Source organism: Eucalyptus grandis, chromosome 10 (genome assembly GCF_016545825.1).
Source record: "Eucalyptus grandis isolate ANBG69807.140 chromosome 10, ASM1654582v1, whole genome shotgun sequence".
NCBI lineage: Eukaryota > Viridiplantae > Streptophyta > Magnoliopsida > Myrtales > Myrtaceae > Eucalyptus > Eucalyptus grandis.
This window is the reverse complement of record NC_052621.1, coordinates 10,414,901-10,553,849: the sequence shown is the minus strand read 5'-3', so window position 1 is coordinate 10,553,849 and position 138,949 is coordinate 10,414,901. Positions and strand designations below refer to the sequence as shown.

At 40.1% G+C, this 138,949-nt stretch overlaps 13 protein-coding genes and 1 long non-coding RNA gene across 21 annotated transcripts; 10 read left to right on the top strand and 4 right to left on the bottom strand.

Moving 5' to 3' along the window:
* The first annotated feature begins 11,793 nt into the window (after positions 1 to 11,793).
* On the top strand, positions 11,794 to 18,816 carry LOC104421672 (beta-galactosidase 8). The gene is made up of 19 exons (XM_010033708.3): positions 11,794 to 12,476; positions 12,629 to 12,724; positions 12,937 to 13,049; positions 13,188 to 13,254; positions 13,356 to 13,448; positions 13,548 to 13,691; positions 14,016 to 14,104; positions 14,269 to 14,374; positions 14,506 to 14,593; positions 14,761 to 14,879; positions 15,632 to 15,793; positions 15,945 to 16,147; positions 16,260 to 16,369; positions 16,872 to 16,981; positions 17,135 to 17,248; positions 17,450 to 17,551; positions 17,767 to 17,978; positions 18,057 to 18,399; positions 18,505 to 18,816. The coding sequence occupies exons 1-19, from the start codon at positions 12,297 to 12,299 to the stop codon at positions 18,610 to 18,612; spliced, it is 2,559 nt and encodes an 852-aa protein (XP_010032010.2). The 5' UTR covers positions 11,794 to 12,296; the 3' UTR covers positions 18,613 to 18,816.
* A 1,315-nt stretch (positions 18,817 to 20,131) lies between these two features.
* On the top strand, positions 20,132 to 24,882 carry LOC104421671 (probable E3 ubiquitin-protein ligase LOG2). 3 transcript variants are annotated; one of them, XM_010033706.3, is made up of 5 exons: positions 20,132 to 20,273; positions 21,136 to 21,606; positions 22,143 to 22,604; positions 23,371 to 23,857; positions 24,410 to 24,882. In XM_010033706.3, exons 3-5 carry the CDS (start codon positions 22,174 to 22,176, stop codon positions 24,551 to 24,553), a joined length of 1,062 nt encoding a protein of 353 aa, XP_010032008.2. In that variant the 5' UTR covers positions 20,132 to 20,273; positions 21,136 to 21,606; positions 22,143 to 22,173; the 3' UTR covers positions 24,554 to 24,882. The 3 variants fall into 3 exon arrangements, with proteins under 3 accessions (XP_010032008.2, XP_010032009.2, XP_010032007.2); XM_010033707.3 differs by lacking the exons at positions 20,132 to 20,273; positions 21,136 to 21,606 and adding an exon at positions 21,621 to 21,807 and having other exon boundaries at positions 22,148 to 22,604; XM_010033705.3 differs by lacking the exons at positions 20,132 to 20,273; positions 21,136 to 21,606 and adding an exon at positions 21,622 to 21,807.
* Positions 24,883 to 26,089: 1,207 nt separating this feature from the next.
* Positions 26,090 to 32,386, top strand: LOC104421670 (zinc finger CCCH domain-containing protein 24). The gene is made up of 14 exons (XM_010033704.3): positions 26,090 to 26,700; positions 27,621 to 27,713; positions 27,812 to 28,120; positions 28,236 to 28,308; positions 28,507 to 28,639; positions 28,714 to 28,867; positions 29,095 to 29,178; positions 29,402 to 29,524; positions 29,817 to 29,990; positions 30,083 to 30,217; positions 30,456 to 30,551; positions 30,823 to 31,155; positions 31,598 to 31,641; positions 31,741 to 32,386. Exons 1-14 carry the CDS (start codon positions 26,116 to 26,118, stop codon positions 31,985 to 31,987), a joined length of 2,583 nt encoding a protein of 860 aa, XP_010032006.1. The 5' UTR covers positions 26,090 to 26,115; the 3' UTR covers positions 31,988 to 32,386.
* A 3,374-nt stretch (positions 32,387 to 35,760) lies between these two features.
* On the top strand, positions 35,761 to 39,508 carry LOC104421669. Its single transcript, XM_010033701.3, has 8 exons — positions 35,761 to 36,018; positions 36,459 to 36,959; positions 37,245 to 37,401; positions 37,798 to 38,092; positions 38,185 to 38,257; positions 38,340 to 38,430; positions 38,577 to 38,656; positions 38,832 to 39,508. Exons 1-8 carry the CDS (start codon positions 35,932 to 35,934, stop codon positions 39,090 to 39,092), a joined length of 1,545 nt encoding a protein of 514 aa, XP_010032003.2. The 5' UTR covers positions 35,761 to 35,931; the 3' UTR covers positions 39,093 to 39,508.
* A 6,821-nt stretch (positions 39,509 to 46,329) lies between these two features.
* On the top strand, positions 46,330 to 47,274 carry LOC104421667. The gene is made up of 3 exons (XM_039302800.1): positions 46,330 to 46,466; positions 46,613 to 46,691; positions 46,865 to 47,274. The coding sequence occupies exons 1-3, from the start codon at positions 46,330 to 46,332 to the stop codon at positions 47,117 to 47,119; spliced, it is 471 nt and encodes a 156-aa protein (XP_039158734.1). The 3' UTR covers positions 47,120 to 47,274.
* Positions 47,275 to 48,571: 1,297 nt separating this feature from the next.
* LOC104421665 (formin-like protein 20) lies at positions 48,572 to 52,196 on the bottom strand. Of its 4 annotated transcripts, none has more exons than XM_039302839.1 (2): positions 51,459 to 52,196; positions 48,572 to 48,590 (listed from the first exon to the last, which is right to left on the bottom strand). In XM_039302839.1, exon 1 carries the CDS (start codon positions 51,977 to 51,979, stop codon positions 51,497 to 51,499), a length of 483 nt encoding a protein of 160 aa, XP_039158773.1. In that variant the 5' UTR covers positions 51,980 to 52,196; the 3' UTR covers positions 48,572 to 48,590; positions 51,459 to 51,496. The 4 variants fall into 4 exon arrangements, with proteins under 4 accessions (XP_039158773.1, XP_039158772.1, XP_039158770.1 ...); XM_039302838.1 differs by lacking the exon at positions 48,572 to 48,590 and adding an exon at positions 50,618 to 50,774; XM_039302836.1 differs by lacking the exon at positions 48,572 to 48,590 and adding an exon at positions 51,171 to 51,270.
* Positions 52,197 to 52,224: 28 nt separating this feature from the next.
* LOC108955835 lies at positions 52,225 to 56,071 on the top strand. The gene is made up of 2 exons (XM_018864523.2): positions 52,225 to 53,308; positions 55,398 to 56,071. The coding sequence occupies exon 1, from the start codon at positions 52,280 to 52,282 to the stop codon at positions 53,015 to 53,017; it is 738 nt and encodes a 245-aa protein (XP_018720068.2). The 5' UTR covers positions 52,225 to 52,279; the 3' UTR covers positions 53,018 to 53,308; positions 55,398 to 56,071.
* Positions 56,072 to 73,599: 17,528 nt separating this feature from the next.
* LOC104421662 (aquaporin PIP2-7) lies at positions 73,600 to 75,631 on the bottom strand. Its single transcript, XM_010033696.3, has 4 exons — positions 75,141 to 75,631; positions 74,562 to 74,857; positions 74,270 to 74,410; positions 73,600 to 74,157 (listed from the first exon to the last, which is right to left on the bottom strand). The coding sequence occupies exons 1-4, from the start codon at positions 75,445 to 75,447 to the stop codon at positions 74,044 to 74,046; spliced, it is 858 nt and encodes a 285-aa protein (XP_010031998.2). The 5' UTR covers positions 75,448 to 75,631; the 3' UTR covers positions 73,600 to 74,043.
* A 15,215-nt stretch (positions 75,632 to 90,846) lies between these two features.
* On the bottom strand, positions 90,847 to 92,277 carry LOC120288962. Its single transcript, XR_005546905.1, has 2 exons — positions 91,603 to 92,277; positions 90,847 to 91,224 (listed from the first exon to the last, which is right to left on the bottom strand). It is a non-coding gene; the product is annotated as an uncharacterized LOC120288962 (long non-coding RNA).
* An 8,666-nt stretch (positions 92,278 to 100,943) lies between these two features.
* LOC104421661 lies at positions 100,944 to 101,860 on the top strand. The gene has a single exon (XM_010033695.3). The coding sequence runs from the start codon at positions 101,132 to 101,134 to the stop codon at positions 101,687 to 101,689; it is 558 nt and encodes a 185-aa protein (XP_010031997.1). The 5' UTR covers positions 100,944 to 101,131; the 3' UTR covers positions 101,690 to 101,860.
* A 7,374-nt stretch (positions 101,861 to 109,234) lies between these two features.
* LOC104421660 (double-stranded RNA-binding protein 2-like) lies at positions 109,235 to 113,027 on the top strand. Its single transcript, XM_010033694.3, has 3 exons — positions 109,235 to 109,788; positions 110,986 to 111,205; positions 111,986 to 113,027. The coding sequence occupies exons 1-3, from the start codon at positions 109,543 to 109,545 to the stop codon at positions 112,711 to 112,713; spliced, it is 1,194 nt and encodes a 397-aa protein (XP_010031996.2). The 5' UTR covers positions 109,235 to 109,542; the 3' UTR covers positions 112,714 to 113,027.
* An 835-nt stretch (positions 113,028 to 113,862) lies between these two features.
* LOC104421659 (CASP-like protein 5A2) lies at positions 113,863 to 118,459 on the bottom strand. 3 transcript variants are annotated; one of them, XM_010033690.3, is made up of 4 exons: positions 118,154 to 118,459; positions 117,730 to 117,988; positions 115,875 to 116,007; positions 113,863 to 114,410 (listed from the first exon to the last, which is right to left on the bottom strand). In XM_010033690.3, exons 2-4 carry the CDS (start codon positions 117,936 to 117,938, stop codon positions 114,219 to 114,221), a joined length of 534 nt encoding a protein of 177 aa, XP_010031992.1. In that variant the 5' UTR covers positions 117,939 to 117,988; positions 118,154 to 118,459; the 3' UTR covers positions 113,863 to 114,218. The 3 variants fall into 3 exon arrangements, with proteins under 3 accessions (XP_010031992.1, XP_010031993.1, XP_010031991.1); XM_010033691.3 differs by having other exon boundaries at positions 118,198 to 118,459; XM_010033689.3 differs by having other exon boundaries at positions 118,225 to 118,456.
* A 3,484-nt stretch (positions 118,460 to 121,943) lies between these two features.
* On the top strand, positions 121,944 to 124,561 carry LOC104421657 (ubiquitin-like protein 5). The gene is made up of 3 exons (XM_039303897.1): positions 121,944 to 122,097; positions 122,887 to 123,262; positions 124,336 to 124,561. Exon 2 carries the CDS (start codon positions 122,998 to 123,000, stop codon positions 123,217 to 123,219), a length of 222 nt encoding a protein of 73 aa, XP_039159831.1. The 5' UTR covers positions 121,944 to 122,097; positions 122,887 to 122,997; the 3' UTR covers positions 123,220 to 123,262; positions 124,336 to 124,561.
* Positions 124,562 to 136,160: 11,599 nt separating this feature from the next.
* LOC120289208 (ubiquitin-like protein 5) lies at positions 136,161 to 138,270 on the top strand. Its single transcript, XM_039303896.1, has 3 exons — positions 136,161 to 136,328; positions 136,616 to 136,961; positions 138,035 to 138,270. Exon 2 carries the CDS (start codon positions 136,694 to 136,696, stop codon positions 136,913 to 136,915), a length of 222 nt encoding a protein of 73 aa, XP_039159830.1. The 5' UTR covers positions 136,161 to 136,328; positions 136,616 to 136,693; the 3' UTR covers positions 136,916 to 136,961; positions 138,035 to 138,270.
* The last annotated feature ends 679 nt before the right edge of the window (positions 138,271 to 138,949 follow it).

Below are 138,949 nucleotides of genomic sequence, written 5' to 3'. Positions count from 1 at the left end.
CATATCGATCAAACCGAACACGATGACGACTTCCAAGTATGTTCCTCCAACTCTAAATCAATTAAACGACAAAAATAATTTAGGCCAATTGATCCCATCACTAGTGAAAATTTTACAAAGGTTTAAAAATCCTGCCTACCCTAAGCCTAGGGGCAAGAAGGTCAAGTCTATTGACCTATCTACCTATCTACCCTAAACCTAGAGGGCAAGATGGGTGTCAACTTGTGAATCCTAATAAAGTGGCTAAACTCTTATTACAATAATTAGATAAAGACAAATGAATGGCCATGCCAGTATATAGGAAACTGCATTCTAAATGGGTTGACACTATACTTGACCCAAGAAAATTTAAAACTACTACCTTCGCCGAAGATGACCAGTGTGCCATTGTACACATTGGTCAATTTATTGCCCAATGTAGAGACCTGGGAACAAATGAATTCTTGAAACTTAGGTTATTCCCTCTGTCTTTATCAAAAGCTATGATTTTTTTCACTTTGAAGTAGTAGTCATCTAAATTTTGATTAATTTTGCCATAGATTAATGAGATCTTCTACACCACCATGCAGTCTATATTCTATACATGTCGCTTTTATTGCCATTGATTATATCATGAAGTTAAATCCTAAAAACATAATAGTCCTTATCAACAGTGATGGAGAATTTATCTCCTATCCATACTTGGGCTGAGATGGAAAGACAATTCCATTCTCAATTTATAGAACCATATCTGAAGTATCAATTGCTAATTTTGCCAGAATTTATCAATATGATAATCAATCGATCGATCAGTTTGTTGCTTGATTCAAGAGGGTTAGGAATAGATGCCTTACTTCATTCTCAAAGAAAGAATTCAAAAATTTGGCTTTCAGTGGATGAAACTCAATCATAGAGAAAAATTCAAAGGCCAAATTATGTTGATTTATTCCAATTGGTAACAAAAGTGTCCCAAGTATGAGTGATTACTTAAGGACAAAGATAGAGGGCCACATGAAAACTTTACACAAAACATGCTTTTCAAGGAAAAATATGAGTCATGTGATGAATTTGAGCAAGAAAAAATAAATTTGCCAATGACAAGGGGCACATAATGACTTTTGATTATCTAATTTAAAAGAATTGAATGATTGGCGAATCATTCCATTCTTTTAAAGATGACATTGTTTGTTCCAAAAAATGACCAATTTTGGTTATATGGACAAGTAATAGATTTAGTCAATAAAAGAAAATTTTAATTATTTATAAACAAAAATATCGATAACTTAAAGGATCAACAACTTGATGAATTGACTGTTTGAAGGAATCAACCAAAAGTAGAATCAACAATCTCGAATACAACTACTAAAAGAGTAGCCATTAGCATAGTGGAATAAAACAACTTACAATATTGTGAAGTTAAAGAAACCATCAAGGTAGTGGAATCAATGTAACCCGTAATGCCATTGTTCAATGACCATTTTTTTTTTTTTTTTTGGTGAAGTTGTTCAATGACCATTTATAACCTCTATTTATAACTTCCCTTTGTAACCTTCGTTGATAAACTCCATTGTAGTCTTTAAAAATAGCCACCTTGTACTCTTCAGAGATTCCCCGTGCACAAATAAACAAACATGTTGTATTTCAATTATCTTTTAATTCCCACACGGTAGATATAGTTTTAGACTTATGTCATCAATTAAATTCCCGCATGTATCTTTGTTGTATATCCTAAGTGCCTTGTTATCAATTAAATTCTACACGTTCATATTTACATTCTTGTCCTCAATTAAATTTCGACAAATCTTTGTATGTTTGATTCTATTTTGAGGTTATTATATTTTCAGGCTTTGTTATCGATTAAATTCCAACACGATTTACATACATTCAATGCCGTTTGATGTGAAGTTATTGATTCTCTCATCTACTTATAATATTTCCTGTCGTAATCATCACATAACCTGTCTCCTCTGATAATGTTAATTTTTAACTCAAATCTGATGCAAGAGGTGAGGAGTACTCCTAGGCTGCGTTTGGCAGTCAGGATAAAATTCGGGATAGGATATGATTTATTCTATTCTATGTTTGATGCTTGTGCAGAATAGGATAAAGTTTGATATAAAAAAGATATAGGCCGGATAAATTTATCTCATGGGGAGGTGGGATAAATATAAAGGTGGATAGAATTTCTAATATTCATAATAGGAAAATTATTTTTCTCGAATAACAAATTTATTAAATTAACAAAATTAAAATTATGTTTCAATATAAATAATATTTGAATTCTAATTTAAGAAATTGAAAATTAAAAATTAAAAATGTATTTTTAATTTAATCTTATTTTAATTTATATATTCAAATTTAATTATATTTTATAATAAACATTCTATCTATAAATTATATATATTCAACTTTAATTCTATCTTATAATATAAACATTCTATCTATAAAATTATTTATATTTATTATATTTATTTTAGGTATGTTAGTACAATTTACTATTTGATAAAATTTTATTAAAGAATGATGAAAGTGGTAAAAAGAAATAATAAAGAAAAAATTTTAAAAAGAGGAAAAAAATTTAAAAAAATTAAGGAATAATGTCACAAGAGATTTTTACCATCTCCGTTTATAAACTTTTAGGTTCATTTACAATTATATGCCGTTTATATTAAAAATATGTATATTATATAGATGTGAATATATCCGACTTTAATACTGTGATTCACCAAAAAATGGATAGGATATAGAAAAATCCCAAATTTAATGGATATCTTATCATATCCAGGATTTATATCTTATCATAGAAAATCCGTCTATCTTGACCAAATCCAAACTTAGCCCTACTGTACCCTTCTATCGTTACATCCATTTAGCTGCCAAACTAGCAGCATGACCTTGGAACTGGGTCATCTAAGGCTGAGCGACTTTAGCCACAACAAGTGAAGGCCATGCGAGTGACAACGGTGGCCGCGCTGCAGCGTCAACAAGCAGCGAAGGCAGCAGTGAGCGAGCAGCGATCGAGGCAAAATGGGGGGCTATGTAAATGGGGGTAGAGAGAGGAGTTAGATTTAAATCTCTAAACCTAGGTACATCTATGGTCGCGTTGCGATGACTAAACCAGAGAGTCTCTATCCATCGCAGAAACAGTATTGTTCTGTTTAGTGTTCGGTCTTTGTAGAATCGTGGATTTCGTGGAAATAATACTAGATCATATTGAAAGAATTACGAAGAAGAACTCATCATCCAGCTCACATTTCTCATGGTGATTACATGATTTTATTATGGAACAAGAAGCTTTGTTACAAACTCAAAAAGGCGTGTCCATCTTACTGCATGAATCAGAGAAAACCAAGATGCAATAGCATAGCAGCTAATCCGGTGGTCAGCCAAATCTGGCTATCAACCATTTTTTTCAGTGCAGACGAGGTCGTCGTCAAAGGGGCGGGCTGCTTCTTCTCAGGCTTCTCTGGCGCCGGCGCCGAAGGTGGTGGAAAGATGCTCGGAGGAAGAAGAACATGGTCAACCCGGTAAACTGCCAGCTGGTTATCCGCGTACAACGATTCGCCCACCGTCGCCTCAACGATGCCAGTGGACACCTTGAGCTCATTGTTGCCGGTGGTGATATTCAATGGGAACGCCCCGTCGTTGTTACCATCGGCCATCGTCCTCAGCGGGTTGCTCACGGTCCCAAACAAGGGCTTGGTGAGAAACTGCGGGATGACATGGAACTGGATCAGCTGCACCAGTTGCTTGTCGCCGAGGCTGTTCAGAGCCCCGGACTTGAGGCTCGAGAAGGCGGAATCGGGCGGGACCAAGATGGTGAGGCCGTCGCCCGAGTTCTGGAGCTCAGTGGAGATTTGGCTGGCCATGTGGGTGACCTTGAGCAGCCGGAGGAAGTTCGAGAAGTCACCGGCGTCTTGGAGGATCTTGGTGAGGCTTGGAGGGCCTGCGGACGTCTGGGCCAAGGTCTTAGTGACGATAAGGAAGATCACAAGTGGAAATACAACGATGCCGTTCATGTTCATGTTCTTTTCCTTCCCTTTGTCTGGTCTTATATTACGTGCGGCTTCTGTTTCGCCTCCGTTTCGTGCTAAAGAAGAATCGAAAGTGGCGCTTGGAGAAACGAACGTTTGAAGGCTGATGCAAGGGAGGGAAAGATCCGCAGTGCAATTTATGCAGAAGCTGCAACTGCGGATACCATTTTAGGTGGGGAAGATCCGCAATGCATTTCAGGTTGAAAATGAAATCTGAGATTTCGCTCGAGGAGATCGTTGTCTTTGAGTCGGGCTCGACACCAAGACGAACGTTGCCCCCTCACCGCTGAGCGGTGTGAGCTGACTTTTGCGATGAAGGCGACGTGCGGAAAAAAGGTTGTCGGGATCAGCCGACGAGGCGTAATCCGGATTAGTTGGTGATTAGTGATTAGCCATCTGCGGTGGGAGCACTTGCGCCGTCCGGATATCGAGATCCCAAGTTGCTAATCAAGATGTAATTATGCATCGTGCATGTGTTTTGGGATCACAAATTCACCAGCGACGAGGTACCTGAAAATTGACAGACCAGCAAGTAGAGCCAAGTTGTTTTTAATTGGGTTCTTATCCATCTGGGAAATTAGGCTTCTATCCAAACTGAAAAAGCTTTGCTAGCATGATAGACTTGGAGTTATTATGATAAGTCATATATTATTGAAGGAATAAACTCCACAATAAGTTCTAATTGTTTGTTATTTGTTTTTTTTTCTCAAAACATATTGTTATTCTCACGGTAAATTAAAGATAGTCGCATAAGTATTTTTCAAACTAAAAATCTAGTGTGTACTCTATTTGACAGGAATAATGACTAAGGAAAATGGGCAGAATGAAGATTTTAGAATTTTTTTGTTAATGAAGTGTCAAAAATATTAAGGAAGAGTCAAATAAAAAATTGGCAAATTCCACTATCATTTTATAGGATGTGTTTATATGAGTGAAAGTGTTTCGGAAATTAGTTCGTTGGACTTTCATCCCTTTAGTTTGCCCAAAATAACTAGTTAACCGAAAACATTTTTTGGTCAATGAAAATATTCATGCATAAAGTTGGGAAGGTTAATTTCTAAGTCTAAAAAGGTGAAAACACTCTCTCAAATTGCTCCTCTCAAATTCTTTAATTGATTCTTCCTTCTTCTTTATTTCTTTTTCCTTCTCCCTTTGTCAGCCACTAGGCCTTGGTGACAGCCAATGACCAATCACAAGCACGGGTAGGGGAGGCTTGATCTCGCCATATCCTGGCAAGGTCGAGCCTTGCTCGTGGCTTGTTATTGGTCATCATTGAAGCCCAACGACTAACAATAATAATAATAAATATTTTAAAAGATTTTTTTGTCAAAAATAAAGTCATAAGATTGAAATTACTTTCTAAATAAGATCCAAACATTAAAAATAAAAAAAAATTCTGTCACATATCACTAAACAAAATAAAACTATTAATTTTCCTTAAAAATGATTTCCCAGAAAAAATATTTCTTTATCATGAAGTTTTCCCAAAACTAATACGATTTTCTCTCTTTCTTAACCTTTTGCTCTCCCAAATTTTAAGAATGAACTATTGGTTAGACTTGTGCGTGTTCAATGCCTCTTAGGGTGCGTTTGGTAACGTTTCGTTTAAAATTGTTTCGGGAAAAATAAAAAAAGTGTTTGCCTTAGAACAATTTTGAACAAAAACGCGTTTGGTAAATCGTTTAAGAAATATAAAAAGAATAGAAACACGTTTGGTAAGTTTGTATAATTTTTTTATTTCTTTTATTTTTTAAATATTTTTATTTTTATTTTTTATTTTCTTTCTTATTTTTCTTATTTATTTTTCCTTTTTTTCTTTTTTTCTTTTTCCTTTTTCCTTTTTCCTTTTCCTTTTTCCTTCTTTTGGTTTGGCCGCCGGCCGCCGGCCCGGCCATGGCCCGAGCCGGCCGACGAGGGCCGGCGGCCTCGCCGGCCCACGGCGAGGCTCGCGGCCCCGGCGAGGCTCGCCTGGCCGCCGGGCGAGCTCGGCCTCGCCGCGGTCTGGGCGAGATCGAGCTCGCCCGGCCAGCGCGAGGTCGGGCCGCGCCGTGCCGACGGTGACCTGAGCCACACCGTCGTCTCCCTCCACCGCACGGCGACCGCGCTCGACGCTCCTTGCGCCACCGCACGGCGACCGCCCCTCCGCCTCACGCCCGATCGACGATCCGCAGGTCTCGAGCCTTCGTTCGCCACCACCGCATCGATCTCACCGCGCCGTGACCCACGACTCGAGATCCGCTCGATCGTCGACCCCCGCACTGCCCACGACTCGACCGGCCGTCCCCGCCGCTTCCGCTCGTAGACGCCCGCCGCTCGAGACCCCACGGCCGAGCCCCGCACCCGCGCCGCCGCCGCGCCCAACGACTCCGCGACCCGGCCTACGTCACCCGCCACAGGTGGAGACGCTTGCGGGCCGGCTGCCGATGCCTGAGAGGACGACGGTGGAGAAGCCGGATGGTCTCGAGACAGAGTAGGCGGCATTTGCTCGGCGCCGGAGAGAGTGGAGGCGCCTGAGAAGACGACGGTGGAGACGCTTGCGGGGAGGAGAGGGTCGCAGGGAGGAGAACACAATTTTGTTCCTTTTGTTCCTCAATTGTGTTCAGAAACAAGAAACACAAATTTTGTGTTCTTGTTGCTTTTTTTTGTTCCTTGGAACAAAAGAACAAAAAGAATAGAAACGCACCCAAACGCGTTTTGTTCCTTTTGTTCCCGTGAACAAAAAAGAAATTTCTGTTCCTGGGAACAGAAATAGGGTGCAGCCAAACGCACCTTAGATGCTCATGGCTCGAGTGAAAAATGAACCCCAAGACTTATGAATTGGATAAACATGTTTAGATCTCTTTAACTATGTGCAAATTGCTTTAGGTCTTAGCCACTTAAATAGGTGAAACACCTGAATTTAACCGGTTCATGAAGCTCTAGTGTCCGGTAGACTGTCCAGCAGTGTCTGCATCTACGATTCCTGGCCAAAATTACTCACTTGGCTCCTAAATAGCCTTAAACAGGCTAGTAGCGACTCATTAGGTTACCGGGTTTCTAGGCTCGTGTTCCTGCATTATCCGATTTTATAAATAAAACGAAAGACCAGGATGCGCAGAACGTAGGCTGAAGGAGTTCAATTTGATCCACTTGAAGGCCCATTTTTCACTTGGATTATGAGTTATGACCATGTTTCCAAACAATCATCGAATGATGAGCCCATTTTGGGTCGTATTCAATTCGTTGAAGTTTTGGGCTTGTAATCGCAGAAGATTGTCCGGTTCTTAAACTCTGCATCCTGAAGAATTTCGATTAAAACTTACTGGGTTCTTGTCTGAACAGGAGTTGGGTGCTCAAATTGAACTGGGTTAAATCGTAGTGAACTTTCTTGATTCTTAAACTCCAGCTATGTTCCAAGTACAGCTGAAGTTGGCATGGGAAGACCATGTGTAAACGATATGTATCCCTGAAAAGTGCAAAAATTACTTCTAAAGTGCAATTCAATCCTAGTCTTTTTTTTTTTTTTTAAATGCAATTTAAGGTTGTTGATTAGATAGCTTCCGGATACTAGGTAACGCATGGTAATATTCTTGTTTCTTTGTTCTTTTGTTCCTTTGTTTGCCGTAATAGAATAAGAATAGAAAATCCGTTTGATAATATCGCTAATTTTTCTATTTCTTGGAATAAAAAAAGTAGTCGAGAAATAGATTTGGGATAGAAAAAAAAAAAAAATAGTTTATTGTTCTCGAGAACAATTTCTAGAAATGAATCATTTTATTTCTCTTCCTTTTTCTCTTTTCTTCTTCTTCCTTGCCATTTGCCATCCCTCAGTAGCGAGCTAGAGAAGGAAGAAGAAGAGAGAAAAAAATAAAAACCTAAAAAAAATTAAAATTAAAATAAATTTTACGTCACAAAAAAACTTGTGAATAGTACCAAAGGCATTCATTTTATTTTTCTATTATGGGAATATAAATTTTGTACAGTTATTAAATGTGTTATTTTACTCAAAAACCGTTTTTAGTGAGTAGAAATAGAAAAAAATTATTTAAAAAAAAATTGTTCCAAAACAGAAATATTATCATACGCATTATAAAAAAAAAAAAAATTTGACCCATTCATCCGAGGGATGTGATTGCATTTTCCAAAAGTATTTAGGACTTGAATGCACCGATTGAAAAGCATACAATTTAATTAACTCCATGCATAAAATTTAATATTTTAAATGCACTTTGAAAAGAGCTATCTATCTCCTTCGGAGACAAAAACAAAATGATTTTGACAAACAAGCCCCTCTCTTATGTATAGTGTTAGATTCAATGAGACCAGACCACAAAATACTTCGACAAATTTTAATTAAGCGTGGAATATGACCAGCTTTTTTCTAAAAAAAATGTCGGGGTTTAATCTCTCCATCTACCAATTTCAAACAATAAACCTTAGGATTAGGGGTGTCAAAAACCGAACTGAACCGAATCGAACCGAACTAAAATATTTGATTTTTTTGGTTCGGTTTTCATTCGGTTCGGTTCTCATTAAAAATTGAAATTTTTTTATCGGTTCGGTTTTTATCGGTTAACCGAACAACCGAACCGAATCGATAAAACCAATAAGAGCTTATTTCTTGTAAACGAAAAACATATACAATAGAAAAAAAAAAACAAAAGCCAAAATCAAAAACTAAAAGCTGAAAACCAAAAAACCGAATCGAATGGAACCGAAATTTTAGTTCGGTTCATATTCAGTTCGGGTCTCATTCGGTTTGGTTCGGAAGTTTTTCCTAATAGTTCGGTTTTGTTCGGTTTTTCAAAAAAACCCAACCGAACCGAACCGTTGACACCCCTACTTTTTTTTTCTTTTTTTTCTTTTTTTTCTTTGTCAATCTTACTCTATTCCTACTCTACACTCACTCGCAGACTTGTGCCCCGCCTTGTGCAGGAGTGGGAGTCGCAACCCACTTCGAAACTTACGCGTCCCTACCCCCATCCCCAGAAGATGGGGATTTAACCTCACCTCCCCCTTCCATGTGGGAAGGGTGGCCACTGGGGCGAACCCCCTGGTTGTTGACACCCCTACTTAGAGTGTCTAAAATTGCACTTAGTAATTAATATGCCCACCTGCATATGTCTTACGACACTATCCTCAATCGGGGGAACTAGGTGAATCTGTGGTTGAGGATAGTGCCATAAGGCGTGTTAACCCAGCTGTGGGCATTTAATCCACTCTCACTCACTCTAGATGTAGATACGGGAGGCTACTATAACTGCCTACTCGGTACTAGTCAAAACCGAAATCCTGATGTGGTGTCTACCTTCACCACCGTGAAACCCCCTAATTCCCTGTCTATTTTTGTCTTCCAAATAGAGAGGGAATAGAAGGACAGCGTGAGGTCTTTCACCTCAAAACAATTCTCTCACTTATTTCCTCCATGAGCCTTTTAAGGACTTGCTTAGGTCCAAATCATGTCTTCATATGCAATAACCCTTTTCTAATGAGACCCCTCATAAGTAAACTAAACACAATTATCACAAATTGGATATCAACGTCGATGTCAATGTCAAAGTAGCGTCGTGGAAAAAATGACAGACATGTGACATCAAACCCATGATTGACCGACCTGAGGACACATGGAGGATTTAGATTACATATTAATCGAGATGTAGATGTGAACACTTTGACTCTTCAAGTGGTCGCCGATTTGAAATTTGGCCAAGCACATTAGACAAGTTACATCTAGGGATAGCCTTCGTCATCTACAAAGAAGGACCACTAGAAAGTAGAAACAATCGTTGGTCCAGATGGAGCCCTTAACATTTAGTCCAAAAAGAGACAACACATGGGTTGGTGTCCACCGATTATGTTCTGTCATCCATTCATGAAATCGAACTTGAAATACTTACTTTCTTTTCCCTTAAATTCAAAACCCATTACGTCACATCGTTGAAACAATATATAATACTTGACTTTAAGATTCATTTAGGAAATTTAGCTCGAAACACTAATTTTTATTTTCTTAAGTTCAAAATGCTTGACTTTAAAATTCATATGCTATATCAATTTAAGTTTTTCCAATAGGATCATCTAACATGATTTCGAAATTAGATTTTGTTTCAGTTCATTTTGTATAAGTATTCATATTCCTTTCGTTAAATTTCACGAGTCATGCTCAATCCGGTGATGCCCCGTGTTGCTCTGGACTTGGACTTCTGACGTGCATAAGATATGAGGAGGTAGGTGAATCATCTTGGCCTCATGAGCAGGGGATGACGCATGGAGGGGAGGAACGAGGTCTGGGGAACCCAACACGACCTCACCCCGTGATTGATGAACTCGTCTCGAATCAATCATATAATAATAATTATTATTCATTTCTCTTAATTTGGAAAAGGAAATTTTTATTTATTCATTTTTGGTCTTGAAAAAGAAAGAAAAAGAAATTTGATTTGAGGGGCAGGTGGTGGGAGGCACCCGTACCGGCTATTGTCGGTGACAGGACGTGGAGTTGGTCACTAATGTCCACCGCCGACAGCCCACTTCCTCTATCTGCGCCATGCACGGACAAACGTTTGATTTGATTTTGATCCCGCGTTTCCAATTTGATCGAGATTATGCTCGTGACCACGCGTGCACGGGCCAAGCACGTCCCGTTCACGCGCCGTACCTCGTCGCATTTTTTGACTTCTATTTAGTTCTGGACCAAAATCTTTGAAAATATATTAACATGTAGATTCTTGTGTAATTATCAAGATTTTCTTGATTTAGAGATTAATATTTCCTCTTCACCTTCTTAATATTTCGAAAGTAGTATGATTTGTTTTTGTCTCAATTAAGCCCCATATGATTGTTGGAGCGAATTTACTTTTTCAAATTTTATTTGTTGTACTTTATGAGATTGAGAATCGAATTTTCTAATATTACGCTCTAGATCTTTAAAATTAAATTAATCTAGATATATAGGTTCATGTCAATTCATTATATTATTTATTATAAATAATTCTTATTGAACGAGCATTGACATTGATGTTTTTTCATATACTATTGATAATCATGAACCTAATCATTAAATTGTTAAAAATCCATGTGAGCTTTTCGACTCCAAATCCACTAACATTACGACCGATGATCATTGGGGGGGGACCGCGAAAGGCTTCATCCAAGGTTCTCGTTCATATTTCGGAATCACCTAGATATAAAACAACAAAAATGTATTTCAGGTATGAGAGATAAAAAAAAAGCTATACCCATTATGGGCACAAGGAACACATAAAAATAAGGAACGTTCGTGAAACTCGCCATCCCTTTATATTAAATAGATATGATAAAACACATCTCCCATAATACATCAATCTTCTACAATTTGTTCTAATCCCATTAATTGAGTTGATCTTTCACGATTTGTGTTAATTCCTCCAATGATACAACAATCTTCTATAATTTGTGCATTGAGCCGATCTTCCACAATCTGTATTAATAATGTAAATTGTTATCACTGATATTATAAATTGTTATCTTTGTAAAATATTTTTAATTATGTTTTTCCCTTGAGATATGTGACATCAGCAAATTAAAATTAGGAATGCAATTGTAAGGGCTAATAAATAAATAAAATAAATAAGCAAGTAAATAAATAATGGGTTATATAATACTCCATAAAAAAATTATTATTATTATTATTATAACAACAATAATAGATTTCTTTTATTATTTTTTTTTGTCATGCAATAATCAAACTTGCCCGTCCCACTGTTCACCGTACGATATATAACGACAGCCTGCTCCGGTGGTCGCCATCAGTCGAAGCTAAGGATCGCGCCAGGCCAAAGGAGCATTGAAGTCGAATTTATTCCCTCTCCAACAAGACGCCGAGAAGGGAGGAGAAGCAGCGGCAGCAGGAGACGAAGACGACGACGACGGCCGGTGGCGTGGCGTGGCGTGGCGTGGCGTGGAGTGTGCGTGTCCTCTCCGTCGTCGGTATCTTACAAGCTTAATCCTCTCTCTCGATTCCCTCCCTTCTCTCTTTGCTTCGACTCATCCCTCACGCCGGCCAAGAAGCGAAGAAGCAAAGGAAGGAAGGAAGGAAGGAAGAAGACGGCCCTCCATTTCCGAAGAAGAGCATTTCGCGGAAGTAAAGCTCGAGCTCGCTGTTTGTCTGTTTTTGAGGAAAAGGGTACCGAAAACTTCGACCCGTTGTTGCTTCGCGGAACTGCTTTTGGGAGCCGCGGAGTGTGTGTATAAGAAGGGAGGGGAGGGTTGGAGGGAATCTGTCCGTTTCTCGCCGCGGAAGGATCGTGGGCAGGGGAGAGGAAAATGGCGGCGGCGGGAGGGAAGAGATTTCTGCTGGGGCTCGCGCTGGCGCTCATCGGCGCCCTCGCGGCGTCGTCGTCGCTGGCCGCGAACGTGACGTACGACCACCGCGCGCTGGTGGTCGATGGGAAGCGCCGGGTGTTGGTCTCCGGCTCCATTCACTACCCTCGCAGCACTCCCGAGGTACTACTCCTCTGTCTCCCTCTGTCTCTCTGTCTCTCCGTGACATGTGACCGGAACCGCCGTCCGTGACGATGGAACCCGCGTCGTGCATGAGAGAGAAGGCGAGAGCCGAGACGGGCGCGCTTTGAATGAGTTTCTTTGGGCTGCTGCAGATGTGGCCCGACCTGATACAGAAATCGAAGGACGGAGGGCTGGACGTGATCGAGACCTACGTTTTCTGGAACATCCATGAGCCAGTGCGAAATCAGGTCAATCCGCTTCTTCTTCTTCTTCATGGCCCGTTCTTGTGATGTCGTCTGTTTATCGTTGCAACTAATCTATTTCGGTGATTAAATTTGTGGGAATTCGATCGTCATGCCATTTCCAGCTCCATCCTTCAAAAGTACCCAATAGATTTTTTTCAGTCTTTTGTGGTTCTTGAAGTTCTTGAGACTGACTTGAGCTGTGACACTTTCGGCAGTTCGATTTCGAAGGGAGGAAAGATTTGGTTAAGTTCGTCAAGACAGTGGCCGAGGCGGGTCTCTTAGTTCATCTGCGCATCGGGCCTTATGTATGCGCGGAATGGAACTACGGGTGAGTGAGTGAGCAGAGTGGTTGTCTATAATTAGTTATTAATTTCCTCGACTTGGAAGATGATTGTTTGTCGTCACGTTTGATCTTTGGAGCTTGTCGCTGATATTTTCTTTTCTTGGATTGTTCAACTTCAATCAGCGGCTTTCCTCTGTGGTTGCATTTCATACCGGGAATCCAATTCCGAACCAACAATGGGCCGTTCAAGGTCCCTTTTTCCATGCTCTCTGCTCTCCAATTTTCACTTTTCACTTTCCATAGTTGTTGTTTATTCCGCATTAATGAGGAAAAATAAATGCTCTGTTTCAGACAGAGATGCAGCGATTCACGGCCAAAATCGTGGACATGATGAAGCAGGAAAAGCTGTATGCGTCCCAAGGCGGTCCCATCATTCTATCTCAGGTAAAATTTGTTATGATGAACAATCATCTTCTTCGCCTCTCAATCTTTTTTTTTTTTGGCCCCTCAATGATTAAAGAGACGTATACTGTTTTGTGCCAGATTGAGAATGAGTATGGAAATGTTGCTTCGAGTTTTGGGGCCGGTGCCAAGCCCTATATCAACTGGGCAGCAACCATGGCCACATCTTTAGATACAGGGGTCCCCTGGGTAATGTGCCAGCAGGCGGATGCTCCCGACCCCATTGTGAGTTTTCTCGACTAAATTACTTTGGAAAATTCCTTAATTAATCTAGGATTCGGTCGTCTAGTTCAAAGAGATCTTAATTGCCGCTGTAGCTGTCCTTGGTTATTTGGGTCACTTCCATTATTTATGACCTTAGGTTAAACTTGATCTTATATGACCTTACTTTATATGAGGAACGGTCTGGGATGATCTCTATATTTTCAATATTTGTTTTTTGGTGGATTGTACCTGATCTTACTTTATACCTTACTTAGAGGGGAAAAAGGATCATGTTGGCCATTTAATATTCTAACTTCTCGCTAAGCTCCTTATTATTCTTTGCAGATTAATACTTGCAATGGATTTTATTGTGACCAATTTACACCTAATTCAAACGCTAAGCCCAAAATGTGGACAGAGAACTGGAGTGGATGGTAATTAGCTTTACCTTCTATTTGCCTATAAGTTAGCTATTAGAGTAGATGTCATGTTCCTTTAAATATAGATCGTCTTATTGAATCACCCTCAGCTTCTATTTGACATTACTCTCCATGCGAACTTTTTCTTCCTTTTTTTTTTTTCCTCCCCCAAAAATTAGGTTCCTTTCCTTTGGCGGGGCTGTTCCATATCGTCCTGCGGAAGACCTTGCATTTGCAGTGGCCCGATTTTTCCAGCGAGGTGGAACATTGCAGAACTACTATATGGTACAAATTATAGATTTATGAGCTTGGAAGCATCGGCTAGTCGATGTTTATCATTGTCATAAACGAGCCATTTCTTTCACTGGAGACGATGCTGACATCAAAGCACATTTCTTTCATTCATGTAAAAACAGTATCACGGGGGGACTAACTTCGGCCGAACTACTGGTGGACCTTTTATTGCTACAAGTTATGACTACGATGCTCCAATAGACGAGTATGGTAAGCTCATTCTTTCTAACTACATGCTTCTTACTGGAATGGAGGAAGTGAAATTGATAGTAAAGCAGTCATTTTGGAGAAATATATCACTGAGCCAATCAGTTATTATGATATTCTATAAATGGCTAGACTCTGCACTGCCACATAATGTGTCGGTATTTCTGTAGGGCTTGTTAGGCAGCCTAAGTGGGGCCATCTGAGGGACGTGCATAAAGCTATCAAGCTTTGTGAAGATGCACTTATAGCCACAGATCCAGCGTATACTTCCCTTGGTTCAAACTTGGAGGTAAAACCACCCTGAAATCATTTATCTCCAGATCTTTTTGAAGAACTTAGTTTCCTTGACATAACTTTTTAAAGTTATTTTGACCAAAATGATTTAAGATTTCCCAGTTTTTTTGGTGTGTCAGTTTGTTTTTCTCCTATGAGTTCCCCGACATTGTGCACCAACCTCAGACTTCTTTCCCTTCCATTTAAAATAATAGACAGAGACTTGTAAGTAGTAAAGCAGAGCATTTACTGGGTATAGCTCTTGGTAGAAAATTATTGCTGTCAAGCACTATTCAATTTTTTGAACAGAGTATAACGGATTCAAATTGCAAAGCATCAATCCGTCATTACACCTAGTTGCAGGTGCTCTAAATATAGACGTTTGTGCTGTCAATTCTACTGCTGACCTTGTGACTTGTCATGGCGTAAAATAATTTAGCTATATTTTCCAAATTTGGGGATTCAATAACTTAGCTTCAATTTGACTACTATTTCTGTCCAGTTACTGTTCAGTCTTCATCATGGATGATAATTGTATTCTTTAGGTATACATGTCAGTCCAAAGATGTCCGCCCCATCTATCATTCTTCTTCTAAATTGTGTTCATTGGAACTTAATGAGTATACATTTTTTTTCCTTTTTCAGTTCTTCTAGATGGCAATACTTAATATACAATCTTCAATCTTCTCTATTGTTCAGCTAAAGATTATGCTATGTGATCCACATGATAGAGAAAGAAAAATTGATCTGTTATAACTTTTTTTCCAGGCAACAGTCTATAAAACAGATGCAGGATTATGTGCTGCTTTTCTTGCCAATTGGGGCACCTCTGACGCAACTGCTACTTTCAATGGAAAATCTTATCAATTGCCTGGATGGTCTGTGAGCATTTTACCAGACTGCAAGAATGTCGCACTTAATACTGCGAAGGTTTTTCTCGTGAACTTGTTCTCCTGCTACATCTCTTGTCATAGTAGAGAATCCATGATGTCACTGGCAGTTTTGGATTGAAGGATATATTGTATTCCTTTATTATGATAAAGATATTGAGGAGCTCCAACTTTTTTTTTTTTTATTACAGATTAATTCTATGTCTATGATTCCTACCTTCGTGTATGAATCTTTGAGTGAGGTGGTGGATTCCTCCGCTACAGTCAATGCGGACTGGAGTTGGATCAATGAACCAGTGGGTATTTCAAAGAATGATTCATTCGTGAAGCCCGGGCTGTTGGAGCAAATAAACACTACAGCTGACAGCAGTGACTACTTGTGGTATTCACTAAGGTACACGAGCAGCTCATTAGCAGCTTTTCCATACAGCCACCGCTGTCCAATTTGACTGGTAAGGTGTCCCAATATGTTTGGTCCAATCTTATTGTGGTTCTGTTTTTGGCAGCACTAATATCCCTGGGGATAACCCCTTCCTTGACGATGGATCTCAAGGAGTTCTTCATATTGAATCACTTGGCCATGCTCTTCATGCTTTTGTCAATAAGAAGCTTGCAGGTAATCCTTATACATGAATTCTTCTTGACAAGATGGAATGGCAGTGGTACAAATGAAAAACTTTTTTTTTGCACTTTGGGTCCTTATGACAGGACATGGATTGACCTCTTCCTGGTCACAAAGGAAGCCCCAATTATCCAATTGAATTCTATTTCTTTTTAGTATGCTCTGTTTTCCAAATTTTACAATGAGATGGCAAGTGAAAATTATTCTACTAGTTTGTTTTATAACCTTGATTCTTGCTTAGTCATATGCACATCCTCCCTTTACCAAATGACATCTAAACTGAGCCAAACCTATCATACACAGCTCATGCTGGATAATTTTCTATTCTAGTGTTGCTTATCAAAATAGAAGTACCTGACAATTGAAAGGTAAAGGAATGGTTTGATGGAGAGTGTGCTCTGTACATTTCTCTTATTGTATATGTAGAAGTAGAAAAAACTTCTTTTTCTGATGTAGATCAGTTGACCAGAACACTCAATCAGTTACAATTCTACAGGCAGTAAAGCAGGCGACAGTGGAAATTCCAAGATTGCTGTTGACATTCCCGTCACGCTTCTACCAGGGAAGAACACAATTGATCTCCTGAGCTTGACTGTCGGACTTCAGGTATGGTCTTTCTAATTATTACTTTGAGAACATCCATTTTCAAGGTGACGATAACATGCATTGTACTATGCTATTGTAGTTATTCTTGTCTGATTAATAAACTCCCTTATTTTTCAGCTATATCTTTAATAACGAAACCACATTTTCTTCCAGAACTATGGAGCTTTTTACGACCAAACGGGTGCTGGTATAACTGGTCCAGTGAAGCTGAAAAGTTCAGCCAATGGCAGCATAATAGATCTGTCTTCACAGCAGTGGACATATCAGGTGAGGTTTCTTTCTTGCTAGTAGACGAGTTCTATCATTAGTAAGTGTGATGATGGCCAAAGAGAACATATTGGTAACTGCAATTTATGTGAATTTCATTCTGACATGCTCAAGAAAACCTCTCTTGTGATCACCTGACCGGCTGACCTTTAATAAAGCTAACGTGGGTGCATTGCAACTTTGTGTTTGTGTTGAGTGCAGATAGGACTTAAAGGTGAAGATCAAGGTCTACCCAATGGAAGTTCTTCTATGTGGATTACGCAACCTAGTTTGCCAAAGAATCGACCCTTGACGTGGTACAAGGTAACCATCCGTTTCCATCTAGGCAAGTCATTATCTGCAAGGGAAATATTTGGCATAATCGAATACTTCTTTATTTGTAGAAACATAAGTAAAATTGAAGCAGAGTGGGATTATGTTAACACCAATCTAAAACCTAAACAGCTCCTTACTTGAAGGTGTCTCAGGCAATACCTATACTATTTAGGCACTAACCATGGTGTTGCTTAATTCTCCAGACCACTTTTGCTGCTCCTGCTGGCGACGACCCAGTAGCCATCGACTTTTCTGGAATGGGAAAGGGTGAGGCGTGGGTGAATGGACAAAGCATCGGACGGTATTGGCCAACCAACGTCGCTCCTGGTAGTGGCTGCACTGACTCTTGCAATTACAGAGGAACCTACGGTTCAAGCAAATGCCTAAAGAGCTGCGGGAAGCCATCACAAAAGCTGTAAGTAACCGAAAGTCATGCGTTCAGAGGGTTTTGAGGATACCATTTCAAGGAGTAATCTTGAGCCCGCTCTCACAGGTACCACGTTCCGCGCTCATGGTTAAAACCAAGCGGCAACATTCTTGTAATGTTCGAGGAAGTTGGTGGCGATCCCACTCAAATATCTTTTGCCACGAGACAGATTCAAAGCTTATGCTCACATGTGAGCGAGTCCCACCCATCACCTGTCGACATGTGGAACCCAGAATCAGAGTCCAAAACAGGAAAAACATCGCGGCCAACATTGTCACTGGAGTGCCCACGTCCTAATCAAGTCATATCCTCGATCAAGTTTGCCAGCTTCGGAACTCCGCAAGGAACTTGTGGGAGCTTCGGCCATGGAAAATGCAGCAGCAAAAGGGCACTTGCCGTGGTTCAGAAGGTATTACTCCACAACTCTTTTAGCATGAACCACATCTTAGTTGTCATTACCTCCTTGATTGTGGTATGTCCATCCTTCCTCATTCGTTCTCGCGAACTCGTGCAGGCGTGCATAGGATCGAAGAGTTGTATGGTCGGCGTTTCCATCGACGCATTCGGTGACCCTTGCAAAGGAGTGACGAAAAGTTTAGCAGTAGAAGCTTCCTGTACATGAGCGCGGTAACCTTACCTCTCACCCTAACTCCAAACCGGGAGTAATAAGCGCGGTGTCCTTCCCAGTGTCATAGAATGAATACGCTTTCGATGGGGGATAGAGAGTCCGATCTCACCTCTTCCCACCAGACGAATTGTATCTGCTGTCACAGTGACATTCTTGGCAGAAAAGCAATGCAAAGAAAATTGAAGTATCTTCTTGAGAGCTTCAGGCCATCTATGAGAGCGGCTGGGCCGAAATAAGAGGCATACTGAAATGGTGGTTAAATATCCTTCGTTTCACGGAAAACAATTTTGAGAAAACGTTTTCCAGATTTTCTGGTTTTCGTTTCTTGAAAAATGCATTCATTAAGAAAAACGTTTTCCATGAAAAGAAAAAAGTTTTCTAAATTAGAGGAAAATGTTTTCCACTTTTGAAAAGTGGAAAACATTTTCCTCACTTGATCTCTCTTATTTCACACTTTATAAATCCTCACTTCCTTCTCCTCCTTTTTTTTCAAAAATTCAAATTATTTTTAATTTCCTTTTAATTTTTTTCTTTTCTTTATTTCCCATCTTTTTTTTTTTCTTAGCTAGTCGTCGACTGTTGATAGGCAAACCTCGAGCTCGTTGATCTCAAGGTTGCACTCGTTGATTTGGTGAGCCTCAAGCTTGATGCTCGCACTCGCCAATCCGGTGAGCGACAAGTCTCATGCTTGTCGGCGAGCTCAAGGCTTGCTTAAGTGGGCCAATCGAGGGCTATCGCCATGGCCGGACAATTGGCCAAGAAAGAAAGAGATGGAAAACAAAGAAAAAAATTGAAAAATGAAAAAATTTAATAATAGATTTTAAAAATTTAAAATAATTAAAAATCAATTTTTAAAAATATGAAAAATCCATTTTAAAAATAAAATAAATGAAAAAGAGTATATAAAAGAAAATATTTTCTTTACCGATCAACAAAAAATATTTTTACTTCATTTTCAGTTTTTATCCGAATATCGGAAAATAATTATATTTTTTTAGAGAATGATTTCTTGGAAAATATTTTCCAAAAATGCTACATTTTTCGCAAAACAAACGGAGCCTAAAACTAGATTCAATTTCAAAATAGGGTCGACCATGCGAAGGCATGGCCGGTTCGAAAGAGAAGGAACATAGCATTATTTTCTTCGTTGTTGCAAGCTTCGTCAACGTAACAGCTGCTAAGAAAAGAGAAAATGATAATAAAAAAATCCAAATCAATATATTTCTTTAGTCAAAAAAGGCAAAACTAATGAAAAGACTTAATTGTACTAATTTGATAGATTTTAAGTTCTCATCACACTTTTAAAAGTTACACAACTCGATTTCATTTTTATGAAAAGTTTTAGAATTTCTATTACACTTAACTTTTAACATAATTGATCTAACAATAGACCGTTGTTAGCTTTTGCCACCACTCTCTCCTCTCTCTCTGACCCCGAGTCCTCCCAACATCTTCCTCCTTTCTCCATACTTGTGCTTGTGCAGCGACTCTTATTAACGTAGTATTTTAAATGGACAAATGGCCTTCTCGTCGTCAATATAACACTTACCATATTGGAAAGGTTTCACCAACAAAATCAAGCTCAAACTACTCGTAAATAGCTCAGGCTCGATGCAATTAGCACTTGAGATCGACTCAACTGATTCCGAGTGAAGGTAGGGATCGAGCTACTTGAGATGTCTCTTGATGTCCACCTCGAGCTTCCTAAGCAGTCAGCCCTAGAAACTCACTAGCCTATTGGAATTTTATTATTTTGTCTACAACATGTAATAGATACAAAAAGAGACACCAAAAAAAAAAAAAAAAACTCCAAACTTCATAATTTACTACCTGCATTTGCAAATCATGGAAACCATTCGACCTTATGAAGCTTTAGTTTATTAATTATTCGATTGTAATGGAGTTGAGTTGAGTGGAGCTTGAATAATTTTTTTATAATCAAAGAGCTTGAATTGATTGCGAGCACCGAGAATGCAAGTTGAGCAAGCTTAAATTTGGTATCATGTAGGGGTGAGTGGTTCTAAAGTTCCATATATGTTCCACTTGAAACTATGAAACTTGGAATAGATTCCTTATTTTTTAAAACTTGAGACCTACCCTAAGACTTCCAAATTATCTTGTCATAGGTTCTAGGGTTTATCCAAATTTCATTTGTATTATTAATTGAAAGATTGCATTGAATCATTATTTTTAATGACAACCATTGATCACAACTTATATTTAGCAACACGGAGAATATGAAATATTAATAAAATAAAAGTCTTAGTTAGAAAAAGGAAAGTTCAGATTAGTGTATCCAAATTATACACTCATCACCGGATGTAAGATTGTATAAAGACATAAATTAAGAAAAATACAAAAAGTTGCACTTATCTAAAATCTATCCATTGAAATGGGTTTCCTAATTTTTGTAATTTGAAATCTAACCTACGTATCATTGGAATTGGGAACCGGATGAATTCCACCAATTTAGTTCTTCGGTTTTAAATTTTATTTTGAAACCATGCTCGTCCTCAGTACTAGGATCGTCTTGACCCGACTCGATTACTCCCGGAGGATATCCACGTGCAACCAAACACCACAACGCAAGCCCAGCAAAGAAACCCCGAGTAAGCATGGGCCGCGGGCCGAAGCCCAGCGAGCAAGACCGGTGCGGACGAAGCTGACGTGGCGGCGGGAAGGTGGAGGACGGTGCGGCGAAGCGGTTCCTGCTCCCGTTCTGTTCTGTTCTGTTCTAGCATCTACAGCCGATCAGGAGGACACGAGGCGCCGAAGGAAGAGGCAAAGATGCTCTTTTTCTTCTCTTTTCTTGTTTTTCTTCAAGGTGTGAGGAGGGGTCCTCTCCCCCATGTCGGGTCGCCTGTTGAAAAGATCGTTTCTTGATGGTTATGGCGGCATTCTTTGGGTTGATTGTCTTCGAGGGTGTAGCTGCTGAGGCCATATAAAAGTTGGCCCCCCCTCCGCAACGAATGAGGGAACTGTTCAACGGTAGTGCTCTCATCAAACCAGAAACTTTCCTCGACCCACTATCCCCCCCAATGTCAATCCTGTCCAACCGATCCCACTTTGTACCCTTCGTTGGTTTTGAATATATTCCTCTCTCTCTCTCTCTCTCTCTCTCTCTCTTTCTCTCTGTGTGCTTTCTTGAATTTGGGGCACCTTCTAGGGAAGCCATCGCTTCTTCCTGAGGTGAGAATTTTTCCTTTCCCCTCCTACTTTTGTCGTACGCATTGGAGGGTTGATCTTTGTTTGGGGAAAAGCAGAAACCGCATCAGCAATTTCCTGCCTTTTTTTTTTTTTCATGTTTGAATGGTTCCTTTTCCGGGTCGTGTTTCTTTTTCCATGAAAATTCTGCCTTTGATGCCGACAACCCTGTTCGGATAATTCGTTTTGGCGCGTTGGTTACCTCGTGTCTTTTTGTCGTTTCGTTTTCTTTTTCTTGCCCCCCCCCACCTCCTCAAAGTCCAGGTTTTTCGTGTTCTTCTTGAGTTTTGGAATCTCATGTCTAGATGTTTTAACGTCAGGATAGGGAAGTAGAGGGCTTGAGAAACGAGAATGGGAAACATGGGGAGCAGCAGCTCGGGGCGTCGAAGGCGGCGGAGCCACCTGCCTCCTCCTCCTCCGCCGCCTCCCCTGCCTCCTCCGCCTCAGAGTGCCGGTAACCGATACGTGTTCGCGGCCGCCACCCCGTATCCATCACAGTACCCCCATCCGAATCCGCCGGGTTCCTATCCGTACCATGGATACTATCCACAGCAACCGGTGCCCGGTCCTTACGGACCACCGCCTTACCCAAACTTGGCCGGTGGGCAGTACCCATATGGGCCCGCTCCTGCTCCTGTTACCCCCTATGTTGAGCACCAGAAGGCAGTCACTATAAGGAATGATGTTAACATCAAGAAGGAGACGCTTCGCATCGAACCAGATGAGGATAATCCTGGAAAGTATCTTATTTCTTTCGCTTTCGATGCCACTGCTCCTGGAAGGTATGCTTAATCAGTATTCTAAAATGTTGTAGTTGAGGTGAATATTGGCTGATGAAGTAAGGTTAGTTTGCCTGTTTAGGCCATCTGAATTCTGAGTAGGAACATAGATCTTTGTGGATTGGTTGACCTGTCAAACTTGAAAATGTCAACATGGAATCATGTATGTTAGGTATCAGCTAATATAAATTTTTGAAGTTACTCCAAACTTAAACTCTTCTTGTTCATCGGTATTTGCATCTGAAAACTTATTAAACGACTTGAGCAGCTTTCTACCTGTCTATGTGTTTTGTTTCCCCATCTTTGCTTCTACCAAAAGTGGAACTTTCTTGAGCCAACATAGTTCTAACAAAGACAGGAAACTGCACTTCAGGTTCCTAGCTTGTTTTCTGGAGTGTTTGATTAGACTGTTTCTGAAGCTTGAAATTCATTCAGAGAACTATAATGGAAGGTTCCCAATAACTAATGCAGCAACTCTATACACACTATAATCTGCTTGAAGTTGTTCATGAGTCTACTCTTTCAGCCTAAGCATAGCCACACAATAATCATCTTCACTTGTATTGGATACTGGATTTATCTTTGTTCGCGAATTCCAAGCTAATCGTCAGCTCATTAACACTTTACCCCTGACGACCACCATTGTCATCTGCTTGGCTTGGATGCAGAAACACGTTTACTAAGCCATCGAGAAATTAGACCATTTTAAAGTATTGCACTTTTATGTAGTTTGTCTTTGGTATTTATGTATCTTTCTTCTCTTCAACAGCATCACTCTTGTTTTTTTCGCTAAAGAAACTGAAGACTGTAACTTAATCGGGACAAGGGAGAGCCTACTTGAACCTGTCATAATAGAATTTGAGCAAGGTCTCGGCCAGAAGTTTCGACAACCTTCCGGGACCGGTGTCGACTCCTCAATGCTTGAGGAGATGGGTGTAGTAAAAGATGGTGATTTTGAGATTTATCCTCTTGTGGTGAAGGCCGAAGCATGCCCAGTGAGTGCTGCAGAGACGGATAGTAGTTCAGTCAGAAATTCTCAGATAACCCAAGCAGTGATTGAGAAAGGGAAAGACGAATACAAGGCGCGTGTGGTGAAACAGATCCTCTGGGTGAATGGCATGAGGTATGAGCTACAGGAGATATATGGTATCGGAAACACAGTCGAGGGGGAGTTCGATGGTAATGACTCTGGGAAAGAGTGCGTCATCTGTTTGTCAGAACCACGGGATACGACGGTTCTCCCTTGCAGACACATGGTATGATCTAGCTAGTACTTTCTCTGTGTAGATTAAAAGAACATACTTATGACTTGTACCATTGTCGGAGACTAGAGTCTGTTTGCAATACTTAGCTTGGTCTCTTACATAAAATTAAAATCTTCTTGGCAACTGGTTTATTCTCTAGTGCCTGATACCAGAGACTCGGAGCTTCCCAGAAACTGGTTAGATACTCATCTTCCCTAATCTCTGGAGCTCAAACAATTCGGATTTGATTGATACCTGAGAACAAGGAATGCCAAATATAAGAACATGGTGTAGACGCATTTTGCAAGAATCATTTTTGCTGAGCCAAATGGTGTGTTTAATGTGAATTCAGTTGATGAAGAGTCTGATTGAGCTGTGTAGGTTTATTTTTGTTCATCTTGAACCCTCCCCCACATCGTTGGGAAGGAGAGAGCATTATCTTATGATTCTTGCATACTTCTGGTCTTACTGAACTTTAGTCTCTTCCTAGATTCTCAAAAACTAGACTGAAGAACATCTGCCTGCTTGTCAATCACATCTGTTCTCCATTTCCTTTTGGTGCAGTGTATGTGCAGCGGCTGTGCTAAGGTCCTCAGGTTCCAGACGAACAGGTGCCCGATTTGCCGGCAACCGGTGGAGCGGCTCCTGGAAATTAAGGTGAACAATGGCAGCGAAGACTCGGGAGAGTCCACGACTCAAGCGACGTAAAGCTATCCTCAAATGTATCGTTTTTATATTCCTGGCCCACCTCGATCGTACGTCCGGCAAGATCTCGCCTGGAGACCAACTTTGCCGCTGCTCATGCTTCAGCCCGACTCTCAGTTGCTTGTGTCGAAAATAACCGCTCGCGGGTTTAACGCCAAACGGATTAGTTATGAACACAATTATGGGTTGTTTGATGGGAGATTGGGTTGTGTAATAGAAATCGTTTTGGACTTCAAGCCATCTTGTATCTGCTTCTGCATGGTTAATCTTTCTGTCGCTTTACCTGTAAAAATTCTCGTTCCTTGCGTAGCTGAGAGATTTCTTCTTCTTTTTTTCCCCCGCATTAGATGTATCTTCAAAACAAGCTACTTTGTGAAATCTTTTATATTAATTAACACGTGAGCTTCACGATTGCATAAAAAATTAATTATTGATTAAAACTTAGGAATACTATATTTAGATACTGAGGTATATTGAACTATATAAATCTCTTTATACGGTAAAGTATACCTACCACTTTCAACCCCAAAATTTTGCCCGAGAAATTTCAGTAATTTCTATGGTTGATTTCAATACTATTAAATTAAATGAAGAGAGCTTCCTACTGTTAGAATATCTTAATCATTTTTCTTTTCTTTCAAATTTGTTTAGTTACTTATTTTACACGGTGCATCTATGACGGCTCTGTTTCGACATTAGAATTTGGATATTTTCTATCCTACATCAATTTTCTTAAAAGGATTTTATATTTCGAAATCATTTTGTCTTTCCATTTGTACAATTTTTGTGTAGTGTACATCTATCAATAATTTCTTTCTAAATGATTCATATATCTCATGTCAAGTTTAGTCTTTGAAATGTCAATTTCTTTCACACACTATAAGAAGACACATTGGCTAGTGAAGTTAATGACAACAACAAAATACTAAACAATAAACAGAATGATTATTTCAAAGGATCAACTTAAAAATATTTTATCCTTTAAATTCCTGATAAAATCTAAATTTCAACTAAATCTTTCTCATCTTAGAAAAATATTAAATTTGTTGCCTAAAGTAATCGAGATCATACTTTCTGCTCTTTTGCTCGTCATTACCAAACAAATTTGTGATGATTACAACTTACAATAAGATGGGTTGAACCGACCTTTTTTGGAACCCCCACTTCTAGTCCAGTTTCCCAATTACTAGGAACAGGCCCATCCTTTGCTTTGCGTAAAAAATTGAATTTTCATAATGTAATTATTTCGGTATAAAAATGTACACGGGTCAAATGGACATGTCGTTCCTACGCATTTTTCAACCATGCTTCCATTCTCAAATGGGTGCAAAACTATTTCGCTACAGAATCGTTTTATTCTCATACTTGCGTTTTTTTTTTTTTTTTTAAATTCCATTCTCCAATTTCGTTTCATTGTTTTGTATAAAAAATAATATAAAACAATGGTTCGGGTCGGGTCGGGTCGGGTCGGGTGCGTCCAGGCCCAAAATGAGACGAATGGTCTCGGGTCCTCGAATTCGTAGGACCCAGAGTAGCGGAGATTGAAGGCAAAACTCCCAACTCTCATGGCGGCACCTCCCAACGACGAAATGGCGACGCCCAAACCCCTCCTGAACCCCACCGACGGCGAAAACCCTCCGCCGCCGCTCGACGGCGGCGATTCCGCCCCTCAGCCCGACCCCCGAACGCCGCCGGATCCTCATTCCTCCGCCCCCGCCGCCGCGGCCGATGGCGACGACGAGGCGGTTTCGGGCCAGAAACGCAAGAGGGAGGCCGAAGGCGATGGCCCCGATCCCCCGCCGCTTCACCCGCTGTGGAAGACCAGCCTCTGCTCCTACTTCAGGCGCGACTCCGCGTCCTGCAGCCACGGCGCCGCGTGCCGGTACGCCCACACCGAGGAGGAGCTCAGGCTGCGGCCCGACGGCACGTGGGACCCCACTTCGGAGAGGGCGAAGAAGGCGCGGAGGGCGGCGGACGAGGACGAGCGGCAGCGCCGCGGCGGCGACGACGACGACGACGCTCCGGAGGACGTGCTGATGACGGAGATGATGACCGATGACGACGGGGGTGACGGGAAGTTGAGTAAGTGCATAGTGCATTTGCCCAGGAAGTGGACTTCCGATAACCTAAAGAAGTTTCTCGATGAGCAGGTGAGAGAAAATTAGTCGCCTTTGTTCTTTTACTTTGCTCGCATTTGGATTTGGTCTTTGGTTTCATATGCAGTTTCAAATTGCTCTTTCTATAGTGTGATTACTTCTAAACTGATTGTGACACCCTCTGGTTTTGGAGTTTGTGCGCTGGTAAAGTTCAAATCTTGCAGCAAGAGAAAGGAAGAATGTCTTGCAGGATTTACTTGGTGAAAAATGGAGAATCTGCCTTTTTTCCGATTGTAGTCTCTCTTAGAAAATGGTGTGCGTTGGATTAATTTGGGGACCCTTAGAACTGGTTGTGAACGGTCTGCTGCGTAATCTCAGTGGTCGGCATCTTAAGGAAGAATGAATTTAGTATTCCTCACTTTCCCAGTGGATGAACGTACCTTGCTTGACTGTGATTGCCGGAGATATGGGGCTGAAAATATATGTTCCTGCTAAAAGCATCAGTCTTGTGCTTGTGGTGGATTTTCCTGTTTATAATTTTCAAACTTCTTTTGTCTGTTCTGGGAATTCAGATTGTTTTAGCTGCGTCTGAAGGGACAGGCAATCTATTGTTGGATTTTGTTAAGGCTGCGAAAGCAGTGTTATCTTCGTCATTCGTGTATTAGTCACATTTCTCAAATATTTGCGGTAGAATACAGCCAAGCTTAAAAAGCTCACCACAGCAAAAGCCGGCATGAATTTGGTTTTCCTTTACCAGAACGATGCAATGGTGGAGCTTCTATCATTTTGATCATTTTCCACTTTTTGATTCTGCTTATGTCAGTCTTCTTTCACTTCCTCGGCCCTCTTCATTTGCTTGATCACTTGTTAGCTGTGTAATGGTGTTGCTATTTTCAGCATTTCTGTTCTTACTGAAAACATTAGTACATCTATTGTGGTTGGAGTGTGCCTGACGGTACTCATTCTTTTGTCAGGGAATCGTTCATAAATCTGCAAAGAAAAAGAAAGGCATGGTTGTTGGTTTTGTTACTTTTGAAGATGCAGAGCAATTAAAAACTGCAGTTGAGGTATCTCCAGCTTTCTTGCAGAAGGAATTGTTATCTTTGTTTGTATTTGATTTTCTTTTCTGTGAATAGATTAGTAACCCTGAAGCAAGTTGTACCAGGGCCTTGAAGGAAAATGTATTGGCAGCAAGAAAATAAAAGTCGCAGATGTTATTCCACGATCATTTGAGAACAAAGCAAAACAAGGAGTGGTGGTGCCCCAAAGAGAATCTGTTAATGATGAAGCTGAGGAGAATTCTGTCTCAGATGGATTAAAGAACGACTGCTCTAACAACAGTTCTCCAGCACTTGGTGGTTCATCTATGAGGGCAAGAAGTGCTCGTGACGTTGTGACTCCCCTTGCCCATATGTCTTATGTTGATCAGTTGGTACACAAAGTAAATGCTCTAATGCAAATGCTGAAAAAACTGGTTAGTTTCATGTCTGTATCTATGCTTTTTTTTTTCTCGTTATTGGATGCATCCTGTGTTGCCCAAAGTAGTCATTTTCTCTAGGTGAAATAAAAGCTATGTCCATCTTTGTCAGACCAGAAATGCACGCAAAGCTTGTCCTAGTGGTGTTTCACTTCCAGATTGGATTCTCAAGTCGAAAGAAAGAGGTGATTGTCCTACTTTCCGAAATAATTACACTACATCATCAGCGAGGAACTAACTTTCATACTTGGGGAATTGTACATTTGAACTGCTGAGTAAAATTTATAGAGAGAACTGTCTACTATATTGTTCTCTCATATCTTGCTACAGAGGAAGAGGAGGGAAGAATGAATTTTGATTACAACACGCTTCTTCTTTTGCAGGTGGTCTTCCATGCGAACTAGAAGGTATAATGGAATCCCCCCTTACTGATGGATACCGCAATAAGTGTGAGTTTTCAGTTGGATATTCACTCCAAGGGAAACCGACTGTAGGTTTCATGCTTGGAAACTTCAGGTATTTTTGCTTGATTTCTCAGCTGTAGGCATTTAATGCAACTGATACACATGCTGACAATGAAATAATTCCAGGGAAGGGGTGACTGCAGTTGAAGAGCCAATTGACTGCCCAAATGTGTCTAGAATTGCATGCAAGTATGCTTCAATCTTTCAGGAGTTTCTGCAATGCTCAGGCTTACCAATTTGGAATAGATTCAACAATACTGGGTTCTGGCGTCAATTGACGGTATGGTCTGCTGATTTTGGTTTGTTAGGTATTAGAAGATCTGTTCATGTTTGATGAAGAAAATCATAAGGTTAATCCTTTGATATTCTCAATCACAGGCACTTAGATGAATTGAGTTGACTTTACCATTGGTGCAGCTATGTTGCTTCTCTGAAGAAATTGTTGCAGACTGTTTGATCTCACATGGCATTAGCTTAATTAACATCTGCTGTGATCCTTCCTTTCAGGTTCGAGAAGGAAGGACAAACAGGAAAAGCAGTGATACTGAAAATAGTGAGAGCAGCATAGCGGAAGTCATGCTTATCCTTCAGGTTTGGCAATTAATGTAGCTGAAAGCAAAATCTTTCTTTGTCATTGTTTATTAGTGTCCATGGAAAAAGGCATGGTTCAACCTCTCATGCAAACCTAACAGCTCTTATTTTCATTTGCTGTGACAATAGTCTGGACTGGATACAATGCCCATCATTTTATGTGCTTGCCTTAGAAGTGTTTTAGCTCATGCTTCCTTTGTCCCCTCTTTGCATGAATATGTAGGTTTGTTCAGTTGGTGTTGATGATGCCACCGTCAGCAGTGAATTTGAGAGGCTGGTTCAAGCATTTGTGGCTGGAGCTGCAGAAAGTGCACCATCAATGCCACTAACAGCTGTGGTTGTTCAGGTCAGATTCATTAGTTCATGGTTTTTATTTTTTATTTTTAAAAACTAGATGAGATCAGATGTCATCTAGTCGTTCCAAAAAAAAACCATTCAACATTTAGGTTAGCGACTTCCTCTGCTTTCTAGTTATTTGAATTTCATTTGTCAGATGCCAGTCTTTTTCTAGGCATTTTCAATATTTTCTGCAGAACAGTGCAGAATATAGCATGGTAGATAATAATTGGTTAAATTCTTGGATAGTTTTAGCAGCGGCACAAATTCTCTCTTAGTATGTGAAGGATATATATATGCAGGATCACCAAGGAATATCAAATGCAGCACCAGCTGATGCTCCACTGCGCTTGCTGCCCATTCCTCAGCCAAATAATGGCACTTTAGCAGAATCGACAAAGGATGGTAAAGAAGCAAGGATTCATGATTACATAAGCAATCTCCAGTTTTGTATATCACCAACAGCTTTCTTCCAGGTAAGAACTTAGATCTATCTTCCTATCTGAAACTACTGAATCAGATAATTTTCCTGTCATCCCATTTTTCCTCAATGTCTATTGTTCTGCAGGTTAACACCCTTGCCGCCGAGAAGCTTTATTCACTTGCTGGTGATTGGGCTGGTCTGGATCAGGATACACTGCTTTTTGATGTATGCTGTGGTACTGGGACAATTGGTCTCACGCTGGCACATCGTGTTGGTATGGTAAATGTCCAATCCTTTTCTTAACATTGCTCTGAGTAATATTAGGCATAAGATAAAAAATCTCATTTTTATGTCGGTATGGTTTTGCCATTATTATTTCATTAGAGAATAGTTTTTAAAGGCTTAACTAGTTGAGTATTTCTTGACCATATTTGGCAATTTTGAGTTACATATGGTGAATTTGACATTGACATTTCACTCAAGCGATTGAGCTTTGTGTTGCCTTCATACCATACAGGTGATAGGCATTGAAATGAATGCTTCTGCTGTTTCGGATGCTCAAAGAAATGCAGAGATTAATGGCATAAGAAACTGTAAATTTGTCTGTGCAAAGGTTAGACATGCAGCTTGTTCTTTCCATTTCTTGGTCTTTCATAGTTTCTATGTTATTCTAGAGGTCCATTATAGTAGTAATGGCACATGAAGCTTTTCATGGTCACTATTGAACTACTGTGAACTATTCATTTCCCTGGGTAGTTGTTGCTATTTAATAAAAACAGTGATTATTGTGGTGCAATCATTTTTTTAAGTAATCAATTTGTCCTAGTTCACAACCAGGTACTTACTGTGAATTCTCTCATTTTTATGACTTATTTATTATTCAGGCTGAGGATGTCATGGGATCTCTTTTGAAGGAGTACCTGCATTCTATACCGCAGAATCTAGATGAGGTTACAAGTGCATCACAAAGTCACAAAGAAGCTATCTCCGCTGAAAGTGAAAGTGCTGTTGCAGATAAGATGCTGGAAACTGAAAGCGTTACAAAAAACTGTCCTGAAATCAACCAGGAGGCATCTGGTTCTTTAGGAATCAAGGAACAAGTATCAGAATGCCCAGAAGAAAAGAGTTCCACATCAGGATCGGGAAATACTCCAGCACAGCAGTTTAAGAAAGTTGTTGCCATTGTTGATCCTCCTCGTATGGGGCTCCATCCGATTGTGAGTGATTTACGAACTCTTAAAATGAAATTTTACGCAGACCTCTATAGGCATATGTAAATTGGTAGGCCATAAGCCATTTATTTAGTATGACCACCTTATTTCAACCATCTGGGATATAAATATAAAGATTGACTGGTGAATTGTCATACCAGATCTTCCATGTTGCTAATGCTGTCCTGTACGTTCTGAATTTGTACCTTGATATGAAGTAATGGAAGAATATGCTTCGGCTTGGATTTCTGCCTTACGATTTGCGTTAAAACTCTCAGTTAATTGGAGTAGGCACATGTTGTGATAAATCTTTCTTGTATATAATCATTAGTTAAGAATCTTTTGGAGACACCTAAAAGTCAATTCATCGTTGAGATCTTTGCATCCTCGATTGTTTGTCTTCTAATATGGTTGCTTGCTTCTTCCTTCCCTATTTTTGGTACTGCAGGTCATCAAAGCTCTGAGAACTCATCCACATCTCCGAAAGTTTGTGTGAGTCCCCATGCAAAGAAGTTTTATCATCACTGAGTTCATTTGATTTCTCTTCCTGAATGGAATCCTGAGGTTTCTATCTGCCTTGCTTGTATGTAGATATATCTCCTGCAATCCTGAAAGCTTAGTGGCAAATGCTATTGAGCTCTGCACACCCAGTCCTGAGAATAACGAGAAAGGGAAAAAAGATAACCGGGCTTGGAGAAACATGAGCAGTGCTGGCCTTGCACGGCACAGGGTAAAGTCCATGCCTAACTCAGAGCCTTTCCATCCAGTAAAAGCCATGGCTGTCGATCTTTTCCCACATACTCCACACTGTGAACTGGTTATGCTTCTGGAGAGATGAGGAACTACCCTCTCCACATATATATGTCATCTTGCAAGCAGCTTTGGCGTAATAGACTTTTCTTTGGTCGAAGCATAATAGGCTTCACAAGGTGCTTTTTTGCTTGGCGCATCTTTACTTGACATTAGTCACATAGAATTGTTCTAACCAAGAGGGCTTTACCCCTTCAGATAGAGAGTTGATCTTAGGTTATTCCTCCTTTTTCCCTTCATTTTTCTCTTGCTTTGCAATTGGTTAAAGTTTTACATATTGAATTTGGTGACTCTCTTAACATATTTGAGGTGGATCTCTTTGCATGTATGTGACTGAGTGACCTATTAAAAGTGCTAAGAGACTTCAAAAGTTTTTTGTTCTATGTTTGCTTAGTCGGGCAATGTTATGGGAGAATCAGTTTATTGTAGCATGTACATGGTTAGATATTAATCAGTTCATTGTACCTAGTTCGTGGGTAGATATTGACAAGGCCATTAATTTTTGTGGGATCCATTGTACTGCGTCCATATATCAAGTATCATTAAAGCCAGTACATAGTGCAGGATCCGCCGTCGCAATGGTTGTGATTGGTTTAAGTCCAAGGCAGGTCGATCTAAACAAGTGATTAACTTGAAGTGGGTGACTGAAATTTTGCTTTAACCTTCGACAGTTCTAGATTTCTATAAGACGTACTAAGTTAATAACACAAGGCATAATTGACACAACCTACTGTGTATTTTATTTAAGGAGCTTCAAAAGGGTGTTATCATGTGTCCGTGCGCTCGTAGGATCTTTAGCGTATCAAATGTCCGTGCTGTTCTATCTCTATGAACTACCACTAATTCGGCGACTTTTGACTAAATTCTTCGCCACTGTTCCATCAACGCGTTTTCTCAAGTTGGTATCACATCAGATGTCTGGAATCGCCGAAAGGGTGGCTAAAACTAAAAAGCGAGGTCAAGCAGTGAGTAAAAACCATGGTCGCGGTAGCCTGGAAGGTGGTGCCACATTCTGTCCTGTGGGAGATATCAATCGACAGGGTAGGCCAGTTCATCCACAAAAATCTCTTTGTGCCTACCTTGCCACCCCGAGAATTGTTGAAACATTCAAAACAAGAATCATAAAGCTGGACCTGTCAAAAAGCCCCGGATTCATCAGCTCTGCTTTTTTCTTGTCTTTTCTTTAGCCATACCGGCTCTTTAGCTTTCTCCCTTCTATCCACCGAAACCCTCCATGTCCTAATCCAGCGTAATGGGGCGTGATCTCACCACGATTCGGATAGATCAAACGGACGTACTCAAGCTTTTGAAACCTGGTTTTGGATTGGACCGTGTGTCCCCTGCCATTTTCCCCGAGCAATTAATTGGAATCAGGCGCATTACGCGGTGACCTTATTAATATATTTGGCTAAATTGTCGACATGACCCATCATGTGGCTGTGAATTCCACGCCGCTTGAGGAGAGGCCCCGACTATCTTTTTTCTGTAGACATGATTAAAAAGAAGCCATCATGGTGATTCCGTTCAATCATTGACTTCCCGCCTACCACTACAGGAGGAGCGCCAACATTCTCCTTTGGATCTTACGCCAATCTTCCTCGGGGATTACCTTTACTTAAGACTATATCTCTCTCTTATGATGATCAACATCAATTTTTGCTCAAGTATAGCTCTTCAGTCTGGTCAAAAAAAGTGTGAAGTGTGTCGTTAGAGGATGAAACTATTTTACAATAGGTTTTGAGCACTTCATGTGAAGTTCAACGATAAGGAAACTTAAATTATGTCAGGAATAATATCCAATAGATAAGAATTCTTATCGTGTTTAGCAATTATGTGATCCACTATAAAATGATGTAAAAATCCTCAATTCTTTGTGAAATAGACTTATCCATAAAAAAAGGTTAATGGAATGTTTTGACGATAAAGAAAAATATAGTGGGAAGACTTCAAAGATTCACAGAAAATCTTAACCTCACAGGATCCTTAGTCGAATCTTGACCACTTTTTAGAAGTAATTCAGAAAGAAAAAAAGAAAGCAATAACGGGGAGGACCAATTGAATAGGACAAAAGAAAAAAGGCCCAGCTATGCCCACCGTTTTTGTCACCGTGGACCAAAACTACTAAGGCGGATCCTATCACCCTCTTTTCCCAATTTGAACTACAATTTCGAAATGTGGTGAGAAGTGAGAACCAATTCTCTGAGTCATATTATGTCGTATGAAAGATGCTGGGATTTCCTTTATCTTTTCTCATTAATAGACAAACAAGATAGATAGGATATATCCAACCAATTTTTGCGTAAACATCTAATAATACTAAATGTTCTTTATCTCAGGGAGTTTATTTGATTAGTTAGGACTTGATTTCAATGTGTATTTTATGGAGTGTTGGAGGTGGAATTCAAATAAAGTACTATTCCTGAGGCCGCTAGAAAGATCCCTTTGGAAGTATTTGATTGTAGGAGGAGATGCGAATTAAAATCGATTGATTGGGGTACTTTGTGAGACACATAGATACCCCACCAATTTCAGAATTGAGTCGACGCAATTTACAACTTAAGATGGAGTCATTCAATCAGCCGGGCTTGACACGTTACTATAACTCGATCAATCTTGGTTTTTCCGAAGGTTGCCCGCTCTATTCAACAAATTATATGGTAAGTTTGACTGACTTGATTTGACTCGATTAGTGAAAATTTACTTGTGCTGATTTGGAATACTTTATGTGTAACTTATGAGAAAGCATGAGTGACTTGGGTATCACCCAATTTTTAAGAAAAAAAAAATCCTTTTTTTCCTCCAAAACCAATGGAAGAGAAATGGGGGAAGCGCGTCGAATTAGAAAGAACGTTTTGACCTTCGTCCTTGTAGCATGACATGACGAGGTCATTATAATGCAATTTTCTTAAGGTTCTTTCGAGACACCCTTAAAAAAAAAAATCAACTAGAGAAATCTTGCAAGTCCTAAAGTGCTGGCTATCCTGTGTCATACGAATTAATACTTTAAAAGTCGAATAATTTCAAATTAAATAAACTTTAGGCACTCATTAATGGGACACGTTCCTATAGAATCAGCACTGCTTTATACAAAATCTTCTGCGAAACTTTTAAATTCGCCCCTTCACGATAAGATTTTTTTATTTATAATAAAAGCCTCTTTGATTAAACTTAAAAACTTGTCTTCGGACCGACAAGTATTTAAATTTACATACCCAAGGTGCATACCATAAATGGGAAATTTGAGCACATAGCAGCGACGAAAAGAAATATTCACACGAACCGTTCTATTCTATCCACTCTTAAATCAAGGGTTTTAACTATCCTTATCTATTCTCTCCCAACCATCATCAAATTGCATACCGGAGCATGAATCAAAGTGTAAACAAAACTTAACACAAAAGGGTTTTAACTATTGAGATCTGCTATTCACTTACCATCAAATTGAGGAATAGATAAAAGGCTTGATTGCGGAGAAATCGTTTCAAAAAGTATTTTTTTTTAACGAATTTCATTAACATAACAATATTTGAGCTATTGTGAGCCACAATTCTTAAATTAACGGATCTACAATAATTTATAATTATTTATTATTTAATTTTTTTATGATTTAAAACAGATAGTTATTTTAACGATAGATTAAAGACTAATATCTAATCATCTCACATTCTAAATGCTATCAAGTCCGCGCGCAGTGGGACTGAGAGGCGGCATCTCTCTCGCTTTCACTCCTCGTCTCCGTCTGCGCGTCTCGGGGTAGGCCACACTCTCCACCACCTTTGCCCATAAATTGCGACAGCTTCACTCGCAAGCCTTGCATTTACATCAACTCTGTTCCTTCCCCCTGCTTCCTCCATACTTCCATAACTTCCTCCCTCCTTTCCGGCTTTACCCTTTTCCTCTCTCTCTCTCTCTCTCTCTCTCTCTCTTTCGTGCTTTCTTTTGGTCGGGAGCGAGCTTGGGACACGCATAACAATGGAAGCTCCCGACAGGGCCGCGGATAAAGCGGAAGCCGATGCCATCTCGCATGAAGTGACTGTCGCCCTGCCTCCTCCGCCCACGGTAGTAAACCCATCTTTCTCTTCGTTCTTTCTTCTTGCTTATCAAACGAACGCGCGGAGCTCTCTGCAGAATCATTAGGCTCTGTCTGGCGTTAGAGATCATGATCCTCTCCTTGCTTCCTTGGTTCTGCTTGACTTTAAGATAAGGTTTCGTCAGCGAACGGTTCCTGCTCAGTTGCATCAAATACTAGAAGTTGCTGCTTATTATGATACCTGAGATTTTTGGATGGTGTTCTGCTGTAATGATTTACAATATAGTTCTACTTGAGCAAGGGGATGTTAATTAGATTACTGTATCTGGGTAGAGTAAGGCTGCTTTTCTTAGATCGATGTGCTAATTCCGAGCAATAGAAAACGCCGACTAGCGTGGTTTGAACAGATGATGACGTTGCCCGTTGCAACGTTCTTTGCTTATGTATAACGGCGCCTTCCTTCTTTCAGGTCGATAATGCGGCGAGAACAGGTGAACAATCCCCGCAAGCTCCTCACTGGAGGCGACAAAACCTCTTCCTCGACATACCTTCGCGAAAGAATGTAGCTTCTCGAGACGCTCACGTGATAGCAATGCCGATAACGCCGAGCCCCACGCCCAAGAGAGTGAATTTCCTCTTGACGCCGAATTCCAGTTCTAGCAGGGCAAGAGTTAATGGATCGCCCGGTCCCTCTTCTTCTAGAAGCAAATCACCTTTCAAAAGTCTTTTGCCAAGATTAAGCTTCTTGTATCGGAGTCCCTCGAGTGATATTGAGAAAGCTGCCAACATGGTGGAAGGAGCGTCGCCAAACGCCTCGCAAGAAAAGGCTTCTATCTCACGGTCGTCGTCACTTACGAGGATGTTCACTCCAAGAATTAGGAGAACTTCGTCGCTGCCAGTTACTCCAGTAACTAATTCAAGTCGGGAATCTACACAAGATCAAATTGCCTGTGCTGCTCCGCATCCAACTGTAAGCCTTATACAAGCGACTGACCGTTTACAGATCTAGTAGTCGTTGTTGTAACTATTGAAAATGGTATTTCTTTGACTGATCGATGAAATTGCAATCACCAAATTTGTTAATTCTGAGAGCGAAATATGCTTTTTATAATTCACTCCTAATAATCACTCCTAAACTCTTTCATCAATAGGAAATTGAACTTAAAGACGTGGCCAATTATATTGATCTTAAAGCATACTTTTCAAAGAAATTTCATTTTTAACTGCATACTGATGTTGAAATTTTCTACTGCAGAGAAAAGGAGTGCAGAAACAGATATCTCGATCTCTCTCAGTCCCTCTCAACAAAGAAAGAAGCATTAAAAGGATGGATTCTTTCTTCCGCGTGATACCTTCCACTCCTCGTGTTATAGAAGGAAGTGCTGAGTCCAATACATCAACAAGCGATCCTGGTATTCTTCATCTCAATAAATTCATTTCCAGAACACCATGGGCAGTAAACTGCTTGAGTTTAATATTAGATCGTGCTTGTGTTTTATTTATGATATCGGCTAGATTTTTGAACTTGTATTGTGTATGGTTACCAAATTTACAGTGCTCACAATATTCCAGAAAGGTGCCTATTTTTGGAGGAGATAGGCTTCAAAAGAGGAACCTTTTAGTTTCTAGTCACTTCATCTTTAGATTCTCACTTTGCAGATATATTTCTCTTCCTATGAAACAACAAAGATGTCATTGGATGTCTTCCTCCTTTTTCCGCATAGAAAGTAGAAGTTACTACTTTGGCAGTTAACGCAGAACTTCTGATGGTGCTTATCAGTATTTTAATCGAGAATTTATTGACTCAGAAAATGATGATGATGGCGAAGACATACTGGAGGAAGAGGCCGTTTGCAGAATTTGTCTGGTTGAGTTATGTGAAGGAGGTGAGACCCTTAAGATGGAATGCAGCTGCAAAGGCGAAATGGCTCTCGCCCACAAAGAATGCGCCATCAAATGGTTTAGCATCAAAGGTAACAAAACCTGCGATGTGTGCAAACAAGAAGTTCAGAATCTGCCAGTCACCCTGTTACGTATTCAAAGTTTACCAACGTGGAATACTGGAGCCAGTAGAGTTCAGCCGATGGAACTCCATGGATACCGGTCAGTACTCTTTGTAACCTTCTTTTCCTTAGAAATGTATCCTTTGTCCATAGAGCAGTTGACATTACGATTCACTGGCTTTATGTTATCAGCATGTGGCAGGAAGTTCCCGTGCTCGTCATCGTCAGCATGCTTGCCTACTTTTGTTTCCTCGAGCAGCTACTGGTAAAGATTATTAGCTTACATGAAGCCTTCTCCTACTCACCGGAATCTCATGTTAGTGTTGGCTTTCCCCCCTTTCACGTAGGTTGGAAAAATGGGTACCAATGCAATCGCTATATCGCTGCCATTTTCTTGTCTCTTGGGTCTTCTGTCATCCATGACTTCATCGACTATGGGTAAGTTTCCCAAGATACACGAGAAGCTCGTATCGACAGTTGATACTCGTACCAAAAGATTTCCTTAATCTGTGTTTGCCTTCGTGAAGTGTTCAGATTGTAGTAAAGGATTTTCTGACTGATATCTCTTTGATCTCTGCGTTTAGTGAAAAGCCAATACGTTTGGATCTACGCATCATTCCAGTTCTCCATGGTGGTGCTCTTTGCTCACATGTTTTACACCTTGGTAAGAGGATTTCACTTAATCTGTGTTTTGCTTGTGCCTGTCTTTGGCTTTTGTTTTTGTCATCAGAGTTTTCGAAGTAGACATGAAGGAATAGCTTTTCCTTGATACCCTAATTCTACAGTCATATAGTCTAAGTTCATCATTAACATGCTCGTCATATCTTGGGTTCTTGCAGGTTCGGCTGCAACCAATCTTAGCGGTCCTCTTTGCGACGTTTGCTGGTTTTGGGATCGCAATGAGCGTGAGCTCCATCATCGTGGAGTTCCTGAGGTGGAGAAGAAGACGGAACGCCCGTTCAGCACAGTCACACGTTTCGCAAGCGGTTCCCCAGCCGGGTCAATACACCAGAACCATGATTCCGCCGCGATTAGACCCACTTTACAGTCACCAGACCGAACTAACCAGTCCAGGGCCAGATCAATGGAGATGGAGTTGAAGCAACGAGGAACGACGTATGCAGCAAGAAATTACTTGCTGACTCAAGTCGGCTTCCCGGTAGCCTTCCTCGTTCGTTAGTTCGTACGACATGGAATTGTTTCATTTCCCCAAACGACGAACACCGTATACGATTACACATGGAAATGAAAGATCGACAATGCGTTGTCTCGGTTGCTTGCAGCAAACTTCTGCACTTTCCCAAGAGAAAAACTAATCGCGGTTGCCTGCATATTTGTTTGGGCGGATTGGTTCTCCTCTAGACTTTGATGTTGTTCTGGCTCATAGGTGTTCTAATCCTATAGTTTGTGTCACGGCCGCGGAATTTTTTTTTTTTTTTACCGGTGATTGTTGAACAGAATGGTTATGTCTGATTAACCAAAAGATATAGAAACGCCAAGGACAATTATAACTTGAGTTTTTCTCCTTCCCTTCTAAATAGCATAACTCCGTCAGTATTTTGTACTAGAGGACGATGGCTGCAGGGTCTCTGAAAATTCCACCTATTTCTTTTGACGTGATCAAGTTGATAATAAAAACTTAAGCGCTTGCATGCCAGCCGTGTGTTTGCCAACATGGGTTAATCTACAAATCCAGAAATTTAGAACGTATGAAGTTCAGTCTCTTTTTAAAAGGAAAAAAAATTGAAAAAAAAGGGGGACTTCAACCGAGGACGGACTGGTGGAGCCACGGATGCTCGTGTCGACACTGCCAATGGGGCCGGCTAGGGCAGCGACCCCTCGCCGGACCTATGGCGAGTGTTGGCCCCTGCCAATGACCGGCAAGGCCAACCCTCCTTTCTCTCTCACATGGGCTCGATGCACACAGAATCAATGCAAAGCTGCCTTTGCGTAGATCCAGCTAATCCTCATTCAGTCGTGGGCGCGGCGGGTCAACCACCCTCCGGCCACCTGCCAGTACAGGCACGGAGACGGAACATGAACCCAACGGCCAAGTCAAAACCAAGCTTGCCCGACTATCTCTATCAAACCCTCTCTCGATCCATGCGTGTATGCCTGTCGATTAACTAGAGACGGCAGAGGCGACGTCACAGCCGCCACCGAGGGTCGTTGGTCCCTCATCAGCTGCTGCTGCGGCGGCGGTGGCCGCCCCCATGGCTCCCGTTGCCTGGCGTCCACCTCCCCTTCTCTCTGTTTCCTCCCTTTTTCGGAATAATCTTTATTTTTATATTTATAACCACTTCCCCAGACTTTTGAACTATAATTATTCTAGGGCCAAATCGGTCTTTAGCTTTCCTAAGCGTATTCAAATCATCGTCAGAAGCAACAGCAAGATATCCATTTTTAGCTTAAGACGTCATAAAAAAAAAGGACAACTTGCATGCTTAAGATTTGCATCATCAAGAAATCGCTGCGACGCCATTGACAAGCGGCCGGAAAGTGCATTGACCCCGCGTCGCCTTTCGATCACTAGGGAGTTCAGATTCAGTAAAAATACGTATTCAAATTGCTCTGCAAAGGAGGCACAGTACGTCCGAACATACAGAGATTTCAAGCTAATTCTTCGAAACCGACTCTTTTTATTGCAACTCGATCGACAGTGACGAATCAATAAAATATCAATATTAATATCAATATCAAATCTTGATCCCAACATATCATATGGCAAAACCCAGTTTAACTAATCAGAAATCACGATCAATGAATTATAATACCTAAAGCACCGACGAATCGTATGGTATGGATGGCTTCTCTAGAGGATCTCCCTCCGGGCCGCGGAGCTGTACTGCGCCCGCCTTATGTTGTCCTTCCTCTTCTTGTACACCATCGCTCCCAGCAGCACTACCCCCGCGAACACGATCGCCCCCGCCACGATCCCGGCCTTCTTCGTGCTGCTCAGCCCGCCGCCGGAGGACCCGCCGGCGCCGCCCCACGTCTTCGTCGGAGACGGCCGAGTGGAGGCTGCCGGTGGAGTTCACCGGGGACGGGGCCGGCGTCGTCGCCTTCGGCGCGGCGGTGGGGGCAGGAGTGGGGGCGGGGGCGAGCCCGACGGGGGAGGCGACGGCGGGGACGAGGTGTCGGAGGCGGCGGGGAGCCGACGGACGGGGAGCTCAGGGGAGCTCCGGAGGCCGGCGGGGGCGCCGTCGGCGAGCTCGGGTGAAGGGGACGGCGGGATCTGGGGCGGATCTGCGGAGAGGGCGAGGCGGAGGAGGAGGAGGGCGAGGAGGGCGTGGAGGCAGAGCTTCGCCATGGGGCGGCGGCGGGCGGCGGAGGAGGGGTCGGGCGGGCTCGGCGAGGAGGGTGGCGGCGGATCTTCGCAGTAGAGAGAGAATGTGGTTGAAGAAGAGAGAGAGATATGGGGAGGATTTCGAAGATAACGAGGAACAGAGGATGCAGATCTGAGGAAGTAAGGAAGCGAAGCAGAAAGAAAGAGTGTTCTTTTTCTTTTTTTCCTTTTTTTCTTTTTTGTTGAAAGAGAGGCGACCTCCGGGGACGAGATTAGAGAGGAGAGAGAGTGAGTGTGGGGTCTACGGAGGGGACGGCGCTCAATGAGCTCTCGACGCGTAGCTAGCGCAGGGAGTTTAGTGTGGGGGCGGCACACGTGATCGAAGCGGCGGGGGCGATTTAGATCTAACTGCTCGGATTGTATTTGATAATTATTTTATTCTCAAAAATAATTTCTGATCATGAATGATTTTTTTAGTATTTTTTAAAACTATTTTTAGAAAGTATTTGACAAAATTTCTAATGTAATTATTTTCTAAAATTTATATTCTTAATATAGAATGCGTTTAATACAAGTTTAAAATTTATAATCCAAATTATTTTTTTAATTTTTAAATAATTTTATTACTTTTTTTTTTCTTTCTCTTCTTTTTCAACCTTTGGCCGATTGCCACCCTTAAGATGATCGACAACCAGCCAGATCAAGGCTAGGAACTTTGCCGAAGGGTCTCTAGTAGCTAGGCGAGGCTCGTTGGTGGCCCAGACAGGCCCAGGCGAGGGCCGCCTGGCCACCAGTGCACCATTGAGGCTCAACTTCGCCAGATCAGCGAGCCTTTGGTGAGTTCGCTGGACCTCGTCCAATCAATTGTTAGCGACTGATGACGGTGGCAATGGAAGAAGAAGAGAGAAGGAAGAAGAACTAGAAGAAAAGAAGAAGAAAAAGAAAAGAACGAAATTTGAGTTGGTTTGATTTTGGAATTGTTATTGAAAATAAAGAAATAACTTTTTTTTTTACTCCTTAGTTATGTTTCAAATCTGTTATCGGAAATAAAAAAACTCACCAAAATGGATTTCTATTTTAAATTTATTCCTAGAAATAAAAGAGTAGAAATTGTTACTATTTGGTAAATTGCTAAATTGCCCTTAGATTTGACGAGAATTGAGAGAGGTTGAAATTTTTTTAAGAAAAAATGGATGGCCAAATTTTCCACACCGGATTTTGGCTATGATTTTCATTACATACGATCGATCTTTCGACGGTTGTGATTGTATTGAATCGATGGACGCAAACGTGATAGATCATAGCTCCTCGAATTTTAAGTGCAATTTGTTCCATTTGACTATGGAAAAATGTTGATTGCTGACTGAAATATTCTTCGAAATTTAGATCGTAGAATTTGTTGCGACTCATCCGTGTGTTGAAATTGGCATGTTGTGGGAGAAACCAAGGGAGTAAGGACTTTGAAATGAAACGTGAAATATAGGACGAGATTCCCAAACTAAGCGGTCGAGCTTGGTATATATAATCGATCCAATTAGGCGCACCAAGGCGATGGTTGCGGAACTAAGGCCCTCTCATTTTGTCCCTCGAGCCTGGATGGGTGGGGGTTTGCCCTTCTGTCGACAAGGTCGAAAGAGACGCGTTTTTCTCTCTTCCTCTTTTTCCCTCAAATTGGAATTTCGAGAGAGAGAGAGTGAGTTTAACGTGAATGCGAGGAAAAAGGAGGATGACAGGAGCACGCCAGCGACGCAAAAGGGATGTCGTAGTCATGTGTTTTTGAAGATTGTGGGTGAGTGTATGTTTCGTTGTTTTGGTTAGAAGGTGCGCACAGGTCACGAATTTCGGTCTCTCTCCAATCACCCAGCTGTGCAAAATCTTGTTTTATTCGGTGTTCTGTCGCCTAAGTCACTTGACAAGGATGTGTGCAGGCAGAACATGCCTCGACGTAGAGAGTTTTTTCGTCTCCTTCCGTTCCATCCACCCGATTCAAAGGCCCACTTGCGAATCAGTCTTTCGGAATGGATGCTTCTTGATGGGTGTCCATGAATCATCGGAAAAGTTAGAACGCGTTTGGAAATCTCTCTCCTTTGTTGTAGATGGAATCAAACGCATTTCACACCCTTACATGTGCTATCAGACCAATTCTATTTGGGAACAGAATTGGATCACCCTGAAAACCGATTCAATTCCCGATTAAAAATCTTTTTGAACAGGTGGAAACCAATATAGTTCCTGATTATGAGTGAAGAGCCACCCCGAGATTGGACCGAATTTGGAAACAGTTTCATAAAAGCCGGAAACCCTAATTTTTCTCGAGCTATACTTTTCTCTTTTACTTTATTATTTCCAACCTCATCAAGACATTTCACACTTCTCTCTCTCTCTCACTCGCAACTCACCCTCTTCCTCGCTCGCTCACGGTCACCGTCACTAATTCAAGCCTCGCAACCCTCGCTCTTTTATCAACTCGTTTGAACCTTGTAACCTTTGCATCCTCCCGACTCACTCTTGGTTGCTCACTTTCGTTCATCTTTTACTTTGAATTGTTTTGTTGCCCATATTATTTTACTTTAAAAAAAAAAAAAAACAAAAAATGGAACAAGAGAAAGACGGGTTCTCAAGTAGATCCTAAAACTGAACTGAAAAAATGGGGTAGGTTTTAGGTGCTAGAAATTGGGAACCAATATTAACAAAGTAGGTTCTAGAGCCTATCCACACTAAAATCGATCATCCATATCCCATGGAATTTGTTGTGATCCGGTCTCGCAAGATCAAATCAGTTTTTTAGTCGAACTTTTCCAATTTTGACATTTTAACCCAATTCGATCATGTGTCATTACAATTCGATTCAATCTTCGATATAGTTTTAAATGCATGTTGTCCATTATAAAAATAGCGGAATGATACTATTTGATAGCTTCGAGCATTGTTTTTTTCCTTCCAAACATTTCCTCTTGCTAATAATAATAGCCTAAATGTTTAAAATTGAGGAAAGTATAAAAAAGAAAAAAGTCTTAAGTCTATTATATTAGTATCAATTCAATCTTAAACATTTTAATTGGACCAATTTAGTTTTAAATCATTTTACATTGGTATTAATTCAATTCATTAGACCAATTTAGGCAAGAAATTGTTAACATGGAATTCAATCAACTCGCGGACCCCTCAAGTGCCATAACTTTGGCTAAAGGGACACTTAAGTCTTATAATTTACGAAAATACACTTAAGTGCAAAATCGAGTAAAGGGATCACTTGAGTGCCAATCCGGCCAAAACGCCAACGTGGCGTTTTCCGGCGAAGCGCGGCCAAACGGCGCCGTTTTGGCCGACGTGAAAAAAAAATTAATTAAATTAAATTTAAATTAAATTTAGTTAATATTTAAAAAATAATCATTTAAAACTTTTAAAAACTTTTAAAAAATTTTAAAAAAAGGAACAGGGGGAGGCGGGTGAGGGATCACCCCTCGGCCACCGCCGCCGGAAGGGCCGGCGACGGCGGGGCGGCGCGGCGGGAGGGCGATCCTCAACCGCCTCCCCATTCCCTTTTTTAATTTTTAATTTTTAAAGTTTTTAAATTTTTAAAAATTTTTTAAATAAATTTAATTTTAAAATTATTAATTTTAAATATTTTAACTAAAATTAATTTTAAAATTAATTTAATTAATTTTTTAATTTTCTTTTTACCACGTCGGCCCAAAATGGCGTTTTGTTTGAAAAATGGGGCGCGCTTCGCGGAAAAACGCCACGTTGGCGTTTTGGCGGACTTTGGCCGGAGTGGCATTCAAGTGATTTGTTTTTCGAATTTGGCACTTAAGTGTACCTTTCGTAAGTTATGGCACTTAAGTGTCCCTTTGGCCAAAGTTATGGCACTTGAAGCGTTCTTTTGTCGAATTCAACCATCCTATGTGGCACAGCCTAATATAGGACGACCAATAGTGACATCATTTTTCAATTTTTAATTTTCTAAATTTTATTACTTCTTTTCCTTTTCTTTTTCTTCTTTTCTTTTTCCGTTCCTTTCCTTTCATTTTCTTCCCCTACCATCCACAGGCAAAGTCAGGTGAGGACCTTTGCCCCTCACCTGCTACCGGTGAAGGTGTTGGGCCCTTACCCAAATTCAAGCAAGGACATGGAGGGCAAGGGCTATGACATCCTCACCTAGACCAAGTGAGGGCATGGGGCCCTTGCCTAGACTAGGCCATCAGCAAGGGCCCTAGCCCAAAGTGTAAATAAATAAATAAATAAAATATTAAAATTTATTTACATTAGTATTGATCATGTTACGCAAGATGATCAGTGTCCACATCGTAACTTTCAACCTAAATTGACATGGTGAACTAAATCAGTACTAATATAAAAAAAAGTATGGATTTATGATTTCTTTTTTGTACTTTTCCAATTAAGAATGTAATGATTATGGATTGGATGCAATCAATTTTTAATTCAGGGATATGATGTAGCCTAGCGATGCTGGGCTTAGAAGTCTTTGGCTGACCGGCTCATGATTTGAAAAGTTAAGGTATAATAGGAAATCGATTGGGCATGAGTGAGCCTATCCGAGGGAGTTCAGCATAAATAGGGACATACCGTCATCGATCTAGCTCGCCTATTTTGCTCAATCAATTGGTCGGGTCTAGGCAGGCTTTGAAATTGTCCCCGTAATTACCTCTACTACGGTGGTCAAATATAACTATATTCAAATCTTTTAAGTTTATTCTCAATTTTGAAAATAGAATCAAGAATTACAAGTGAGGATTTTTTTTTTTTGGTCATAAGGTAGTGAATATTATTACTATCCCGCAAAGTGGGAACCATTACGTGAAAAGTCTAAACATAATAAAGATAGTACGGGTTGAGGAGGATAATTAACCCAATTTGTAGGAAGGGACTTGGCTCGGTGGGTTTCTGCGACCCAATCAGCGACCTTGTTGGACTCACTCGACTCATAGGAAATAGAAACACCACTCAGTTGGCCCAGAAGATTTTTGCAATCAGCGACCAGCTCTTGGGCCTGCCAGGGGTCTCATCTCGGCCCATTAAACAGTCAACCAATGAGAAATTATCAAACGATACGTGAATGTGCAGATCAGTTCCCGCAGAGGGTTCCATCTGGAGTTCAGTTCGTATGGGTAAGAGCCATTTTCTTGTCTCTTGGGTCTTCTGTCATCCATGACTTCATCGACTATGGGTAAGTTCCCCAAGATACACGAGAAGCTCGTATCGACAGTTGATACTCATACCGAAAGATTTCCTTAATCTGTGTTTGCTTTCGTGAAGTGTTCAGATTGTAGTAAAGGATTTTCTGACTGAAATCTCTTTGATCTCTGCGTTTAGTGAAAAGCCAATACGTTTGGATCTACGCATCATTCAGTTCTCCATGGTGGTGCTCTTTGCTCACATGTTTTACACCTTGGTAAGAGGATCTCACTTAATTTGTGTTTTGCTTGTGCCTGTCTTTGGCTTTTGTTTTGTCATCAGGTTTTCGAAGTGGACATGAAGGAATAGCTTTTCCTTGATTTTCTAACTCTACAGTCATATAGTCTAAGTTCATCATTAACATGCTCGTCATATCTTGGGTTCTTGCAGGTTCGGCTGCAAGCAATCTTAGCGGTCCTCTTTGCGACGTTTGCTGGTTTTGGGATCGCAATGAGCGTGAGCTCCATCATCGTGGAGTTCCTGAGGTGGAGAAGAAGACGGAACACCCGTTCAGCACAGTCACGCGTTTTGCAAGCGGTTCCCCAGCCGGGTCAATACCCCAGAACCATGATTCCGCCACGATTAGACCCATTTTATGGTCACCAGACCGAACTAACCAGTCCGGGGCCACATCAATGGAGTTGAAGCAACGAGGAACGACATATGCAGCAAGAAATTACATGCTGTCTCAAGTCAGATTCCCGGTAGCCTTCGTTGTTCGTTCGTTCGTACGACATGGAATTGTTTCATTTCCCCAAACGACGCACACCGTATATGTTGTACTTTAGCTAGTACGTCCATGATGGGATGCGATTCGACCACGATGAAATGACACCATTTGTAGGGGTGTCATGAAGACGTATAAAAGCCTCTCGAACACAACCGTTGGGAGGGTTGGCAAACATATGCACCAAATTACTCTCCATTTCCATCAAGGAAGAAGTAGGCATTCCATTCCAGTTTTGCAAGAATAATCGGCATTTACTCCGTGGAAATCGGGTGCTTTCCTCATGATTGCATCCAGACTAACGTGAGGAAGTGTTGTTCGTATTTCATTGGCAATTCAACGTTTGTTCCGGGATATTTGTTGTTTGCGCATCGGAATCAGGTAAGTTGTCTTCCGCTGACATGAATTCCAACAGTATACAATTACACATGGAAATGAAAGATCGACAATGCATTGTCTCGGTTGCTTGCAGCAAACTTCTGCACTTTCCCAAGAGAGAGTTTGGATCAAGGCCGCGGATTTTATTTTTTTTTAAACGGTGATTGTTGAACAAAATGGTTATGTCTGATTAACCAAAAGATATAGAAACGCCAAAGACAATTATAACTTGAGTTTTTCTGCTTTCCTTCTAAATAGCATAACTCCGTCAGTATTTTGTATCAGAGGACAATGGCAGCGGAGTCTCTGAAAATTCCACCTAGTTCTTTTGACGCGATCAAGTTGATAATAGAAACTTAAGCGCTTGCATGCCAGCCATGTGTTTGCCAACACGGGTTAATTTACAAATCTAAAAATTTAGAACGTTTGAAGTTGAATCTCTTTTAAAAGGAAAAAAATTGAAAAAAAAAAGGGACTTATGGACTGGAGGAGCCACAGACGCTTGTGTCAACACTGCCAATGGGACCAGCTAGGGCCGCGACCCCTTGCCGGACCTATGGCGAGGGTTGGCCCCCCCGCTAATGACTAGCAAGGCCAACCCTCCTTTCTCTCTCACACGCGCTCGATGCATCACAGAATCAATGCAAACTGCCTTGCGTAGATCCAGGTAATCCTCATTCAGTTGCGGGCGCAGGTCAACCGCCCTCCGGCCACCTGCTAGGACAAGCACGGAGGCGGAACATGAACCCAATGGCCAAGTCAAAACCAAGCTTGCCCGACTATCTCTATCAAAACCTCTCCCGATCCGTGCGTGGACGCCTATCAATAACTAGAGACGGCAGAGGCGATGTCACTGCCGCCACTGAGGGTCGTTAGACCCTCATCATTCTCGCCGCCGCCGCAGCCAGTCAATTCCGCCGCCACCCCCATGGCTCCCGTCGCCTGGCGTCCCCCTCCCCTTCTCTTTGTTTCCTCCCTTTTTCGGAATAATCTTTATTTTTATATTCGTAACTGTTAAAATATGATCCATTTTGTGAAAATTCTAGAACTCACTAGACTACTCATGCTTAATGGAGAAGGAGCAAAGTCGGCAGCAACAATTTGTACAAGCCTAGAAGACTCTCAAATGCTGAAGAATTTTCTGGTACGTGGGCAGCAGAACACGTGGACAGCAAAAAGGCCAAAGAAAAGTCAACAAAAGCTGCTGAAGAAAGAAAAATGCAGAAAAATGCAGAAAAATTGAGAAGAGACCAGATTTTTCGGGAGAAGCCGCAACAAGCATAGACAAAGAACCAAGCTGCAATTTTATATTATTTCTTGTACTAATGTCGGTGGAGAATGGCGGTGACACGCCTATAAATAGGGGCTGGGTGTGTGTTTTAAGTTGTGTAGAAAAAATTACACACACTCCTTCCAAAATCCTTCCTTTTTAATAAAAACTTTCATAATAAAAGCTCTTTTTTTTTTTTTTTTTATCCATTCTCCCTTGCCATTGTAGTCCATTTTTATTCACATACACACTTGCACAAACACACACGCTTCCGCAAAAACACCAACAGTGGTATCAGAGCCACGTCTTTGGTTGGTATTGGGCGTTTGTCCTACCTACCCATTCCTAAAACTACCCTTTCCAAATACCCACTAACTAAACCATGGCCAACCCAACCTCATCCTCATTTCCCATTCCCATTTTTTATAGGAACAACTATGACTTTTGGAGCATAAAAATGACTACATTCTTGATGGCCCAAGATTTATGGGACATCGTGAAAAAAAGTTGCGAGGCTCCGCTAGAAGGTGCAAGTGTTTCGAAGGATCAACTACAAAAGGATGCAAGGGCGCTATATTTTATCCAACAAGCACTCTCGGAAATCGTATTTCCAAGAATTATTGGAGCAAGGATTGCAAAAGAGGCTTGGGATATACTACGAGAAGAATTTCAAGGATCGGAAAAGGTACGCACTATTCGCCTTCAAACTCTAAGAAGAGATTTTGAGAATTCTAAAATGAAAAATTATGAGACCGTACAAGAATATTGTGGAAAATTAAATGAACTCGTTAATCAAATGAGAGCCTATGGAGATGGGATAACTGATCAAAGGGTTGTTGGGAAAATATTGGTGTCATTTACCAAAAAATACAACTCCATAGTTACAACTATAGAAGGAACTAAAAACTTGACGACCCTATCAATAAGTGAATTAATTGGCTCTCTAGAAGCATATGAGAAAAGACTAATGGCACAAGATGAAGATTCAGTTGAAATTGCCTTTCAGTCTAAAGTAAATATACGGTCTCATCAAACTAAAAATGGTGGAAGGAGCTCATGGAAAAACAAAAAGAGGAGGAGAAATTATAAAAAAGAAAATTATCCACCTTGTGGTATTTGCAAGAAAACAAATCATTTGGAGAAGGATTGTTGGTTTAAAAATAAAAAACAATGCCGCTTTTGTAAAAGATATGGCCACGTAGAAAAAGATTGTCGCTCGAAAACAAATAATCGAGCAAACTATGTAGAAAAAAAAAGAAAGTGAAGAGAATACATTCTACGCAGGCCAAGCGGCAAATGACAATAAAAGCGAAACACGGTACATCGATAATGGGTGTAGCAATCACATGACAGGGGACGAAACTATATTCACTGATATTGATAAGTCACTGAAATCCCAAGTAAAATTGGGCAATGGTGCTTTAGTAGATGTCAAAGGAAAAGGTACCATCACCGTGGAAATGAATAAAGGCCCAAAATATATACGTAATATATATCTAGTCCCTCGTCTTGCACAAAATCTCTTAAGTGTGGGCCAAATGATACAAAGTGGGTATTCTCTATATTTTAATAGAGATGCCTGCATTATCTATGATAAATATAAAAATATCATTGCATCTGTTAAGATGAAAAATAACAATTTTCCTATTCAATGGAAATTGGTCAAAGATATAGCCATGAAAGCTCAACTTGATGATTCATGCCTATGGCATCGAAGATTTGGCCACTTCAATTTTGCTGGGCTAAAAATTCTCCATCAGAAAATATGATAAGAGATTTTCCAGCCATCACAGAAATTTCAGATGTTTGTGAAGGCTGTTTGCTTGGAAAACAACAGAGACAATCCTTCCCATCTAGAGTTGCATGGAAAGCTAAGAAGCCATTAGAACTTGTCCACACTGACGTGTGTGGTCCGATGAGGACACCTACACCCAGTCAAAATAAATATTTCATCCTATTCATTGACGATTACACAAGAATGACGTGGGTATATTTTCTTCGTGAAAGATCTGAGGTTTTCTCTATCTTTAGAAAATTCAAGAACCACGTAGAGAATCAAACTGGCCAAAGAATCAAAGTCCTAAGAAGTGACAGAGGCACAGAATACAATTCAAAGGAGTTTAATAAATTTTGTGAAGATGAAGGAATCCATCATCAACTAACTGTTGGCTACGCCCCAGAACAAAATGGAGTAGCTGAAAGAAAAAATAGAATTGTCATGGAGATGGCAAGGTCCATGCTAAAGGAGAAAGGTCTTCCCAACACTTTCTGGGTAGAAGCAGTTTATACTGCCGTATACCTACTAAACAGGTGTCCAACTAAAGCAGTTCAAAATAAAACACCAATAGTTGAAGCATGGAGTGGACGGAAGCTTCAGCAAAGCATCTCAAAGTGTTTGGATGCATTGCTACGTTCACATCCCTGCTCAGAAAAGGAGTAAGCTAGATGAAAAGACAGAAAAAGGAATATTCCTTGGCTATAGTGACCAATCAAAAGGCTATCAAATATCAATATCAACATCATTATCATTATCAAATCTTGATCCCAACATATCATATGGCAAAACCCAGTTAAACTGATCAGAAATCACGATCAATGAGTTATAATACCTAAAGCACCGACGAATCGTATGGTATGGATGGCTTCTCTAGAGGATCTCCTTCCGGGCCGCGTGGCTGTACTGCGCCCGCCTTATGTTGTCCTTCCTGTTCTTGTACACCACACCACCGCTCCCAGCAGCACTACCGCCCCCAACACGATCGCCCCCGCCGCGAACACGGCCGTCTTCGTGCTGCTCACACCTTCGCCGGGGCGGACCACCGGCTCGTCGTAGTGGAGAAGGCCGGTGAACTTCACCGGGGACGGGACCGGCGTCGTCGGCGGTACGGCGGTGGGGGCAGGAGTGGGGCGGGGGGCGAGCCCGACGGGGAGGCGACGGCGGGGACGAGGTGTCGGAGGCGGCGGGGGAGCCGACGGACGGGGGGGAGCTCAGGGGAGCTCCGGAGGCCGGCGGGGGGGCGCCGTCGGCGAGCTCGGGTGAAGGGGACGGCGGGATCTGGGGCGGATCTGCGGAGAGGGCGAGGCGGAGGAGGAGGAGGGCGAGGAGGGCGTGGAGGCAGAGCTTCGCCATGGGGCAGCGGCGGGCGGCGGAGGAGGGGTTCGGCGGGCTCGGCGAGGAGGGTGGCGGCGGATCTTCGTAGTAGAGAGAGAATGTGGTTGAGAGAGAGAGAGAGAGATATGGGGAGGATTTCGAAGATAACGAGGAACAGAGGATGCAGATCTGAGGAAGTAAGGAAGCGAAGCAGAGAGAAAGAGTGTTCTTTTTTTTTTTTTTTTTTCTTTTGTTGAAAGAGCGGGGAGAGGTCCTCCTCCGGGGACGAGATTAGAGAGGAGAGAGTGAGTGTGGGGTCTACGGAGGGGACGGCGCTCAATGAGATCTCGACGCGTAGCTAGCGCAGGGAGTTTCGGAGAAGGGACGGGCGGCTGCAGAGAGAAAAGGAGAAGCGCCCACTGTTCTTCTTCTTCGCTGGACTTTCTTTCGGTTTCTGCTGCCCGCACCGCCGCGCCCGCGCCGCCGCGCGCCGCCTCGCCTGTTGTGCGCACCCAACCACGACGACCCGACGCTGCTCCTCCGCCACTGCTTGCTGCCGTCCACCTGCATCTCGCCCTCTGCCCGCCAGACACCGCCGACTCCATCCTTCCGACGATCAGAGGACGTAGACGTTGTAGCAACCCTCTGCTGCCTTCCTGCTCCCGGCGAGTTCCGAATGCTGCTGCCGCTGTAGTCCCGTGCCTCCGCTCTCGCATCCTGCAGATCGAAGCTTCGAGCGACGCCTGCAACTCCCCCACCGCCGCTGCTGTCTCGCGGTCGCCGGAGCTCCGAACACCGTCGCTGTTGCAGCCCTCAGCCTGCTCGTCGCCGCACCACCGCAGCACCTTCATCCGTCTCCTGCAGCAACCCGCGCCCGACGCCAGCAACCCGCACCACCTTCACGCCGGTCGCAGCGCATCTCCGCCCGACGCCTGCACCCGCAGCCGCGCCTCTGCTCGTCGCCACCACCGCAGCAACCGTTGCAGCAGCCCGCCTGAACGCCGTCGCTGCTGCTGCCCGCGCCGCTGCCTCTCAGTCCGCCAAGCACCACCAGCCACGACGCCCCCGCTGTCCTGAGCTCGCTGACTCAACACCGGCTTGCTCGCTGCCCCGCCGAGTCCACCAGCTCTCCCTTCTGAGTTGCTGAGCCTGAGCTGCCTCCACAAAGCCCACAACAGATTGACCAAGAGCTGCTGTTGCATTCCTACCGCCCGCTATTCTCACTCGTGTCCGAACCAAGTCGGCTCCACAAGCTTTATTGCAGGATCTTTGGTCGCGAGCCCGCTGCCACTAAGCTGACCCCAACGCAAATCGTGTTCGTGAACCTTTGCCGCCGGTCTCGTTTTGGAAACGAATTATCTAAATTAGGTAGTTTCCTTGAACCAAATTAGATAGATTTATTTTATTTTGTTTTGTCTCTTCATTTGAAATATTTCTTAATGCATGTTTGAAAATCTCCGACGTACCACCAAATTCGCAACCGCACACGAATTTTTTATTCCATCTATAAAGGCTTTAGATGGAAATAATTAATCACGGGAATAAAATAAATATCTTGATCTTTAAGGCTTAAGATAATTTATCGATTTTATTAGCGAAATAATCAAGTTTGATTAGATATCATTTCCGAATTCAAATGGTGGACAATATCTTTGATGACCATGGATGATTTTGTTTTTTTAATTGCTTTATTTATTTAAAAAAAATACAAAAAAAATTGCATTTGCATATCATGTAGATTAGAATTGATTTTTCTAGAGAAAATTGCATGATAAAATAGTTAGTTTTTTTAAGAATGCATGTTTATATAGTATCTAGGTTAGATAATATCTTTTGAAATAAATTGCATGATGAGATAATTTTCTAAGTTAAGATAGGACTTAGATTAGTATAATCCTAACTTAAAATAGATAATAGCTCACTTTAGTTAAATTTTTATATTTTAGCAATTTTAATTACGAATTTTTATAAAGAAAAAGAACAAAAATCATCATGCATATGTCATGTAGAATTAGGGCATATTTTGTACGTTATTGCATATTAGGGTTAAATTGCACTTAGTTTAATTTTAGATAATACCTTTTCTTAATTCATTATAAGTTTAGTTTTTTTTATAGATATATTGCATTTTAGGATTATTTAGGTTAAGATAATGTTTTAGTTTAAATAAGGATTTGGCTCAACCTAATTCCTAATATAAATTAAATAGGATCTTAATCTAATTAGGTAATTTTCACATTTCACCAAATTTCGAATTTCATGAAAAATTCACAAAAAAATGTCATAGGTTAAATTAGTTTTATTATTTATGATAAAATGCATTCTTTTAGGAAAAAGAAAAAATGTCATATGCACATCATTAGGGTTAGATTCATTGAGATGCATGTCATTTAGTATTTTTGCTAGGCCCATTTAATTAGAAATTACATGTCATTGGAATTAGGTCATTTAGTTAATATTGAATTGCATATTGCATGATTTTCATTAATTAAGTGAAAATAAACAAACAAAAAAAAGAAATTGCGTGTTAATTAGAAACCATATCTAGGGTTGTTGATGTGGATTTTAATTTAACATTGCAGATGCTTTCGTTGCTTTGAGGTAAGTTTTGCAATTTATTCATCGCTTTCTTGGGTGTTAAATTGGTGGTTTGCGCACCCATATAATCACCTCACAAAAGTTAGGAAGATAAATTAAAATCAATCAAGTTCGCCCGCAAAATATTTTTTGAAATAAAAATAAAAGGTACCGAAAGGACGTTAGAGAAATTTAGCGTAATCAAGTCCCCCGAACTCATTTAATCTCTGGTTCGTAGGAGTGAAGTAATCATCTCATTACTTTACTTGGGTTTCTAATCGACCCATCAAAAATAGATTAGTGGCGACTCCATGATAAAAATCATTTGCATACTAAGAAATTTGAATTTAAATCGCGAATTGGTATGGGCTTGGGAAAGCCCGAGTTAAGTCTAGGCTTAACAATCCATTAGCCGAATCCTTAAGTTATACAACCCACTTCGGGGAGGTCGCGACACCTCCCATTTGAATCTAGAAAGCACAACAAGAAAAATCATAACAATGCTCTAAGATCTCTAGTTTGCATTGTTTCAGAACTAGAAGGTTACTTGCAAAAGACCATAGACCTGTTTTTAGAATTCTATCTTTCTCTTCCTCGGATTGAAAAACAAAAGAGAATAAACTGGCTCTTTTTGTAGACAAGCAACTAATTCTGTTTTCCATGCCTTCTTCATCGTATTGGTGAAGACTGAAAAGTTAACATTAGGTCTGGAGAATAGCTTGCCAAACATAGTAAGATTACATTCCTGCCTTTTGGTAAGCGGGATTTCTGTCGAGACCTCAACAACATCACTAGCTGACCAAAGATCTCCTAAGCTTTTACATAGAGCAGCTAATCGTAATTCGTTATCATACTCACCTTCCATTTCACCAATTTTCAGATTGTCTCGCTGCCCTTGGTCTACACCAGTCTGAGTCTGGGTCACTCTTCTTTGCCTATCTTTGACAGAGAGCGGGGGCCACTTGTCTTAAATTCTTCAGAACAACAAACTGGGTTTCTCGATAGAGGCAGAGGTTGGGTCAATCGAAAATGCTAGATCTTCTTATGGGTATTGTAATGCAAAATATCGGTTTGGAATTAGATTGAAGGGGGCTCTATTGAAACTGGTTTTGCAGGATTGAATCAATGGAAGGGGACCCTGTGGAACTGGAGTGGAATATGACTGAGTATGGTGATTCTAGTAACTATAAGGAAGAAACCGTGAAGAACCTAGTGGTGTAGAGAGGAAAGGGTTGTGGTTCGTATATGGGTTTTTGGTTTTTCTAAACGGGAATCTGGGAAAGGAGGAGGTTAGGGTTCTGAAATCGGCTTACCAGATCTAAAGTGCTCTCAAGGCCATCTTGGGTGAGTGGCAACTCCAGCATCATGGTGGTTGTAGGGAGCAATTTGCGCTAAACGCCATTGAAGAAAAAGGGGAAACTCTGCCCTAATGGGAGAGAGGAGCTCTCGGGGAGAGAGATTATTAAAGCCATAATTTGTTCCATTTGACTATGGAAAAATGTTGATTGCTGACCGAAATTCTTCAAAATTTAGATCGTAAAATTTGTTGCGACTCATGCGTGTGTTGAAATTGGCATGTTGTGGGAGAAACCAAGGGAGTAAGGACTTTGAAATGAAACGTGAAATATAGGACGAGATTCCCGAACTAAGCGGTCGAGATTGGTATATATAATCGATCCGATTAGGCGCACCAAGGCGATGGTTGCGGAACTAAGGCCCACTCATTTTGTCCCTCAAACCTTGATGGGTGGGGCTTTGCCCTTCTGTCGACAAGGTCGAAAGAGACGCGTTTTTCTCTCTTCCTCTTTTTCCCTCAAACTGGAATTTCGAGAGAGAGAGTGAGTTTAACGTGAATGCAAGGAAAAAGGAGGATGATAGGAGCATGCCAGCGACGCAAAAGGGATGTCGTAGTCATGTGTTTTTGAAGATTGTGGGTGAGTGTATGTTTTGTTGTTTTGGTAAGAAGGTGCGCACAAGTCACGAATTTCGGTCTCTCTCCAATCACCTAGCTGTGCAAAATCTCGTTTAATTCGGTGTTCTGTCGCCTAAGTCACTTGACAAGGATGTGTGCAGGCAGAACATGCCTCGACGTAGAGAGTTTTTTCCGTCTCCTTCCATTCCATCCACCCGATTCAAAGGCCCACTTGCAAATCACTCTTCTGGAATGGATGGTTCTTGATGGTTGTCCCTGAATCATCGGAAAAGTTAGAACGCGTTTGGAAATCTCTCTCCGAACTCCTTTGTTGTAGATGGAATCAAACGCATTTCACACCCTTACATGTGCTATCAGACCAATTCTATTTGGGAAGAGAATCGGATCACCCTGAAAATCAATTCAATTTCCGATTCCAAATCTTTTTGAACAGGTGGAAACCAATATAGTTCCCGATTGTGAGTGAAGAGCCACCCCAAGATTGGACCGAATTTGGAAACAGTTTCATAAAGGCTGGAAACCCTAATTTTTCTCTCGCCATATTTTTCTCTTTTACTTTATTCTTTCCAACCTCACTAAGACGTTTCACACCTCTCTCTCTCTCTCTCTCTCACTCGCAACTCACTATCTTCCTTGCTCGCTCACGACTCACCGTCACTAATTCAAGCCTCGCAACCCTCACTCTTTTATCGACTCGTTTGAACCTTGTAACCTTTGCATGCTCCTGACTCACTCTTGGTTGCTCACTTTCATTCATCTTTTACTTTGAATTGTTTTGTTGCCCATATTATTTTGCCCAAAAAAAAAAGGAACAAGAGAAAGACGGATTCTCAAGTAGATCCTAAAACTGAACCGAAAGAATGGGGAGGTTTTAGGTGCTAGAAATTGGGAACCAATACTAACAAAGTAGGTTCTAGAACCTATCCACCCTAAAATCAATCATCCATATCATGTGGAATTTGTTGTGATCCGGTCTCGCAAGATCAAATCAGTTTTTTAGCCGTACTTTTCCAATTTTGACATGTTTAACCCAATTTGATCATGTGTCACTACAATTCGATTCAATCTTCGATACAGTTTTAAATGCATGTTGTCTATTATAAAAATAACAGAATGATACTATTCGATAGCTTCAAGCGTTGTTTTTTCCCTTCCAAACATTTCCTCTTGCTAATAATAATAGCTAAATTGTTTAAAATTGAGGAAAGTATAAAAAAGAAAAAAGTCTTACGTCTATTACATTAATATCAATTCAATCTTAAACCTTTTAATTTGACCAATTTAGTTTTAAACCGTTTTGCATTGGTATCAATTTAGTTCATTAAACCAATTTAGGCAAGAAATTGCTAACGTGGAATTCAACCATCCTATGTGGCACAAACAGGCATTTACGATGACCAATAGTGACATCATTTATCAATTTTTAATTTCCAAATTTTATTTCTTTTTTTTTTTCTTTTTTTTTCTTCTTTTCTTTTTCCTTTCCTTTCCTTTCATTTTTTCCCCAACCATCCACAAGCAAAGTCTGTGAGGACCTTTGCCCCTCATTGGCTATAGGTGAAGGTGTTGGGCCCTTACCCAAATTCAAGCGAGGACATGGAGGGTGAGGGCCATGACATCCTCACCTAGACCAAGTGAGGGCATGGGGGCCCTTGCCTAGACTAGGCGGTCGGCAGGGGCCCCAGCCCAAAGTGTAAATAAATAAATAAAATATTAAAATTTATCCACATTAGCATTGGTCATGTCACGTAATATGGTTAATGTCCACGTCAGCGACTTCCAACTTAAATTGGCTTGGTGAACTAAATTAGTACTAATATAAAAAAAAGTATGGATTTATGATTTCTTTTTTGTACTTTTCCCAATTAAGAATGGAATGATTATGGATTGGATGCAATCAATTTTTAATTCATGGATATGATGTAGCCCGGCCATGCCGGGCTTAGGAGTCTTTGGTTGACCGGCTCATGATTTGAAAAGTTGGTATAATAGGAAATCGATTGGGCATGAGTGAGCCTATCTAAGGGAGTTCAACATAAATAGGGAGCATATCGTCGTCGATCTAGCTCGCCTATTTTGCCCAATCAATTGGTCAGGTCTAGGCAGGCTTTGAAATCATCCCCATAATTACCTCTACTACGATGGTCAAAAATGACTATATTCAAATCTTTTAAGTTTATTCTCCATTTTGAAAATATAATCAAGAATTACAAGTGAGGATTAAACCTATTACATTTGTGTCAATTCAATCATAAATCTTTTATTTGTGTCATTAAGTCCTTAATCTTTTGATAATTTGCTAATGTAATATATCCGATAAGCTTTGGCTAGAAATAATTGACGTGGATGCCAGCATGCTGCAAGGCATAGCTTGCCACAAGCAAGGGTTTTGTGAAACTACTATACATATGTCAAATTTATTTTTTAATTTATTTTTAATTTTTTCTTCTCTTTCCTTACTCCTTTTTCCTAACTATATGTTAGTAATGTTGCTAGCCACAAGCAAGGGACTTTGCCCCTCACTAGTCACAAGCGAGGGTGTCGAGCCTTTGCCTAGATCCAAGAGACAGTCGCAACCTTCACTTGTTGGCCAGGGAGGGCTACAATGCCAGCCATGGTCAATGGAGCCAACCCAAAGTTGTAAAAAAGAAAAGAAAAGAAAAGAATTAAAAATTTAGAAAATTATTAAATTGTGTCCGCATCAACACCAATTGTACCATGTAAAATATCCGGCGTTCATATTAGCAATTCAAACCAAAATTGGCCAAATGGACTATATTAGTCATTGTCAAAAGATTTAAAATTTATGGTATAATTGAAATGTTTATGACTAAATTGGTACAAATGTAATAGGTTTAGAACTTTTTAAGTAATTTTTCCAATAGTTTGCAATGAGACCTATCACAACCTGACCTTAGGACCCAAAGTGAAATGGTTTAAAGTTGGGTTTAGGGATACTTGACCACGAGAGTTCCCTCACGGTTTGCGTTTCAAAAGACGTCATCACCGCGCCTTTCAAAACGAACCCTTGTAAGTTTCGTCATCCATGGTCACAAGCTCTTCCAAGCTCGTACCCCACATGACAACGACAGGTGTTGTGATTCGTACCCACACGATCGACACACCTTAGAAGAAGAGGTCAGGTATAGATATCGAATTTTGAGATATTTTTACCATGATAGTCATCTTGATAGTACCCTTCATCTATAAGGATGGCATCACTTTATCCATTGAGTTACTACCACATCAAGTATGTTAAATCATGATAAGTTTCATTAAGTCTCATACCTCTTACGACGGGTTTATTTATTAACTTGTTATGTTGTTTAAGACAACCTAATAAAGACAGGAGTCATCACTAGTTTTGTTTTTGAGGGTCGGCTAAAAAATCCAATCGAAGGTTGAGAGTTGTCTCTTGATTTCTACGCAACTATATCTAAGTTTGGGAATTTGGGTTACGTTAATATTTTTATTAGTACAATTTCGGTACCTAACGGTATGTTGTATTATCTAAAGTGCCCACATATTTCTTTTTACTTTTTTTAGATCATTGAACCTAAACTAAGTGGTCATGTGTGAATGGTCGGTTTCATGCAATTATATTTCTAGGAAAGAGAAAAGAAGACAAAAAATTGAAATTTAAATGTGAGACAAGAAGTAAACAATCAAGTAAGTAATAAGGAAAGCAGTAATTCTAAAATGCAACCCTAAAGCTCAAAGGAAATAAAAGGAAATAAAAGAACCGCAACTCGTCTGGTGTTTATATAAATAAAGAGCCCAAAACATATATCGGGAAAATGGGTACAATAATATGGTCAAAATGGACATCGACCTTCTATTGTCTTCATGTCTTGATGATTATCCACCTCTAATCTAATTCTAATCAAAGAACTAGAACTAAGTACATATAGAGGAAAGAAACAATTATTCACAACAAAATGGTCAAAAGCACAACGAACAATCAAGAATGACCAATCAAATAAAATTAGACACACAAGTGAACAATTAGGGCCTCGGGATCGGCTTTTGCAATTCATGCATTGGTCCCTTTAGATGCCTACCCCAATTTATTTTTTATGACCCACAGCCATTAGTGACCACTTGTGTTCTCACATGGCCGCTAACGCTCGTAAATCCCTAAATCATGTTCTAAGTGAGACCCAAGATCTACCTACTGGATCGGGCATCGCATTTAACATATATTTAACATCTACAGGCATCAACACAAATTAAACGTATAGGCAGGCCCTTAGGCCTTATTTCCCAAATGATTAATCAATTTGAGTGAACCATCAGCGAGTCACTTATTCAATAGGCATACGTCAATTACAATCACAAGCATTCTAACAAATGCATGCATGTGGTTTATGTGATGCTTCAAAAATGAGTTTGAAATGCCAATAACAGAAAATGAGGTCTTTGAGATAAAGAGATGTCTCGGCTATAGAACACATTTAATTATTAAGGCTAGTCTGAGGCTCACATATCATATACTCACAGGCATCGCAAATATTTTAAATGCAGTCCAAATCATGAGAATCACAATATCAAATCAAAAGTTCAAAAAATTCTAAAACATTTAAACAAAAGAATATATTGGTTATGGAATGTATTTAATTGTTAAGGCTAGTCTAGGGCTTACATATCATGCATTCACAAACATTACAAGCATTTTAAATACAGTCCAAACCTTGACTTTTACAATGTCACATCAAGCATTTGAAAATTTCTAAACATTTAATGTCAAAAGCATCACACGTACCAAATTTAATTTGATGCGCAAAGTCAACATTTCAAACCAATTTAGTGGCAAAGTCAACATTTTTTTTTTTTATACTAATTTTGCCTACAAAATTATCTCTAAGGTACTAGCCAACCGTCTTAAACTTTGCTTGAATTCTTTAATATCTAAGGAACGAGCTTTTGTGAGTGGAAGACAGATTCAAGATAATATTTTAATCGTTCAAGAGGTTCTTCACCAATTCAAGACTAGGAAGAGAACTAGGAAATTCAATGCTATCCTAAAGATAGACATGCAAAAGGCATATGACAGAGTTGAGTGGGATTTTCTTCGTGATTATCTTCTCAAATTTGGATTCCATCCTATCTGGGTTCAATGGACTATGCAATGTGTGTCGACAACAACATTCAATGTTAAATTTAATGGCGCCTCCCTTCCGTTCTTTACTCCTTCTCGAGGCCTCCGACAGGGTGATCCTTTATCTCCATATCTATTCATTTTGATGGCAAATGTCTTATCAACCTTAATTAATCAAGCTGTCTGTGTGGGACATATTAAAGGCATCGAGTTTATAGGTGGTGTCCAAACCTTTCCCATCTATTTTTCGCTGATGATGCAATTTTCTTCCTAGACAGGACTATTAAAGAATGTCAGAATCTTGCAACTATTCTACATCAATATTGTATGGCAACTGGTTAGGTAGTGAATCGCAACAAATCTGGTATTATTTTCAGCAAAGACTGCCCTTCTCGCTTGCAAGATAACATGTCAGGGGAGCTTCGAATGCCTGTGTTGCAAAGATATGGTCAGTATATGGGAATACCATCTGACTAGGGCCGTTCAAAGAGAGAGATGTTCTCTTAGCTACTAGCAAGAGTCAATACTAAGATGGAAGGATGGAAAGGGAAGTTGATATCCAAGGGTGGTAAGGAAGTACTTATTTAATCTGTTGTACAAGCTTTGCCACATTACGCTATGTCTATCTTTAAGATTCCTCTGTCACTTTGTAAATCAATAGAGAAAAGTATTGCAAGATTCTGGTGGAGAAATGAGCAGAACAAGGCGGGTATTCATTGGCGAAGTTGGGAAGTTTTGAGAGAAGGCAAAGATAATGGCGGGTTGGGTTTCCATGACCTAATAGCTTTTAACAAAGCTATGCTTGGGAAGTAGGCTTGGCGCCTATTGCAACAGCCCCAGGCTCTATGGAGTCAACTTTTTAAAGGGTTGTATTTTCCTACAAAAGACCTCCTTTTGGCGACACCAGGACCTCATCCCTCCTGGGGATGGAAAAGCCTTTTGTCGGGTAGAGATGCTATCTCCCCCCACCTTTGTTGGTCTGTGGGTAATGGTCAAAATATTAGAATAAGAGGCGATCGCTAGTTACTGATGGAAATTCTCCATGGAACTAAGACTATCGAGGGACCACTGATGGTGGGGGATCTTGTTGATCCGATCCACCAGGATTGGAACCAAGCTCTGCTCCTTGGTCTATTCGGACAAGAAGTTACAGAACAAGCCCTTAAAATCCCAATCAGACCTCTAGTCACTATAGATCAATTGATTCAATTGATTTGGACAGCTACAAAAGATGGGGGCTATACAGTTAAGAGCGGATACTACAATATTCTCCATTCAGCAGACAATACCAATAGTAACAGCGCATCCACATCCTATCAGACACCCAAATCTCTATGGAGAAGAATATGGAAAATGAAGACCGCACCAAAAGTCAGAACGTTTACCTGGGCGGTTTGTTAGAACGCACTTGCAACTAGAGCCAACTTATTTCGTAGACACATTGTTTTGGATCCCTGCTGCAGTCTCTGTCAACAGCACACTCCCGAAACCATCGAGCATCTATTTCTTCACTGTTCGTGGACTCGAGCTGTATGGACAAATCCGGAGCTTAATATTAACATTTCCCCTCAATCCATCCATAGGATTGATCAATGGTTATCGGAGAGAGCAACTATACCAAAAACCATACCTGGATTCGAATTAATTGCCAATGTTCTTTGGCAAATCTGGAGGATGCGCAACAACTTTGTCTTCCGTGATAAAAAAACTAGACCCACATCTTGTAGTTGAAGTGGCGATTGCTCAGACTAGAGCTTTCATTGTTCCTGTGGCCACTTGTTCGAGATCCGGACTGGATATGTTGAATCCCGACCGGCTATGGCAACCTCCAGACCCCAGAACTCTCAAGTACAACATAGATGGCGCATATCAACCGGGGAGCACAGAGGGATCGATGGCGTGTGTATGCAGAGATAATCGAGGTAGGATTAATGATCTATATTCCACAACATTTTGATCTCATTTGGCTTTGGAAACAGAGTTTAAAGCACTCACCTATACCCTTCACCACCTGCTGCGTTGAGAACTTCAAGATAGCAAACTGGTGATTGAATCCGACTGTCTCATTCTCATTGAAGCTATGAGGGACGATCGATCAACGACATGGGAGCTTCGGCCGCTGATAGAGGAGGCCGCCTTTTTGGTTTCAAGGTTTTCTAACCTAACATTGAACCACTGTAGACGAGAAGCAAACAGGGTTGCAGACTGGGCTGCGAAGGCCCACCATAATACCTTCTCGGCCTAGAACTGGTTCTTTCACCCTCTTGCTATATTTCTTGATCACTTATCTGTGGATGTAACAGCTTCAAGGTGTACGTTTCCGGTTATATAAATATGAATGTTTATTTCGACAAAAAAAAAAAAACCAATTTAGTAAAAATACTACCAAAAGATCATTTTATTCATCAAAAAAATTTCACAACGAAGATCAAGGAATTTGAAACAAGTTTCATGAAGACGATAAGTCCTAATCTCACATGCAAGTTATCCTAAAAAATCTAGATAGGCAATCACAACAAAGGACTACAACTAGAACATTTCAAACAAGACAAATCGAATCAACAAAAATGAAAAGGACCCATTTATGATTTATCCTTAAGAAAATTACACAACATACATAACATCATAAAGAACAACTTTCATGGAAAAAAATTTCTAATAAAAGCTAAGCATGAATTTAGAAAAATCCAATAATGCACATTATCGCATACAAAATTTGACAAAATAGCAGGACATTATGCTACTGCAATTGAGATTTATCTTATCAAATAGAGCCTAAAAATCATGAAATTTCACCACAACGAAAATAAGAGGATGACAATCAAAGTTTGTTAAGGGCCCAACTCAAGAATCCCTACTGAAAAATTCATACAAAAATAGTAAAAGTCTACCTAAACGAGGGTAAAGCAGGGGTTTCGAATTTACTCATAGGTTAGAATTCTAATCTAGTTTAGAAAAAATGGAAAGTGGGTCTAATGATAAGCAAATTGTGCGAAACTAGTAGCATTTGAAAGGTATTAACTTGCCCTACGACTTTCTAGAAGGGTCCGGGTTTGATCAAGATCATTTCAGTGCTTAAAAATCGAGGTTTGTGAAGGTATATGTATAAGTTATTAGCAAACTAGAACATAACATGTATTTATGATTTCTAAAATCATTTAAACAATGCATGAATGGCATAAAATTCGCATATGATAAAGAATTGGATGTGAAAATGATTCAAGTAAACATCTAACACTAAGTCGAGACACAAAAGAATCATATGAGTCATTGCCAATGCAAAATGACTTAGAACTAAAATGACGCACTTCACGTTTTTCAATGCAACTAGTCTAATTTAGGCATAATGTTCACATACCAAATGATACTCGATCATGAAAAGCCACATATGGACACGAAGCTTGTAATGCACACTTCATAGATCAAGAAGGCATCAATGCAAGATTTGATCTTTAAGAGACCCATACAAGTGTGATTAAGTGTACACATGACAAGCTCTTAATCTAACTTCAACATCACAGAAGATGCTCGATTTTGATCATCCAATAACATGTAAAAATCTAACGAAAAATTTGACATGTAAAATGCATAATGACAAATATTTTTTGTTAAGACTTAAAATCTAATTGAGATCACACAAACCTTGATGAAAATGGCAAAACAGATGCATAATATGAAATATCCTAATTGCAGCAGAACCTTAATGTATTCAAGCATGTAAATGACATACTAAATGACGAGCAAATCATGCGACTCATGCATCGTTAAGATGTACATGACATACATTTTGAGTCTTATGAAGATCATGAAATCCAATTAGTTCATTTATGAGCTCAATTTCACACATATTCAATTCGGGTTAGGTGCAGGGCAGACCAACCTAAACTCAGTTCTAGGCGATTTTCACCCACCAAAACAACTCCGAAAAATTCAGAAAAAATATATGTCATACTTGAGACGATTTGGAACAAATCTCATGAGAAAACTTCTCCATAAATTGATCACAAAAATCAGCACGAAAATAAAAAAATAAAAAATCGGAATAAAAACAAAACCCCGAACCAAACTAAACTACTGCAGAATCGACCAAATTTTGAGGTGTTTTTTGAGGGCCAAATGATGTTCTTTTGGGGTGTGCAACCTATCAAATCGAAGGTCTCAATATCTATTTTCTAAACCTAGAAGGAGGCGAGATCAAATAAACTCATCTAAGTCCTCATTTCAGGCCAAACAATAACTTTGGTACTGATGCACGAAAATTGCAGATTAGCATTCATCACATTCGAACAACATCAAGTTCAACTTCAATGAACTTCAATCTCGGAAAATCATCAAACAAGCTCATCATCATAAGATCTAAGTATATTTCGTAGTTCTAAGCTTGAATCCTAGCCCCAATTAGATACGTCGATTTTGCTTCATCGGATTCAAGTTTGAGAAACCAACCTTTTTGTGTTTATCTTCAAAACAATCCATGGTCGGACAAAAAGGATGTTGCCGGAGCATGAACAGATCTCCAATGACACGAATGGACTGCCACCGGTCCAGCCGAACCCATCTTTAAGCACCGATCGAAGGAAAAGTCACCAGAGTCGCTTCGGTAACTAAACTATCCAATCCCGATTATGACTTGGTCGGGGATAGACTTGGGGACGGATCGGAAGTGGCCGATCCACCTTTGAATAGTAGCTGGTCGCCCAGTCAGTGAGGGAGAAATCACTGATCTAACTGGCTGTTTAACCGCCGGTTTCACTTGATATGGGAAAGATGGAGCTACACGGTGGTTGAGGTGGTCGAAGCTAGAGGATCTAATGATCAGCAGATAGGAAGAGTGGATGACCACCGCCGGGAGGATGATTGGCGACAACGGAACACCAACGTGAGCTGACGGACAATGGATCGATGAGAAGGCTGGTTCGGGGAGAAGGAAAAATGGCGAGAGAAATGCAAAGAGAGGAGAGAGAATTGTGAGCTTAGTGAGAGAAATTTTCTGTAAATGAGCCCCCCACCAAAAAATGGAGGGAAAATCCTTTTATACTCATCGCAAATCGGCCGATCTTGACCGTCGATTCAATCCGACGATCTAAAAACTGATCTAATGGCCAAATTAAAATTTTAAAAAGTTAAACACTCTTAAAATGCATCGTATGATCGATCGGATGGGTCCGATTTGTGAAAATCGAGATTTAAAACGAGAATTGCACTTAAGGGCTTAATTAGGGGCTAAATCGCAAATTTCCAAATTTTGAGGGTTATTTTGCAAAATCTTGAAGATGTGAGGGCATAGGAACTAAATTGACAACCATTTGAACCGATTCACGCCGTTTTGACTGATTCATAATTGGTTCTTGATTGGTTCTGGGCGGTTCTTGTTAATTTAAGTCATTGCGGCCCATGTAGGTTCAAAACTTATGCAATTTGGTCCCTAAGAGAAAATTTGTGCGATTTGAGAAGGAATTTTCCAATCAAACCTTATAAATGCAATCTATGGGTTTTTTTATTGGCTTAATTGAGTGATTATTGTAGAGAACAACGGACCAAAACCATGGTAGACACAATCGAGCATTAAAGGCTAAAATGAGCAATTTTGCAATTTTTTAGTCAAAATTGCAAATTAACTGAAATTGAATTTAATTAATATTGCGATAAACTTATTTGACTAATTACCTATACTTACGATAACCTAATGCATTCAAATTGACATTGGATTAAAGTGACAAGACTTAGACAAAAAATGAATCAAGGTCTAATATTAAAATTGGACTTAGATTCAAGAAATTGAACCATAGTCTTGAATGGGCCAATCTAAATTTCTTCAATTAAAACTCGATGGCCCGATTGTCTTACATTCAAGAGAGTGAAATTCCTCAAATTGGGAAGTTCTCATATAAATTTCTCAAAACGGACCCTAGATTTGGACTTATCTCAAGAAAATGAATAAAAAAGAGTCGTCCATTCGTGACTTATGAAGAATCGATTTTAATCTCCTAATTAAGGCTTAAAATGACAATTTTAAAACAAAGATAATTTTATTTTTGGTTGATTTAGAACCTAAAACCGAAAAATTCAGGAAATAAGATTTTTCATCAAATTTTGTGAAATTTTTAACACACAAGTTAAATTGACACTAAAACAAAGCGTTTTAGGTTTTTTTTTCTCATTTTTTGGTCAAAGATTTAGTTGAGTTTTCCTAAAAGTTGATTTTGAGTCAAATCTTTGGATTTTTGGACAATTGATTTGACAAAAATGAAATTAAGGCTATTTAATAACTTTTTGGGCAAAAAGCTAATTTTTGACCCGGCTTAACTTTTGGTCAAAGAGTTGAACAAAAAGTAACTTAAAAGTCATCCATTTGACTTTTAGGGTTTTTTTTTTTTATTATAAAACAAATGAATAAGAAAATGCTTAAAAATAGTAATGCAAATGAAAGAAATGAAAAACAACACTTTTTGCTTAAAGAAATGAAAAACAACCCAGTCGTCATAAACTCAAACGAAAACCAAATCGCCTTTTTTTGTAATTAATAGAGCGCAAGGGTCCTGCTGGTGTATACTTGTACAGGCCTTAAACACTCAGCACCACCCGCAATCTCAAGCATCCAAAAGAGACGAGCTCATCACCACAAGCCCACTAAAAATGTTAGTTGTTAGGAAGTCTTTCTATGTGAGATATGCCACGGTTATACGATGCATCTGAAAGAGATGAGCTTGTCACCACAAGCCCACTAAAAATGCTAGTTGTTGGGAAGTCTTTCTACGTGAGATGTGCCATGGTCATACAACGCATGACGAGTTAGTGGTTCTCCCATGGTGTCAAGTGATCTGTCTACCACTAATCCAACCGACTTAATAGTTTTAGAAATTCTATATATTCAAACAATTGGGTGATGAGAGGTGAAATGATGATATGGGACATAACTGGGAGATTTAAATTGACTTTACTTCTTATTTTTCAAGTTGTTGGAATTATTGGCTACTCGGAAATTCGACTTTTTTATATTAATTTCAAATATTTAGACAATGGGAATGATTGAGGAATATCTGGGCCTAGAGGTAACAAAAGTTTAACGAGCTAAACAGAGAAATGTCACTCCTCCTTTGGGCCTCAGACAACCACAAAGCCTCTGGTTTTGTATTTGGGCTTTATAGATGGCCTATCTCCCTCCTCCTTCGCCAATCGCCATGCACTTCTAGTCCCCGCCGAAATCAAGACTCAAGACTCAAGAGGCAACTACTAATTTGGAAGGCTAGCATCCCAATCGCTTGTTTGGATATACTTTTACATTTTTTTTATATTTAATTCGATCTAAATATTACGGAACTTTGACTTTTGTAAAATGAGAAAATTTCCGAAACTTTCGCAACACCCGAATGTGAATACATAAATACTGATTTACTCAGGGCATGTTTATCCGAGTAAAAGGAGTTTTCGCAAATTAATTTTCTAAACTTTCACATATTTGGTTTGTTACATCAATGAAAATCATTTATGGTCAATATATATATACTTAAAGTTAGGAAAATGAATTCCCTAATCTGAAAAGAGGAAAACATTTAATAGAAAAATGGTTTCTTGAAAAGTATTTTTCTTTATCATGGAATTTTCTCTGAAACAAACACACCCTTAATCAATAATTTTTTAAAAATTGAATAATACCTTAAATTTTGTTGGGAAACACAAAAGAAGACCACTTCGTTCTAATAGCTTGGGTGCGATTACTGAAAATCATATGGACTTCCCAGCAACAATTCCAACGTTTTGTGCCAAAAAATTATGGTTTTTTTTTCCGTGATAGTAAATTACAATAATTGTTGGTAAGTTTCTAAAACCTATTGATACATATAATTTTAATTTGAGTAGCTTGTTGGTAATTTGGTGACAGTTTTATGTAATTACCAACTTTTTAGAAAAGTTGTAGCAATTTCTTTGCTAACTCATTGACTTTTATTTACCTAACTTATCAATGTTTCGTAGCTACTACCTCTTATATAAAAGTACCAACCTATATTAAAGTGATTGACTAACTATTGTCAGATTATATGATCAAGGGTGCGTTTGGGAACCACTTTTGGGGAAAGCCTTTAGGAAAATGCAAATACCTTTGACTTAAAAGTGTTTTGTAAAATGCAAACTGTGTTTGAAAATAGTGTTTGGGAAATTACACTTGCAAATGGAGTTTTGTGGTAAAAAAAAATTATAAAAAAAAAATTAAAAAAAAATGACCCAGGCTAGGGCGGCGGATTTCAACGACCTCCGGCGACGTGGTGACCTCCGGCGACCCGGATCGGGTCATGAGGAGGTCGAGTGTCGCGCGCAGAGGTCGCGCGACCTCGCCGCGCGACCTCCGCGATCGGATCCGGTCGCGCGAGAGGTCGCGCGGAGGTCGCGCGATCAGATCTGTTCGCCGGAGGTCGCGCGACCTCGCGACGACGGTCCGCGACCAGATCTGGTCGCGCGAGGTCGCGCGACCTCCGCGACCAGATCCGGGCTGGTTGCGCAGAGGTCGCGCAGCCGAGGTCGCCGCGACCAGATCCGGCCGCGCGAGGTCGCCGCGAGGACCGGGCGACCTCCGGGCCGACCCGCGACCTCGGCGGACCCTCGCCGGAGGTCGCCCGACCCCGAGGCTCGCGACGCCCGGATGCGGTCGCGCGGCCCCGGCGAGTTCCGTGCGGAGGTCGCGGTGCGGCGAGCGACGGTCGCGGCAACGCCGCGACTCGCGGAGGTCGCCCGACTCTCCGACGAAGGGCGGCGAGGTCGCGGCGTCCTCAGTAGCGGTCGTTCGCCCGAAGAAGATGAGCAGTGTTCATCCAAGGGCACGCACCGAAAAACCAATAATTCATGAGGACAATTTTGGGAAAAAAAAAGTGAACGGTGCTCTCAGCATGCCGAAAATCTTGAAAAGCCGCAGCCCCACACTGCCTTGGGCTTCAGCCTTAAAAATGCTAGCATTTTGCCTAGGTCCCTTTCAAAGTTTTTTGCCAAACACCCATTTTTTGTGCCCAAAGGGCTTTGGACTCCCAAGGGCTTTGGGAAGTGGTTCCCAAACGCACCCCAACTAGTTTGGATTATCAACTCTTCTTTTACGTTACTTATTGATATTTGGTTGTTTTCTAATTTATCATCTTTTCTACTGAGTTATATATATTTGTCTCAGTTTATGACTCTATATATTTTATTTTATTTTTTTTAGAGATTACCAACCTAATTGGTATGACTCACCAACTATCTCCCACCAAAATACTACTTAGTTGAGTTACTAACTTTCATTTGAGAAACTAACGAATATACATATGTCGTTCTTTTTTTAATTTACCAACTTTTCTACTCATTCACGAACTTTTTTTTTTTGATTTCTTAGCAAAACTTTAAGTTTATCAATCTTTTTAAAGTATTACTCACCTTAATTAGAATGAATCACTATATTTTATCTGATTAAGTTATCAATTTGTTTTGAATTACTAACTCCCATTTGCGTTACTTACCAAACCTATTTTTGTTTTAACTACCAAACTTTTATCTTTCACCAACTTTTTGAACCTTTACTATTATGGTTGAAGATTACCAACCTCAGATGAAATTACCAACATTAATTTAAGTTATTCTCAACTTTGCTCCTATTAAGTTATTAACTAGTCACGGATTAACAACTTTCATTTGAGTTAGCTACCACAATTTATTTGACTTTTTTGCAAAAAAATTAAAAAAATTTATTGCTTTACTTAATTGAGAATAAAGTTGGTTATTCACTAAATAAAGGTTGGTAGTTTCATATACTAATTAGTAAATTTAAGGTGTCGGTAACAAAGTTAAATAAAAGTTGGTTAGGTCTTCCTAGACCTCGAACGACTTCTGGAAAGCTAGATTTTAAAAATGCTTAAGAATAAATGTTTCATTAACCAAAGACCCTAAGACTAAGAAAACATTTTGGAAAACGTTTTCTAATTCTTTCAAAAGAGAAATGATTTTCCTGAATTTAGGCCTTATTAGGAAAATCATTTCTGTTTACTCATTTTCCTAAGTGAAACAAACACTGAAAAATAAGGAAAATATTTTTTGTGAAGTAAACGGATCCCAAATGAAAAAATGGTTTGCTCAAGTAACATGATGCATCATTTAGTTCATTCATTCCTGCCATTTTCTTTAGAACAATACAATTAAAACAACGACTAGTAACTAATTCAGAAAAACATAAGATAATTTATTCTTCACTAGAGACAAGAGAAGTTGGTTTTTCAAAAGGAAAGATTCTACTTGCATTGTTACTTGTTTTGATCAACTCTCTGTATTTTTTATTTATCTAATCGAGTTCCTTTAGTTTCGCAATTTTTTTAGTCAAATCTTTCTAATACCGAATCTAAACACATCTGATGTGACCGTCGAACAATGCCGAAGTATAGCACGAGTAAAATACGTGGATGCCTATGTGGGAGATTTTAAGGCTGTGGGTAGGCTTTCAAATTAGATTTTTGCGCCCCCCCCTTTCTCTTTCCTTCGCCGCCAAATTGTTCATCAACACTCATCCTATTTCTTCTGCTTGGAGAAGCCTTAATGCGTGGATCTGATAATCTCGACAAACGCCGACGATGTCGAAAGACGGTGACACATGCAGCTCGAAAGTCTCCGTTCAGAAAATATGGTGCTGGTGCGTTGATGTGTGCCCCTTGTCTTATGGACGAAAAATTTTCCATCTCGAATTCTCTTTTTGCCAGAAAGTTACTCCATCCATCCTTTTCTTTCCAGAATTTTCTCGGAAAATGGACTCGACATAAAGATGGCTTTTGATTCACAGCTCATGTTCATGTGATAAAGATGGGGTATCTTCTTTTTAGGGTCTCTCTCCTTTTTCCTTGTCTAGAGCTGTAAGCTGTCTTTTCATCGGTGTGGGCAGCATTTGAGTATTATTTCCTGGACCAGAAAGTCACAAACTAGCATGAAATTGATACCTCCTTTCAAGGCTGAGTTGGATTTAACCCAAGGTTTATCTATTATCTTGTGTATTAACACAATATATAGTAACTAAGCACTTTCAAGTGCCCTCCCAAAGCAAGGGGAAAGGAAAAGCTGGGTGTCCTATTTCCAATTCACTACTATCAGCAAAGAAGGCACCTTGCACTTATCTTTAGCTATAAGAACTTGAAACCTAAGTTTACTTGCCCGAATTGGAGTCATAGCTGTGCGATTAAAAAAAAAAAGAGAAATATTCGAAAAGCAAAAGTTCTCCATCCACTGATTAAACTAATCCCGATTATGCATCAGCAGACAACTAAATCCTCACCTAATCAGCTCGCTGTAAAATGACAATTGAAAACACCCCCTCAAGATAAGGACCAGATAAGGTTTAATAATTCCTGCTCTTTCATTATTAAAGAAAAAGAGGACCATCCACCCTTCTTCTGATTAAAACAAGAGGAGGAATCCCTAGTTTTCTGTTGACCTAACTCATTTCGTTTTCATTTTTTTTTTCCTGGTTTTGTAAGTTTTTTTGTCCATGATTATCTCCTACAATGCTTTCCCCTAACGGCTGATTGAATGATGGGAATAAACCAAAGGCATATTCTATCTCATTATTCTCCAAACCCACCACCACAGAGGCAAACCCCCTTTGATTTCTTTAAGGACCGTCACCCTCTCCCGCCTGGCATCAAATGAGGTTATGATATTAATAAAACCCATCTCGTTGTTCGAATCCAGGGTTTTGTGTACGGGGAACGAGGATGAGACCGTGCTTAAAGACGAGGCTACTTTCATTGATGACATGATGACTACGAGGCCACAGCAGAGCTGCTGACACGGAAGCTTTTGCTTCTTTTTCTTGGATTGTGCCCACAAGTTTGATGCTTTCTTGGGACAGTTCCTTTGGATCCCATGAAGTTCCTTGGTGCGGATGAAGCATTTAATGTAGGCACAGAAGAAGATGATCTTACGTGTTGATGAATTCATCTGTTTTGCGTTCATAATCAAATAACATTCCTTATTTCCAAAGAATTAATTACGTATATCACGAGAGAAGCGGTGCGTAAGAAAGATCTCTGAATGGGTGAATTAATATGGTTGATAGAAAACATAAATTCACTCTATATGAATAGAATTAACACCAAGCACGCCAATTGGGTAAAGAAGAACAGATAAGAAGGATAACAGAAACTTGACAGCAGAAGCAGACAACAACACCCTCTAATAAAATACATACAAAGCAAAGCTTGAAAAAGAAAACCAGAAGATGGGTACTTCCAAACCACACTCTCTTGACCCTTGACTCTTGCCCCCCACATTGAATTTTTATTTACAGTTTTCTTTCTCCTTGCAGCCCATTTCTTGCTACATCTCAAACCCAGGAAAGGGATAAAGAAACAGCTAGAGATCATGCAAAGGATCTAAAAGATACATGCTTTATCCCCCTTCAATGTTATTCTTTTTCTTTTTTTTCTTTTTTCTTTCTTCATGGTTTCCCCTCTTCATCATTTTTTAAAAGAACTCAACACGGGAGCTAATGATTTAAGCATTGCTCCTGAAGGATCCAAGGGCTTTGATGGCAGCTGCTCTGAGGACGAACTGGTAGTAGAATGCAGCGGCTGCTGCCCCAAGGAAAGGTCCAACCCAGAAGATCCACTGAGTAAACCAAACAAGATTGACATGATTAATAAGATTTAGTTCATGACCAACAAAATCAAGGGACCAAGAAGAAAAGTTATGGTGGTAGGTGCAGATGAAATTGAATTACCTGGTCATCCCAGGCCTTGTCATGGCCGTACATGACTGCAGCACCAAAACTTCTGGCCGGGTTAATGCCGGTGCCGGTGACCGGGATTGTGGCCAAGTGAACCATGAACACAGCAAACCCGATTGGAAGTGGTGCCAACACCTTCAATTTCACCAACCCAGCAACAGAGGAAAAAGACCATCAATTTCACTCAAATCGCACGAAGACACTTTTCTAAGATCGTGTTAGCGCAAACATAGAAACAGTGGACATGGCCGATGACGGCTCAAAAAAGGGTTAACAGGGCGCTTACGGGGACATGGGAGTCTCTGGCGTTTCTCTTGGGGTCGGTGGCAGAGAAGACGGTGTAGACCAGGACGAAAGTGCCGATGATCTCTGCGCCTAGAGCAGTCCCCTTGCTGTAGCCGGGTTGCACTTCGTTGGCTCCACCGCCGTACCTGGTGTAGTATGCCTTCTGGAAGGCCTTCACCAACCCACAACCGCAGATGGCGCCCAAGCACTGCGCGACCATGTACGACACCGCCCGGATGAGCGACACCTTGCGAGCCAAGAACAGCCCGAACGTCACCGCTGGGTTGATGTGCCCTCCTGAGCATAGTCAGCAACATTCATGAGAGATTATTATCTAAACTGGTTCCAAATCAAATCGTTCGCGGCCGCCTAAGTCTCATGCAGTGTACCGTCCTCCTTAATTTTATCATCCGGCATGAACGTTTTGTTACCAGTATGCAACAGCACCCTCAGGAGTTTGCTAATCGTACTTTAATTAGTTAAAGTAATCCACCGCTATTAGCTATTTAGTTTCTTTGTTTTCTCTGATAAACTGCTAAATTTATCCGGTTCCATTAGGAGTCAGATGATTATGCCGTACCGGAGATGCCGGCGGTGCAGTAAACAAGGATGAAGATCATGCCGCCAAAGGCCCAGGCGATGCCGAGAATACCGACGCCGTCGCAGTCGGTGCCCTTGAGGGCGGGATCGGTCTGGCTCTTGTACCCGATCACCGTCAGCACCGTGATGTACAGGAAGAGCAGCGTGGCGATGAACTCCGCGATGAGGGCCCTGTAGAAGGACCACTTTGTCAGCTCCTCGGCGTCGAAGAGCGGTGCCGGGGGCGGGTCGTGGTAGTCCTTGGCGGCAAACTCGGCTGGCTCCGCCACCTCGACGTCCTTCGCCATCGGAGACGGACCTCTTTCCTCCTGTGGTGTGGAAGATGGGGGAATGGATAGAACGAGAGAAAAGCTGGGGTGGGTTTTGGCTAGGCTTGTTGATTAGAGAGTGGGAGTGAGGGAAAGTGGAGGGCGAAAAGAGGGTATTTAAGATTGAAAGGAGAGGGGACTTGGGGAATAAAGAAGGGAGGGATTATGTGTGGCTAATGACATGATTAAGCTTAGTTTTTGGCCGCCCATGTCGTTTGATTTCGATTTTCTTAGGTTGGCATTGGTCCCACCTTTGTCCTTCAACGGCTATCATAGATGCCTTCACTTTTTATTATTTTTGGCCATAGCTTTCTCTTTTTTTATGTTTTGTCTCTTGTCTTTTTTTATAATTTTTTTTTTCCTTTTTGCTATCTTTTTTGTGTTAGGAACTTGGCATATGTGAGGATATAATGTGGATTTGAATTAACGAGCCAAACCAGCTCAATCCACTTACTAATGTCTAGAAAAATATTCAAAAGCATGATGACCTTAATCTCTCAACCACTTCTCCTTTAAAGAATTCAATGATTCCTGTGGATGACTGTTGGTGAAAAACAAAAGTTATCGTTTTAAGTCTCGTTTTGGTCCTCCGACTCCGATCGGCTTTTGGATTTTGCCCCTTCTTTTTTTCTTTTGCATTAACACTAGACCTCCAATTCCTCGATTTTCAATCGAGTCCTCCCATCACCAGCTCTTCAAATTTATTGAAGTGGATAGATCGTAGAGATATGATGTGCTCATATAGACGAGCTTGCAAAGTCAACAATTTGTCAACGCTGTGCCCCATGAGCAATTCAACAGAGCAAGTATCGAGAGATGACGTGATTTGACAGCAAAACAGAGTTGGAGACTAAGATTGCGAAAATAAATCTTCAAACGAGATTGAGAAGTCGATAATAATAAGAGAATTTCAAGCTAAAATCGAATGAATTAGATGACTAGATTCGAAAGAATACTTGAAGCACGAAATTTAAAATATGACATGACTTAGAGAATCAAAATTAGACTAATGGACTCAAAAAAATATTACCAAGCTTAAAAATTGATGACACTTGTGTTATGTAATTACCTTTTTAGGCTTCAAAGGTACATAACTGAACATTGAATGTGGACATAGAAATATTATATAGAAACCAAGTTAGCTGAATTACTTTGAGTTAATTGATAAGGTTTTTTTTTTTTGTCGGTCTACTTTATTTCTATTATAATTCTCATTTCTCGAGTTTTGCTCTCCTCCTTATAGTGTGTGGAAGTCGAAACCCACACTCAAATTATATCGTCCCCACCCCAACCCCGAAAAGGTGGGGATTCAAACCCCCATCTCTCCCTTCCATGTTGGAAGGGTAAACAAACCCCAGTGATTAATCAATTAATAAGATTAGGAAGTAAGTTTCCTTGATATTGCATATTGTCACCAAGACATTGCAATAACAAAAGTAAGGGAAAAATATATAAAAAGACACATTGATCGACACATGTAACCAAATGACCGTTTCGACATAAGGGGCTTGCCGACCATATTAATGTCATGGACATGAGGCCTCGGAATAGTAAACATGTCACACGGTTTTACCGCCAAATGAACACGTTCCAATGTGTTAGTAACTCGAAGCATCATATGTATCTCATAAACATGCATATGATTGTTGATAGCTTGATGTATCATAAAAGTATGTTCTGCTTATATTCAAATAGATGCTAATTATGCTCTTTCACCAATTCTTTAGGTCTTTTTTAGGTGGCCCCACAGAACCATGTTTTCTGAAAGGATAACCACCCTCGCTACTTTTGAAATTATCAAATGAGGCCCCCATTCCGATAAGTTTCCACATATATAATTTTAGCACAATCTTTATCTACAAGACTGTCATGGCTCATTCTCTCCCGAGTTAATTTATAGAATTGCGAGTAAACTTCCCGGAATCACGAGATTGCTCTCGTCCCCAATCTCCCCATGAGGAGTTGGGCCAACCGATTCGAAGGAGGACGAACGAGATCACTCTACCATAAAATCATCCTTCTCTCTCGACATTGGATTGGAAGATATGCGTGGTGTTTTTTGCTGTTGGTATAGATACATTCAAATTGTCTAAGACGCCAAATTACATGGTATTTTGTTGTCTAGGATTTTTGAAATCGCTCAATATATCTATCTTACACGATCAATATTGTTCTAATTAGTTGTTCTTTGCCCCACTGTACTTGGTTGAATCATGCGTGCGATCACAAAGGAGCTGGCAAGGTGGTCCAGATGGCAAGGTTGTCAAAGGACTAAAGGCCAACAAAACTTTGGGGAACCAATGTTGGTTCAATTCCGGGCCAGACAGGTAGGAAGTGGGGAATATCGTCCCAGTTTAATCATAAAGCGATCCCAACAGATAGTGCGGACAAACACGAATCGGTTTTCGAAATGATAGATAAATGAATAAAATATTCCTCCAATAATTGCAATGATCAGAGGGTTGCCAGACGAACTTATCTGTACTTCACACCTAAACCCTCTTGATAGAGTTGAGTTTTGCTTGGCCCTTCAGCGTCACGGCCTTATCTTCTGCATCATCACCCCCTTTGAAGAACAAATAAAATAATAAGGTCGTTGATTCCATTGTCTTCCATTTTGATTGTTTATATTCCACTCCTTCCGTTTATGACAGCCGCTTGTAATATGAAATTGTTTCTTGAATTTGGGTCGATTTGGCATTGTATCATTCATGATGTTTGAATGGAAGATGATCGAAAATTTGAGAACTTTCCACCGGAATATTCGTTCCCCACTATTTCAAATGCCGTATATAGGTCGTTGCCCTTTTCATGGGAAAAGAGGCAAAAAATTTCTAAAATTCATTCACTAGTATACCACTTCATTCCTAAATTTTTCAATTGAATCCATCCGTTTCTAAATCTTTCACATATGTGCCAATTGAGTCTATCCAGTTAATTTTGGCCGAAAATTATGGACGTAAATATTAGCCATTGTAAGTGGCGTTGCTTATTTGTCGTCGATAATTTTTAATGATATTATTAAATTTTTAATTTTAAAAAATCATGTTTTTCCCCTTTTTTTTTTTTGGTAAAGAAGTTTTTCCCCCTTTTTTATCTCTTCCTTTCTTCACTTTTCTTTTTTGGGAGCTACCCTCATTGGCCAAGGGCACGATCTCGCCAAATCTAGGCAAGGGCTCACGAGCCATCACTGTGGTCAGCAAGGGCATTGTAGCCCCCCTCTTGAGCGGGCAACCCTTGCCAATCCCTAGATCCCAAAAAAGTGAAAGGAAAAGAAAAAAAACATAAAAACATATTTAAATATATATATTATATAAAAATATCTATATCAATGTCAGAGGCACCACATGAGAGGGCTTAGTTGATCCATGATTTATGTTGTTCCTCCTTCGAATGAAATTTACTGGGATCTAGAGAAACCCATTTGTTAGTTTCCATTAAATTTGATTAATACTTTGAAAAATCATAAATTAATACACTTGTGACAAACAGAAGGTAAAACGCCAAATTTGTACACTCATCAACTGTTATATGTCTTCCAACTCAGTAATTTGACGATAAAATTTAATATAAATTAATTGATGATAAATTTATTACAAGCGTAAGTTTTTGATAGTTAAAAAAAATAGTTTTAAGTAAATTTATTATAGATATACTAGTTTAGGGTTTTCATGGTATTAACCCAAAAATTATGACATCTCCCACCCAACGAGTATATACAAGAGACGTCCTTGTAGACAATACTTAATCCACGTTACGCACCAATCTCGTTGACAACTACATTAGGTGGATTTGGGTAGGTCTCATGACGGAGGGACTTGAGTAGAAAAATTGTGCAAGTATACTTAATATGAAAAATTAACAATACAAAGACCTGATAAGAAAAAGTAGACCGCTACATGACCCTTATGTAAATTTAACAAAATATAAATGTGAAGGTCATAAGTTTTAGTCTACGAATTAAAATGACCGAGGGAACATACGAACCCTTATGCTAAGGCATAAAATTACGATGTTGGAAAATTCTGGAATCAACTGCAATAATTTTCTTGAAGCGATGGGGTGACATCCACCTAAATGTTGACTTATTTATCTATCCGTGAAAAAAACAATAACAAGAGAATCCATTCATTGATCAGCCAAAGAGGGAGACTGGGAAAGAGAGAGAGAGCCTACGAGCCTACGGCTCGTATAGAATGCACCTTTTTCTTGACTGGAATCATATAAAATAAGAGTTAATGCGCCTGAATGTGATGGAAATTATTCAGCCACAGCCGACCAATTTAGACTGTTTTTAAAACCCTAATGTCTAAAATCATTTTTTTTTAGGGGGTCGGAATGCATAGCTGAATTTGACAGCGACCACCAACCATCAAAATAATATATGATTTCTCGGAAATTTACATTCTTTTTTAATTAACGTTGCTTTCTCTCTCCAATTATAAATAAAAAGGAGGGGGGAAGGAAATGATGTAAATTGAAGATATGGCTTAGAGACGGCCAAGTGTCGATACGCCAAGCGAACTTATTTGTATGTTTTTTCTTCCCCTGGATGGACTCTAAAATGGTCGGTGGTTTCTACGACTATTTTAAGTCACATGTCTAATGTTTAATTCCATACTTCGATGGTAACGTTTGCATTTCATTAATGATATGTCGATGTCTTGGTAGATTAAGGGTAGTGACTTTGATCCATGAGAACCTCGGAAAACCCTTGAATTAACAGAAGCTGATTTAAGAAAAGTCGAAGGCTAGAGATAAACGGGTCGAGGCGAATCTAACTCTCCGACAAGTTAGGATGCGAGTCGAGGTTATAGATGGAATTTCGTAATTGGTTGGTGCATACTAATAATCAAATGAAGTTCGTTGTAGCTAGACATCTCTTTTTTCTCTGCCAATTAGATAAGATGTTCGATATAATTTGAAATTATGAGCCAAAATGTAACTTTACTTTTCAATTATTTGAGCTCTCTCTCGATTCTCTGACTTGCACCTCCAATGAGTCGATTTCCTCGGGCCTCCATGATTTGAGTTTTCGTTCTGTGACGTTTGTTCGTGTAGCACGAGGGGACCGGTCGATGTTGACCTTTAACCGCGTGCTCTGTTTTTTTTCTGAATTATGAGCTCCGCTTCGAAGACTAAAAAAGCACACGGGAATCGTGGAGATTTGAGTGATCTCTGTGTTGTTTTTCAGTGATTTCTTTTCTTTGATATAATACTTGCGGTCTATAGGAGAAAATTCCAAAAAAATCTTAACTTATTATTATTTTGTCAACTTAATACTAAAGCTTTTAATAATTTACTAATTGAATTCATCTAGTTAATTTTAGCATGAAATTGTTGAGGTGAATGCTGATTTTATTACGTGGCATGACTTGGGTTGACATTGACATTTTAAAATGATATTATAATAATTTGTTATAACTCTCCTTTTACTTTTTTTATTTCATATTTTTGCTCTCGTATTTGTATTTTTGATTGAGGGCTCGTTTGGTCCAGATCCAAACAAGGGCTCACGCACCCTCTATTTAGCCAGCGAGGGTCATAACAGCAAGGGTCACGAGCCCTGATTGGCCCTCTTGGGGAGATCCCCACAACAGGGCCCATGTTCCATCAACCTATCTAATCGAACCCAATTTCCTTCAAAATGCCAAGATTATGGCATGCCCTCTCCTTATTTTTGGGCAATCAGGACGGAGATTGCAATCACCATCGTATGCTCCACGAAGTAGCCATGGTTGTGCAACTGGGCTACCGAGATCTGCATCAGGATTTGGACTGGAGATGAACATTGAGTTGGGGCCAGGTCGAGAGTTCGACCCTAAGCCGAGCCTAAATTCACTCACTGCCCATGAACCAAAGTCTCGTGTGCAATTATTCCAGGATAGGTAGGGCTTGACTCAGTCTCAACTGGGCCTATTTGAGGCCGACCCGCTTCGCTTTTACCCTCCCGAAGACGAGATCGGAGCGTGTAATCAAGGCATTAGCTGGATGAACGATTAATGTCGCGATTGAGTAAAGAAAACCTTCTTTTGGTCCATCAGTAAAAGAAGCAACCCTGTGCTTCTATATACATACAGACAGACAGAGCAAAAGGTTCATCAACATCGGAAATTTAAGGTAACGATATAATGCAAGAAGACCATTTCCTTCCTAACGCTAACCGAGGCTGCTCAATTCACAGAAAAAAGAAGTAAATTTCTCAAAAACTTCACTTATGCGGTATCTAATCGATTAGAGCACTACACGATGTCGGCACAACTACAAGCTCACGACTCAGCAGCACTGGCCGTCTTCATCGAACCCTTCAGCTCTCCCCTCTCGGATTGTCTCTAGTTTAGGAGAGACGGAGGACTTTGACGGCTGCTCCAGCTGCGAAGGCGCGACCTCAACCCCAGCGCCAGCCTTCGAATGCGGGAGCATCGCCTTAGTCACCAATCGACGACGGATCATAATTCGGTGCATGATGTCGATCGTTGGGGGCATAAAATAGCGCAATTCTCTCCCTCTCTCGCTCACTGTCTCTATGTTTGCTTCGGCTGTGGCAAGATATAAAGAGAAGAGAAAGGATGGTGAAGATGATGTTACGATGGTATGAACTTGCTCTAAGAATTTATAAGCAAAGATGGCCTGATGATTGGAGAGAGAGGGAGTCTTCATATCGAGGAACGCGAGCTCAAGGAACAGACAAAGGAGAGTATCTGAAGAACGGAAGAGACCACGAACAACATTGACGGCTAAATGGCCAGCCACGTAACTACGTTATCTGTCGGTAGACCTCTTGTTTCCCGAAAAGGGTAGGAACTCGATCGAGTATTACGAGCCCATTTTGCATGACAACGAGCGGAGGAGATGTTTCTTTCGTTGCCACTTGCCAAGCAGCAATCGGCTTGGGAACGTTCAGAGAAACCCTGCAAGCAAAATATCTCGAGCATTGTCAAGACGCCGAAAGAGAATTCACGTCCCATGCTACTCGACTAGTCACAGCACGACCGCCCGTCCATGCTGTGTCTTCCTCTCGATGCTAAGGCTTGCCCTCCTCCACTCGTCACTTCTTTTCTCGATGAATGCGGTTCGTTCGATTTCTAAGCCTAGATTTGCTGAATCGTCTATTACAACTATGGGAAAGCGATCTTCACTGATGAAGAAATATCATGATTTCAATGCCCCCCTTAGGGAAAATCGGTCCCCTCCTCGAGGGACTAGGGCACGGCTGTGGACTAGATGTGAACGCCGGGGTCCTGGGCTTGAGACTTGGGGGTCTGGGGCTTGGCCGCTGGGGCCCCATGCCTACGCCCTAGGTTCCCTAGCCCGGACGCTGTGGTCCCCAGCCTGGATGCCACAGTCCCTAGCTCAAGTTCGCGGGACTTGAGCCTAAGCATGGAGGTCCCGAGTCCCAGCGCTGGGATTCAATTGTCTCTTAGGAATGAACTTTGATTTTTAAAAGAATGACTTTTTGCTAAATTTAAGCACAAGTTTTCCATCGATTATAAAAAGGTTTTTCATTGATTTGGTGTTCTAATCCATCCAAATTGTCTGACAGCTAAATTTTCCATGAAATAGATGGACAGTAGATTATGTATACAATGAAGCTAACAAACAGGTGTGTCAACCTAATCGATGACTATCTGTTTATATGTAGTGCGTAGGCTTAGCTAAAAAATATTGTCCATTACTCTAGCTCTTCGGGCTTTTCAGAGCTAGATTCGAAAACTACAGTTCTTTAATTAATTAGGGAAATTGATCTAAATAATCCTTGAACTTTAATTCAATATATAATATGATTTCCAAATTGTTAATTTTTTTTATATAGTCCCTCGACTTTTGAGTCAAAATTCAAGAATATTTTATGTCATTATCCCACCTAACAATGGGGAATGCTTCGGCTGCTGCTTCTTTTCAAAAAGTCTCGAGAGTGTCCGAAGCCCTTGCCTAACTTCTGGACCTAAGGTGCGAGTAAACCTGTGACATAGCAAACTATATCTCAACAAGAGAAATATTGAAGTTGCTTTTCCCCGGATTTATCGTGCTAACGTTTTAGCTCGACCGTTTTACTTTTGGTTCTTTCTGGTGTTCATTTTCTTTTATAGATTTTTCCATTTCTAGCTGTACGGTATCGCCTCTCGGGCTGAGGTCCGGATCCGCAAACTATTTCACAAATTTCGTAGACCAGTTAACTAAGACTCGAGCTAAAAACTTAAGCGGATGATTATGTCAACTCGATACATTTGATATGACCTATGGGCAAAAGTAAGACTATGGAGACGTGCTTTGAAAAACGAGCAAAAATCACATTTTAGGGAGTACATGGGTACATCCTATTTCATTTTCGTGGATAAATTGGAAGCTAAATAAGTGTGGAAATAGCCTTGTCTGACCAAAAATATATAATTTTGGAGAATAATAACTTCTTCGTAAGGTGACCTTTTTGACACCACCTTGCCTAATTTGCAGATCCACTTTCATTTTTTAGCAAAGATATATATTCCTCAAAATAAGAGTTTGGAGATGGCAAAGAATTTGTTTCTCCTAATATTTGTTTTAAAAAAATTAGATAGTAATTATCTTTTCAATAAGATAAATTAATTTGTTAAGGTTGAATATTTCCTGATAAATTATACTTAATCAATGTCTTTTTTTAGTCTAAAAAAGAAAAGGGAACTTTTAAAATATAGGTCTAAAGTGGGGTAATCTTTCTCAAAAGATTATATAAATTGAAACTTGTCTCGAATAAAGCCAGATTTGTGCACCTCATGTGCATATCTCGTGCATCTTTCATGCATTTATGCGTGAGACACATAGACTTGTTACCCTGCAAAGATTTGGCTGGCCAATAAATAGGAGTTCTTATTAGAGACTAAGTTGGCCACTTGATGTCTTATGTGAGGCAATATCCACTCTACGCTCTTTCTTTCTTTTTCTTTTTTTGACAAAAATGTGTCATTTTTTATCCTAATTTGAAATTTCCCAAAAAGAAAAATTTGGAACAATAACTAACTCTTGTCACACCCTATGATCTCAAATAAGCATTAATCTCAAAGGAAAAATCTAGCATTCAGCTATTTGAGGTTAGAGGAGAAAAAAACCAAGTAGCAATAGGGTGATGACTCGAAATGCTTATTTTAGGCTGAACTATAGTTGTTTCAATTTTGGTTGAAGTACTTATTTATTACCGTTGTTATACTTGAGAGAGCTGACTTAATTCCCTGCATTTGGAAAAAGTCAAAAAGAGAATGGAAAATAAAATGTGAATCCCTTACCAATTTTCAAATGTAAATGGAATATTTACAAAAATTGATGCAATATTCACTAAATTCCCTAGAATACCCTCTGCATATATAAGATTCGGCATTGTGGGAAGATCCAGCCTCGAAAATCAGTTGACTAGTGGAGAAGCATATATGTAGTGATTCGTAAGGTCACAGCTCCTCAACACTGAACAAGAGAACAGAGACAAGTGAAATTAGCATGGTTATCATGATAAGTGTGACCACCTTTACCGTTTTCAGAACACGTTATCATATCATTGTCCTTTTTGGGAATTGCATGGTCAGATGATTCCTAAGGAGCAAAACTGATTCAGACCAAAAAAAAAAAAAGGAGCCAAACTGACAAGAAAGCATTACCTTCTCTTATTATCAATAATTTTACTATTATACGTTTGAGGGTACTCCTGTACGATGGAGGACATGGCCAGTGTAACGCGGCTGAAGCTAAATAGGTCTAGAAATAGCCTTATCTAAGCAAAAATATGTAAATTCGAAGATAATAACTTCATCCTGAGGTGATCTTTTCTACACCACTTGTTCTAATTTGCAAATCCACTTGTATTTTTTAGCGAACATATATTCCTCAAAATAAGGGTTTGGAGATGACACAAAATTTGGTTCTCCTAATCACTATTTTACAACTTTTTAGATAATAATTATTTTTTTTATAAGAGTAATCAATTTGTCAAGGTTGAATACTTTCTTATAAATTATACTTAATCAATGCCTTTTTTTTAGTCTCAAAAAGGAAAAGGAAAAATTTCAATTAAAAGTTTGAAATTTGGTCATTTTTTCAAACAAGGGCATGAAGCATAACTTATCTCAAATATAACCCTAAAGTTGCCAATTTAATCTCAAATATCTTGAGCTCATTGGCTGACCAAACTTTGCGGATCATCGAGCTTGTGCATATCACATGCATCTTTCGTGTATATATGCACATGAGACACACAGTCTTGTTGCCTGACAGAAATTTGGCAGCCAATGAATAAGAGTCCTTATTAGAGACTAAGGGTGTGCATGGAAACGTTTCTAAGAAACGTTTCCTAACACTTCTGTACGGATTTTGTTCCCGGGGAACAAAAAAAAAAGAAACGCGTTTGGTTGCGTTTGTTTTTTTGTCTTTTTGTTTCTAGAACGAAATGAGAACAAAAAAAAAGAAACAACAATTTGTTGTTTCTTGCTCCAGAAAACAAAAATGAAGGAAACGTTTCTTCTCTCTCTTCTTCTTCTTTTCTTCTTTTCTTCTTTTTTTTTCTTCTTTTGCCGTCGAGGGCGAGGCCGAGCCTCGCCTTGGCCGGGCGAGCTCGGGCTCACCAGATCCGGCGAGGCCGAGCCTCGCCATGGGGGCGAGGCCGAGCTTGCCCAGATCCGGCGAGGCCGAGCCTCGTCGGGGCCGGCGACGCTCGGCCTCGCCGGATCCGGGCAAGGCCGAGCTCGCCCGGCCAAGGCGAGGCCGAGCGTCGCCCAACCACGCGAGGCTCGGCCTCGCCGAGGGCCGGCGAGCCTCGCCATGGCTGGGCGCGGCTGCCCGGCCTCGTCGGCCGTCTTAGCCGTCCGGAGGCCGGTGGACCGGCCGAAAAAAAAGAAAAATAAAAAAGAAAGGAAAAATGAAAAATAAAAATAAAAATGTTTAAAAATTAAAAGAAACAAAAAAAGAATAAAATTTACCAAACGTGTTTCTGTTCATTTTTTATTCCCGACCAAACGTTACCAAACGCGTTCTTTTGTTCAAAAATTGTTCCCGGAACAGAAACACTTTTTTGTTTATGTTCCTTAGAACAAAAAAGAACATAAACGTTACCATTCGCACCCTAAATTAGCGATTTCATGGCCTTTTACGAGACAATATCCACTCTAGGCATTTTTTTGAGAAAAAATGTCCCATTTTAAACCCTAACTTGAAATTTTACCAAAAGAAAAATTGAGGACAATAACTAACTCTCGTCACACCCTATAATCTCGAAAAAACATTAATCTCACAGGAAAAAATTGGCATTCGACAATTTGATGTTAGAGGAGAAGAAAACTAAGAAAACTAAGTAATGAATTTAGGGTCATGACTCAAAATGCTTATCTTAAGCTAAACTACAATCGTTTTAATTTTCGTTGAAGTACTTGTTTATTACCAAATTTATACTTGAGAAAGCTAAGTTAATTCCTGCATTTCGAGAAAGTCAAAAGAGAAGGAAAAAAATGTGAATCTCTCATCCAATTTTCAACTGTGAATTCAACATTTACAAAAATTTATTAAATATTCACCAAATTTTCTAGAATACTCTCTCCATATATATATATATATATATATATATATATATATATAGGATTCAGCATTGCGAAAAGATTTAGCCTCACATAACAGTTGACTAGCCGAGAAGTATATTTCATATTTGTAGCGATTCCTCAGAGTTGGGTCACACTGCTCGACACTGAACAAGAGAGGGCAGAGACAAGTGAAATTGGCATAATTATCATGACAAAGCGACCCTGGAGTTGGCAAAATGGTGATCAGGACAAGTTCTTTCAAATTGAAGGGTCCTAATTCAGTGTGAACGTCCATTATGCGTGCTATAGATATATTTAGAGTACTTCATGATTCTATATATTTCCTGTGATTGGCCCTCATTGATTATACTTAACGTTTTATTACTTTAATTAGTTTTCATATAAAACCTATAAATAGGCTCATGTCCTCTTCAATAGATTAAAACAATACATACACAAATTCCAAATTCTCTCTTCCACTTTATCATTCTCAATTTGATATCAAAGTCATTGTTTTCATAAAGCACTCATCGAGTCTATATAGCAACACCAGCCGCATCGGCCTCGTTTATTGACAATGGCCATCACGATGCAAGCCGCAACAGCCGTACTTCTCTCAATGCCCTACCAAACCGAAGCCTTTAGTGGTTGTTCAACGGAAAAGTACCAAAAAAGTCATAAATCTATTACATTTATACAAATTCAATCATAAACATTTCAATTGGACTGATTTTGTCCAAATTCTCTTTGTATTGGTACCAATTTAGTCCATCCGATCAATTTAGGCCAAAAATTATTGACATGGGTGCCGATAGTCCTATGTGGTATGACCGACACTGATATTAACAAATTTTATAATTTTTTGATATTTTTTTCTTTTTTTTTCCTCTTTTCTATGCTTTCTTTTTCTTTACCCTTTGACCAACGAGGATTGACACCCTCACTAGTTGGCTGGTGAGGACCTCTGCACCCTTGTCGGTGGCCAACTAGGATGTGAGGCCCTTGCCAACCAATAAGCAAGGGTTTCAACCCTCGCTTGGATCTAGGCGAGGGGGTGTGGCCGACTAGGGCACAAGAGTCCTCGCTCAGACGAAGCAAGGGTTGCCAGCCAAAGGATAAAAAAAATAATAATAAAGAAAAGAATAAAGAATAAAAAAATCTTTATAATATTAAAAATTATAAAATTTGTCCACATCAAGACCTAGGTTATGGCACATAGATCGTTGGCATTTACGTCAACAATTTTCAACATAAATTGGGTGAATAGACTGAATTGGTACTGATGTCAAAAGAGATTTAGGACCGAATTGATACCAATGTACTATATTTAAGATTTCAATTAAACTTTTCCCATTTGACACACTTTTGTTGTCAAAATTGTCGCCCTTAGGCAAACCAAATCCTAAAGTTTCATAGCCAACAGACATCGAAAGCTGCCTCACGCACTGACGTGTCTCTAACCAAGGAGCCCGCCGCTATTGAGTAATGATTTGGACACCTTTGTAATTCAAAAAACCAACACCAACCAATGACTTACCGCCCTTTGCCAAGGCTTATGGTAAGTTCTTTCCTCTAACCGTCGCCGGACGCGCCTGTACACGCCAACCGTCCTCCGCACATGCTGACGTCATCCACCACAATAGTGTCTCGTCATCTCTAACCATTGACCGTTAACTAGTTCAAATTAGACTGTCAAACCAATTCCGTTGCATTCCTAACCGGTACGAGCGTTTTCTGATAAGTTCCTAAGGCATTTGGACGTTCTAAGTCCATTTTTGGTCATATTTTCTTTATATCAGTTCTTTAGCTACTGGTTTCTTCATTTTTTTTGTTATTGTCCAATCTACTGTGTTTAATATGGTAACATGCATATAAGTGATCAATTTTGTAAGCATTATTATCAAAGTGGTCATATGGCATCACAATGTTATCGATAAAACCTACCTAACTGAACAATCAACTTCGAAGTCGAGATTCACATGTATATCCATCTGCCAAAGCCGCTACTATAGAGGCTTATTTTAATGTATTGTCTATCACTCTCTCATTAGATAATTTTCATTCCACTCTTCAAGAATCTTATGCTTCTAGCTTATCTATCTTTTATGCTATGTTTGTGGCTTCTGGCAATCCTAATTCATGGTATTCTAACTTCTCTTGCTGCAATCAAATGACATCAAATTCTAAGATGTTTGAATCAAAATCCGTCCTTTCACATGCATCTACAATTCTCTAATGAAAGTTAGCCATTTAGGAAACATTTCCACATCCATATTGTCCTCACCGAACACATTTATGTTCTCAAACTCTCTCCAAATAGATTTCAGTAATTGTGTAGACAATTGTGTGCACGCGGAGGAGGAAAGGGTTGGGCCGGCTGTTCTTTGCAGCCCACGGGCAACAGGAACACCAGCTTCGTCTCCATCCCTGCAATGTCCATTGTTGAACACGGAGAGAGTTCGGAGATTATCGAGGTTGTCTCGTTTCTTTCTTCTGCGCTGCAATTTGCCGTTCACTAAGACATGCGATTGCGCTTGCCTGAAGAGGAAGGGCAGCTGTACTGTACCAACTGATGCCAAGTGACCATTCCAATGCTGATTCTGGGCAACTGATTTGGACAATTATCTCTCATCTGTGACCCTCGCTCTCTTCCTTTTTGTCTCACTTTGTCTTGCGCCAACTCATTTCATAATTCTTTCAAAAATTAAGACTAAGTACACACTGGTTGGTGGGTCTGCAGATACAAGTAAACTCTGATTTCGGATGGCCTTATTGATTATTATTCGTTTTGGTCGTGGATCACCAATATTGGTATTGCATTCGCCCTGATTAGAGATGGCATGAGACTTCTTTTCCATCATAGCGTTGATCTAGACACAATTGTCTAGGTGACTGGTTCCCGAGTCCGTGACAGGTAGATTTTAGTTTCTAATGTATAGATGATAGGTTATAGGTTTAAACAATGGGAAACCAGTTCAACGAGTAGATTTCAGGTTTCGAGTGAAATCTAGAACCGCTTACCCTTAGATGTAGTTTCCAAAAGAGAACCTTTCACATGGGAATCAAAAAAGCTCCATCACCACTCGACGAAAGATGCTCGAGCAGCTACCTGTTGCAAGCACATGAAGAGACTTTACTGTCCAGTAGAGGTGGCAAATGAGTGGGTCGGATCGAAAATGGGTTGACCCATATTCGACCCCTTTAACTCGTTTTGATCCATATTTTTGTAATGTAAATATAATAACCCATACCTGACCCGATCCATACTCGACCCATGCCCGACCCGACCCGACCAATATTGCTAAAACATATTAATATTCTTAAAAAAAAAAAAACCGCGCTCACTTTAATATATGCTAATTGGATAAAAATCTCAAATTAAATTAAAAAATAGTAAATAAAATAAAAATTGTTAAAAAAAACCTATAAATTGAAATATTTATGAAGAATTAGACTATGCACATGCTTCTCTTATTTAAAGTCATCAGATGTTTGGATCCTAATGAACGCAAGTTTCCCCTTTCTCCTTTGTATAAATCTGAGGTATAAGATGTTTGGATCCTAATGAGGCTCACTGCACAACACGCCTCCACTGCTAACACTTAAAGAAATGATCACTTGATTTACCTAGGAAATCTATGCACTTAGATGGTGAGAAGGATGATTTTCATCATGTCTTTTTTTGGCTTAGGCAAATTAAAATCTTCAGCAGCTTCTTCCATTGCTTCCTGCTAATTGTATGTGACTAAATTAGATATCTCTTGCTGTATAAGACAACTTCAGCTTCAGCCTCATTAACGAAATAAGGGAACACTGAACGGAGAAATTGGAAGGGGACAGAAAATTGATGGGAATGCCATGCTGCTTAAGAAATGCTAAAAAGGACACAGAACTGGATGGAATATGACCCAAGAAGCTACACATGCAAGTTTGTCATGCTGCAAACCTTCAATATAAAATAAATAAATACATATCGCAGTGATGTCTTACTTTCCCACCAAATTCAGTTGTTATCCACCTTGGTCTTGGATTGACTTTGAAATCAGTCCAACACTCCTCTTGGAAAGCAGAAAAATTAAAATCATACGTAGGAAACATGCTTGTATCTGGACTACTGGACAGGGGCATAACCATCTCCGTGCATGTAGTAGACACCAACACCTTCAGATACACGTTCCAGAACGCTAGTCCCATCTGGACAACCATCAATCTTTCTGCAGACCTAGTAACAAGAAGAATAGAACGTGCATCCAAATATGCTCAGCAAATATGTTCAAAACATTGTTCTGCATAAGCTATGTTACGCGGGCTTTACATGTTGAGATGTCTGACTCACCCAACGCTAAAAAGTTTGAAAAGAATCCAGAAAATGTTACAGGTAGTATATCAGAGACAGATAAAGGTAGCAATTGAGGAGAAATTCTCCCCTGCGCCTAACCTACAACGAGCACCAAGCCCAGTTCACCAATTTCACTTCCCATGCCCATAAGAACCCGACCAGCCCCAAGTTTCCCTCTTTATCCAAGCAATTTGTAGAAAACAACGTGTTGATCGAAAATAGCAGAACAGCAAACGGAAAGGGAGAAAAAAAAGGGGTTACCGATTGGTAGGTGGATTCGAGAGGGCGAGATCTGACGATCTCGCTCTTGACGCCTTGGAGGCTGAACCGCAGGGCGTCGGCCCGGACACCTCCGATTTCGTGGGCGAGCTGCGGAGGCGAGCGGCGGAGGTGGGTGACGAAGCTCGTCGACCTTCGAGGGAGCAGTGGAGGCGAGCCTCAGAGGCGGGCGGCGGAGGCGACTTGGAGGCGAGCTGCGGCAGCGAGTGGCGGAGGCGGTTCAGAGGCGAGCGGCAGAGGTGGGTCGAGAATGGTTCAGCGGTGACAATGGTGAAGGTTGAGGGTGAAGGTCGAAGGTTAGCGGCTGACGAAGTTCATGTTTTTTGGATTTTAAAAATGAGTCGAATTGGGTCAGAATGTGTGACTCATTTTCGACTCATATAAAATTGAACTTAAAATGAGTGGAATGTGGGTCATGACCCATTACAACTTCATAACCCACATTCAACTCATTTGTGAAAAATATTTGCCACCTCTACTGTCCAGAGAAAACAGATTGAGAGTTGACAGCTATGAGAAACGAAGGATATGTTAAAACCGGCTCGCAATAATGTGGGAGAGAGATAAAGCATCTCCTGATCAGCATCGAGACGCAACCTCTAAAAGATTATTTTACCTCCCTCTCTCTCGTAATGCTTCTCCTTCAGCGAGCGACCGGTGAGGTGATTGTGTTAATGCCAAAGTAATGTCGTCGTGACGCTGTTTAAGTCCCGATCCTGACTGAAAAGGAAGACCCACCAAGAGAGTCATCATCATAAATCAGTCCGAAGCATCTGCGTGGCAGAATAATGCATGGTTCGTACGGGCCCCGAAGCTTTGAAAGCATCTTTCCCTTTCGGCAAAGATAGCGAAACCCTAGAAGCAGCTTCACAGCCAGTCGTCTCTGTCCTTCGAATAAGTAATCATGCACGAATAAATAATTCTTCGGGCACTGATGATACCACGTCGCGTTGCTAAACCGCTCTTATAAACTATTCTTTTTCACGCTTAGCATCACTCTTTGGTGAGATGAAGCAAACGAAGAATACATTGCTTCAACCTTCGTAGGAGACATATGATGTGGGTACAGTGAAGTGAAAATTACGCAAAGTAAAATCTATACGAAAAATATTTATTTTCAATTGTCATCAGAGCTGTCAAACTCTAATCTTGCCGTTGTTTAGTGGTGATTTGGACGCCTTAAACTGCGTATTTCGGAAAAACCAACACCAACCCATGACTTTACCACCCCTCCGCCAAGGCATATGGTAAATTTTTGCCTCCAACCGGCATCGGACGCTCCTCCACTACGCACACCTGTGTGCGCCAACCGTCCTTCACGCATGCTGACGTCATCCACCACGACAGCACCACGTCATCTTTGACCGTTAACGGGCTGTTGACTGTCATTGATCTGTTCAGATTAAACCAGCCAAATCAATCCCATTGCATTTCTGATCAGTTTGATCGCTTTCTAACTAGTTCCTAAGGTATTTTGGCATTCTAAGTTCATTTTTGGCCTTATTTTTCTTCATATTGACTCTCCAAGTACTGATTTTTTCATATTTATTATTGTGAGTGCATACAATTGATAAATTTTGTAAGCTTTGTTATGAAGTGGTCATATGGCATCCCTTTGTTATCGGTTATGACCTAATCAACCTACCGAGCAGGACAATCAACCTCGAAGCCAAGATTTACATGTATATCAATCTACCAATGGTGCTACTTTAGAGGCTTCTCTCAATGTATTGTTTGTCACTCTCATTAGAGGATTTTCATTCCACTCTTCAAATCTAGTACTCCTAGCTCCTCTGTCTTTTATGCTTTCTTCGTGGCTTCAAGTAATTCTAATTCATGGAATTTGACTCCGCTTGTTGCAATCAAATTACATCAAATTCTAACATGTTTTGATCAAAATCTGTCCTTTGACATGCACCTACAATTCTCAAATGCAAGTAAGCCTTATAGGAAACATTTCCGCGTTCACATTGTTCTTACCTAACACATTTATCATTCCATTATTCGGGAATCTAGTACTTCTAGTTCCTCTGTATTTTATATGGTACCTCCTCCTGTATACACTCATTCAACTAAGAAAGTGCGCCGATTACATTAAGCATTGTATGGATTGAAGCTAGTTTCCCGTGTATGGCATTCCAAATTCAGCTCAACCATGAAATATCTTGATTTTAATTTCAAGCCTTATGATCATGCTCTCTTTGCTGGGCGCATACATCTTTGGTACATTATGTTGCTTTTTTTATGCGGATGATGTGATTATTACTAGCGATGATTGAAATGTCATTACAAAACTCTAGCATTATCTCAATCGACAGTTTGAAATAAAAGATCTTGCACAACTCAGCTATTTTCTACGCTTGTAGTTTGTGTCCGACACTAGTTATTACCTCTCTAAAGCAAGATATGCCTCTAATCTTATTTCTCAACCCGGCCTCACTCATAACAAGATTGCTTCTAGTCCTATTGAGTCCAATGCCAAATTTAATGAAAATAATGGAACTCTTCTTTTATATCCAATACTTTACCAGCAGTTGGTTAGCAATCTTATGTCTCAATATTACCATTCTAACATCGCTTATGATGTTCACATTGTTAGTCAGTACATGACCGCACCTTATACGACTCATTTAGGTACAGCCCATCAAATTTTTTGTTATGTCAATGGTACATTATTTCATGGCCTTCACATTTCTACTCATTCTAACTTGGATGTGACAGTTTCTTCTAATGCTGACTAGGTTGATGACCCTCAAAATTGTCACTCCTCTACGAGCTACCATTTCTTTTTGGGTGGCTCACTTATTTCATGGCCTACCAATAAACAAAGCACTGTCGATCACTTTAGTCTAGGAACAAAATATCGAGCTCTTGCTAATACGACACCAGAATTATTATAGTTTAGTGGTCACTTGAAGACATGGGAATGTAGCATCATAGCAAAACAATCATTTATTACGACAATCAAAGTGTTATCCAAATTGCACATAATGATGTTTTCCATGAACGCACCAAGAACATTGAAATAGATTGTGATTTCATCCAACATCACATTCTTCGTGGCATCATTCGACTTGTCTTTGTTTCATTTGCTAAGTAGATCATTGATGTCTTTACCAAAACACATCCACATGGGTGTTTTATGAATCTATTCTCCAAACTCAGGTTGACATCTTTCAAATCATCTTAAGTTTGATAGGGATGTTAGAGATATATTTAGAATATTATATGAATTTTTATATTTCTCTTAATTGGGGAAAATTACCAAAAAAAAAAATTAAACTTATTGCAATTGTGTCAATTAAGTCATAAAGCTTTTGTATTTGTGCAAGTTCAATCCATCCAACCAATTTAGCTAGCTAGCGGTAACATAGACATTAGTTGTCCTACATGGCGCCACCGGCACTAACGCGAACAATTTTTAGTAATATTTGTTTGAGTTTTTTCTTTTTCCTTTTCTTTTTCCTTTTTTCCATTTCTTTCTCTTTTCTTCTTTTTCTCTTCCCTTCCTTCTTCCTCTAACTGATCACCGGCAATGATCAGCCATAATAGGGCCAATGAGGGACCTCACCAGCCTCAAGCAAGCCTAGCCTAGGCCCTGGCAAGGCTCGAGTCCTCGCATGAGGCCGCGAGGGCAGTGGCTTGGGCAAAGCAAGCCGTCGCTATCACTAGCAAGGTTGATCGCCAACCCTCACCTCTTGCCGGTTGCCAAGCCAAGGATTGGCTAGAGGAAGAAGGAGGGAAGAAAGAAATAAAGAGAAAGAAAATAAAGAAAAAGGAAAATAAATAAATAAATAATTTTAAAAATAAAAAATAAAATATTATTAAAATTATCCACATTAACATCGGTGGCGCCATGTAAGATTACCAGCATCCACATCAACACTGGTTAGCCAAAAGTAGTCGTATGAACTAAATTGACATAAATGTAAAAGGTTTTTGACCCAATTGGCTAAAAATAAGATTGAAGACTAACTTGGCACAATTGTAATAGGTTTATGATTTTTTTGTAATTTTCTCTTTCATTGGTAATTTGATTGTACTTAATATTTTATTAATTTAGATTGTTACCACGTAAAGTAAATGAGAGAGAGTGTGTGTCGGTTTTGTAGACGAGACCAGAAAAGCATACTGAGAAGCTTCAGATGGAGAAAATGTAAAAGTGCAAAAAGAACAAAAAACAAAAAAAAATTAATTTTAAAAAATAGAATAATTCTTTTAACTATTTGAGTGAAGAAGGAAGATGGGGTCAAAGAGCAAACTATCTGGGGGCATCATATCTCAAGATCATCAAAGTTCGATTGTCACTTTCTTGCAGTTAGATGGGGAAGAGGAATATTCGTTATTGTTTAATTAGGATAGATTTAACTTTAATCTTTTTCTTTTCGTATTGAATTGATACACAAGTAAATTGCTCGATTTATTGTAAATCAGAATATGTTCTCATTCAATCGTTAGTGAGAAAATACAAAAGGACGTAGGATTTTTGTTTTTTTTTTTTTTTTTTCTTCTGGCGGAACTGGAATATTTCAAGAATTAGATATAGGTAAAATTCAGCACATAAATACATATTCTTAAAGACAAAGACTAGCTTCTTTTTATATAATACAATAGATACAAATAGATGATGGATTTTAGCAGAGGCAATAGTAAGAAGTGCACCCATAACCATAAACTAAACAAATGGAAATTAAGTAATTGGGAAATTAATAATTTTTTAAATGGTTTGGTACAGTCTATATCTACTATACATGACATTATTCCAATTATTCATGGATGATTTGAGGATTGGAGTTCTATAATTTAGATTTTATATTATGTGATTTGAACTTTTTAGTGTTTATTTTATTTTACATATTCATCTTTTTAGGGATTGTTACTATTGATAAATGGGAAACTTTTATTTTTGTTATTGCATTTATTTTCAATTTGCTTAATTAAGAATAAAACAGCAAAAAAAAAAAATTGGTTGATTCTTGGGTAGACTTGTAACGTGGTAGATTTCACTTTTTGGGTTTATAAGATAGGTTACTGATTCCAAAAAATAAGAAAAATATTCATAGTTGGAGTGAAAGTTTTAGGTTACAATAATGCTACTTATTTAGTGGGCATCAGGGACGTTCAAACAGTTCGACTAGTAGATTTCAGGTTTCATGTGGAATTTAAAACTGCTTGCCCTGTTGGAAAATATGGCTTAGAATTGGGTAGAACAATGAAATCGGATCGAGTAAAACAACTCGGACTTTAAGGCGTAATATCACTTTCTTTCTCTTTTTTCACTTTTTAATAATTTATTTGCCCCACAACATTGCTAATGGTCACCACCAAAAATCCTCAAAATACAATAAAGTCTCGGATGAGAATACTAGATAGCAATTTAAGTATTTCTCCAGGGTCTCTCTAAGAAATAATCGAAAAATTGGCAGCAGTTTTTTTAGAAAGAAGACTCAAAAAATGACCACTTTACTCTTTCTGGAAAAATTACAAGTATATATACAAAACAGTCTTGCAACTCTTCGTGAAAATAGCCAAAGAATGAACAAACACGTCCTTTGAAAAATTGTTCGAATAAACAAATACGACTCTTCAGAAGAAGTCGAAAAACGAACAATTACAACCCTTTGGGAAAAGTTAAAACCGAATAAGTAATTTTCAAAGATTGTCTTGAAAAGACACAAACAAAATTCGGAAATAATAATAATTTTTTTAAATAGAATTTCGAATTTTCATTTTATATATTTTATTTCCGAAATTCTCAAAATAAAAGACAACCTTTGAATTTACTAAAAAATTAATAACAAAGAAATAAAAATTAGAATAAATAATAAAGGATTAGTGTTAATTAAATCGCGGGCGCGCAGGCGTGCTAAGTGCGCCAAATAATCGCGCATCCGCACGCGGGTATGGTGGGCTAGACCAATCATTCTTTAAGTATATAAAGAAAAACCCGCACTTTTAAATTAGTTCACTCCCTTCCACTTTTCCTATGTGGAAGAAAGAAAAACACTGTTTATTTTAACAAACAAACCTCCAACATGCCCAAGTTTCCAAAAGAGAAACTTCACATGGGAATCAAAGCACCACCGCCACTAGATGAAAGATGCTCGAGCAGCTAGCAGTTGCAGGGACCATGAAGAGACTTTAATGTCCAGAGAAAAAAGATAGGGAGTCGGACAGCTATGAGAAACGAAAGATATGCCAAAACCGGCACGCAATAATGTGGGAGAGAGATGAGGCATCTTCGATCAGCATCGAGGCGCAACCTCTAATTAGACAAATTTACCTCCCGTCTCTCCCTGATGCTCCTGCTTCAGCGAGCGACAGGTGCTTGTGTTAATGCCAAACCGATGCCGTCGCGACGCTGATCAAGCCCTTGATCCCGACAGAAAAGGAAGACCCACCAACAAGAGAGTCATCATCACAAGTCAGTCTGAAGCATCTGCGTGGCAGAATACTGCAACGGTTTGTACGGGCCATGGAAACTTTGGAAAGCATCTTCCCTTTTGGGCAAAGACAGCAGACAGCTTCGCCCCCCACGCGTCCCTATGCTTCAGATAAGCAATCATGTAGATTCTCAAGTCGAGCCACGAGTGCCTTGATCGACTCGCTTTCGCATCACATGATCACGAATAAATAATTCTTGCCGACGGTACCCCGTTGTCGCTAAATCGCTCCTAGTCCTTTTCGCGCTTAGCATCACTATTAGGTGAGATGAAGCAAACGAAGATTGCGTTGCTTCGATCTTCGTAGGAACCATGTGATGTGGCTGCATTGAAGTGAAAATTACAGAAGGTAAAATCTATACAAAAAATAGTTATTTTCATTTGAAACCAGTGTCGTCCAACTCTAATCCTTCACATAGCCAATTACGATTGTTGATAATTCTAGAGTTAAAATTACTCGTTTAAGTAAACTGGTTGACTAGGATTACATCTAAATGATTGTTGGCTGAGTTATAATCCCTAAAACAAGAATGTACATTAACTTATGTGTCTCGCATCACCCTTATTGACTTTCATTATCCAAAGGAATAATTACAATAATAGTTTATAAACTTTGTCAAAATATATAATGCTCGAACTTTAACCAAATGCACAATGTAATTTATGAGTTTTGATTTTATTTAATATGATCCATAAACTTTTGATAAACATTCAATTTTGTTCATAAATTATTATATCCATGTATTCAATCTGATTCCTACACCATCTAATCCATGGAAAAAGATTGAACATGTACCAAAAAATAAAATCACATTAAACAAAGTAGAAGCTCATAGACCATATTACAAATTTAGTTAAAATTCAGAGGTCATGTTGAACAAATTAAGAATTCAAGGATCATAAATTATTTGTCGTTTTTCTGTCGACCGAAACGTTACTTGAGTCTTCTACGAGGGGGCTTAAGAAATAATTGGGGTGTAATGGGATATTATTGAATAAGAAACCCCTTTGATCTTTTCAAATACACTATCTTTTTTTTGAACGAAAATACACTATCTTTGCTCGGTGGATTTATGCGCTGCCTTTTTATCTGTTAAACACTGGATATAAAATTGGCTAGAGAATAATTCTAGGTTCCTAACCTATTGAGTATTCGGCGGACCTAAGATTTAATAATTAAGAAACCCAAAAAGAAAATCAAATTTTTTGACGGCAAAGATTAACGAATCCCTAGACTGCCAAACTACCAACCATTGCACATCATTCACCACCGAGCAACAACGCCATGTCGCCTCGTTCACGGCAACACAATCGATGCCTCGCTTTAAAGTCATTATTGTTTGGAATGAGTAAATTAGATCAATAATATCTTTTTTTTTTTTATCCTACTTTAATTTTTTATTTTTTATTTTATCTCATGAAAGTTAAATCTAAACATATTCTAACACCTAATCTTTCTCGAGAACGTGGGGAATTGAATTCTCTGCCTCCTCATTCCTATCACTTGTTTATGAAGTTAAAAAGCATAAGTGTCATTTACATCTCCAACTCTCTTCGCTCTCCATCACGATGGTCTTGGTACCATTTGCGAAAAACCGCCATTCAGATTGATTTCACCATGGTTAAGGATCATTGAAGCAGTTGCTCATTGCCAGTCGCGCTCGATCAACAGCCACCTCTGTGGCGGCAGTCGGATCACAAGGACGGCAGCCCACGCCTTTCCTTCTTCCCCCTCCCCACTCCCGTGCGCTCCCATAACAAAGGCACGCGGCACGTAAAGAGAGAGGTCGAGAAAAAAAAAAAAAAAAAAAAACTATGGGACGCGGCGCCATGGACCCGGTTTTCCTCTTCCCAATCCAAAGCCGCCACGTGCCACACCTCTTTTGTCTTTTCATCGCATTACCCCAATAATGGATCGGACGGTGCGGGGCCCTCCTTCACGTGCCGTCACGCCCCCCGCCCTCTCTCGTGTCTGGAGAACTTTCTCGAGAGGGGCGATCGGGGGATCCGCGGGGGCGACACGCGTCGCGACGGCAGAGGCCTATCCTGTCCCACATTCCCAGACGTCGGTCAGGTGAAACTCCCCTTGCTTGCCCGGCTCTTCTGTCCCCGTTCGATTATTGGTCGCCCGCCGCGGTCGCAACCGGGCGAGACTGATTCCTCTTCCCAAAATGCCCTCCCCCCCCCAATTTACGTTTTTGTTTTGTCCTTTTACCTGGCCCCAGTTGTTCGAGACGATAATGTGATTATCGTCCAAAAGGAAGATGGATAAAGATTCAATCGCATAGTTAGGTTGGCCCCGCACCCGCCCTAATCTATCATTACATTCACGAGTTTTTCTTTTCATGTAGAAAATGATACAAAACATTATTTCTATGCAATGATAAGATAACAAGTTACTTTTCTCCCTTCTATTTTTATGTTCAAACTCATTTATAATTCATTTATTAGATATAATTTATTTTTTTATGATATATTTAACATCAATAGCCATTTTGACAAGTCTAATTTCTACAAAGATGAAATTCATTTCCAATTTGAGGATGTGTGAAAAATTCGCTTTATTTCACGAGGGCTCCGGCCTCAGCCTCATGAAATGCCTTTAAGCCTCCTTCACGCTGAGACGGGCGGCGGGACCACTCCCGAACATCCCGAACACCCTCGCGCCGCACGACCTCTACCATGCCAACACGTCACATCGATCGGGCCCGCATCGATTGTGGATAAAGCGAAAATCCGACGTGGCAGCCCCAGCTGCAGGGCATCCCTGTAATTTCGCGGGGACCGGGAGGATAAAGAGGAAAACCAAAAGCAGAAAAAAAAAAAAAATGAAGCCGGCCTTATCCGCTCGAACCCAAAAAACTCTATAAAGAAACCACCTCCCGGATCGTTCCTTAAGAAACTCGAAAAACCAAAACCGGAACGACGAAACGCATTCCTCAGTCTCATCGAAACGGCCATGCAACCATAGCAAAAGCCCGAACGAGGAAGAACCAGATACAGTAACTGAACTCCGGTCGCTCTCGCTCTCGCTCTCTCGCTCTATATCTTCTTCAGATTCTTCTTCAATGGCGACCGCCAGAAACTACATTTTCCGGCCGAGCTACCGGTTCCTCGATGCCGACCTCGCCGCCTCCATGTCCCGCGGCCCCTCCCCCTCCTCCTTCGAACTCGACGAGTCCGACCTCTTCTACAACTCCCCTCGCTCCCGCTCCCCCGACCCGCGCGACCGATCCGCTCCCACCAGCACCACCAGGATCCCCAAGAAGCCGGCCGCCGCAAGACGCCCCGGCGGGGCGGGGGCGGGGGCGGCGTCGTCGCTGCCGGTGAACGTGCCGGACTGGTCTAAGATCCTGCCGGAGGAGTACAGGGAGAACCAGCGGCGGGACAGCCTGGAGAACGACTTCTTCGAAGAGGACGGCGACGGCGACGGCGACGAGGGAGAGGGAGAGGACGAGGGCCGCGGCGGGAATGGGGGGAGGAGGAGGATTAGGGGGTGGGTGCCGCCGCACGAGCTGGTGGCTAGGACGAGGAGGATGGGGTCGTCGTCCTCGGTGACGCTGAAGGGGAGGGACTTGAGCAGGGTCCGGAACGCCATCTGGGCTAAAACCGGCTTCCAGGATTGAATTTCGGAGAGATTATTTTCCTTCCTTTTTTTTTTTTTTTGAATTTCTAATTTTCCCCTTTTTGGGTGGGTTTTTTTTTTTTAATGGATTTTTAGTGTACACGGCGTGACGGGCTCTAATTTCCGACTCTGAAAATTAATGAGCGAATAGAATCTCCTTCGATTTCTCGTTCTTCGTACTTTTGGAATTTTCCGGAAGGACGTGGCGAGGGCATAACGGTAATCAAACCGGGGACATGGGACGCCTCGCTCCTCCACCGCTGTTCGTGGCGGGGTTTCCGATTCGATGCGGCAGGTGGGCCCCCACCGGCGAAAGCAGCGGCCGCGGTTGGAGCGACAGCGACTCTCGCCGGGAAGCATTTCCCCGCTGCGAAATGCCGAACGTGCCCCTCCCTCGTCTTTTATGTTCTTCTTTTTTGTTTAGAACGGTCCTCGCCGGTCAAAGAATCAAGTTCGCGGTTACTCTCCAATTTTCGAATTTCCCCGAAAATTTTTATGCAGTTCTTTTTCCACTTACGGTATATTTTTGGTTTATTCGTGAAGTCGACGGGTGGTTTGAGTGTGTTTGGATGGACAAATGGCCGCTTCAAATTTTTTAAGGGGGAAAAGAAATATTCCTTTGTGTTTTGGATAATGGGAAATGGATTTGCTGCGTTTGGAAACCACTTTGCAAAGAGATTCGAACACCTAAAGTCCTTTGGGCTAAGAATGAGGTGTTTGGAAATAATTTTCCAAGTCCCATTAGCCAAAAGCCAGCGGGCTTTTAGCCTTTTGCAAATATAAAAATTATTGTTCATCATCTTCGGCGCTCACTATTCATCTTCTTTGTTGAGGGCGGTTGGCGGGGTTGCACAGGGCTGCGAGGGGCCGGCAACTGGCTAGAGGAGGCTAGCGACCGTCACGACGACCCAGGCGACCGTCATGGCAACTCAAGCAACCATCACCAAGGTGTCATGGTGACTTCCACGCCATCTGGGTCACAGCAGCCTCCGCGAGGGGCCGCGTGATTTGCATCTCAGCGACCTTGCTGAGATCGCGCAATTTGCATCTTAGTGACCTCGCCGAGGCCATGCAACCTTAGGCGAGGGTCGCATGGCCTTGGCGACAACTGCTCGAGGTCACGTGACCACCGCCGAGGTCGCGCGATCCAAGCGCGGCCCTCACTGAGGTCCCTCGACCTCAGGAGAGGGTTGCGTTGGTCGATCGAGGTCGCGTGACCGTCGACGCGACCCTTGCCGAGGTCACGCGACCAAGGCGCAGCCCTCACCGAGGCCCCCCGACCTTAGGCAAGGGTCTCACCGGGGGTCGCACCGATGGTCGCCCAACCTTGAGCGACCCTCGTTGGTGGTTTCCAGGGGCCACCTAAGGTCCAATGACCTTAGACGACGGCCGCTACCGGTGATCCCATATCGCCGGCGGCCGCTACCCTTACTAGCCAAATATATTTTTTTTCTTTTGTTGATAATAAATGTGCTTTATAAATATAAGTCTTCCAAACATTATTTTGTTCAAAGATACTTCGTATTCATAATGGACTTTTAGAGTATAATTTTCCAGACGCAATTTGCATTTTAAAAAATCTCTTTCAACATTTTTCTAAAGACTTTCCCTAAAAGTCTAACCAAACGCACCCAATGTACATAAATGAACTGGTGTCTCGTAGGTCGTACATAGCATTGAAGTGACCTCTTTGTTTTGAACGTCACGCGTGATTCTCGGAGGAGTTGCGGTCCTCTTTGCTTTTTGGCAAAGATATTAAGGATAATTGCAGTTTATAATGTCCGAAAGTGTAGATGATAAGAGTTCTTTGATTCTGTTCCTTCGCGCAAATAAATATATATATATATATAAGTTGCAGTTACCTGATTAAAGGTAGTTTGCATTTACGTGATTTTTTCTTTTTATACCTCTTGTCTATTGATACAAAATAAGCATTGTTTGCACCTGACACTTCGATCCAGTGATAAACGAGTGCGTACCATCTGCGTGGTGACGATTGTGCTGGCGCTGTAGTTTGATCTTGATCCTAAACTGTTGCCAAAGCTGGAAACTTGTTGCTACTGAATCGAGACTTGCTTGCCGATCAACATCCCCACTTTTCCCAAATAGATCGGCAACGCAAAATCCGGATTAAGGCATCCCAATGGTTTAGGACTTGGGTTGGTGCTCCAATGCTCGAAGACGGTGATTGGAAGAGGAGAAGAGTGTCGAGGGTCCGAACTACGATTCTAGAAAATCCGACGACTTCCCTGAATGAACTCTTCTACCTTGCGTAGGCATTTCTCTTGGTAGGTTGTTAGGTCGCAATAGACAAGTAGTGGCAATTGGTGACGCACATGAACAGATTTCCATTGTTATGGACACTTGACACCAGGATAATGTGAGGAAAAGTGTCAAAAAAGTCATAGACCTTTTGTTTATATGCCAATTTAGTCCTAAACATTTTTTTTATGCCGATTTAGTCATAAACATTTTTACGTTGTGCCAATTCAGTCATTTCCAACTAATTTTGGCCAGATTTTGCTGACTGGATGATGGTGAGCTGACATGGCCTGATCAGTGCTGACATTGACAACTTTTAATAATATTTTAATAATATTTATTTTTTATTATTTGTTTCTTTTTTTCTTTTTCTTTATTTTTCACCTCTTCTTCCTCCGGCCGGTCGCTGGACCTCGGCCACCTCGCCAGTGGCCGCGAGGGCGGCCTCGCTTGCCGGATCTAGCGATAAGTTGGGGTTCAAGTCGGACTTCATCAATGGCTCGCTCTTCACCTTCTGCAAGCTCATCTGCAGGGAGTCGTTCTTCTCTCCAAAGAAGGCAGGGAACCTCGTCGCGAGGTTGGAATCCACAACAAAAACAAAGCTGCCCCCGCCACCGCCAAGGCGAGTGGAGGAGCTCGATGGCTCAAGTCGAGGCAAGCCCGAGGAGCGCTGTGAAGGAATCGGCGCTCTCTGGGGGTGGAGCCATTAGGTGCCGGAGATCCTCGGGGAGCACCGACTCTAGCGCGGCGTCGATGGATCCGGCTAGGGTTAGAGCTGTTGGCTCCATCGGGAATCGACTTCGGGAGCTGATTGAATCGAGCTAGCCTCCTCGTGCCAAGCTGGTGGGGCTCGCCCTCGTCAACCATGGGCGAGGCTCAACCCTCGCCGCCCAGGCCTCAAGGGCAGCCTCGCGCCGGGTGGGCGAGGCCACCCTCGCGGCCACTAGCGAGGTAGCCGGCCAGGTCAACCTCGATCTCACCAACCGTTGCCTCTAGCTGGTCACCGAGGTCTGACGACAAGCTGGAGGAAGAAGAGGAGAAGAAAAAAAATATTAAATATTAAAATATTATTAAAAGTTGTCGGTCAATACCGGCGGCCCGATTAGCAAAATCCAACCAAAATTGACCGGAAATGACTGAATTGACACAACATAAAAAGGTTTAGGACTAAATCAACACAAAGACAAAATGTTTAGGACTTTTTTGGCACTTTTCTCGGATAATGTGTAATGCTCTATAATGGTCTAATTGTTTTGAGGATTGGTGCGTGCATGACTTTTTAATTAGTGGTAGCACCGTTGTAATTGCCAAATAGACAAGGGTTCAATGGTATTCGATCTAAACCCAATGTCATCAGGTGGGATGATATTCAATTATATAGTCTTGTCGGGACAATGTCACGTTAACACGTGGAGCCCTATGATAGATTAATTTTAAAACTCCTTTACCATTGATGATTGGAATTAAATTTGATAAGCAATGCCTCTTTCATTTTAGGGCACGATCTCAAGGATTATATCACAATCCTCGAGTTTACTCTCTCTCTCTCTCTTTTTTTTTTGGTTGCTTTTCAGGTTTAGATTAGTTGTTATGTACGTAAAATGCAATGGGCTTGGTCTAAGCAAGCTTACTACCAAAGGATGAAAAGAACCAAGGCAGTCCTGGTGCTGACACGTGAATGGGCCGTATTGTCTGCTGACAGAAGCCCAATGGGTTAGCTCACAGGCTCGGTCTATTCTTTGAAGTGAAGCCTATCCTCTTTCATTGAAGATGAAAATGGAGGGAATTGGCTCGTTCTATAGATGATGTGATAAAAAAAAAAAAAAGTCGTGATTTGGCCTAGGTTTATATGGAGTTGACGGCATGACAGGAACGGCGCAAGTTTTGCCCAGCGCGATTGTCTTAATTTGATCAATCCCGATAATGCAAATACTAGCGTTGCTCCATCCATCGCCTAATTCACTGAATTCAGGATTAGATAGGAGATGGAGTGATGGTTTTGTGGTCACTAACCAAGTAGCATAATCGGCCAAGCTCCACGCTACTCTTAGTTTGATTTCTTCGCTACTGTAATTTCATTTGCTCTCGTCGAGGAGGGAATAGTTGCGATAATCAAATCTTCGTTAGGGGGACCTCGTATAATTTGAAGGCGGGGTGCTTACCTTGCAAATGTTCCCTTTATATATAGGATTTGACCACGATGGGAGAGCCTGGAAAGTGACTAGCAAAAACTTCCTCAATGATCAGAAAAAGAAAAAAAAAAGAAAAAAAAAAGAGAATCCCTTTCGCGTGAAATGAACGCATCATTAGTAGATGACGATGTTATCACCGTGCAGTAGTTACGTGATACTTGTCAAGAAAATTTAAATCATAACCAAAAATGTACATCAAAATGCGTGAAAGCAAAGCGTTCATTGTCCCCTTAAGTACAATATGTCGCGTTTTGCATCAAAGCACATCAATTAAAATCCCAAATTTTCTTTTATGTTATTAATCACTTTCTCTCCTTCTCTTTTTATAAAAGAGTAGATCCCAAAATGATTTATAATTATTTGTTAGTTGATTTTTTATAATTCAAAGTGAACTATTATTCTTATAATAGATTGAATGTCACATAATCATTTTTCATTTCTAAATATTCCCTTCATATATATGGTTAGACCAAGACAAGAGAGCCTAGGAAATAAATACTAAATTTTGCCCGACCATAGAAAAGAAAATGAGAACGAAATCCAACTTGTGTGAAATGAATGCATCAGCGGTACATAACGATATTTATCACCGTGCAATGATTACGGGATACCTATCGAGAGAAATCAAATCACCGCGATGATTACGGGATACCTATCAAGAGGAATCAAATCGTAACCGAAGATGTACATCGGAATGCGCGCGCGAAAGCATGGCGAACTTCAACGCCCCCTTAAATAAAACCCGGACAATATGCCAGATTTCACATCAATGTACATCCATAAGAAACGCGCATTTCCTCCATGTCATTAATCACTTCCTCCTCTCTCTCTCTCTCTCTCTATCTACAAAGGCTATGTAGGAGCAGCACACGTTTGCCTCATTGTCATTGATTTAAAAATGGGCGTTGGGTCAGGGAATCTGCTTTTAATGGAGGGAGAAGACTAGGAGCAGAGATCACTATTCCTAAAGTCGCAAAGCCGCGGCTGCCTTCCGATCTGATCTGCCCCCCGGGGGAGGCAGTTTGGTCCTTTTCGGTCAAACGGAAGTTTCAATGAAAACCCCCTCCCCCGCAGTGGCATTCTCGTGATTTTGGTCGGTCAAAGTTCTCATCATATCTGGAGGTTGAAGATTTTAAAAAGCTCTGCTCCCCCCCGCTTTAATTGTGTTCTGTTCATTCTCATTAAATGCCTAATTGACTACTAAAGCCACCTCCCCAAAAAAAATTAAAAGAACTTCACATCGCATTGATTAACCAGTGAAAGTGAAAGTCCGACCGGAAAGAGGAGGGTCTTCTCGTCATTTCACATTAGCCCGCCCGTTGGGTCGCAGATTTCTATTTCATTGACCATATTTCTTTCGTAACTAACTTTTCTCGCATTAATGAAAATGGTTTGGTTTAAAATCCTTTTCACAACTCGCATTTTGGTTTTCCATCATGTTAAAAATGATTTGGGCCAACTTTGAAGTGGTTGATCATACGTTTCTAAAGATTAAGGTGTTTCGTGTATAAAGAAGCTCATTTTTCTAATGCCAATAACAAACTTTCAAAAGTAGCGAGTTAAATTAAAATAGTCATGAAATTAGTTAATATTTCTAAAAAATTTGATTAAGATATTGGAGTCTAAAGTGTTCTTTGTTTGTTTTTAATGTAAAGGCTCTTGCCTAAAGTGTTCTTTGTTTGTTTTGAATGTAAAGACTCTTGCCTAAGCTTAGTTATAAAAATGGAAAAATGGAAATCCCCACGATTAAGATACTTGAAAATGACTTTGAAAAAAAAAGGGAACGATTATGCAAGTGTTGTGGAAATTAGTATGATACTTTCTCATTGTCACAATGATGAATTGAGTTGATGTTGGTGCACAAAACCTTTAGGGTTGTCATCAATTCATCATATATGTTGCTAACATAAAAATATGTAATGCCTTGATTGTAACTTGAACTTGGCAACGCTATACCTTAAATCTCTTTTATCATAAAATTGCCCACAAATGTCATGACAAACGGTCTTGAGACTTTTCCGGTCAATTGCACTATTTCTGGGTATCATGATTTTTTAGAGAAGTTTTTGAAGTTTCACTACAATTCATCATCCAATTTTTATCAACCTAAATTAGAATTGATGGAGAAAAATCATGCGTAAATTGAGAGTACATTTTGTTTTATGCTTCGGTGAAAACAAAAACCACTTTTTGCTTTCTTGTCACAATATAAGACATTATCCGTGCAAAAAAAAAAAAAAATTTATAAAAAAGAAGAAGAAGAATATGATATGTATATTCATGTGTCAAAATTATAATGTTGTGAAATATTTAGGTATTATAGGGTTAAAAAAAAGTTCAAGAGTGTCTATTACACACAATTTTAATTAATTAAAAAGCAGAAAATAAAATATTATTCGGGCATGTCTAGACTTGACCAAGCAATCCGCATCATATTAGAAAAGGATGAAAACATCATTATTAGCCAAATGCCTTTCATAGATGATAACGCAGCGGAATTTGCATAATCTTTTATGACTTATATCGAATCATATATTTTGTTATTTGGAAAAATAATCCCGACCTTCAAGATATCGATGCAACAAACTGTAGACATTCGTTCTTTTCCACTAATGAAATAAAAAAGATATAATTTTTCATAATTGTTGGTGTAGAAAATCTCGATCGAATTTCAATATAGGAAGCGATATTAGGTACCATATGCACATCCGTGCGTTTTTTAGTCTAGGTCGAGGACGATATTTTATGAAGCATGACCCGTCAAATCCCATCGAATTTCATGTCCGAAATAAAATAAAAAAATATAAAATATAAAAATGAGCGGAGGAGGAAAAAGAGGGACGAAAATATATTTAATTAATTAAATAAAAAAAGCTGTGGGAAAATTTACGGAAAAGATCGCATCCATGCAGCCGAACTTTCCGTTGACTTCCCATCCACAAAACTAAAAGCACCCACACACATATATAATATATATATATTTATTTATTTATATATATACACATATTAAAGTCTCGAAATTAAGAAATTACAAAAAAAAAAAACAAAAAATTAAAAAAATGCCCCATTCATAATTTCACCCATCTCCCTCTCTCTCTCTCTCCTTCGTTACGCTTCTGGTCTTCAGTCTTCGCTCTCTCTCGGCCCCGAAGAGGATCGAACGCGTCTCCTTCCGCCCTACGACCGGCGCGAGCAGCGCAAAACCCTAGGCCGGAAACCCCCCGATCTCCGGCGAGCCTTCGCCCCGCCGTTCGCCGGGACCGGGACCGGCGCCTTGATTCGCTCGCGGCCGGATGCTCTCGAGCCGGGATCGGAGCTCGTGAGCGGGAGAGGAATTGACTCGACTCCGAGAAGAAGCGGCGGCGGCGGTGGCGGCGGTGGGGAAGAAGGGGGAGGAGACATGTACAAGAACCAGCTGCAGGAGCTGGCGCAGCGGAGCTGCTTCAACCTGCCCTCCTACGCGTGCATCCGGGAGGGCCCCGACCACGCGCCCCGGTTCAAGGCCGTCGTGAACTTCAACGGCGAGAGCTTCGAGAGCCCCAGCTACTGCTCCACCCTCCGCCAGGCCGAGCACTCCGCCGCCGAGGTCGCCCTCCACTCCCTCGCCACGCGCGGTCCTTCCCACTCCCTCGCCTCCCGAATCCTCGTGAGCTCTCTCCTTCCCGATCGCCCCGTTTTTCGCTGTTTCCCCGCTTCAATGCGCCTCTGTGTGGCGGCTGCGACGTTCGATTCGGGCGATGCTTTTGGTTTCTGCCGGTGCGAGCATTCCGTTTTCGAGTACCTCTACTAGATGTCGGTTTCTCTCTGATTATTAGGTCTCGAACCATCCGCAGTGCCGTTTTGATGCGCCAGTTATGGCGGCTCGTGCGTCTCTGACGTGCTCGAGTGTTGAATCTACGGTGTATGTGCGCGTGTGTTTAGGGCAATTTCAGCTTCTGTCATGATGTTTTCTGGTGGACTCGGTCATTGGGAAAATGGATCCAAGTAAAGTCGATTTCTTTCTGCTTTTCTTCTGGCTTCTGTATCATCTCGATCGAGCGGACCTGAACTTTCGAGCTAAACTAAGAAATTTCTGATTTTATGAAGAGTAAAAGTATCAAAAGTACTTGATTCTTGCTTATTAGCCAATCATGCTGATACCCATCACAATGCTTCACCGAGCGTTACTTTAAGATGTTTGCGAGAGTTAAATTGGGCAATTCAAGATAGGGGTCTTGCTGGTTCATGTTTTGAGGGAGATTTAGGAGCCGGTGCAATAAAGAGCCTTGGATGATACCTGAACAGACTTGGGGGTGAGGATTCTTGGGGAACTGTGAGCATTGTGGTTTCTGCTTTCTGATGGTTCCGAATTTCATATTACATTTGAGTTTCTTTTCTTTATTCAATCTACATCCGAGCATTACAGTTTCATAGGCAATTTGTGTTCTTTTCTTTCTACATTCTCAAACATAGAGTCGGATAATCAAATGATGCGTTTGTTGATATGTGGTTCAATGGTAATTGCTCTTAAGTGACCACACCTTCTGTGTGCTTTTTGTCAGCATCATTAGTATTTTGTTTAGGATTAGACTTCTTAGGAGAGGTCATTGCTAGGTAGGCTCAGGCCGGCCCGAAGGTCTCTCCTAATATGCTTCCTAAGCCTCCCCATACTAAAAAATTTATAAAGCAATTTTCGGGCAAGTCTTTCTCATGTAAGGCCTTTGCCCAAGCCCGTCCATCTACCTTGTGGGCTTCTACAGGCTTGGGCAGGCTGCCTGCTTGTTGATCACCTCTACTTGTGAGGATATCCACTATTGCAGGACAGGTGTTCCTTTCTTAATTCATTGGTGTTTTCCATTGTTAGGATGAGACGGGGGTTTATAAAAACCTCTTACAGGAGATTGCACAGAGAGTTGGAGCTCCATTGCCACATTACTCAACATTTCGATCAGGCCTGGGCCACCTGCCTGTGTTTACAGGCACGGTAGAGTTAGCTGGAATAATTTTCACTGGAGTACCTGCCAAGACGAAGAAACAAGCAGAAAAGAATGCAGCAATGGCAGCTTGGTCGTCTCTGAAGCAATGTAAGCTATTCTAAATTTTATTATTTAAGTTTTAAATATCATGCGATAATTGCATGCTATGCTGGTAAAAGAAAAGGTCTAAACACTGCCTCTGGTTTTTTTCTTTTCTATCCTGTTGAATCTCTCTTAGCGCAAGGTAGGTTCCATGGGTTTCCTAAGAAGATTAAAAACTAAATAGTGTCGTGTGTGGCATCATATTCCCAATTTCTGTGTATCTTAGTTTATCATGATTGTTACATTGTCTTACAATATCATCTTTATGGCTGAAGCACAAGTGTTCAAGGGCCATAAGAATGGCGAGTAGAGTTGTGTTGCATTTATCTGTTTAAAAAAAAAAAAAAAAAAAAAACCTGCATTACACTCTGTTTGTGGTCAAGAGAGGGGTTATTTTGGACTGAAGTGATGACAGAACCTAGTTTGAGTACACTTTATTTGGGGTTAAGGCTGGGGTTGTTTTAGATCGAAGTGATTTATCTAGCTCAAGGCACATAGGATGCTTAAATGCAGTGAATGCAGGCAAAGAGCTGTTAGCATTTCCACTCATTTTACATTGAGCATGTTTATTTATGGGTTGCGTCTCATCTTTCCTCGAGCGGAAGTTCACCAACTTCTTTCCCTTCTTGCAATAATGTCAATTCCTATATTTTTGTTAGAGCACGAGTCTCCCACCTGATATGGTTCCATATGTCCAAGTCTTTTAGACTAACATCCATTGCAGCTGCATTTGTGGATGACTTCGTCTCTGATATTTGAATGGTATTGACTTTTCAATTTATGCAGTGTCAAAAGAAACTGCTAGTACATCATCTGAGCCAGAGAACAATGATGAGCTGGAGCAGATAACAATTGCACGAGCTTTACAAAACTATCGTTTGAAGGAGAAGGTAGCATTGGCTAACTCCCCCAGCGGCACGATACCGTTCGCAAAGAAGTTTCAGATTCAAAATCTAAGATCAACTAGCCCACAACTTCCACCCGTCACCACATCAAAGATCCTTCCTCTATTCCAAAAAACAACTTCTCGAGTCAGACCTTCGCCAACGTCCACAAATGATAAGCCATTGCCAGTTCCAAGGTCTCCATCTGCAGAATCTCGTGGAGCCCACCCACAGAAGTTCCCAGCTGCTGGAGCTGCTCCTTATGTCCCCATTCTGCAGTTTAGAGCACCATGCCGTGGTATTGCACCTCCAGTGACAATAAGAACCGTATCACCAGTATATGCTGCTCCTCTCCATCCACAGCCTTCAGTGAGGTTGCAGCCTCCATTAATGCAGGCATCACCTGTGGGAGTCGCCCCACCTGTCTGTACCAGACAAGCTGTGCCTGTGTTCGCTGCACCACCGGCCCGGAAGGATATTCCTCCTACAGTTTACAAAGAACCTCCTCTTCTCAATTCTCCTGTTTCAAGCGATGTGTCTCTCCCCGTTATGGACGAGAGGAAGAGTGCAACTGCCAAGCAGCAGCAAGAATCTGAGGTAGTACAGAAATTGAAAGAACTTAAGATCTGAGTGGTGTTCTGGGAAAATTAGGAATTTGTGAACAGTGTTATGGCTCCTATTGTCTTAGGTTTGTATTTTTGTCTTCTCACCTTGTTACATTAGTGCCCCTCTCTTCTGATATACTCTCTCTCTCTCCCCCAATTTTGCTTTCTTCTGATGATGTAGTTGTCCAGTTCTCTTTCTGAGCTGCATATGCAATAGGTTAAATTAGCTTCTGTTTTGAAGATGCGGCACCTTTTGCAGATTCAGCAGCTGGGCCATCCCCTTTTTCTCCTGTCAGTAAGTGATGAACATTTTGGGTTTGCGAGTAGTGATTTGAATTATACTGTCCCATTCTTGACTCATAACCAATACGAACTTAAAGAGTTTCAGTAGTAACCCCCAGAATTTCTTCGCAGAGGCTTCGTTCCGTTTCTCATCTGCCAAAAAATAAATCAAGTACGTCATAAAGAATCAATTAGTCGGCTCGATATTTTATGCAATTTGAACAACTTCGAATTCGCCTCAACTAATGATAAAAGCAAGACAGGAGTAAGATGCATCAACCTTGTTTGCGCCTGTCACCCCTAAAAGGCCCATGCAATGTGCTGGCGGCAGTGCTTGCTTTCTTTTCGAGAACCAGAGAATCTGAGTCTGTTTGATCGGATGTTTGAGGAGGGGAATACGTCAGTTCCCTTCAGAAAGCAACAAGCGACGGAAGGGTGTGTAACGATGTGAGGCTTGAGCATATTTCGGGGTTTAGCAGCTCGGTAGCTCCTCTCCTGGTGTAGATTTCTGAGTCTTACTAAAGACTATTCACGACAGCAGCGCGTGAGCTTTTTGATCCCTGTGGGTGCTCGACATGCCTGAAGTTCTCGGTTCCGAGTTTTCCTTGAGGTACTTCGTATTCGCAATTTTATAAACGCCCTCATTTCTCACCCATCGAAGGACATCCTCCACGATGTCTGAACCTTCACGTTTTCAATGTGGAACAATAATGTCCTCGATTAACGGAGTACGGTAGATTAGGCTGTGTTGATTATATGCGTTACGCAGCTCCAAGGGCATTATAATCATGTGAGGGAATCAAAATTTCTTTCAGGCTTGGGGAGCGGAACATCATAGCATGTTCCTCCGTCCTGTACCGCAAATGTAGGGGTTGCATCTAATACAAACATATATCATCAAAATTCAGCGTGCATTGAGACCTTTGTATCCTGCCGCCATTCTGTTACACAATGCCTTCACACCTACATAAGTAAATAAAACCAGCATTTGCGAATCCAATAGAAAGCAAAAAGAAAACTCCCCAAGTGTCGAGTGCTGTTATGAGGCTCATCCGACCGATTCACACTACATCGTCAAGACTCACCTTGCCCTACTTTACAGTCCTATTCACACAAGACACCACTCGAGCAAATCCATGCCTTTGAGGTATCGAGGGAAAAAAAAAAATTATGGCACACCAGAAAGGCTCTTTAAAGCCGAGGCGGATTTTCCAGCTGACTCCCCCTTAGTCCTGCCTTGCTACATCTTCATCGGGACGCCAGCGACCAAAAATTGAAAAGAAAAGACGGCAAAGCAACAAACCAACTAATGAATGCCATCGCCGTGGCAGTTTCAAACTGCATGCAGTGGTTCTGGGAACAGCTAGAGAGATCATTGTCGATGAGGACTGTAATGCCTGCTGATGCACATGCTGCTGCAAATGTGAGAGTGGAAGTGATCTGCAAGTGTAACACAAATGCACACAAATGCAAACAATCTTAGAATTCTCTCTGAAGACAAGTTACCTATAGTATGATTATGACAAACACAAACTCAACATTCAGAATCTAGACATCAAACATTTGACCAGCAGCAAGCATGATATAAAAAGGTGCAATTGCAAATTAAGATTGTCATATGAGAAATGCAATCTAGGTTTTAACTTTCTTAATGGAATAGGGCAACTCCATTCATTGGCCCTGTCAAATTTCGACTTACTCTTAGACCTTTAACGAGGTCAAAAAGTCACATGCTTATGCAAAACACATCTTTACTAGGTTGAACGACTTTCCACCAACGATAACATATCAACGATTTTCAAAAGCATAATGACTTAAAGGTGACAAACTCCCAAGAGGATTCTTACATTGAGGAACTCAGAATACTAAAAACCTAATCCTATGAATTATTTCTTTGAAAATCGAGTGTTTATCCTTGGCCAGAAAAGAAAAATAGTGGAACTCAAGTCAAGCCTGAAGCTCCTGCAAGGATTGCTGAAAATGACCTAATTTTGGAGGTTGAACTAGGAATCAGATTTTCTCTATGTTCCAACCAATGGAGGTTAAGACATTCAACTGAGCCTCCTTAAGTGTTGAAGCCATATATTGCTCCACAGGAGGTTTGGGACGCCAAAACTGATTCCAACATATGAGTTTCAAGATTTCTACTTCATCATCCAATACAAACACTTAAAAAAAGAAGAAGAAGAAGTCACTCAAGCAAACTAATGTCCCAGGGACAACCAGCAGACTAATGTTTGTAAAGTAACTTTGAAACATCCTCTGGGATAGATGGGATAAATGCTACGTTCAGTTCCTCACAGTCAGTTCCCTTTCAGACACTTACAATGTCAGTTCAACAACATATTAACATTTCCTCTAGTGGTAACAACTACAGCCTTACAATTAAGCTAAGCTATAATCACATTGCAAGTATCTCAACTGCTCTCTGTCCTCCCCCAACACAACCAAAGAAAAAGAAACACGCACAGGGAAGGGGGAGAGGGAGGGAGAGAGTGGGGGAGAGAGAGAGAGAGAGAGAGAGATCATCCACTTAAGCTATATCCTAAGAAACAAGTATGCAGGAAAGAGGAGGAGAGGAGAGAAGAAGAGAGGGAACGGGGCAGCAGGAACAAGACAACTTATGGTCATCTGACAGATAAAATCAAGGGCAGTAAACCTAACCGTGGAATGAATTGCATCTGCAAGTATTCTACCACAAATTTCGCATTCAATAAAGGCAAACAAGATGTCAGCAGGTGGGAAGGAAACTACTTGAAATGCACTAATGTTATTGCACCCCAACATTAGTGGACAATAAGTAATCATCTTAGGGGAAAGCATAAAGAAAGTAAAATGCATATATCAGATCAAAAGAGGATCCTCTGCATTTGTCCATGAAACTACTTGGTATACATATCTTACCCCGTCACCCATGGCAAAGAACAGCACCACTCGATAATTCTGCAGCGAGCGCCCCACTAGAAGGGCATATATGTCCACAACAGCCAATGAAAAACTCCATATGCTCTGTAAGCCGGAAGCTGCTACAAGATAGCTGATACAACAGATAACAAAAACTTAAGTGGATAAAGTTATAAACAGATGAATAGGGCCAGGTAATGAATATTATTTAGTCAACCCACCAACAAGTACCAGAATACAGTAAATTAGTAGACATAGAAAATTTATAACATTGGATGCAGGCATCTCTCACAAAATTCTCAAATCCTTATAAGCACAAGAACCAATCAAAGGCTCAGTGAAGGTTGAGCATATGCAAACCAGGCATAGGTTATGAAACGATCAATTATTTCTCAAAAGACTCTTTATGATCTAATCATCTATGCATGACAGTTAAACACGTTCAAGCCAGACTATGTCAGCCCAACCCAATCATCAACATTGCAATCTTAATGTTGCCATGGCAACAAAGATACAATTTCAGATAAGTATGTTACATTCCTTTTCGTCGTACTGTCACAAACAAAAACCTTGATCCAATAAACTAAATAAATATATGCATAGAATCAAAGGGAGCATAGTGTAAACTATCTTAAAAGAATAACGAAGATCATGCATGATGGTGCTAGTAAAGGATAAGAATGGCAAGGTCCAGTAGATGCATTCCATGGCAATTCGTTCCTAAACTTTTGGAAGTTACTTAGCGTAAAAGGCCCCATTTGGTTACCAAGAATAGAGCCAGTGGATAGGGAATGAGATCCTTGTTACCTTTACTAACGAAATTTTCTAGCTTGGAATGGGGGGGAATGGAAATCGAGAATTGGAATGAAAAGTACTCCATTACCTCTTTTTCACTAATATGAGGAAAGGTGAGAATGAATGAGAAAAATGTAACCATCATGGTAATTTTATAAACAGAGCTGAGGCTTCAATTTGCAAGTTTCTTTTGGGGTTAAAAAAAAAATAAAAAATTTGCAACTTTTTTTCTTATATCTTCCAATTCCTTCCATTCTATCCTCATCATCTTTAATGAAATTTACCAAACTAGACCTAAGGCTGAAAAATACCAAGAAAACTACCTTATAGCCTCTGCTGTTGATCCGACCTAGTAAACTATGCCAATAATTCATGATGTCACAAATAAATATATTCCTTGAAACCGAGAGTCTGCCAGTACTAGACCAAGGGATCTGGAAAGAGAATGACCATCCTGGCACAGAGAGCAAAATACTGGATCCAAGATTAAATAACACTCATACATTGCAACGTCTGTGATGGAAGTCTCTAAACTTAATTTGAGTTTAATTTGAGTTTAGAACGATGAATTCCATTTTTTCCTAGTTGTTGCACAAAGACCACAATAGAAAACGATGTGCTTTACGGTTTCTTCATATGCATTCTATAAGCCTGGTTCTTTCTCAAAAAATCTCTTGAGTTTATCTATTTTTATGCTTTTTATAGCAACTGCAACTCGAACTTCACAGATTGTGCGTATCCCTCACTAAGTATGAAGTTATAGAGAAGATATCGTATAAGAGTAAAATATTAACCATTCCAAGTTTAAAAAACATGCCAATGTGCTCTTTCTGTCAAGTATTGCCCTTGCCCTAACACCTACGCTTTCCTTCCATGAGCAGCAAAATTCAAACTCTTAGAGACTCGTCGACAAACCAAAACTAACAATTTTCTCGAATAATGCAATAAGCACTGGCCATAACAGAAAAGTCCACGTCAACAAGCATATACATGATTGACATACAAATAGAAATGGATAATGATTCTAAAGACTATTCAGATGCAGGTTGCGAAGTAATACCAGAAGGCCGTCACAGAGGGGAAATCACTGGTAGTGGCCATAACACAGAGCGCAGCAGCTGCGAACACAAACTGGAAAAAGCGCAAGGCGAGCCCGCCGAGCGTAGCGGGCATACCCTGTCTATCCTTCATCCTGACTCTCGGCCCATTTGCGCCCTCCGTCGTAGGGGGATCCTCCACTGGGTGAACCGAGGCATGGCCAACGTTCATCTCTCCACTCCAACCCTCAAATCATAGCTGTCTTTGCCTCGGCACGAATCCTATCAAAACATTCGACAAGGCGATTCACATCCAATCTCAAACCCCCAAAGTTAACCCAAAACCAATCAACTCCACCCCACCCAAACATTCCCACAAACGGGAAATCCAGCGCCGAATCAGACCCAAAGAAAACTACCCATTAAGCTATAAATCACCAAACGAACCCGCGGCGATAGAAAGCCAGGAAAAGCTCGGATTTTGAACGGACCCAGATCAAGCTGCGGCGTATTCGAACCTGATACCCGACGCGGCCGGCGGAGAAACGGGAACCCTAAGTCCGGCGGGGGAGCCGGTGTTCGCCGGCGGCGGATCGAATACTCGAACGGAGAGCGTGGATCGAGGGAGACGGTGGGGCGGAGAAGAGATCGGAGGGAGGGAGGGAGGCAGGGGAAGTTGGTGGTATTGGAAAGATGGAAGTTGGAAGTTGGAAGTTGGAGGAGGTGGCAGGGCAGATTAAGGAAGTTGGAAAGTGGGGAATTTTTTTTAGTAGGTTCTACTCTAATTCTATTCTTTAACACACGCTCTCAGACTTTTACCAGCAAGCAAGGGCGCTGTTGTTGTTATTCTTCTTCCAATAAAGGCGGGTCGCTCCTGCCTCCGGCACCTGTCACTTCTTTTCCATATGAATTTTTGTAAAATTTGTTATTCCACTCGAAAACATAAGAAAAAAAAAAGGAAATTGAGGTGATATGACTTATTTAATTCCGTAATTGATTAAGAAAATGATTTATATTTGGATGTGAGAATGCCATGACATTTTTTCTTCGAGAGCACGTACAAATTAGACACTTTTACTATTGCTTGGGAGTCACTCGGGACACTTGGGATTGAAGTCCACACATATTGGATTTGTCGTGGTTGCTGATCTAGAGAGTCTCCTTATAGTATACACATAAAGTGTGTACGATCAATTGATCTGATTATAGATGATGAAAGGGTTATGTTAGTTCCCATCTAAACATTTTATTAAGGCTTTGTTTACTTTGTTTTAAATGAATGATTTAAAAAATATTTTCCTAAAAAAAACGCTTGTATTATTTGAAATAATTATTTGACGAATACTTTTCATTATTAATAATAATAGATGTTTAAATGCCTTCATGGACGACAAAAATATTTTTCGCACGTTTATTTTTACATGCGATGCAAACCATTATTTTAATAAAAATATTTTCTTAATCATTTATTTTTGCAAAACAAATAGAACTTAAAACTTCTTTGGACGAGAACTTTTCGTTCTTCTTCTTTCCAAGCAATTCAGTTCTTTATCTATTCAACATGTGTTCTCAGCTAGTTTTTTCCTTTCGATTCACAGACTAATTTTCTTTTATCAGTAATTGGCACCATGACAGTAAATAAAGCGCCATTAGTTTTATTCATTCATTTCGAACTTTGATTTTGGTGATGGCGTATGGGCCTTGAGAAGCACGTGCCTTCACGCAAGTGGTCACGTGCTTCTCTCTTGTCATTCCTTTCAAAAATGGCCTTTTCCTTTATTAAATGCTAAGCACACAGACATTCTTCTTCAGCCGATCACGCGGGATGGAGTCAAGAACCACCAAGAGACTAGTCATTTATAAAACCTTTTTTTTTCTCTCTGTTTTCTAATGAGTGTTCACCTCTCTGTTAAAGCATCATTTAGATTTCTATTTTCAATAAATTGGGTACTCACAAAAAAAAAAAAATAACGCATATCGAATCAAAATTTATTATCAAGAAATTGTTCTCCTACGAAGAGTTTTTATAGAATTTATAAAATCCAGCACGTGAGTTTTGAAAAATGGATTTAACCTCTTGAATTGCAGAATTTGATAAGCATCATTGAGAGTTATTATTATTTAGACTCAGCTCTAATAAATCAATCTAATCACGGCGTTAAAGAAAAGTAACAAATTTAGTTGTTTTGACGAAATTTTTCCACCTTGAGATTGATTGTATTTAGTATCTATCTTGTTCACTATATAATAAACGAATGAGTTTTTGCTTCTTCTTTTTTTTTTTTTTTTTACATTTTTGGATATAATGTTAGATGTGATAATCGAAGATGTGTAATTTGATTAGAATTAAATAAGTTTCCTAACCAAACTGTTCACGTGGTTGGCACATTGTTAATTTTTATAGATAAGATCTCGTGTCATATTGCATAGTTTTTACAAAAGATGCTTTTTGAAGAAAAGGGTATCGGATTCAAGGGGAAAAGTGCCAAAAAAGTCCTAAACCTTTTGTCATTGTGCCGATTTAGTCCTAAACCTTTTTTTGGTGCTGATTTAGTCCTAAACCTTTCTAAATTGTGCCAATTCAGTCCTTTTCGGCCAATTTGGCCGAATTTTTTAACTGGGACGCCGGCCGGCTAACGTGGACAACTTTTACTAATATTTTAATATTTTTGAATTTTTGATTTTTTTTTTTTAATTTTTTTGCTCTTCTTCCTCGGTAGGTCGCCGGACCTCGGCGACCGGCCAGGCGACGGCCGGCGAGGTCGAGGTCGACCTCGCCGGGCACCTCGCTAGTGGCCGCGGGGGCGGCCCGCGCCATCGCCGCCCCCGCGAGGCCGCCCTCGAGGCTGGGTGGCGAGGCTCACCCTCATCGGATCCGGCGAGGGTCGAGCCTCGCCCATGGCCGGCGGGCGAGCCCCGCCCGCCTGCCGGATCTCGGCGAGTGAGGGGGTTCGAGCGGGGAGAGAGTCGGAGGGTAGACCGCCGGCCACCGCACTGGCCGTGGCCGTCGGCCTGGCCGCGCTTGGTTTCAAGCGCCGAAGCTTCGGTAGGCCTCGGTCCTTTTTGTGCCTTGCGGTGGTCGGACCAGGCCGGAGCTCGCGGTCTTCAACGATTCGGTTCGAGATCTGAGAGCGTTCGATCTGGGCGGGACCTAAGAGAGAGAGAGAGAGTCCTCTCTCGGCCAAGCCGAGGAAACCCTGGCCACGTGAGACCACCGCCGCCCGATGCCGTCCACCGTTTGCTCGCCGACCCGCCGCCATATCCGGCGGGGCGCGGCTCGCCCTCGCCACCGGGCTTCGAGGGCGGCCTCGCCCATGGGCGGGCGAGGCTCGCCCGCCTCGGCCCGGCGAGTCCGGCGAGGGCGACCTCGACCTCGCTCCCCGCGCCACTAGCGAGGTGCCGGGTCCGGCGACAGGCTGGAGGAAGAAAGTAGAATAAAAAAAAAAAAAATTCAAAAAATTCAAAAAAATTCAAAAAAATTAAAATATTCAAAAAAATTAAAATATTAGTAAAAAGTTGTCCGTCGGCAGCCGGCGTCTAGTCAAAAATCGCCAAATTGGCCGGGAAGGACTGAAGTGGCACAACTTAAAAAGGTTTAGGACTGAATCGCAAAAAAAAAGGCAGGACTAAATCGGCACAATGATAAAAGGTTTAGGACTTTTTTGGCACTTTTCCCCTGATTCAAGTCGAAGTGCATCCATCAATCATCTTGAAAAAAGTGACCTTTTCGTGTGTTGAATGATCAGATTCTAAATACGATGGCCCGTATCATGTCTCATCGCGTTTGTGTCATAGGGGAATATAGGAGCACGTCTTTATTCAAATGAAAAAATCGAAAAGACATCTTAAATCATAAACATAAGAACGGCATCCGTTGGAGATTTGGTGAAATACTTGATAGTAATGAGAATATATTGGTTTTTTTATTAGAAAATAAATAAAATTACTCGACCAAAAAATATTAAATGAAAAAAAAGAATTACTTGATGAAAAAGTAAAAATTGAAAAGAGAGTTCTACCCTAATAAGCATCAATACTTTTGTGTCGGAAATTTCTAATACGCTTCAATATACGATCAACGAGTGGTGAAAATTCCGACACATGAACATTTTCCGATATAAGGGTCCGAAATTTTGACGTGCGATTCCGACACGCACGTGAATAATTTTAAAAAATTTCAATATTTAAAGATTTAAAATATAAATATATTAAAGATAATGAAAATAACAAAAACAAAGGGAAGGAAGAAAATTCTGAGTTCTGACCTAATTGACTCCCCGAATTGCTGCGGAGACGGAGAGACGGTGCGTCCAGTTCGAGCTAGGGCTTGCAGAGAGTTTGATTCGGCGGGGGGGCCTCCGCGAAATTCAAGCGTCACGCACAGCCACAGGGTTTGTCTTCTTCTCCCATCCAACCTTGCCGCTGTGCTCGGCTGCTTTGTTCTGTCTCTCGCGAATCTAAGAATCGCGAGCTCCGTCGTCTCGATCGGCTGAAATTGAGTCGATTTCGGACTGGCTTCAACCCGGTGGTTTCCAAGTTTTTAATTTTTTGGGGAGTTCGGGAATTGGTTCTGGCACCGACTTGATTCCTGAATCAGAGCTTTGCTTGCTTGCTGTTAGGGTTTTCTGCTTGCTATGGCTTTTTCGACTCCCCTTTTGCCGTGGGTCTTACGTCCCTAGTTTCTATAGCGAAACGATGGTTTGAATCGGTTGAGCTCCGCCTTGAGTTTGCTTTTGTGTTTGCTCTTTTTCGATGCTATGAAATAACGAATTGCCTGCCTGCTTTCATGTTTCTTTGTTCCCTTGAGACGGCAATCGATTGTTTCGTGTACAGAACAGAAAAATTGAAACTGGAGAATTAGGTGATCACATTAATTCAAGCAAACGGGTGTAATTCTATGCCATTTTTATTATTATTTATTTAATTTTGCATTTATATATAAATATATATTTAATATATAACGTTTTTTTTTTTTTTTTTTTTTTTTTAAATAACGTATCGGTGCGTCTATATCCATGTCAATGCTACGTAATCCTAACACGAATGGAATTCTCTAGAGTCCGCTGGCCGCCTCACATCTTTTCCTTCTTCTTTTAAAAAAAAAAAAAAAATATATATATATATATATATATATATATATATATATATATATTACCATTAACTTTTGACTCAATAAATAGCGGAAGAGGATTCGTCTTCCCCATCTGCTTTAGCCATATCATCGAACACAGCGAAGGAGGAAGAGAGAGAGAGAGGAATTAGGGTTTTCTTCGGAGGAGCAGCAAGCGAAGATGATAGAGGTGGTGCTGAACGACCGGCTGGGGAAGAAGGTGAGGGTGAAGTGCAACGAGGACGACACCATCGGCGACCTCAAGAAGCTGGTGGCCGCCCAGACGGGCACCCGCGCCGACAAGATCCGAATCCAGAAGTGGTACAACATCTACAAGGACCACATCACCCTCAAGGACTACGAGGTCCACGACGGCATGGGCCTCGAGCTCTACTACAACTGATTTCCCTTCTCCAAACATCAAACATCATCATCTAGTGTCTATGGTAAAATTCCCTCTCGATTCTTTATGGAAGTTTCAAGCTTTTGTTTTTTTAGGTATATTTATGAGCTATCGGTTAGCGTGTGATTAGGCGGATGTTGACTTTGATCAGTTCAGCCAAGATGATGTTTTCGGCTGCTATAACATTCATCGGTGAAGATGTTCAGATGTTCTGTTGTGTGTGATACTGTGTTTTCTGTTTGAACTGGGATCATTTTTTAGTGGATTATGCTGCTAATTGAGGGAATCAATGACATGAGAAGGGTTTAATTTGTTTGATAGATGTATGTTTCTGCTGGCGCCAGCGTGGACTGCATGTTCGCTCTAATAGGTCGCAATTTCTTTCTATTTGGAACGAAAGAAAGTGCTTGGAGCTGCTTATGTTGATGCTGAATAGTACGTTGTGGCAGAGAGATAAGAGTAAACTATGGAGGCGAGGCGTCTCTCTGTACCTGTTTAGATAAATCTTTGGTAGAGCTTGGACAATAATAAAGATGACTGAGAGGAGTTCTTTGTGAGAAAATGTACTGTAGGTGCTGTGTGAAGCCTTCTTCCCTGTAGTGAATCTGATGTATAAAAGGTGAATTAAAAGGTGGATGTGTGACAGAGACTTTCAGGAGCGAGTGTAATTTATGTTAAACATACAGTTGTAAACTTTGTCAGATAATCGTGTGGTCCCTTTTTGTTTGATTTGGAAATTTTAGCCATTGGACCATAGATAAGACAGGAAAGAAGTGTAAGCTTTGATTTCACTGAGAATATCGATTTAGGTCAGTGTTATTTTCCTTATGGTTGTCAGCATGTCTATATGTCAGTTTGAATTGGCATATGTAGTCTTGGTTTCTTCTGATGGTTTTTGGTTGTGTTCCCTGAAACTCTAGTCCTTGTTTCCTCATGCGCTTATCCATGGATATTCGCGTAATGTTTAGCATTGTTACATCGCATTTCAGTTTTTCATTGTCAAAACGGTTCACGACCTTAAATTGAAGCTTTGAAACCCGTCTTGAGGGATGAGAGTGTTGAGTTACTTGCTGATTTTATCGTCTAACTTATCCACTGCTTGCTTTTTCACTGCAGGTCAATAACTCACATGGAAATCCTTAGAACTGGGGGACCGGTGATGCCTAAAAGCTGTAGTCTGGTTCTGTATACTACATTTGCATGGACAGTGCATCTTTGCTCCCGTTGACTTTTCAACTTTTGTGACTGTGAATGTGTGAACTGGAGAGCAAACTCCTGTTATTGGAAAATTGAGAACCTAATGGTGCTGCATTGCATATAAAAAAATTGTTCAACTACTACATGCTGAGGCATCGTTCTGTGGCTGCGTGTCCTTATGATCCTTAACCTCACATTGCTTTCCTAGTTTGCCAGGTCAATACTTTGCTGGGCAATGCTCTATGCGTGGTTGTTGTACACGTGTCGATCTCATAACTTTTTGTTGTATTTTGCTCGATGACTACTAGTTCAAGACCCCATCGACCTCGGTAGAAAGTTTGGTGGATTTGCAGCCTAGGGATAAATTGTCAATGTATCTCGTTCTCGTTCTCCCAAAGCTGAAAAAAGTTGTCTCCATAGATGGTATTTTGAATCGAGCCATCCACAATCCACCGACCAGGTTCTAGTATCTAGGAGTGAAATGGTTTTAAGTTTCTTACAAGTTCTGTCTAAAATCTAAAGCCTATTCTCGATTACAGGCTCTTCATTTGTTGGAATCTACTTGTTAGAACTTGGAGCATGTTATAGGGTTTAATTTTTTTTTTTTTTTTTTCATTTTTAGTTAAGCAAAACAAAAATAACAACAACAATTTATGAGTAAGGATTTTATTAACAAGTGTCTATATGTACTTATTGGATAGTATTAAGGAAATTTAATAGTTTTCAATGCATTGATTGTTCTTATATTATACAGAGTCACTATCTTGAAAATTGAATCATTCCAATTAAACTGTACCTTGCAAGGGCACAAGTTTCAACAAAGAAAATACAAAGCATTAGAGCATCACAGGTAAGAACTTGTAATTTTCTTTCAAGAAATTAATGGTTGCAATATATGGAAGGAGTAAGATGCTTTAGTTATTAAATTTTATACTCACACGTACATCTGAATCAGCATGGTAGCAGGCCCTCCAGAAACAAAGAAAGGGAAAAACAAAAACTAGAAACAATTCATAGCTCTACACATGCATGTAGTAAACACATGAACAATCATAGCTCTACACATGCATGTAGTAAGCACATGAACGATGATGATCTTCAAGAGTAAACGTTCCTTAATTATCCTGTTGTAAAATGGCTACACACTACGAAAAGCAAAACATTTGCTGCCTCATTGGGGTTCATTTGGAGAAGGGCATTTTCGGGGACTAACCCGCTTCCCATTAATCAATAGGGCAATTCCTTGCACAACATTAAGGAAGCTATTGAAAGGTGACTAAAACACCAGAAACGAACTCAATGATTTCATTAAAAAAGGAAAAGATTGACTACCTCAGGACCAACGACAGTCATCTATATGTTTTGGAAAGTGAGTAAGTTCATGCTCTTTTTGCTCTTCAAGTCACTCTAAAGCTTCTGCAAAATTATGACACCACAGACTAGCTCATACTAGTTATGTCGATGTTGAACTTTTGAGTAAACTTATATTGCTACATTTTTTAAGTAAGGTTCCCCTATAAGATTATAAATTCTAAAATATATAAAAGACCTAAGTACCTTACAAACCTGTGCCTGTTAATAAAGATTTTCACTATTATTTAGATGCCGAATAGTAATGGTAAATGCAAATTCCCGTCCTATGTGAATCCTTATGAAATGAAGGAAGATTATGAATTCTAAAATGTGGATCGCTTATGATTTGTGCTCTTAGCAAGACTCTCTTGATACTTTCAAAAACGTTATTGCAATTTCTGCTTGTGCTTCACCTTTTTTGTATCTATGAGAAAATAGTATATCCTAAAAGATTTTACTATATGAAGATTTAGTAAAACCTTTCATCAATGATATTTGTTCGGAATTGATTTTTTACTGATGCCCGAGATTCTGCTTTTATTAGTAAACTAATGTTATAATCTCTTCTTAAAGAGGTGGTGGATGTTCCATGAATTTAGTAAAACATACATTTGCTCTTTTTCTGGATATCTTCCAATGAAGACAAGATATGCTAACCGAGAATTGAATGTTGAAGTAGAAATGATTTATTTGAATTCATATTTTTATGTGTATTAGAATATCAAGAAGGAATATCAAATTCTAAAAGTGTAAAGTTATTGTGCATTAGATGTTTTAATTGGATCCTTCATATACTGCGGGTTGACTGGTTCCGAACCGTTTGATCCCAATTTGATTGATTTAAAGGTCAAAGTGCATGGAACAAGGCATTTTGAACCATTTGATAGCAAGTTGATTGATTTAAGGTCAGAGTGCATGGAACAAATTTAGTTTATATACGTTTGTAGTAAACATCAAAGTTTTATTACTTCAAAACGTGCTAAGGCTATGTGAAGAACATCTGCAACTTGTACTCTTTTTGTGATTATTTTAGATAAAAACCACTGAGAGGAGTTCTATATGGGATAAGGTACCGTAGGTGCTGTGCGAAGCCTTCTTCCCTTGAGTAACTCTTATAAAATAAAAGGTGGATGTATGTTGACACGGACTTTCAAGATCAAGCATAATTTATGTTCAACATACGGTTATTAACTTTGTCAGATAGTCATGTGGTCTCGTTCTGTTTGATTTGGAAATTTTACCTCTAGACCATAGATAGACAGGAAAGAAGTGTTAACTTTGATTTTACTGAGAATATTAATTTAGGTCAGGTGTTATTTTCTTTATGTTTGTTAGCATTTCTATGTAAAAATTTCTCCAAACAAGAATGATGACGTCATCTTTATGAGAATGATGAAAGGATCACCTCATTTCTATGTAAGAGCGTGAAATAACAGAAATTGTAATTTTTTGTTTTTGGAGAAAGACTTGCTTTTGCAAATTTGGCATGTTTGCAGTTACAATCTTTCATTAGTTTTTGTTGTTAAAAACTGAACACAATTTCCAACATACTTGCAAAAAATACCCGTGTCAAAGCAATTGCGGTAATAAGGATGTGATGAGTAAGAATGAGTATTAGTAACGTGAAGTGTCGATCGGAGATGTCCGACGTTATATTTGTAATATTATGTTGTGTGTATTTGAATTGTATACCAAGTCTAGAGCATTAACTAACAATTATATTCGCTCCGTTAGACTTTTTATTTATTTATGTGGGAATGACATAGGTGTCCCCTTCAAGATTGTATCGAAATGACTTACACCTAATGCTTAACATACCAATATTTTTGTAGTTTTATTTTCGATTATCTTTAGTGGGAGTTTAAGTTATTGTTACTATTTCATCTTTAAGATATATTATTTTTGAATATGTGTTTATTACCATCCTTCTATCAAATTTTGAGTATACTTGTTGAATCTAATGTATATTCTTATCAAATTTTGTTTCCACCACTTCAGCTGGTATCGAAGCGACTTCAACTGATGCATTCTTGAATGTTTTGTGATTTTTTGCAATTAGTATGATGTAATTTTGTATCAAATTTTGTTTCCGCCACTTTAGTTGGAACCAAGACGAGTTCAACTAATGTATTGAAATGAAGTATACTACGAATTTAGATCATGCTAAACTATGCATGATGCACAAGAACATGACAAAGACACATATCACAGTGAATCGCTTAACTTTCAATTGACTGCAAAGAGGCAAATCCACTTTATAAAGAGAGGATGAAAAATATATAGAAAACCTAAGTACCTTGTAAATCCATATTTGTCAATAAAGATCCTCACCATTATTTAGATGCCGAATAGTAATGGTAAATGCAAATTCCTGTCTTACGTGTATCCTTATAAAATGAAGGAAGATTATGAATTTTAAAATGTGGATCGCTCATGATTTGTGCTCTTAGTAAGACTCTCTTGATACTTTCAAAGACGTTATTGCAATTTCTGCTTGTGCTTCACCTTTTTTGGTTCTATGAAAAAAAAAATATATCCTAAATGATTTTACTATAACAAGATTTAGTAAAACATTTCATCAATGATATTTGTTGGGAATTGATTTTTGACTGATGCTGGGGATTCTGCTTTTATTAGTAAACCAATGTTATAATCTATTCATAGAGAGGTGGTGGATGTTCCATGGATTTAGTCAAACATACATTTGCTCTTTTTATGGATATCTTCTAATGAAGACAAAATATGTTAACCGAGAATTGAATGTTGAAGTAAAAATGATTTATTTGAATTCATATTTTTATGTGTATTAGAATATCAAGAAGAAATATCAAATTCTAAAAGTGTAAAGCTATTGTGCATTAAATGTTTTAATTGGATCCTTCATATGCTAGGGGTTGACTAGTTCTGAACCTTTTTATCCCAATTTGATTGATTTAAAGGTCAGAGTGCATGGAACAAGGCATTTTGAACAATTTGATTGCAAGCTGATTGATTTAAGGTCAGAGTGCATGGAACAAATTTAGTTTATATACATTTGTCGTAAACATAAAAGTTTTATTACTTCAAAACGCATTAAGGCTATGTGAAGAACATCTAGAATTTGTTTTCTTCTTGTGATTATTCTAGATAAAAACCACCAAGAGGAGTTCTTTGTGAGATAAGGTACCGTAGGTGCTGTGTGAAGCCTTCTTCCGTTGAGTAACTCTTATAAAATAAAAGGTAGATGTATGTTAATACAAACTTTCAAGATCAAGCGTAATTTATGTTCAACATACGGTTATTAACTTTGTCAGATAGTCACATGGTATCTTCCTGTTTGATTTGGAAATTACCCTCTAGATCATAGATAGACAGGAAAGAAGTGTTAGCTTTGATTTTACTGAGAATATTAATTTAGGTTAGGTGTTGTTTTCTTTATGTTTGTCAGCATGTCTATGTAAAAATTTCTCCAAACAAGAATGATGACATCATCTTTATGAGAATGATGAAATGATCACCTCATTTCTATGCAAGAGCGTGAAACAACAGAAATTTTAGTTTTTTTGTTTCTGGAAAAAGACTTGCTTTTGCAAATTTGACATGTCCCCGTTTCAATCTTTCATTAGTTTTTGTTGTTAAAAATTGAACACAATTTTCAATATACTTGCGAAAAATGCCCGTGTCAAAGCAATTGCGGTAATAAGGATGTGATGAGTAAGAATGAGTATTAGTAACGTGGAGTGTCAATCGAAGATGTCCGACGTTATATCTGTAATATTATGCTGTGTGTATTTGAATTGCATACCAAGTCTAGAGCTTTAACCAACAATTATATTCGCTTCGTTAGACATTTTTTTTATGTGGGAATGACATAGGTGTCTCCCTCAAGATCGTATCGTAATATGACTTACGCCTTATACTTAGCATACCAATATTTCTAACAATTTCAAATATGTGTTTATTACCCTAATTCTATCAAATTTGAAGCACGCCTGTTGAATCCAATGTATATTCTTACCAAATTTTTTAGAGGAGTTTTTTGTGGGAAAAGATACTGGAGGTGCTATGTGAAACCTTCTTCCCAGGAGTAATTATGATAAAATAAAAGTTGGATGTATGTTGACACAGATTATCAATATCAAACGTAATTTATGTTCAACATACGGCTATTAACTTTGTCAGATAGTCACGTGGTCTCTTCCTATTTGATTTGGAAATTTTACCCTCTGGACTATAGATAGGCAAGAAAGAAGTGTAAGCTTTAATTTCACTGAGAATATTAATTTAGCTCAGGTGTTGTTTTCCTTACGTTTGTCAGCATGTCTATGTCGGTTTGAATTGGCATGTGAAGTATTGGTTTCTTCTTATGGTTTTTTATTGTATTTCCTGAAACTCTAATCTCCGTTTCCTCTCGGCCTTATCCATGGATATTTGCTTAATTTTTAGCATTGTTACGTAATATTTCACTTTTATATTAGCTTCAAAACCCGTCTTTGAGGGATGAGAGTGTTGAGTTACTAATTTTATCGTCTAACTAATCCAATACTTGCTTTTTCACTGCAAGTCAATAACTCACGTGGAAATCCTTGGAACTGGGGACCGAGGATGCCTAAAAGCTATAGTTTGGTTCCTTATACTACATTTGCACCACAGACTAGCTCATACTAGTTATGCCGATGTTGAACTTTTGAGTAAACTTATATTGCTACCTTTTTGAAGTAAGGTTCCCCTAAGATTATGAATTCTAAAATATATAGAAGACCTAAGTAACTTGCAAACCTATGTCTGTCAATAAAGATCATCACTATTATTTAGATTCCGAATAACAATGGTAAATGCAAATTCCTGTCCTACGTGAATCCTTATGAAATGAAGGAAGATTATGAATTCTAAAATGTGGATCGCTCACGATTTGTGCTCTTAGCAAGACTATCTCGATACTTTCAAAAACGTTGTTGCAATTTCTGCTTGTGCTTCACCTTTTTTGGTTCTATGAGAAAATAATATATCCTAAAAGATTTTACTGTAAGAAGATTTAGTAGAACCTTTCATCAATGATATTTGTTCGGAATTGATTTTTGACTAATGCCCGAGATTATGCTTTTATTAGTAAACTAATGTTATAATCTCTTCATAAAGAGGTGGTGGATGTTCCATGAATTTAGTAAACCATACATTTGCTCTTTTTCTGGATATCTTCCAATGAAAACAAGATATGCTAACCGAGAATTGAATGTTGAAGTAGAAATGATTTATTTGAATTCCTATTTTTATGTGTATTCGAATATCAAGAATGAATATCAAATTCTAAAAGTGTGAAGCTATTGTGCATTAGATATTTTAATTGGATCATTCCTATGCCAGGGGTTGACTGGTTCTGAACCTTTTCATCCCAATTTGATTGATTCAAAGGTCAAAGTGCATGGAACAAGGCATTTTGAACCATATGATCGCAAGTTAATTGATTTAAGATCAGAGTGCATGGAACAAATTTAGTCTATATACGTTCGTAGTAAATTAGTTCAAAACGCGCTGAGGCTATGTGAAGAACATCTGCAACTTGTGCTCTTTTTGTGATTATTCTAGATAAAAACCACTGAGAGAAGTTCTATATGGGATAAGGTACCGTAGGTGCTGTGTGAAGCCTTCTTCCCTTGAGTAACTCTTATAAAATAAAATGTGGATGTATGTTGACACAGACTTTCAAGATCAAGCGTAATTTATGTTCAACATACGGCTGTTAACTTTGTCAGATAGTCACGTGGTCTCGTTCTGTTTGATTTGGAAATTTTATCCTCTAGACCATAGATAGACAGGAAATAAGTGTTAGCTTGGATTTTACTGAGAATATTAATTTAGGTCAGGTGTTGTTTTCTTTATGTTTGTCAGCATGTCTATGTAAAAGTTTCTCCAAACAAGAATGATGACATCATCTTTATGAGAATGATGAAATGATCACCTCATTTCTATGCAAGAGCGTAAAACAACAGAAAATTCAGCTTTTTGTTTCTGGAGAAATACTTGCTTTTGCAAATTTGGCATGTCTTCCGTTTTAATATTTTATTAGTTTTTGTTATTAAAAATTGAACACAATTTCCAATATACTTGCGAAAAATGCCCGTGTCAAAGCAATTGCGGTAATAAGGATGTGATGAGTAGGAATGAATATTAGTAACGTGGAGTGTCAATCGAAGATGTCCGATGTTATATCTGTAATATTATATTGTGTATATTTGAATTGCATACCAAGTCTAGAGCTTTAACCAACAATTATATTTGCTTTGTTAGATTTTTTTTTATGTGGGAATGACATAGGTGTCCCCCTAAAGATCGTATCGAAATATGACTTACACCTAATACTTAGCATACCAATATTTCTAACAATTTCAAATATGTGTTTATTACCCTCATTCTATCAAATTTGAAGCACATTTGTTGAATCCAATGTATATTCTTATCAAATTTTGTTTCTAGATAAAAACCATTGAGAAGAGTTCTTCGTGGGAAAAGGTAATATAGGTGTTGTGTGAAGCCTTCTTCCCCGGAGTAATTATGATAAAATAAAAGTTGGATATATGTCGACACGGACTATCAAGATCAAGCGTAATTTATATTCAACATACGGCTATTAACTTTGTCAAATAGTCACATGGTCTCTTCCTGTTTGATTTTGAAATTTTACTCTCTGGACCATAGATACGCAGGAAAGAAGTGTAAGCTTTGATTTCGCTGAGAATATTGATTTAGGTTAGGTGTTGCTTTCCTTATATTTGTCAGTATATCTATGTCGGTTTGAATTGGCATGTGAAGTATTGGTTTCTTTTGATAGTTTTTTGTTGTATTCCCTGAAACTCTAATCTCCATTTCCTCTCGGCCTTATCCATGGATATTTGCTTAACTTTTAGCATTGTTTCGCTTAACTTTTAGCATTGTTTCATATCATTTCACTTTTATATTAGCTTCGAAACCCGTCTTCGAGGGATCAAAGTGTTGAGTTATTGATTTTATCGTCAAAATAATCAAATGCTTGCTTTTTCACTGCAAGTCAATAACTCACATGGAAATCCTTAGAACTGGGGGACCGAGGATGCCTAAAAGCTGTAGTCCGTCAATAACTCACGTGGAAATCCTTAGAACTGGGGGACCGAGGATGCCTAAAAGCTGTAGTCCGATTCATTATACTACATTTGCATGGATAGTGTATCTTTTGCCGTTGACTTTTCAACTTTCGTGACTATGAATGTGTGAACTGGGGAGTAAACTCCTGTTATTGGAAAATTGAGAGCCTAATGGTGCTGCATTGCATATAAAAAAATTGTTCAACTATTACATTATGAGGTATTGTTTTATGGCTGCTTGTCCTTATGATCCTTAACCTCACATTGTTATCCTAGTTTGCCAGGTGAATACTTTCCTGGGCGATGCCTCATGCGTGGTTGTCGTACACGTGTCGATCTCATAATTTTTTGTTGTATTTTGCTCGATGACTATTAGTTCAGGACCCCGTCGACCTTGGTAGAAAGAGTGTGGTGGATTTGCAACCTAGGCATAAGTTGTCGATGTATCTCATTCTCGTTCTCCCAAAGCTGAAGAAAGTTGTCTAGATGGTATTTTGAATCGAGTCATTCACAATCCGCCGACCGGGCTCTAGTATCTAGGAGTGAACGGTTTTAAGTTTCTTACAAATTATGTCTGAAATCTAGAGCCTATTCTCGATTACAGGCTCTTCATTTGTTGAAATTTAGAATTTACCTGTAGCAGGTTGTAGGGTCTAATAGGTTCTTTTTCTTCTTTTTTTCTTTTTTAGTTAAGCAAAAAAAAAAAACCAATAATAAAAATGAGTAAGGATTTTATTATCAATTATCAAAGAACGAGTGTTCATATGTATTTATCGAATAGTATTGAGGAAATTTTATGAATTGATTGTTCTTGTATTATACATAATTACTATCTTGAACATTGAATTATTCCAATTAAACTGTACCTTGCAAGGGCACATGTTTCAACTAAGAGAATACAAAGCATTAGAGCATTACAAGTAAAAAATTGTAATTTTCTTTCAAGAAATTAAGGGTAACAATATGTATGGAAGGAGTAAGATGTTTCAGTCATTAAATTTTATACTCACATGTATATCTGAATCAACATGTTAGTAGACCCTCCAGAAACAAAAAAAAGGAAAAAACAAAAACTGGAAACGGTTCATAGCTCTATACATGCATGTAGTAAGTACATGAGCGATGATTATCCTCAATAGCACAACGTTCCTTAACTACCTTGTTGTAAAATGGCTACACACAACGAAAAGCAAAACTTGCGTGCCTCATTGGGGTCCGTTTGGGGAAGGGCATTTTCTGGGACTAGCCTACTTCCCATTAGTCAATAGGGCAATTCCTCGCACAACATTAAGGGAGCCATTGAAATGTGACTAAAACACAGAAACAAACTCAATGATTTCATAAAAAAGGAAAAGATTGACTACCTCAGGACCAATGACAGTCATCTATATGTTCTGGAAAGTGAGTGAGTTCATGCTCTTTTTGATGTTGCTCTTACTTCAAGTCACCCTAAAGCTTCTACAGAATTATGGCACCACAGACTAGCTCATACTAGTTATGCCAATGTTGAATTTTTTAGTAAACTTATATTGCTACCTTTTTGAAGTAAGGTTCTCCCTAAGATTGTATGGTTAGGATGCGAACTTGGCAAACATCAAAATTCATTCTAAGGTAGGCATTCTTTCTAACTGACGTAGTTTATGAGTATTTGGGGATCCAAGTCATGCTCTATGAATGGTTGAAATAAAAACAAGCTACACTTGTTGACAGATGAATGGGGAGAGAGTACCCTCTTATTGTCGATAGAGATGAACGAGAAGGACAAAATGGAAGAATTAGCGATTTGACTGTTTTAGAATTTGGGGTTCCGGTTCTCGAGTTCAATTCTTGTTCTGGTTCTTGTAGGAATTGAGAACCAAACGGGGAATCAGTGACTCCAAGAAAAAAAATGGAACTGAGAACCTATCCATCCCTCCGTAGAATCGGAAACCGTTAGTCTAGTTCTCCAGTTCCCGATTTTACCCTAGAACCATGCTCGTCTCTATGCTACGTTTGGTCGTTTGAATTTTTAATCATGATAATATTGGATAGGATAAAATATGAAGTTCAATGAATTTTATTATATCCTATCCACTATTTGGTAATTGCATTAATAAAATCAGATATATTCATATCATATCATATATATTAGTGGATATAAACGACATATTAATATAAATAAACCACAAATTTTATAAATGGAGATTGTAGAAATTTTTTGCGACACTCTTGGTTACTTTATTTTTATTTGCTTTTTTTTTTTATCATATTTTCCACTATTTTTTAATTAATTTCTTTTTTTATTTCTCTCTTCCCATACCACCATTTTCTACTAAAATTTTACTAAATAGAAAAATGTACTAATATACCTAAAATACCAAAATACCTAAAATATGTAATAATTATATATTTATATATTGAATTATATTATAAGATAAAATTAAATTCGAATATATGAATAAAAATAAGATTAAATTAAAAAAATAAATTTTTATTTTTGTTATTTTGAATTTCTTATATTAGAATTTAAATATTATTTATGTTGAAAAATAATTTTAAATTTGTTAATTTAAGAAGTTTATTATTTGAGAAAAATAACTTGCCTTTACGAGATTATAAATTCTATTCACATTTATCACATCTTCCTCATGAGATAATTTTATCCACCTATATCTTATTTATTTTTATTTTAGTTATTTTGAATTTCTTATAAGGGCACGTTTTGGTAACTATTATGTTCCTATGAATAATTTTTGAACAAAAGAATGGATTTGGTAATTGACAAAATTTCTATTCTCGAAATAGAATTGTGTTGGGTAGGTTTCTTGATTTTTTATTTCTTTTAATTTTTAATACTTTTACTATATTTTTCTTTTTTCTTTTTATTTTTTATTTTTTTCTTCTTCCTCATTTTTTGTGGCCAGTTACCGGTGGCCAGGCGAGGTCGACCTTACGCCACCTACGTGAGGCCAAGCCTTGCCGAATTGCCTGGCCACCGACAAGGTTCGACCTCGCCCAAATCTGAAGAAGCTAAGGCTCTCACTTCGTCGGTCATCGGCCACAGGCGACAGCGGCGGTGGCCAGTGACCGGCTGAGATCGGAAGGAAGAAGATGAAGAAGAGAGAATGAGAAAAAAAGGAAAAAAATAAAGTTAGGCTTGATTTTCTTTTCTTTTTTCATTTTTTTCCGCCTTTTTAAGAGAAAACACGAAGAAAGAAATAAAAAATTGGGATTTTCCCCACCTCCGGCGTCCGGGGGCATTTGCGTCAATTCATCCCTCTATATATAATCTTCTCCTCCTTGCATCCATCTAGTCTCTCTTTTTCTCCGTTCTTTCTGCAATTTGACTCTCTCTCTCTCTCTCTCTCTCTCTGCAAAGACGCGTTTTTGAGTGGTGCGGTGTGGTGCGAGCTCTCTCTCTCCATCTGGGTCGCGCTCTCTCTCTCTGGTGTGGATTCGCTTCGCGGCAGCGGACTTCTCGAGGTACTTACTGATCTCGTCTTCTGGGTTGTCGTCGTTTGCTTTTTCCCCTTCCCGGCGGCGAGCCATGTCGCCGTCCGATTTCTCGTCTCCTCTTCCGGCGGGCTCCGGCGAGCGAGCCTCTGTTTACGTTTCCACGGTCGAGATTCGTCGTCTCCGGCGCTCGGATTGCGGCGAGAAGCCTCTGGCTCTTTTCGCCGCTGCTCGGTAGATCGAGCTTCCATTTCCTTCGGGACTGACTTTGCCTTTTCCCGATTCTGATTTTCTGACGTGTTTCCTCGTGGAGACAGGATTCGAGCTTCGATTTTCTGTTTCCATCATCGAACACAGCGAAGGAGGAAGAGAGAGAAATTAGGGTTTCAGCGAAGATGATAGAGGTGGTGCTGAACGACCGGCTGGGGAAGAAGGTGAGGGTGAAGTGCAACGAGGACGACACCATCGGCGACCTCAAGAAGCTGGTGGCCGCCCAGACCGGCACCCGCGCCGACAAGATCCGAATCCAGAAGTGGTACAACATCTACAAGGACCACATCACCCTCAAGGACTACGAGATCCACGACGGCATGGGCCTCGAGCTCTACTACAACTGATTTCCCTTCCCCTTTCATCATCCTCCCCGTGTCCCTCTCTCCTACGGTAAAATTCCCTCTCCATTCTTTATGGAAGTTTCAAGCTTTTGTTCTTTTTGAGTTCTTTAGGAGCTATCGGTTAGCGTGTGATTAGGCGGATGTTGACTTTGATCAGTTCAGCGAAGATGTTGTTTTCGGTTGCTATAACATTTATCGGTGAAGATGTTCAGATGTTCTGTTGTGTGTGATACTGTGTTTTCTGTTTGAACTGGGATAATTTTTTAGTGGATTATGCTGCTAATTGAGGGAATCAATGACATGAGAAGGGTTTAATTTGTTTGATAGATGTATGTTTCTGCTGGCGCCAGCGTGGACTGCATGTTCGCTCTAATAGGTCGCAATTTCTTTCTATTTGGAACGAAAGAAAGTGCTTGGAGCTGCTTATGTTGATGCTGAATAGTACGTTGTGGCGGAGAGATAAGAGTAAACTATGGAGGCGAGGCGTCTCTCTGTACCTGTTTAGATAAATCTTTGGTAGAGCTTGGACAATAATAAAGACCACTGAGAGGAGTTCTTTGTGAGAAAAGGTACCGTAGGTGCTGTGTGAAGCCTTCTTCCCTGTAGTGAATCTGATGTATAAAAGGTGGATTAAAAGGTGGATGTGTGACAGAGACTTTCAGGAGCTAGTGTAATTTATGTTGAACATATAGTTGTAAACTTTGTCAGATAATCGTGTGGTCTCTTCTTGTTTGATTTGGAAATTTTAGCCATTGGACCATAGATAAGGCAGGAAAGAAGTGTAAGCTTTGATTTCACTGAGAATATTGATTTAGGTCGGTGTTATTTTCCTTATGGTTGTCAGCATGTCTATATGTCAGTTTGAATTGGCATGTGTAGTCTTGGTTTCTTCTCATGGTTTTTGGTTGTGTTCCCTGAAACTCTAGTCCTTGTTTCCTCATGCGCTTATCCACGGATATTCGCGTAATGTTTAGCATTGTTACGTCGCATTTCAGTTTTTCATTGTCAAAACGGTTCACAACCTTAAATCGAAGCTTGGAAACCCGTCTTGAGGGATGAGAGTGTTGAGTTACTTGCTGATTTTATCGTATAACTTATCCACTGCTTGCTTTTTCACTGCAGGTCAATAACTCACATGGAAATCCTTGGAACTAGGGGACCAGGGATGTCTAAAAGCTGTAATCCGGTTCCGTCTACTACATTTGCATGGACAGTATATCTTTACTGCCATTGACTTTTCCACTTCTGTGACTGTGAATGTGTGAAGTTGGGAGCAAACTCCTGTTATTGGAAAGTTGAGAACCTAATGGTGCTGCAGTGCATATAAAAAAATTGTTCAACTACTACATTCCAAGGCATCGTTCTGTGGCTGCGTGTCCTTGTGATCCTTGACCTTACATTGCTTTCCTAATTTGCCAGGAGATTACTTTGCTGGGCGATGCCCTAGCCGCCTGATTGGATGCTCCATGCGCGGTTGTTGTACATGCGTTGATCTGGAAACTTTTTGTTGTACTTTGCCTGATGACTGGTGGATTTGCAACCTAGGCATAAGTTGTCTCGTTCTCGTTCTCCCAAAGCTTAAAGTTTTGTCTCCATAGGGTATTTTGAATCAAGTCATTTAGAGTCCTCTAACTGGGTTTTAGCATCTAAGGCTTGAAATTTGGAACCTGACCTCGATTACAAGTTTCGCTTGAAACCTGACCTCGATCACTGGTTTCTTACTATTTGAAACTTGAAGCCTATTCGTTGGATTTTGGGTCTCGGAACTTATTATGTTATAAGTTCCTGAGTTGATTTCAGGTTTAATAGTTCTTTATTTTTTTTATTTCATTTGTAGTTAAGCAAAACAAAAATAAATGCGACAATAAAAGTAAATGAGTATTTTATTATCGTTTGCTTAAGAACGAGTTTTTATATGCACGAATAGTATTAAGTAAATTTTACAGAGTTCAATGCAATGGTAGTTCTTGTATTATACAGAATCGCTATCTTGAAAGTTGAATAATTCCAACTGAACTTCACCTTAGAAGGCACGAA

Coding starts and splice junctions, on each gene's coding strand:
- LOC104421672 (XM_010033708.3), top strand. CDS start 12,297: ATGGCGGCGGCGGGAGGGAAGAGATTTCTGCTGGGGCTCGCGCTGGCG. Junction 12,725..12,936: donor ATGAGCCAGTGCGAAATCAG/GTCAATCCGCTT, acceptor CACTTTCGGCAG/TTCGATTTCGAAGGGAGGAA. Junction 17,979..18,056: donor GGGAAGCCATCACAAAAGCT/GTAAGTAACCGA, acceptor CCGCTCTCACAG/GTACCACGTTCCGCGCTCAT.
- LOC104421671 (XM_010033706.3), top strand. CDS start 22,174: ATGGGAAACATGGGGAGCAGCAGCTCGGGGCGTCGAAGGCGGCGGAGC. Junction 22,605..23,370: donor GATGCCACTGCTCCTGGAAG/GTATGCTTAATC, acceptor TCTCTTCAACAG/CATCACTCTTGTTTTTTTCG. Junction 23,858..24,409: donor TTCTCCCTTGCAGACACATG/GTATGATCTAGC, acceptor CTTTTGGTGCAG/TGTATGTGCAGCGGCTGTGC.
- LOC104421670 (XM_010033704.3), top strand. CDS start 26,116: ATGGCGGCACCTCCCAACGACGAAATGGCGACGCCCAAACCCCTCCTG. Junction 30,218..30,455: donor TGGCACATCGTGTTGGTATG/GTAAATGTCCAA, acceptor CATACCATACAG/GTGATAGGCATTGAAATGAA. Junction 30,552..30,822: donor GTAAATTTGTCTGTGCAAAG/GTTAGACATGCA, acceptor TTTATTATTCAG/GCTGAGGATGTCATGGGATC.
- LOC104421669 (XM_010033701.3), top strand. CDS start 35,932: ATGGAAGCTCCCGACAGGGCCGCGGATAAAGCGGAAGCCGATGCCATC. Junction 36,960..37,244: donor GTGCTGCTCCGCATCCAACT/GTAAGCCTTATA, acceptor TTTCTACTGCAG/AGAAAAGGAGTGCAGAAACA. Junction 38,093..38,184: donor ATGGAACTCCATGGATACCG/GTCAGTACTCTT, acceptor TTATGTTATCAG/CATGTGGCAGGAAGTTCCCG.
- LOC104421667 (XM_039302800.1), top strand. CDS start 46,330: ATGAGAAATTATCAAACGATACGTGAATGTGCAGATCAGTTCCCGCAG. Junction 46,467..46,612: donor CATGACTTCATCGACTATGG/GTAAGTTCCCCA, acceptor CTCTGCGTTTAG/TGAAAAGCCAATACGTTTGG. Junction 46,692..46,864: donor CTCACATGTTTTACACCTTG/GTAAGAGGATCT, acceptor GGGTTCTTGCAG/GTTCGGCTGCAAGCAATCTT.
- LOC104421665 (XM_039302839.1), bottom strand. CDS start 51,979: ATGGCGAAGCTCTGCCTCCACGCCCTCCTCGCCCTCCTCCTCCTCCGC.
- LOC108955835 (XM_018864523.2), top strand. CDS start 52,280: ATGAGATCTCGACGCGTAGCTAGCGCAGGGAGTTTCGGAGAAGGGACG.
- LOC104421662 (XM_010033696.3), bottom strand. CDS start 75,447: ATGGCGAAGGACGTCGAGGTGGCGGAGCCAGCCGAGTTTGCCGCCAAG. Junction 74,858..75,140: donor CTGCACCGCCGGCATCTCCG/GTACGGCATAAT, acceptor GACTATGCTCAG/GAGGGCACATCAACCCAGCG. Junction 74,158..74,269: donor ACAAGGCCTGGGATGACCAG/GTAATTCAATTT, acceptor TGGTTTACTCAG/TGGATCTTCTGGGTTGGACC.
- LOC104421661 (XM_010033695.3), top strand. CDS start 101,132: ATGGCGACCGCCAGAAACTACATTTTCCGGCCGAGCTACCGGTTCCTC.
- LOC104421660 (XM_010033694.3), top strand. CDS start 109,543: ATGTACAAGAACCAGCTGCAGGAGCTGGCGCAGCGGAGCTGCTTCAAC. Junction 109,789..110,985: donor CCCTCGCCTCCCGAATCCTC/GTGAGCTCTCTC, acceptor TTCCATTGTTAG/GATGAGACGGGGGTTTATAA. Junction 111,206..111,985: donor TTGGTCGTCTCTGAAGCAAT/GTAAGCTATTCT, acceptor CAATTTATGCAG/TGTCAAAAGAAACTGCTAGT.
- LOC104421659 (XM_010033690.3), bottom strand. CDS start 117,938: ATGAACGTTGGCCATGCCTCGGTTCACCCAGTGGAGGATCCCCCTACG. Junction 116,008..117,729: donor CCCTCTGTGACGGCCTTCTG/GTATTACTTCGC, acceptor CTGTTGTATCAG/CTATCTTGTAGCAGCTTCCG. Junction 114,411..115,874: donor TCTTTGCCATGGGTGACGGG/GTAAGATATGTA, acceptor TTACACTTGCAG/ATCACTTCCACTCTCACATT.
- LOC104421657 (XM_039303897.1), top strand. CDS start 122,998: ATGATAGAGGTGGTGCTGAACGACCGGCTGGGGAAGAAGGTGAGGGTG.
- LOC120289208 (XM_039303896.1), top strand. CDS start 136,694: ATGATAGAGGTGGTGCTGAACGACCGGCTGGGGAAGAAGGTGAGGGTG.